The sequence below is a fragment of the Aulonocara sp. 'chitande type north' Nkhata Bay genome, linkage group LG6 (genome assembly GCF_057382095.1).
Source record: "Aulonocara sp. 'chitande type north' Nkhata Bay isolate Kocher_YH1m ecotype deep benthic linkage group LG6, A_spYH_male_GT1.1, whole genome shotgun sequence".
Taxonomy (NCBI): Eukaryota; Metazoa; Chordata; class Actinopteri; order Cichliformes; family Cichlidae; genus Aulonocara; species Aulonocara sp. 'chitande type north' Nkhata Bay.
Genome location: NC_141349.1, coordinates 4326895 through 4456349, shown reverse-complemented (window position 1 = coordinate 4456349; position 129455 = coordinate 4326895). Strand labels below are relative to the sequence as shown.

The following is a 129455-nucleotide window of genomic DNA, read 5'->3' as shown; positions in this document are numbered from 1 at the left end:
AATCTACAAACAGAGTGCTTTGGACTCCTACCTGGATAAATTCACGGACACAACACCGGGAGAGACAGAAAAGAACTGCTGGAGACCCAGGGTGGAGTGGAGCCGAGGCCCAAACACAGGTGAGCCTCATTTACTGACTATGGATTTTTCCAACAGGTTCCAGCGGGCCCAATCCAACTTTCCAGCGGAGGTTAGGAGGAACCCATCTGCTAGAAAACACCACAATAATTTTCAGAGGGTAGGGGGGGAGGGAGAGGGGGGACAAACAGGCTCACAACGTAACCGTTATTCTGTATATCAACCTTTAAATGCAAATACTAGACAGACTGCAAAAAGTTATTTCAAATTAATGCAGGCCATACACCATAAAAACATCATTGATAAAGCTATTTTGACTCAAACTCCCCCTAAGGGAATGGCTAGACAGATAACAAAGCTCACGGCATTCATTAGACCTTCCTCCCCCACGGAGGAACTCAGGGAGGCAGTAAACCTGAACACGCAGACATGGCTACAGAATAGCCTCTCCATACTGCAGCAACATTACGCTAAAATCGTGTTAGAATATCAATATACAATTTGGGACGACACAGCTTTTCAGGTGGCAGCAAATTGGATGATAAAACGCTATAAAGCTAGATTAGCTGCAGACACTCTGGGAGCTACCAGATCCTTATTGATCGAACAATTGGAGGGCTCAGACATCTGTTTCCTCGCCGCTTGTAGATTCTGTGGAAGAGGAAACACCGGAGGAACTAGACCTAGAGAATGAGGAGGAATTCCCACCTCTGAGCCAAGTCAATAGATTGAACCAAACCTCCCTGTATCTTTTTTTTTTTTTTTTTTTTTTTTTTTTTTAATAGGACAGGGGGAAAGAATGAAAGAAAGAGGGGGAGAGGAAGAAAGAAAACCAAAGGGAAGAAGAGACGGTGAGAAGGGGGGGAAGAGAAGAAAAAAAAAAAAAAAAAGAAAAAAAACACTCCTGGGTCACCTGTATGGAGAGAAAGACAAACAAAAAAAAAAAAAAAACCGGGGAGACAGCAAACAACAAAGAGCAACATAATAATAAAAAAAAAAAAAAAAGCACCATCACAATAAACTAGCTAGTCATAGATATCAATAGTTACTAAATAATAAACGATATTGTGCAGCACGCAAGATAGACAGCGCACAGTGTGCTTTGAGGCAGCAGCCAAGAAAGCTGTAGTCCGCATCTGTGAATACCCATGTGTACACCTGTGTGCATACCTGTGTGGATCAGCATGCTTGCATTCCAAAGGTTTCTCCATGTAATGATCTGCTAGAGAGTGTGGGGAGCCACAGCCCTGTCCTCTATGGTATCAAGCAGGTATGGAGGAGATCAAAACTCCAGACATCCAGAGGCACCCAGAACACAAGAGACCAAGGAAGACCCACAGAGGGGCAGCCGCGCCACTGTCCCAGTAAGAGCTAAGGAGAGTCCCAGATGAGAGCTCATTCAGCAGCCGCGGAGCAGAAGCCAGGGGGAGTTGCAGTGACGCGCCCGTGAGCTCCGCCGGCAGCCAGCTGTGCCTGAGTGACCGAGCCCCAGGCCGAGAGGCCGGGGGCACCCCACCTCCAAAGTGGCCCGAGCGAGCCCCAATAAGCGGCCGCCAAGGAGTGAGCCGGTGTGTACCCGGACACCCACCCCCAGATACAAAGAACCACCAACGCACCGATACCTGAGGGAGTCCGCCACCGGCAGGGGAAGTGGTGGTGGGTGGAGATAGGCCTCCAAACCTTGGAGGGCCCGAGATGTCCCCAGAGAGGTGGCGTCTGATACCCAACCTGACATATAGACACAGACATACAGGCACACACAGACACAAACATCCATTCCCACCCTCATGCTCTCATATGTACTTCACACTCAACCGACGTGGAGACAGACATAAAGGGACGCTGTATACACGATCACACTCCCCAAGCGTACTCTACTAACCGGGTCTAGGTACCCTTGCCCCTGGAGGGGGGAACTGCACCCAGACCCAGGTGGTGTTACCCTTTTCCCTGCGGTGGGGAGAGGCAGACCGCCCCAACTCCGCAGCAGCAGGGAGGCCCCAGACCGCAGTCGGATGGCCCACTCCTCCTAGCCCCCCCGCTCCAGTAGGCCGCAGAGAATGGGGGTGAGAGAAGACTCCAAACCTCCCTCCACCCGCTCATTGTAGTGTTGATGCATGTGTGTTCTAAGGTGCAATTAAAACCCAGGAGGGCATAGAGCTACCTGCCAGAGAGCAGCAGGTAAGCGCATAGTCCCTCCTGCTAGCCCTCAATGTCTACATGTATTTAAAATTGAGAGGTGGGCAACGACGCCAGGGGTGAGGCGTACACCCTGATGGTAACTTGGACTCCGTGATCGTGCCCACCCCCAAGATCCTATATGTATGTGTAATGAGGGTGTGAGTAATGTGAATGTCTAAGTTGTGGGATAAAATTGAGGCAGAGGCAGCCAGAAGGGGACAGGGGGGGGGGGGGGGGTAGCCTCCTCTGCATCCTGGTGACATACCCCTACTCCAAGGCCCTGCATGTGTGGGTGGTTGTGGTGGAGCAGGAGGAGGGAGGCAGCTGGAGATGGGGAGGGAAGGAAGGGAGGGGCAGGTGACCCCTCCCTGGGGCCAGCTCCCCCGCTGACCCCAGTAGGCACTCCCACACTCCGCGACCCGCCAGGGAAAGGGGGGCCCAGGCCCATCCAGACCGGGGCCCAGCGCAGCAGCGCCCCCCGGCCCCACAGAGCCCGGGACAGTCCACCCAACCCCACCACAGAGAAAACTGCACCCACCCCACCATCCACTCGTCTTCCAGACTACATGAGACAATAGACGCCCAGGCTGAGATCTTCCTCAACCTCTCCTGTATCTCCCCCTCCTGCAGAGAGTTCCTGAGGGGAAGAAAGCTCCTGCAAGGTGTAACAATCTCCCCCACCGGTTGAAGAGCCCCACAGGCGACTCGACACGCCGGCGGCACCCTGCGCCAGGGAGTGGCTCCCATGCACCCACCCGCCCACAACCCCGGCAACACACAAACCAGGACCCAAGGCCCCGAGGCCCAGCCAGGGCCCCGGCCCAGAGATGGAGCGCCCCCAGACCCTCACGCCCATCCCGGACCCACCCAGGGGCAGACAGGCTACCAGGTCAGTAACCCACGTCCATCACCACAGACCCTCCCCTAGCCCCGCTGCACGCAGCCACGAGGAAATGGTCAGAAAAAGGCCCCCAACCGGACATGACCGCTACCCCGGGTTGAGCCCCCCAAGGAAGATGCCTCCGGGGAACCCCCCGACGCCCTAAGCCTGTCCCTGCCCCCACACCAATCACAACATTGAAGGCGGGACCAAACTATGACCCCCCCACCCCCACTAGGTGATGGAGCCGATCAAAGGAGCCCAGAGCAATTGATCTGATGTGGTGGCCGAGGCTGTATCAAAACTAATGTAATCTAATAGATAATTTCTATATTGGTTAGAATTAAGATTGTTTTTATTTTTCCAGTTCATGAGGACAGTTTTCTTGGCTATGCATAGGGCAGTGAAAACCATATGGGCTAAATTGTTTTCTGAGGTGACATTATCTAAGCTGCCCAACAAACACACTAAGGGGGAAGTTGGAATGTTACATTTCAGACACTTTGATAAGTCTTCACATATCTCGTGCCAAAACTTCTGCACTGGTGGACAGAACCAAAGAGCGTGAATGTAATTGTCTGGTGTATTGTTTTGACAGTGTGAGCAGTTGTTGGAAGATGTAAAGCCCATCTTGAACATCCGATGACCTGTATAGTGCACTCTATGTAGTATTTTGTATTGTATTAATTGCAGACTGGGATTTTTAATCAATTTAAAAGTTTTTAAGCATACCTGAGACCAGAAGTTTTGGTCTAAACTGACTGATAAATCTGCTTCCCACTTTGCAATAGGAAGGGATATTGATTCATCTAATTTAGAGAATGTTCTATATATTTTAGATAATAATTTGGGGGATTTTAAGAGTAAGGAAATGTGCCGCACTTGGTGGTATTTGTAATTCAACTTGACTGAGGTTAAATTTCTTTTTTATTATGGATTTAATTTGTTGATATTCTAAAAAAAATTTTCTTGTTGATCCCATATTGTGCAACTAGTCTGTTGAATGGGATCAATTCTGTTCCCTCCAATATATGTTCTAAGTATTTAATTCCTTTACAACTCCATTCTGGGAAGTTAATCATATTATTGTTTTGTAATATGTCAGGGTTATTCCAGATAGGAGTACGTTTGCATGGGATTAGTGAAGACTAATTTTTAGATACTCCCACCATGCTGTCAGAGAGAAGCTGATGTTGATACTTTTAAAGCATTCATGTTTTTTGATGTTTGAGCTAATAAATGGTAGGTCTGAAATCTCTAGATCCTTGCATAGTGCCTGTTCAACATCTAGCCAAGGTTCATCTAGGAAGGTATGTTTTGACCATTCTGAGATGAACTGAAGCCTGTTGGCTAAGAAGTATTGGTGAAAATTAGGCAGATCTAATCCTCCTCTATCCTTGGTTCTTTGTAGCGTTTTTAAGCTGATGCACGGGGGTTTATCTTTCCAAAGGAATTTGGAAATATATGAATCCAGAGATCTGACCCAATCTTGTGATGGTTTGTTAGGGATCATCAAAAATAAGTAATTTATTTTTGGCAAGATCATCACTTTTATAGTGGCGACCCTTCCCATGAGTGATATGGGTAAAGATTTCCATCTAGTCAGATGTATCCTGAGGTTCAGATCATGAGGAACCCCACCGCCCGGGATTCACAATCGACTCCCTTATTAGATGACCATGTACCACTACCACAATTTAATATCACCGGGAGTACTTTGCCAAACCGGGTTATCTCTCCTGTTCTCCCTGATAGCAACCAGCGGTCCACTGAGTTTACTCTTGGTCCAAAACCAACAGATGAAAGGCCTCCTGTGCCATCGTGTCCTCCTCACGAGCCTTTTTGTCCCCTCTCGACTTCACATCCAGAGTTGATTCTAGGGGAGGGGGAGAGACCTGGGGGACTTGAGGTTAGGCCTGTGGCCCCTCAGACTGACGAGGATTTGTTCCAATCCACAACAAATTGGGAAAAATCTACAAATAGAGCAAATAGAAGTGAGGTACAAATTAGATCCGATCCACAGAAAAATGTGATCACAACTAAGTCCCATTCACTTCATCTGTCTAAAAATGTATACTCTAATGTCTCGGTATTACAGACCAGCCCAGAGATACAAACTTGCAGCAAGGGGTCTCAAACGACCAGCAAAACCTTTTCTTCTGCTGCCAGGGCCTCAGCTAATGATGCAGGGACGCCCCCTGGGGGAGCACAAAGCATGGACTTTAACTCCATTGGTGAAAGGAGTATAAGCGGCCGAACGAACTTGGTGGGAAACAACTCCAACATGATGATGGGGGGGGTCTGTAAACCACAGTGTGACTAAACACAAAGGCATGAAGACCCCATCTGACCACAAAAATGACCACCTTGCCGCTCCTCCAACCAAACTTGGCTCCTCCCGGGGCTCCGCTCCTGTAACAACAGAAAACAGACAAGAGAGACAGACAGCCACCGAGAATCAACAGGGTGAAAATATTAACCAGTGTCACCTGACGTGTCATAAAGCCCGCAAGGGCAGGAAAAAAAAATCATAGATTGGGTATTTCGTGGGACTCGACCAGTTTGGTTCTTAGGGGACTCCAACCTAAATCGTGTACCAGCTTACAATAATGATAATATACAAATTGATAGTTACCCAGGGGCTTCATTTTACCATTTTCTCCAGATTCTGGAAAAGACACCAATCCATCCAGATGTCAAATTAGTAGTTTTATCCATCGGAATCAATAACAGGGACCAAGATGCAGATAAAACTTCCAATAAACAATTGAGAATGCTCTATAAAAGGGCACAATCTGTCTTTCCAAATGCCGACGTATTCTTTCCCTTAATTAATTTTTCACCTCTGCTTCCAAAAGAACAACAGAATCTAACCAGCATCAACAACTTTGCGATTAAACGATTTCAGGTACTGAACCCGCTCCCGGGTGATAAGTTTAATACTGTGGGGGATAATATCCACTGGACACCAGAAACAGCCCAAAACATATTGGTGAACTGGTGTAAACAAATTAATCTGGATTTTCAGTAGCTTGTTACCCTAAGCAGGGAGGGACACCGTCTACTGATCTATCATGGAACTCGAATTGTAATGTATTAAATCTATCTGAATTGTTCTGCCCCACAGAAAAGCAAGTGCACTTACTGGAACGGGGCTTAACCTACATACCGATTCCAAAATCATATGATAGGCTTGGTTTACGAAAAGATCTTCATTTATATCACAGAAGAATCAAACTTATGGATTATTTCTCACAAACCAATTATAAAAACAAAGGTAATACAGAGGCAAAGTTTACCTTACCGTCTCACTGGGAGCCAACATGGGAACAGATTAGTGGGGAGGTGAAGGAACTCATACAGTCAGACATTCATAATTTTCATCAGTTTCTTCTGTTCATAGATGGAGGGATGGGACGGGCTGAGGAGGAGAGGGAAATAATTAGGGAGCTGCAGGAAAACAAAAACATTGTGATTACACCTGCAGATAAGGGCAGTAAAATTGTCATCATGGACAAACAACAGTATGTAGGGGAGGCACACAGACAACTTGTAAATACCAAATATTATAGACCAACTGGGGAGAGTTTACAAAAACGTCCCAGAGTCAGATTTATGCCGTCATTAATCGGCTATATTACAAAAAAATACATCACCGCTAAACAGCGGGACTTTTTGTTTGGACCTACTTCCCCCCGTGAAAGACAATTTTATTTGCTACCTAAAATCCATAAAGAACCGGAAAGCTGACCAATACCACATCGGGTGCCGTCGGGCAGACCTATAGTGTCTGACTGCAGTAGCGCCACTTATAACGTCTCCCTGTACATAGATCATTTCCTGGGTCCCCTCTCTACTAAACATCAGAGCTACTTGAAAGACACCTACCATTTTTTGGAAGTTGTTAGACGATTAGTGCTACCCAGCAATGCCCTGTTATTCACAATTGACATCGAGAGCTTATATACAAACATTAATACGGATTTAGGCTTAAGTACAGTACGAAACATCTTTAGAAGGAATCTGGATGCTCAGAGACCAGATGAGGTGTTACAGCTTTTAGAACTTTGCTTGAGGTGTAATGACTTTGAGTTCAATGGCAATCGATACCTGCAGGTGGAAGGAACAGCAATGGGGCACAGATATGCTCCCTCTTATGCCAACCTCTATATGAGTGAATGGGAAGCGGGTGCGTTGAGTAAATGCCAATGTAAGCCTCTTTTTTTATCTTCGGTTTCTTGATGACATCATAGGAGCCTGGTCACACAGCAGGGAGGAGTTTGATGAGTTCATTAGCGTGTTGAATAATCATCACGGGTCAATTAAAGTAAAGTATACACAAATGAGGTCAACTTTTTAGATACAACGGTTTTCTTCGAGCAGTTAAATGAACAGCAGAAGAAAATACTTACTCGGGTGTACTTTAAACCAACTGACACCCATGCACTCCTTCACAAAGCTAGCTATCACCCCAAACATACATTCAGGGGAATTGTGAAATCGCAGATTATTAGATTTTACAGAATCTCCTCCCGTGAAATAGACCTCCAGAAGTCCATTATGATCTTGTTCCAAAGCCTCAGACGAAGGGGGTACTCAAAAAGATTCCTGAGAACAATTAAGAGTAAGACCCTATCGGAATTGGGTTCCAGAGAGGGAGAGATTCTCTCACCCCAAGTAGCTAGTCAGGGACGGGGCGGGGGCAGAGGAGGATAAGGAAATTTTGCATCTGATCACAATGTACTCTACCTCATACTTACCTTTGAACAGGACCTTCAAAATGAACTTTAGATTTCTAACTGATATACCCCCCTTTCAAAACTGTAGAACAATAGTGGCCAACAGGAAAAATAAAAACCTTAAAGATATGTTGGTTAGAACTAGAGATGGACCGATCCGATATTACGTATCGGTATCGGTCCGATACTGACCTAAATTACTGGATCGGATATCGGAGAAAAATAAAAAATGTAATCCGATCCATTAAATATCACGAAAGCACCTCACAAAACTTGCAACACACCGTAACTCACCTCAGAACGTTAGCAGTCGGAGCAGTATGCGTCACGTGATAGAGCGGCTGTGGCATGCGGGACCTGTCGGTGGTCTGGATAGCATTTGGAGCTTCGCTAGCAACCTGGCATTTCATCTCCGACAAAGTTATCCCCGAGAGAAGTAAAGCACGTGTGTAAGTCCATCTCTGAATGTTTGTAAAGCATTCCCACGTTAAGCTTAATGAGCGACTGCCTCTCGCTCTCCGGCTGCTACTTCAATCATGAAACTGCTTAAATGATCAGCTGATCGGCTTTTCTGTCGCGAGTCTGTCTCTCTTGTTTGTTTTTGGCCCACTTTGCACAAGAAAGAGGAAACCAGCGGCTGAACAACAGCAGCACGTTTAAGCTTGATAAGCTGTTGTTAGAATGTATTTAATATTACTTTCTACTCCAGGATCTTTTTCTACGTAGCTGACGGCTGGTAACTGTGCAGGGGCGGATCTAGCAAAGTTTAGCCAGGGGGGCCGACAGGGCATTAACTGGGAAAAGGGGGCACAAAGACATACTTTTCTTTCTTATTCTCATTTAAAATGTCGAGCTTTTAATAAATAATTATCTGACACCCAAAGTTTTAATTTGATGTAAAATGAATAGAAGTCAATTACTGTATAGTAACTATTAAGTCTAATATATATACCCTAGTAAGCTATAGTACTTTTTACTTTGGGAAGGTACCATCTGTGCAGTCTGCAATTTTGTTGAAGAAAGATGTTGAATCTATTTAATATTTCTTGAAAAAGAATTGATTTCTGTGCATTTTTTTTCCACACTGCATCAAATTAAGGTTGATTACGTCGATTAAGCATCATGAGGTGGAGCGTGAGGGGTGGTTCCCTATTTTTTATTTATTTATTTTTGTTGTTGCTGGGAGTTGGAACCCTATTAGTTAGGTTGCTTAATATTTACGCTAAGTACTCTTTAAAATACCAGAATAGGGAGGATGGTGTAGGTCTAAGTTTATTAGATTGATCAGTATTGCTGAACTATGAAATATTTTTTTTGTATACAGGTATAACAGAATAGCTTTAGTGTAGTTGTTGTTTTAAACTTGAGTATGAACTTGCAGACTTGCAAAATGCAGCAAGATATTTTAAAAAACAGTTTTGTTGATTAAAAAACACTATATCGGATTCATATCGGTATCGGCAGATATCCAAATTTATGATATCGGTATCGGTATCGGACATAAAAAAGTGGTATCGTGCCATCTCTAGTTAGAACCAGACTTGGAGGCCACCGACAGGGAAGAACACAAAGCTTAGACCAGCATTTTTTAAATGCAGTGCAATACCTGTTTAACCCACATGGTGGTGCTGGAGCTCCAATTCTGGACAACTTTACACCCAATAGTAGAAATATAGTTTATGGTATCATTTGTGAACAGTGTTTGTTAATATATGTCGGTGAAACAGGTCAGACTCTGACGGAAAGATTGAAACAACATTTGTATAACATTAGGACAGACAGATTGAATACTCCTCTAGTCAAACATTTTCAAATCCACTCACCAAACTCCCTGGGTATCCTGGGACTGCAGTCCTGTGCATCATGGACGGAGGGACAGAGGAGGAGACATGAGGACCTGTGGATCAGAAAACTAAACACCAAAGCTCCTCTTGGGCTAAACTTCAGATGACATCAGTGAATGTTGACTTGCTATCGTCTGTTCTTGAATGTGACAATAAAGTTAGTTTTACTGCAGAAGTGTTGCTAGGAGTGTTTAAGCATTTACTTTATTTAAATTACAATTTTAGGACAACCTGTGTGGGTCTTACCAGGTTATGGTATTATAGTCACTTATCACAGTTGGTCTCATTTCCCACAAAGAAAAAAAAAAAAAAAAAAAAATGTCTTCCATTTTCTGATGATTGCTCCCACAGTTGATTTTTTCACACCAAGCTGCTTGCCTATTGTAGATTCACTCTTCCCAGTCTGGTGCAGGTCTACAATACTTTTCCTGGTGTCCTTCGAAAGCTCTTTGGTCTTGGCCATGGCGGCGTTTGGAGTCTGACTGTTTGAGGCTGTGGACAGGTGTCTTTTATACAGATGATGAGTTCAAACAGGTGCCATTCATACAGGTAACGAGTGGGGGACAGAAAAGCGTCTTACAGAAGACGTTACAGGTCTGTGAGAGCCAGAGATTTTCCTTGTTTGAGGTGACCAAATACTTATTTTCCACCCTGATTTACGAATAAATTCTTTACAAATCCTACCATGTGAATTCATGGATTTTTTTTTTCACATTCTGTCTCTCACAGTTGAAGTGTACCTCTGGTGCAAATTACTGACCTCTGTCATCATTTTAAGTGGGGGAACTTGCACAATCGGTGGCTGACTAAATACTTTTTTTTGCCCCACTGTATTTCTTCTCTAAGTTGTGCTTCAGACCAGTCAGATGTAAAGGAGATCTTCCCAATAAGGCCATCTTGTGCTAGTTTTGCTCGTGAATCTCCTCTCAGTATGAGAAACGTTGATGCTGAAGACAAGGGCAAGCACACAACATCTTTTGTATAGTGTTTGCAGGTCTTGTTTTTTCTCACAAAATGTGAGTGCGTAGCATGAGCTTGAGGAACTGATGGAAGAGGAACCTGAAATGAATTCAAGCACAGATACAGATAGACACCTATGCATTACAATACATCCGTAAGGTTTCTGTTATCTGTTCATTAAAAAACAAAACAAAACAAAAAACTGTAGACTCAGACCATCTTACTATTGTCTACCCATTACACAGAAAACTGAACCTCTTGTACCTTGTAGATTAGCATTTGGTGATTGTTGGTCAAGTTGGTGATTCAGTCCCCAGGTGCTCTAATCTACAGCTACCAATGGGTTTATCTAAGTATGACTGTGTTCGCACACAGTCATACTTAGATAAACCCATTGGTTTATCTAAGTACAGAAAAAGTGCTTGTATTAATCTGTGCCTGTGAATGGGTAAATGAGATCTGTTGTATAAAGTGCTTTGAGCACTCAATTAGAGTAGAATCAGAATCAGAATCAGAATGGGGTTTATTGCCAGATGTTGAGGTTTACAACATTAGGAAATTGCTGCGGTGCTTCAGTGCAGACAATAAGAATTAAAGTGCTATGTAGAAAGAAAGATATGTGCATGAGATATACATGAGATATATACATGAGAATAAGAATTATGAGTGCTACGTAGAAAGATATATACATGAGTGCAGGTGGTGATCGGTGCCAAACATGAAATGATGCAGTGACACAGCGTAGGGTCATGTGTTAGTGGCGGGGACAGTCATGTGGTTATTGTTCATGTGTCCAACAGCAGAGGGGAAGAAACTCTTCTTATGGCGAGAGGTTCTGGTGCGAATGGACCGGAGCCTCCTGCCTGAGGGGAGCGGGTCAAACAGACTGTGTCCAGGGTGAGAAGGGTCAGCTGAGATCCGAGCTGCACGCCGCAGTGTCCTGGAGGTGTACAGGTCCTGCAGAGATGGGAGTCTGCAGCCAATCACCTTCTCAGCAGAGCGCACAACACGCTGCAGTCTCTGTTTGTCCCTGATAGTGGCTCCAGCGTACCACACGGTGATGGAGGAGGTGAGGATGGACTCGATGATTGCAGTGTAGAACTGCATCATCGTCCGTGTTGGCAGGTTGAATTTCTTCAGCTGCCTCAGGAAGTACATCCTCTGCTGGGCTTTCTTGATGACGGAGGTGATGGTGGGCTCCCACTTCAGGTCCTGGGTGATGGTGGTACCCAGGAAGCGGAATGAGTCCACAGAGGTGATGGGGGTGTCAGACAGGATGATGGGGGGGAGTGGGGCTGTGTGCTTCCTGAAGTCCACAATAATCTCCACTGTCTTCTGGGCATTCAGCACCAGGTTGTTGTGGCTGCACCAGGTCACCAGACGTTCAACCTCCCTCCTGTAGGCAGACTCATCCCTGTCCGAGATGAGCCCAATAACAGTGGTGTCATCTGCGAACTTGATTAGCTTGACAGACTGGTGGGTGGAGGTGCAGCAGTTGGTGTACAGGGAGAAGAGCAGAGGAGAAAGAACACAGCCCTGAGGGGAGCCGGTGCTGATGGTCCGGGAGTCCGAGACATTCTTTCCCAGCCTCACATGCTGCTTCCTGTCCGTCAGGAAGTCGGTGATCCACCGGCAGATGGGATCAGGCACATTCATCTGGGAAAGCTTGCCTCGGAGATGGTCTGGAAGGATGGTGTTGAAGGCAGAGCTGAAGTCCACAAACAGGATCCTGGCGTAGGTTCCTGGGGAGTCCAGATGCTGCAGGATGAAGTGTAGGGCCATGTTGATGGCGTCGTCTACAGACCTGTTGGCTCTATATGCAAACTGCAGGGGGTCCAGGAGGGGGGCCGTGAGGGTCTTGAGATGGGAGAGAACTAGGCGCTCAAATGACTTCATGACCACAGATGTCAGAGCCACGGGTCTGTAGTCATTTAGTCCAGTGATCCTAGGTTTCTTGGGGACAGGGATTATGGTGGAGGACTTGAAGCAGGCAGGCACATGACATGCCTGCAGTGAGGAGTTGAAGATGCCAGAAAACACTGGGGCCAGCTCGTTTGCACAGTGTCTGAGGGTGGCAGGAGACACACCGTCTGGGCCGGGAGCTTTCCGAGCATTCAGACTCCTAAACTGCTTCCTCACATCTGCTTCATGAATATGAAGAGTTGTGGTCGGAGGAGGTGGTGTGAAATCCTCTTTTGTGTGGGGTGAGGAGGCGGGTGTTGCAGGTGAACAGTTTGAAGGTGGTGATGGTTCTATGGAGGGGGGAGAGGTGGGGGAATGAGTGTCCAAAGTGCCTCTATTGTTGGGGTCGTTGGAGGTGTGAAGGCTGCCTGATGGCTCGTCAAAACGACAGTAGAAGTCGTTAAGGGTGTTGGCTAAGAGCAAGTCGTCAGTGGAGTGGGGGGTTTTAGGCTTGTAGTTGGTGATATTCCTAAAACCTTTCCACACAGAGGCCGAGTCATTCTCTGAGATCTGCTGCTGCATCTTCTCAGAGTGCTGATGTTTAGCAATGTCCACTTCTTTAGTGAACCTGTACTTGGCCTCTCTGTAGCAGTCCCTGTCTCCGCTTCTGAACGCCCTTCTCTTTTCCAGCCACAGCTTTTTGAGTTTAGGAGTAAACCAGGGTTTGTCATTGTTATAACTCACCCTGGTGCGTGATGGCACAATGCTGTCCTCACAGAAGTGGATATAGGAGGTGACAGTGTCCGTAAACTCGTCCAAGCTGTTAGAAGCAGCCTTCATTGTGTCCCAGTCTGTGGTCTCCAAACACGTGCGAAGCTCCTCCACAGCCTCGTTGCTCCACAGTTTTTTAGTCCTCACGACAGGTTTGGAGAGCTTCAGCCTCTGTACGCGGGGATCAGGTGGATCATGACGTGATCAGAAAGTCCGAGTGAAGCGCGGGGCACCGCGCGATAGGCCCCGCTGATCGTGCTGTAGCAGTGGTCCAATGTCCTCTCCTCTCTGGTCGGGCATTTAATATACTGCTTGTATTTCGGAAGCTCATGGCTCAGATTGGCTTTGTTAAAGTCCCCAAGAGCAATGATGAGAGAGTCCGGGTATGTCCGCTCCATGTGGAGAATCTGCTCTGCGAGTGCGCACTGAGCTGCTTGCGCATCCGCGTCTGGCGGGATGTAAACAGCGGCCAGGATGAATGAAGCAAACTCCCGCGGAGAATAAAACGGTTTGCAGTGACTAAAAAGATATTCCAGAGAGGGAGAGCAGTGCTGAGCTATCACTGTTACATCTGTGCACCAGCCACTATTGATGTAGAAGCAGACACCTCCACCTTTGGTTTTACGGGAGAGAGCGGCCTGCCGGTCCGCGCGCAGCAGATGAAAGCCCTCCAGCTTGAGCGCGCAGTCCGGGATGTCCTCACTGAGCCACGACTCCGTAAAACATAAGACACAGGAGGAGGCAAAGTCAGTTCGTCTATCTTATTCCCGAGTGAGCGTACATTGGAAAGGAAGATCCCAGGAAGAGCCGTTCTCAGTCCGCGTCTCCTCAAACGCACGAGTACGCCGGCTCGCTTACCTCTCTTTCGAGGTAGTTAGGTCAGTGTGTATTTGGACCCTAACAAGTTTTATTTTGTTGCCCGTTTACTGAAACATATTCCAATCAAAATTATATCATGGACATGATGTGCAGACTCAGCTTTAATTTAGGGTATCCATATTAAAATGATGATGTAATTACCAATTAAGCAGATAAAAGGCCTGAAATTGATTTGAGACGTAATGTTTGCATTTTGAAAATTTTACTGTGAACAGACAACATGCGGTCAAAGAGAACATAACAGAAAAAAGAAAATTAAGAAATTAATACAGCCACTACAGTGACCATCAAAACAATGAAAAATATTGCCGTAAAAAAAATTTTGCGACACCACAGAACCAATGATAGCGTATAATATGAAACGATAGATGTTTTCATATCGTCATATCGAACAGCCCTAATACAGAGGGTTCACTGCAAGGTGCAAGCCACTCATAAGCCTCAAGAATAGAAAGGCTAGAATGGACTTAACAACAAAACAAAACAAAAAAAACATCTAGTAAAAGCCAGCTAAATTTTGGAAAAACATTCTTTGGACAGATAAAACCAAGATCAACCTCTATCAGAATGATGGCAAGAAAAAAGTATGGAGAAGGGTGGAACGGCTCATGATCCAAAGCATACCACATCATCTGTAAAACATGGCAGAGGCAGTGTGATGGTTTGAGCATGCATGGCTGCCAGTGGCACTGGTAGTGTTTACTGAATATGTCACACAGGACTGAAGCAGCTGAATGTGTTCAGAGACATACTGTCTGCTCAAGTCCAGCTAAAAGTAGTCACATTGATTAGGCAGCATTTAATAATACAGATGGACAATGACCCAAAACATACAGTCCAAGCACCCCATGACTTTAAATTAAAGTAAAGAAATAGAATATTCTTGAATGGCCAAGTCAGTCACTGGATTTTAACCCAGTTGAGCATACATTTCACTTGTTGAAGACTAAATTTAGGACAGAAAGGCCCACAAACAAACAGCAACTGAAAGCCAATGCAGTAAAGGCCTGGCAGAGCCTTAGTAAGGAGGAATGCCAGCATTTGGTGGTGTCCATGACTTCAAGACTTCAGGATGTCATTGCCAACAAAGGGTTTTGAATAAAGTAATAGAAATTAGAGATGGACCGATCCGATATTACGTATCGGTATCGGTCCGATACTGACCTAAATTACTGGATCGGATATCGGAGAAAAATAAAAAATGTAATCCGATCCATTAAATATCACGAAAGCACCTCACAAAACTTGCAACAAGCCGTAACTCGCCTCAGAACGTTAGCACGTCGGAGCAGTATGCATCACGTGATAGAGCGGCTGTGGCATGCGGGACCTGTCGGTGGTCTGGGTAGCATTTGGAGCTTCGCTAGCAACCCGGCATTTCATCTCCGACAAAGTTATCCCCGAGAGAAGTACAGCAAGTGTGTAAGTCCATCTCTGAATGTAAAGCATTCCTGCGTTAAGCTTAACAAGCGACTGCCTCTTCTTGCTGCTATTTCAATCATGAAACTGCTTAATGATCAGCTGATCGGCTTTTCTGTCGCGAGTCCGTCTCTCTTGTTTGTTTTTGGCCCACTTTGCACCGGAAAGAGGAAACCACAACTTAGACATTCACATTACTCACACTCTCATTACACATACATATAGGATCTTGGGGGTGGGCATGATACACGGAATCCAAAGTACCATCAGGGTGTACACCTCACCCCTGGCATCGTTGCCCACCTCTCAAGGTTAAATACACGTAGACATTGAGGGCTAGCAGGAGGGACTATGCGCTTACCTGCTGCTCTCTGGCAGGTAGCTCCATGCCCTCCTGGGTTTTAAATGCACCTTAGAACACACATGCATCAACACTACAATGAGCGGGTGGAGGGAGGTTTGGAGTCTTCTCTCACCCCCGTTCTCTGCGACCTGCTGGAGCGGGGGGGCTAGGAGGAGGAGTTGGCCGTCCGACTGCGGTCTGGAGTGTGGGGCCTCCCTGCTGCTGCGGAGTCGGGGCGGTCTGCCTCCCCCCACCGCAGGGAAAAGGGTAACACCACCTGGGTCTGGGTGCAGTTCCCCCCTCCAGGGGCAAGGGTACCTAGACCCGGTTCGTAGAGTACGCTTTGGGAGTGTGATCGTGTGTACAGCGTCTCTTTATGTCTGTCTCCACGTTGGTTGAGTGTGGAGTAAGTGCATATGAGAGCATGAGGGTGGGAATGGATGTTTGTATATGTGTGTGCCTGTATTTCTGTGTCTATATGTCAGGTTGGGTGTCAGGCGCCACCTCTCTGGGGACATCTTAGGCCCTCCAAGGTTTGGAGGCCTATCTCCCCCTACCACCACTTCCCCTGCCAGTGGCGGACTCCCTCAGGTGTCGGTGCATTGGTGGTTCTTTGTGTCCGGGGATGGGCGTCCAGGTACACACCGGCTCACTCCTTGGCGGCCACGTATCGGGGCCTGGAGCCTGGGGCTCGCTCGGGCCACTTCGGAGGTGGGGTGCCCCCGGCCTCTCGGCCTGGGGCTGGGTCACTCAGGCACGGCTGGCTCCCGGTGGAGCTCACGGGCGCGTCACTGCAACTCCCCCTGGCTTCTGCTCCGCGGCTGCTGAGTGAGCCCTCATCTGGGACTCTCCTCAGCTCTTTCTGGGACAGTGGCGCGGCTGCCCCTCTGTTGGTCTTCCTTGGTCTCTTGTGTTCTGGGGGCCTCTGGATGTCTGGAGTTTTGATCTCCTCCATACCTGCTTCATGCCCTGGAGGACGGGGCTGTGGCCCCCCCACACCCTCTAGCAGATCATTACATGAAGGAACCTTTTAAAAAACAAAAAACAAGCGCGTCCATGCTCACAGGTGTACACACGGGTGATCACACCCACAAACTACACCCTTTTTGGCTCCTACCTCAAAGCACACTGTTCTGTTGATCTTATGTGCTGCACAATAATGTTTAACATTTAGTATTTACTGTCATATTCCCATATATCATTGTGATGCTGTTTATTCTATTACTCTTGTTCTCTTCTGCTTGTTTTCTTTTTTCTTTCTCAGCAGGTGATCCAGGTGATTGATATATGGATTTTTTATTTTTTCCTGCTCATTCTGTTGGTTTTTGTTTTTTGCCCTTCTCCCCCGTCCCTCTTCTCAGCTGTTTCTCTTTCCCTCTTTCTTTCTCCCCTTCTTTCCCCCAGTCAAGTCTGTCCCGTATTCAGTAAGTGAAAATAAAATAAACAATAAAAGGTGAATCAAATGGACCATTACGGCAAGGCTGGGATGGTCAATTTGGTAAAGTAAATCCGTTGGGCATCTTTCTTTGCCTTTAGACAACAATTCTGATGCAAAAGAGCCAAACGGGACAGGCAAAAAAAAAAAAAAAAAAAAAAAAAAAGAGGAAACCAGCGGCTGAACAACAGCAGCACGTTTAAGCTTGATAAGCTGTTGTTAGAATTTATTTAATATTACTTTCTACACCAGGATCTTTTTCTACGTAGCTGACGGCTGGTAACTGTGCAGGGGCGGATCTAGCAAAGTTTAGCCAGGGGGGCTGATAGGGCATTAACAGGGAAAAGGGGGCACAAAGACATACTTTTCTTTCTTATTCTCATTTAAAATGTCTAGCTTTTAATAAATAATTATCTGACACCCAAAGTTTTAATTTGATGTAAAATGAATAGAAGTCAATTACTGTATATAGTGACTATTAAGTCTAATATATATACCCTAGTAAGCTATAGTACTTTTTCCTTTGGGAAGGTACCATCTGTGCAGTCTGCAATTTTGTTGAAGAAAGATGTTGAATCTATTTAATATTTCTTGAAAAATAATTGATTTCTGTGCATTTTTTTTCACACTACATAAAATTAAGGTTGATTACTATGAAACTTTTTTTTTTTTGCATACAGGTATAACAGAATAGCTTTAGTGTAGTTGTTGTTTTAAACTTGAGTATGAACTTATACAAAATGCAGCAAGATATTTAAAAAGACAGTTTTGTTGATTAACTCATTCACTGCCAGCCATTTTCAAATCAGGTAACTTCCCACTGCCAGGGTTTTTGAGCATTTTTACTCATTTTTGAAGAGCCACTGAAAACTGTGTGTTATGATCATATAAACGCTGAACCTACCAAAATGAAGAACAGACTCTCTTCTTTCATCCAAAAAAAAGCTTGTTTCTACCATTTTCCATTCTTTAGTAATCAGCTGTAGAAGAGAGGTGGGTTCCACCAAAAATGCCTGTTTTGACCAAAAAAAGGGAGAAAACGAGCTTTTTGTGAAAAATACATTTCAAGCAGAAAAGTGCCTTTGACACTAATATTTCTTGCTTTGTGACACCTCTAACATATAAAATAGTTTCTCACTTCTATAAAACAGAAATAACACTGAGAAAGGTTATGTTTTATCAAAACAATTTATTTACAAATATATGAAAAAATAAAATGTACATAGTGAAACATTTATTCACAATGAATAATTCACTTTTGTGTGGTAATCATTATAACACTTTCCGGGATGCAAGGGCACACAACAAGACTTGCACCACATTTTTGTCTCACTGTGCAATCCCTTACGTGCCCAAACCCTGCACCTCCTTGCAGGTCTACTTTTACTGCTGGTGGGCTTCAGTTTTTCAAGTTGGTGCCTGCCTAGGTCACCGTCTAGCCTGCTATCAGGGTCGGTGTTGTAAGGTGCCCTTGGGGTTTTTCTGCCTTTCCAGTCACCTTCCCCTTCAAATCCCACACCTGCCCCCTCCCATTGAAAAACGTAATTGACGTCTATAGACGTCAATGGCAGTCAACGTAAGTTTTTCAATTGACGTCTATAGACGTCAATGGCAGTCAACGTAAGTTTTTCAATTGACGTCTATAGACGTCAATGACAGTGAATGAGTTAAAAAACACTATATCGGATTCATATCGGTATCGGCAGATATCCGATACCGATATGAATATGATACCGATATGATACCACTTTTTTATGTCCGATACCGATATCGATATCATAAATTTTTATGATATCGGTATCGGTATCGGACATAAAAAAGTGGTATCGTGCCATCTCTAATAGAAATGATCATTTTATTTTCAGTTATTTAATTTGTCTAATTACTTTAGAGCCTCTGAAATGATAGGATTGTGTTTACAAATTACTTTTTTCCCCCTCACATTTTTATGCAATCATTTCGTTCAACCCATTGAATTAAAACTCAAAGTCTGCACTTCAACTGCATTGGAGTAGTTTCATTTTTAATTCATTCTGGTAATGTACAGAAGCAACATTAGAAAATGTGTCTGTATCCAAATATTTATGAACCTGATTGTATATCAAAGCCAGTCAGCTAAATGATATGTTGTTACGGCTGTGGCCATAAGAACACTGTGTGGGCTGTTTGTTCTGTCTCTTTACTGTGTTTAAGACTCTTTACAGGTCCCTCCCCTAATGAAGAGTAGTGAGCAGCTGATTGGACCATGGAACAGGTGACCACATTCAAAAAGCCGCTCTGACAGCTCCAGAGAGAGAGAGAGAGAGAGAGTGTGGAGCCGTCGCAGTCCTGACCCTGGTTTTCCCAGCCTGTGTTTATCTTGTGTATTTGTGGGAGTGTGAATTGTAAAAGCACTCGTGGGCTGAAGCGGAAGGGGTGAGCTGCCTTTTCTTTTGGAATCGTTTTCTCCTGTTTTCTTGGTCAGGGAGCGAGGGATAGCTCTGTCATTTGTTTGTTCTTTTTTCTTTCTTAGGGTTTAGTTAGTCTTTTCTGGTGGGGCTTAGTTGGTTTTGTTTATTATTTTGGCCTGGGCTCACCCTGGAGCTATGCTTCTTGTCCTTAAATAAAATCACTTTTTTACTCACAACTGGTTTGGATGTTTGGCTTGGGAACCAGGGCGGGAATTTGTCTCTCTCTCCTCCAACCTTATGTGCGTCCCTACCCGCCTAGACTAGGGGCGTAACATAAATGGGGGCTCGTCCCTTTTCGTTCGTGTGATTGGTTCGTTTCCTTTTTGCGTTTGTGGTGGGGGGGAAACGTCGTGCGCGAGTTTTGCGGCTCTGGAGTGCGCGAATGCGGTTGGGTGTCTGCGGAGTTGTGTTTTCCTTTTTCGCTTTGCTCGTGATGTCGTTTGACATGGATGATTTTGCGCAACGTCCCTCCATTGAAAAGTTGGAGCGGTGCACAAAAGCAGATTTGTTGGTAGTGGCTAACTTATTCAGGGTGGATGTTCCGTTGAATGCTAAGAAGGCGGAAATTAAACACTGTTTGGTGGAGAGACTGGTGGACAGGGGAGTGTTTGGGGGGCAGAAAACCTCGCCGAGTGGGTCTGGGAGTTTGGAGACGGCAGTGGGGGCGGAAGCTGCTGGGGCCGTCCCGAAGCCTTCCAAGGGGCGGATGCCGTCGGGGGCGGAAGCTCCTGTCGCCATTCAGTCTCCTGTATTTGACCCGGCTGGCCAGGTTGGGGCGGGTTTGGTGACGGAGGATCTCAGGCTTGCCCTTCGCTTGAAGGAGGTGGAGTTGGCGGCTAAGGCTAAGGAAGTCGAGCTCATGCATCTCCGCATTCGAGCTATGGAGCTTGATCGTTCTCGAGCGAGTGACGCTGCTCCCGTTCCTGTAAGTACACTCCCCGACACTCCCACCATAGACCAGTTTAACGCTAGCAAACAGGTTGTTTTGGTACCTCCTTTTAGGGAAGGAGAGGTTGACTCATATTTCACTGCTTTTGAGCGCATCGCAACCACTTTAAAATGGCCAAAGGACGTCTGGAGTCTGTTGCTGCAATGCAAATTAATAGGAAGAGCGCAGGAGGTCTGTGCGAGTCTTTCTATTGCGGACAGCTTGGATTATGAGGTTGTCAAATCCACTATTTTGCGGGCTTATGAACTTGTCCCAGAGGCGTATCGACAGAAGTTTCGTGCCTGTCGCAAGCTTGATAGTCAAACGTTTGTGGAATTTGCACGTGAGAAAACTGTCTTATTTGACAAGTGGGTGGCTGCCAGTCACGCGGAGGACTTTACTCAGCTAAAGGAGTTGATCCTGCTGGAAGAGTTCAAGACATGTCTCCCTGAAAACATTGTCGTGTATCTTAATGAGCAGAAGGTGGGGTTACTGTCTAAAGCCGCGGTCCTTGCCGACGAGTTTGTGTTAACTCATCGTGCTGCACTTTCGACAGAGCGCCGTGAGTACACTTCCTCACCTCGTCCTGTCAGAAGTTATAGGGTTTCCCCTAAGCGCCAGACACGTTCTGCTGCTATTCCTATGTCAGATCGCAAATGTTTTTATTGTCATGAAATCGGGCACCTCGTTGCTGCTTGCCCATCACTGCAGCGCAGGGAGCAGGCCAACACGGTGAGGAAGCCGAAAAGTGTGGGTTTCGTTCGTTCTATGTCAGCTTCCACTTCACCTAGCAATGGAGTGGGAAGTGAAGGCTTTGATGAGAGCTACCGCCCTTTTGTGTCGGAGGGGTTTGTTTCGTTGAATGAAAAAGAGGAGGATCGGGTGCCGATCATGATTCTGCGTGACACTGGGGCCGCGCAGACTCTTATTTTGAAGGGTATTCTACCTTTTTCTGATGACTCTTTTTGTGGTTCGGATGCTCTTGTCTGGGGTGTAAAAATGGATGTACTGCGTGTGCCACTGCACAATGTGTTTCTTCAATCGCCGCTCGTTTCGGGTTCGGTACCGGTTGGCGTGCGCGACCAGTTGCCAGTGCCCGGAGTTGCGATGATTCTGGGGAATGATTTGGCTAACGGAAAAGTGTTTTCTACCCCGAGAGTGGTTGAGATACCGGTGCCTGATATTTCATTACCTAACCCTGTCGCTGAGGAGCATTCCTCCTCTGTTTTTCCTGCTTGCGCGGTAACTCGTGCGCATAGGCGCAAGTACGGTGACGTGGATTTATCTGATTCTTTTCTCTGTGCTGGTGGTGGTCCGGAGTCTGAATCTGAGACCCGTGTTCCACTGACGGGCGACTCTGAGGCGATGCTGCCTATTAGCCCATCAGTGACACCTCAACTGTCTTTGGAAATCAACAAAAAGGAGTTGGTTTCGGCACAGCAGAGTGACCCAACTCTTGTGAGTTGTTTTTCCGCGGCCAACTCTAGCGACCAGTACCCTCGTGTTTATAGTGTCGAGGATGACGTGTTGATGCGTACTTGGTATCCGCCTACAGCTGGTGATTTGGGTTGGAATGGGTTTAAACAGGTTCTGGTGCCTCAACAGTACCGACCCAAAGTTCTTGGTCTTGCCCATGACAGTTTTTCTGGACATTTAGGTATTAGGAAAACCTATCACCGCATTCTGCGTCATTTCTTTTGGCCAGGATTGAAGAATGACGTTGCTCAGTATTGTCGTTCTTGTCACACCTGTCAGATTAGTGGTAAGCCTAACCAAGTCATTCCACCCGCTCCATTACACCCTATTCCAGTTTTAGGGGAACCTTTTGAACACATCCTCATCGACTGCGTTGGTCCGCTCCCTAAAACAAAATCGGGTCACCAGTACCTCTTGACTCTGATGTGTGTTGCTACCCGTTTTCCCGAGGCAATTCCGTTGCGCACCCTTAAGGTTAAACCAGTTGTTAAGGCATTGGTGAACTTTTTCTCTATTTTTGGTTTACCAAAAGCTGTTCAAACTGACCAAGGCTCTAATTTCATGTCTAGGATTTTTACCTAATCCTCAGCGACAGGGTTAGGTAATGAAATATCAGGCACCGGTATCTCAACCACTCTCGGGGTAGAAAAACTTAGTTGGTTTTGTTTATTATTTTGGCCTGGGCTCACCCTGGAGCTCACCCTGGAGCTATGCTTCTTGTCCTTAAATAAAATCACTTTTTTTACTCACAACTGGTTTGGATGTTTGGCTTGGGAACCAGGGCGGGGATTTGTCTCTCTCTCCTCCAACCTTATGTGCGTCCCTACCCGCCTAGACTAGGGGCGTAACATAAATGGGGGCTCGTCCCTTTTCGTTCGTGTGATTGGTTCGTTTCCTTTTTGCGTTTGTGGTGGGGGGGAAACGTCGTGCGCGAGTTTTGCGGCTCTGGAGTGCGCGAATGCGGTTGGGTGTCTGCGGAGTTGTGTTTTCCTTTTTCGCTTTGCTCGTGATGTCGTTTGACATGGATGATTTTGCGCAACGTCCCTCCATTGAAAAGTTGGAGCGGTGCACAAAAGCAGATTTGTTGGTAGTGGCTAACTTATTCAGGGTGGATGTTCCGTTGAATGCTAAGAAGGCGGAAATTAAACACTGTTTGGTGGAGAGACTGGTGGACAGGGGAGTGTTTGGGGGGCAGAAAACCTCGCCGAGTGGGTCTGGGAGTTTGGAGACGGCAGTGGGGGCGGAAGCTGCTGGGGCCGTCCCGAAGCCTTCCAAGGGGCGGATGCCGTCGGGGGCGGAAGCTCCTGTCGCCATTCAGTCTCCTGTATTTGACCCGGCTGGCCAGGTTGGGGCGGGTTTGGTGACGGAGGATCTCAGGCTTGCCCTTCGCTTGAAGGAGGTGGAGTTGGCGGCTAAGGCTAAGGAAGTCGAGCTCATGCATCTCCGCATTCGAGCTATGGAGCTTGATCGTTCTCGAGCGAGTGACGCTGCTCCCGTTCCTGTAAGTACACTCCCCGACACTCCCACCATAGACCAGTTTAACGCTAGCAAACAGGTTGTTTTGGTACCTCCTTTTAGGGAAGGAGAGGTTGACTCATATTTCACTGCTTTTGAGCGCATCGCAACCACTTTAAAATGGCCAAAGGACGTCTGGAGTCTGTTGCTGCAATGCAAATTAATAGGAAGAGCGCAGGAGGTCTGTGCGAGTCTTTCTATTGCGGACAGCTTGGATTATGAGGTTGTCAAATCCACTATTTTGCGGGCTTATGAACTTGTCCCAGAGGCGTATCGACAGAAGTTTCGTGCCTGTCGCAAGCTTGATAGTCAAACGTTTGTGGAATTTGCACGTGAGAAAACTGTCTTATTTGACAAGTGGGTGGCTGCCAGTCACGCGGAGGACTTTACTCAGCTAAAGGAGTTGATCCTGCTGGAAGAGTTCAAGACATGTCTCCCTGAAAACATTGTCGTGTATCTTAATGAGCAGAAGGTGGGGTTACTGTCTAAAGCCGCGGTCCTTGCCGACGAGTTTGTGTTAACTCATCGTGCTGCACTTTCGACAGAGCGCCGTGAGTACACTTCCTCACCTCGTCCTGTCAGAAGTTATAGGGTTTCCCCTAAGCGCCAGACACGTTCTGCTGCTATTCCTATGTCAGATCGCAAATGTTTTTATTGTCATGAAATCGGGCACCTCGTTGCTGCTTGCCCATCACTGCAGCGCAGGGAGCAGGCCAACACGGTGAGGAAGCCGAAAAGTGTGGGTTTCGTTCGTTCTATGTCAGCTTCCACTTCACCTAGCAATGGAGTGGGAAGTGAAGGCTTTGATGAGAGCTACCGCCCTTTTGTGTCGGAGGGGTTTGTTTCGTTGAATGAAAAAGAGGAGGATCGGGTGCCGATCATGATTCTGCGTGACACTGGGGCCGCGCAGACTCTTATTTTGAAGGGTATTCTACCTTTTTCTGATGACTCTTTTTGTGGTTCGGATGCTCTTGTCTGGGGTGTAAAAATGGATGTACTGCGTGTGCCACTGCACAATGTGTTTCTTCAATCGCCGCTCGTTTCGGGTTCGGTACCGGTTGGCGTGCGCGACCAGTTGCCAGTGCCCGGAGTTGCGATGATTCTGGGGAATGATTTGGCTAACGGAAAAGTGTTTTCTACCCCGAGAGTGGTTGAGATACCGGTGCCTGATATTTCATTACCTAACCCTGTCGCTGAGGAGCATTCCTCCTCTGTTTTTCCTGCTTGCGCGGTAACTCGTGCGCATAGGCGCAAGTACGGTGACGTGGATTTATCTGATTCTTTTCTCTGTGCTGGTGGTGGTCCGGAGTCTGAATCTGAGACCCGTGTTCCACTGACGGGCGACTCTGAGGCGATGCTGCCTATTAGCCCATCAGTGACACCTCAACTGTCTTTGGAAATCAACAAAAAGGAGTTGGTTTCGGCACAGCAGAGTGACCCAACTCTTGTGAGTTGTTTTTCCGCGGCCAACTCTAGCGACCAGTACCCTCGTGTTTATAGTGTCGAGGATGACGTGTTGATGCGTACTTGGTATCCGCCTACAGCTGGTGATTTGGGTTGGAATGGGTTTAAACAGGTTCTGGTGCCTCAACAGTACCGACCCAAAGTTCTTGGTCTTGCCCATGACAGTTTTTCTGGACATTTAGGTATTAGGAAAACCTATCACCGCATTCTGCGTCATTTCTTTTGGCCAGGATTGAAGAATGACGTTGCTCAGTATTGTCGTTCTTGTCACACCTGTCAGATTAGTGGTAAGCCTAACCAAGTCATTCCACCCGCTCCATTACACCCTATTCCAGTTTTAGGGGAACCTTTTGAACACATCCTCATCGACTGCGTTGGTCCGCTCCCTAAAACAAAATCGGGTCACCAGTACCTCTTGACTCTGATGTGTGTTGCTACCCGTTTTCCCGAGGCAATTCCGTTGCGCACCCTTAAGGTTAAACCAGTTGTTAAGGCATTGGTGAACTTTTTCTCTATTTTTGGTTTACCAAAAGCTGTTCAAACTGACCAAGGCTCTAATTTCATGTCTAGGATTTTTACCTAATCCTCAGCGACAGGGTTAGGTAATGAAATATCAGGCACCGGTATCTCAACCACTCTCGGGGTAGAAAAACTTAGTTGGTTTTGTTTATTATTTTGGCCTGGGCTCACCCTGGAGCTCACCCTGGAGCTATGCTTCTTGTCCTTAAATAAAATCACTTTTTTTACTCACAACTGGTTTGGATGTTTGGCTTGGGAACCAGGGCGGGGATTTGTCTCTCTCTCCTCCAACCTTATGTGCGTCCCTACCCGCCTAGACTAGGGGCGTAACATAAATGGGGGCTCGTCCCTTTTCGTTCGTGTGATTGGTTCGTTTCCTTTTTGCGTTTGTGGTGGGGGGGAAACGTCGTGCGCGAGTTTTGCGGCTCTGGAGTGCGCGAATGCGGTTGGGTGTCTGCGGAGTTGTGTTTTCCTTTTTCGCTTTGCTCGTGATGTCGTTTGACATGGATGATTTTGCGCAACGTCCCTCCATTGAAAAGTTGGAGCGGTGCACAAAAGCAGATTTGTTGGTAGTGGCTAACTTATTCAGGGTGGATGTTCCGTTGAATGCTAAGAAGGCGGAAATTAAACACTGTTTGGTGGAGAGACTGGTGGACAGGGGAGTGTTTGGGGGGCAGAAAACCTCGCCGAGTGGGTCTGGGAGTTTGGAGACGGCAGTGGGGGCGGAAGCTGCTGGGGCCGTCCCGAAGCCTTCCAAGGGGCGGATGCCGTCGGGGGCGGAAGCTCCTGTCACCATTCAGTCTCCTGTATTTGACCCGGCTGGCCAGGTTGGGGCGGGTTTGGTGACGGAGGATCTCAGGCTTGCCCTTCGCTTGAAGGAGGTGGAGTTGGCGGCTAAGGCTAAGGAAGTCGAGCTCATGCATCTCCGCATTCGAGCTATGGAGCTTGATCGTTCTCGAGCGAGTGACGCTGCTCCCGTTCCTGTAAGTACACTCCCCGACACTCCCACCATAGACCAGTTTAACGCTAGCAAACAGGTTGTTTTGGTACCTCCTTTTAGGGAAGGAGAGGTTGACTCATATTTCACTGCTTTTGAGCGCATCGCAACCACTTTAAAATGGCCAAAGGACGTCTGGAGTCTGTTGCTGCAATGCAAATTAATAGGAAGAGCGCAGGAGGTCTGTGCGAGTCTTTCTATTGCGGACAGCTTGGATTATGAGGTTGTCAAATCCACTATTTTGCGGGCTTATGAACTTGTCCCAGAGGCGTATCGACAGAAGTTTCGTGCCTGTCGCAAGCTTGATAGTCAAACGTTTGTGGAATTTGCACGTGAGAAAACTGTCTTATTTGACAAGTGGGTGGCTGCCAGTCACGCGGAGGACTTTACTCAGCTAAAGGAGTTGATCCTGCTGGAAGAGTTCAAGACATGTCTCCCTGAAAACATTGTCGTGTATCTTAATGAGCAGAAGGTGGGGTTACTGTCTAAAGCCGCGGTCCTTGCCGACGAGTTTGTGTTAACTCATCGTGCTGCACTTTCGACAGAGCGCCGTGAGTACACTTCCTCACCTCGTCCTGTCAGAAGTTATAGGGTTTCCCCTAAGCGCCAGACACGTTCTGCTGCTATTCCTATGTCAGATCGCAAATGTTTTTATTGTCATGAAATCGGGCACCTCGTTGCTGCTTGCCCATCACTGCAGCGCAGGGAGCAGGCCAACACGGTGAGGAAGCCGAAAAGTGTGGGTTTCGTTCGTTCTATGTCAGCTTCCACTTCACCTAGCAATGGAGTGGGAAGTGAAGGCTTTGATGAGAGCTACCGCCCTTTTGTGTCGGAGGGGTTTGTTTCGTTGAATGAAAAAGAGGAGGATCGGGTGCCGATCATGATTCTGCGTGACACTGGGGCCGCGCAGACTCTTATTTTGAAGGGTATTCTACCTTTTTCTGATGACTCTTTTTGTGGTTCGGATGCTCTTGTCTGGGGTGTAAAAATGGATGTACTGCGTGTGCCACTGCACAATGTGTTTCTTCAATCGCCGCTCGTTTCGGGTTCGGTACCGGTTGGCGTGCGCGACCAGTTGCCAGTGCCCGGAGTTGCGATGATTCTGGGGAATGATTTGGCTAACGGAAAAGTGTTTTCTACCCCGAGAGTGGTTGAGATACCGGTGCCTGATATTTCATTACCTAACCCTGTCGCTGAGGAGCATTCCTCCTCTGTTTTTCCTGCTTGCGCGGTAACTCGTGCGCATAGGCGCAAGTACGGTGACGTGGATTTATCTGATTCTTTTCTCTGTGCTGGTGGTGGTCCGGAGTCTGAATCTGAGACCCGTGTTCCACTGACGGGCGACTCTGAGGCGATGCTGCCTATTAGCCCATCAGTGACACCTCAACTGTCTTTGGAAATCAACAAAAAGGAGTTGGTTTCGGCACAGCAGAGTGACCCAACTCTTGTGAGTTGTTTTTCCGCGGCCAACTCTAGCGACCAGTACCCTCGTGTTTATAGTGTCGAGGATGACGTGTTGATGCGTACTTGGTATCCGCCTACAGCTGGTGATTTGGGTTGGAATGTGTTTAAACAGGTTCTGGTGCCTCAACAGTACCGACCCAAAGTTCTTGGTCTTGCCCATGACAGTTTTTCTGGACATTTAGGTATTAGGAAAACCTATCACCGCATTCTGCGTCATTTCTTTTGGCCAGGATTGAAGAATGACGTTGCTCAGTATTGTCGTTCTTGTCACACCTGTCAGATTAGTGGTAAGCCTAACCAAGTCATTCCACCCGCTCCATTACACCCTATTCCAGTTTTAGGGGAACCTTTTGAACACATCCTCATCGACTGCGTTGGTCCGCTCCCTAAAACAAAATCGGGTCACCAGTACCTCTTGACTCTGATGTGTGTTGCTACCCGTTTTCCCGAGGCAATTCCGTTGCGCACCCTTAAGGTTAAACCAGTTGTTAAGGCATTGGTGAACTTTTTCTCTATTTTTGGTTTACCAAAAGCTGTTCAAACTGACCAAGGCTCTAATTTCATGTCTAGGATTTTTGCTCAGGTTTTGCAGTCACTTGGCATTAAACATCGGAAATCTAGTGCCTATCATCCGGAGTCGCAAGGTGCGCTCGAGCGGTTTCATCAGACATTGAAATCGATGATGCGGAAATTTTGCCTTGAGTCTCAAAAGGAGTGGGATGAGGGGTTGCCGCTGCTTCTTTTAGCAGTGAGAGAAAGTGTGCAGGAGTCGTTAGGATTTAGCCCTGCTGAGCTGGTGTTCGGTCACACAGTGCGTGGACCCTTGCGATTGCTTAAGGAGAACTTCCTGTCCGACACTGTTGCCCCTAAGGAAAATGTGTTAGACTATGTGAGCTCTTTCAGAGAGCGTTTGCATAAAGCGTGCGCAATTGCACGGGATGCTCTCAGTGCAACACAAGGTAGGATGAAGAGGAAGTTTGATGTGAAGGCTGTGCAGCGAAAATTTGAGGTTGGTGATAAAGTTTTAACACTTTTACCGGTCCCTGGATCTTCCCTCCAGGCCAAGTTCAGTGGTCCGTATACAGTGCAGGCGAAATTGAGTGACACGGATTATGTCATCGACACCCCAGAGCGAAGGAAAAAGTGCCGTGTGTGTCATATTAATATGATGAAGCCCTACTTTGCTGGTGGTGTGTCAACAGTTGCGACTGTGGGGGTGCCGGTTTCCGAAACTCGGTATGACCCAGTAGGTGACGATTTGGTTTTCGGTTGTGCTGTGGGCTGCGCACGACTTAGGAATTCTGAAATCCTACGTGATTTAAGGTCACATTTAACTGGGGTAGACGATGATGTCCGAAATGACGTGTGTCGGTTGATTGAAAATCATCCTAATCTTTTCTCGGACACTCCATCCTGTACCACCGTGTTGGAGCATGATATTGATGTGGGGGACCATCCTCCAATCAAACAGCATGCCTACCGGGTGAATCCCACTAAGCGTGCTCTTTTCCAGACAGAAGTCTCTTATCTGTTGGAGAATTGTCTTGCTGTCCCTAGCTCTAGTGCGTGGAGTTCCCCATGTCTCCTAGTGCCTAAAGCGGATAAGACCCCACGGTTTTGTACAGATTTTCGGAAGGTGAACAGTGTGACCAAGCCTGACTCCTATCCTCTGCCCAGAATGGAGGATTGTGTTGATAGGGTCGGTTCTGCGACCTTCGTTACCAAGCTGGACTTGTTAAAGGGCTATTGGCAAGTTCCCCTAACATCACGTGCGGCCGAAATCTCTGCTTTTGTTACTCCTGACCATTTTCTCCAGTACACTGTCATGCCTTTCGGGTTGCGCAACGCTCCCGCCACTTTTCAACGGCTCATGAATATCGTGCTGGGCGGCGTCTGCAAGTGTGAAGTGTATTTGGATGACATTGTCGTCTATTCAGACACCTGGTCAGAGCATATGGAGACACTCACTGATGTGTTCCATCGCTTGGAAAGGGCATCCCTCACCCTCAACCTCGCCAAGTGTGATTTTGGTAAAGCCATGGTAACGTACTTAGGAAAGCAGGTGGGTCAGGGGCAAGTGCGCCCTATCTCGGCCAAAATCCAGGCCATACTGGATTTTCCTGCCCCTCAGACTAGGCGTGAGCTTCGCCGTTTCCTCGGCATGGTGGGCTACTACCGGAGTTTCTGTCAAAACTTCGCGGACGTGGTCGCACCTCTCACTAGCCTCACTAGTGTGTTGAGACCTTTTGTGTGGACCTCTGCGTGTCAGAGTGCGTTCCGGGCTGTTAAGACTCTCCTGTGCAGTGCGCCAGTGCTGGCCGCCCCTGATTTTGCACGCCCTTTTAAGTTGGAAGTGGACGCCAGTGCAAACGGGGCAGGTGCCATATTACTGCAGGAAGACCATCATGGTGTGGATCACCCAATCGGCTATTTCTCAAAGAAATTCAATGTCCATCAGCGAGGGTACAGCACGATTGAGAAAGAGGCCCTCTCTCTGCTGTTTGCATTGCAGCATTTCGAGGTGTATGTCGGTGGCAGTCCCTCGCCTGTGATTGTTTATACCGACCACAATCCCTTGGTATTCCTAATGCGGATGCGGAACTCGAACCAAAGGCTGATGAGGTGGTCCCTCCTGGTGCAGGACTTCAATTTGGAAATCCGTCATAAAAAGGGCACAGAGAATGTGTTAGCGGATGCCCTATCCCGTGTTTTCCCTTAAACATGACTGTCCAAAACATCTACAAAGGAGATGTCTTTGATTTTGGGAAGGGGGGTGTTACGGCTGTGGCCATAAGAACACTGTGTGGGCTGTTTGTTCTGTCTCTTTACTGTGTTTAAGACTCTTTACAGGTCCCTCCCCTAATGAAGAGTAGTGAGCAGCTGATTGGACCATGGAACAGGTGACCACATTCAAAAAGCCGCTCTGACAGCTCCAGAGAGAGAGAGAGAGAGAGTGTGGAGCCGTCGCAGTCCTGACCCTGGTTTTCCCAGCCTGTGTTTATCTTGTGTATTTGTGGGAGTGTGAATTGTAAAAGCACTCGTGGGCTGAAGCGGAAGGGGTGAGCTGCCTTTTCTTTTGGAATCGTTTTCTCCTGTTTTCTTGGTCAGGGAGCGAGGGATAGCTCTGTCATTTGTTTGTTCTTTTTTCTTTCTTAGGGTTTAGTTAGTCTTTTCTGGTGGGACTTAGTTGGTTTTGTTTATTATTTTGGCCTGGGCTCACCCTGGAGCTATGCTTCTTGTCCTTAAATAAAATCACTTTTTTTACTCACAACTGGTTTGGATGTTTGGCTTGGGAACCAGGGCGGGGATTTGTCTCTCTCTCCTCCAACCTTATGTGCGTCCCTACCCGCCTAGACTAGGGGCGTAACATATGTGTAAGAAGGCCTACTGAGCGGTATGTAGGGTTGCCAACTCCCTGAAAAATAAATAAGGGACACCTCGTGGCCAGGGCCGGGCAACCCAGTTGTCTTCACCCTTCCCAGTGTGGTAGCTCTTTTTTTTGTGTGTGAAATTATTTTTTAACCATTTGACTTGAATTTGATTTAAGCAGATGCATATTCTTTGTGATATGACCATATAGGAAACAAATCAGATCAGATCATTTAGCCATTTATTTTTAGATCAAAATGACAAGATTAACACAGTAAAACAGGTCTCTTTCTTAAACAGAAGCCTGTCATACTTAACTTTTGAGAATATAAGTAAATCTTTCTTTAAAAGAACTCTGTCCTGCTTAACTTAAAATTATATAAATTAATAGAAAACAATAGAACGCAAAATATTCTTGTAACAGTGCACATATAGTGCATTTAGTACAATTGGCTTCAGTTGAGGTATTATTTCAGCTTTTCTAATGCTAATCAGCTGCTCCTGTTTGTAAACCCACTTGTTCCCATGATTACGCATCTTAACTCATCATCATTATTCATCTATGTATTACTTTTATGTATTAGTGATCTATTTGTTGTAATCATCTATCCTTGCAGTTGTTTATTACACAAAATAAATTATATTATCACACTTCTGGCCACATAGCGCTGATATTCACTGCACATGCCCATATTAACCTTAACCAGAGGGTTTAAAAAAAACAAACCAATGTTTACATACCATATCTGCTTCTGCCGTGGCCTGGTGGACAAAAAATTGGTTAAGGGTTCCCCGAGCTTTCACACCCCTCATGTTCTTCATGTGCCCACCATTAGAAGCATGCCTATGGAAAAAGTGCGCCGGCACACAGTGCAGTGCGCTTTATAGGTGTTATTGTGCATTTTTCCAGCCAGGTGTTTTCCTTTTCCCATTCCTCCCTGTACTTTTGCAGCCTCTTTTTTTTCTTTCTTTCTCTGAGCGAACAAACATTGCTGCTCTAATGCTGGGCTTACACTGTGCGATTTTTGGCCCATTTTGAGCCAATTTTTGAGTCGTGCGACCATTTTGGCGATCGGCCCGATTTTGGCCTTCGTGCGTCGTGCATCGTATACAGGGAGTGCAGAATTATTAGGCAAATGTATGGGGCGCCGTTTGTAAACTGAAACATGCCGAAATTAACAGCAACATTTTTCCACATTTAGCTCTAAATCTTACAAAAACATGTTTTTTCGAGTCATTTTTTTACAACATTTAGTAAAATATTTGTAACTTTTCATATTTAAAACAGGATTTTAAATGTTAAATCTAAATGCTAAATGTTAAATGTAAATATTATATTTAAATCGAAATGTTAAATGTTAAATCTAAATGTTATATATAAATCTAAATGTTAAATGTTAAATCTAAATGTTATATATAAATCTAAATGTTAAATGTTAAATCTAAATGTTAAATGTTAAATCTAAATGTTATATATAAATCTAAATGTTTAATGTTAAATCTAAATGTTACGGGAAACTAAATATTTAGCTAATATGCAAATTTATTGTACGGGTCAACGGAAATACCAAAATAAAAGCTTCAAGAAAACCTCCCGCGCTAAAGTGTGCTGGTCGTGGTCAGGTTCTGTGTTTGCGCTCCTCTCACGGTCACTTTTGACTGCCATGAGCTGCTTCGACTATTCCCTACCAGCATGTCCAGCGATTTAGCTGAAAACATTGGAAGAGCCGTTTTGTCGGACATCCAACGATTCAGCGGTAATGCACCCTCGACCTCACAAACGCCGCAGCACTTGGTAAGTTTATTGTATAGCATTTTGGACGGGTTGATAGCACTGTTAGCAAAATTAGCAAAGCTAAATTACTTAGCTAGTCCTCAATTATTTCATTTGGTAGGCAGCAGACAGAGATCGAACATCATACAACTCTATTTATTTATTTGGTAGGTAGGTAACAGTCGTTCTTGATGTAAATGTTTCCTTAGGAATCCAGCAATGCACCTGGACCAAGTAGACCTGCCGTCTCCACTGGGATACCATACTGCTCGGTAGGCCTTCTTACACATATCATTTAGCTGACTGATTTTTGTTTTTTCTTTGGTGTAATATGTGACCTTAAATTAAATCCTGTTCCATCTTGGGACCCCTTCTGTTTAACATTTACATGCTCCCACTGGCACAGATTATAAAGAACAACAAAATAAACTATCATAGCTATGCAGATGACACACAAATATATATCACAATGTCACCAGGAGACCAAGGCCCTGTACAGGCTCTTGGTAAATGCATTGAGGAAATTAATGACTGGTTGTGCCACAATTTTCTCCAGCTAAACAAAAACAAAACTGAGGTAATAGTCTTTGGCGCCAAAGAAAAACGATTACAGGTCACCAGAGAACTTCAATCTATACATCTAAAAACCACAAACCAGGCGAGAAATTTGGGTGTAGTGATGGATGCAGACCTAAACTTAGAAAAACACATTAAGACAATAACAAAGTCAGCTTACTATCACCTCAAGAATATTTCAAGGATAAAAGATCTGATGTCTCAACAGGACCTGGAAAAACTAGTCCATGCATTCATCTTTAGTAGGCTTGACTAATGTAACAGCATCTTTACAGGTCTACCTAAAAAACCAGTCAGACAACTACAGCTCACTCAGAACTCTGCTGCTCGAGTCCTCACTAAGACCAAAAAAGTGGACCACATCAGTCCAGCTCTGAGGTCTTTACACTGGCTGCCTGTCCGTCAGAGGATAGACTTTAAAGTTCTGATGCTGGTCTATAAAGCTCTGAATGGTTTAGGACCAAAATACATCAGTGACCTCCTGACCCAGTATGAACCTTCCAGATCCCTCAGGTCATCTGGATCTGGTCTTTTATCAGTTCCCAGAGTCAGAACCAGACACGGAGAAGCTGCATTCAGCTTTTATGCTCCTTATATCTGGAACAAACTCCCAGAAAGCCTCAGATCAGCTGAAACACTCAGTTTATTTAAATCCAGGTTGAAGACTCACCTATTCTCAGCTGCATTTGAATAAAGCACCAAATCCACACTTTTAAGCTTAGATTTCAAAACTTACATTAACTACTGATTCTATCTACTGTTCTGATTTTATCTGTTTTGATTTTTGAGTCCAGTTTAATAGGCAAGAGTCAGTACTATCAATCCATATACCCAAGATTTTAATCTCCCTGCATAGGGAGATCGCCATTTCAGGTCTTTTGGTGGTCTGATGTCCAAGCCACACCCCTTCAGTTTTATCTTGATTCAGCTTGGCCCCTGATGCCAGTTTGTATTGGTGTAATGTCTCCATCACTATAGAGAGTTCATTTTGATTTCTAATTAACACCGTCACATCATCTGCATACGCCAAGGCTTTAATCTTATGGGTTTTGTCAAGGAGAGATCCTTTAATTTATGGGGCGCCGTTAAATCTTACAAAAACATGTTTTTTCGAGTCATTTTTTTTGCAACATTTAGTAAAATATTTGTAACTTTTTATATTTAAAACACAATTTTAAATGTTAAATCTAAATGTTAAGTCTAAATGTTATGGGAAACTAAATATTTAGCTAATATGCAAATTTATTGTACGGGTCAACAGAAATACCAAAATAAAAGCTTCAAGAAAACCTCCCACGCTAAAGCGTGCCGGCCGTGGTCAGGTTGTGTGTCTGCGCTCCTCTCACGGTCACTTTTGACTGCCATGAGCTGCTTCACCTATTCCCTACCAGCATGTCCAGCGATTTAGCTGAAAACATTGGAAGAGCCGTTTTGTCGGCCTTCCAACGATTCAGCGGTAGTGCACCCTCAGTAGCTGCAGTCTCCACCTCACAAACGCCGCAGCACTTGGTAAGTTTATTGTATAGCATTTTGGACGGGTTGATAGCAGTGTTAGCAAAATTAGCAAAGCTAAATTACTTAGCTAGTCCTCAATTATTTCATTTGGTAGGCAGCAGACAGAGATCGAACATCATACAACTCTATTTATTTATTTGGTAGGTAGGTAACAGTCGTTCTTGATGTAAATGTTTCCTTAGGAATCCAGCAATGCACCTGGACCAAGTAGACCTGCTGTCTCCACTGGGATACCATACCGCTCGGTAGGCCTTCTTACACATATCATTTAATTTATTTATCATGAAATTTCCCCTTGTGGGACTAATAAAGGTATGTTATCTTATCTTTGCTGACCGATTTTGATATACAATCAGGTTCATAAATATTTGGATACAGACACATTTTCTAATGTTGCTTCTGTACATTACCAGAATGAATTAAAAATGAAACTACTCCAATGCAGTTGAAGTGCAGACTTTAAGTTTTAATTCAGTGGGTTGGACTAAATGAATGCATAAAAATGTGAGGGGGAAAAATTAATTTGTAAACACAATCCTATCATTTCAGAGGCTCTAAGGTAATTAGACAAATTAAATAACTGAAAATAAAATGATCATTTCTATTACTTTATTCAAAACCCTTTGTTGGCAATGACAGCCTGAAGTCTTGAAGTCATGGACACCACCAGATGCTGGCATTCCTCCTTCAGTTTTCTGTGTAATGGGTAGACAATAGTAAGATGGTCTGAGTCTACAGTTTTTTGTTTTGTTTTGTTTTTTAATGAACAGATAACAGAAACCTTATGGATGTATTGTAATGCATAGGTGTCTATCTGTATCTGTGTTTGAATTCATTTCAGGTTCCTCTTCCATCAGTTCCTCAAGCTCATGCTACGCGCTCACATTTTGTGAGAAAAAACAAGACCTGCAAACACTATACAAAAGATGTTGTGTGCTTGCCCTTGTCTTCAGCATCAACGTTTCTCATACCGAGAGGAGATTCACAAGCAAAACTAGTACAAGATGGCCTTATTGGGAAGATCTCCTTTACATCTGACTGGTCTGAAGCACAACTTAGAGAAGAAATCGCAGCAATCTTCAGAAGAACGTTTGCACTGTCAACTAGCCAGACATTCCCTTTTGAGTATTTGAGTACAATTAGAGGATGTAAACGACTAATGAAACCAAATGTTTTTAGCAGTTTTCTTTGGGGTGGCCAAGAAGTTGGCTCGATTTGTTCCACCACCTATATAATGGCAGGGATACAAACACCTGCACAGGTAAACATTTTATATTGCAGTGCAGAAATATTTATTGTCTAAAAAGTGAGTCTGTTCCCTTAACGTAATTTTCTTAATTAATTAATATTGCACTTTTAGCAGGTGTAAACAGTTTTTAGTGCAGCCATGTGTCTCTGTGTTACCAGTGATTTGGTGCAACTGTATTTGATTTTATGTAGAACATGCTTTCTTTTCCCTCAGGAGGAACCAGAAGAGCTGTCTGACAGTGACTTTGAAAGTCCAGTCTGCCGGAGAAGACGAGGTATGTGACGTGAATGAAAACCTAGTGAGGTTCTAAGCTCAATCTAAATGTTAAATGTTAAATCTAAATATTATATATAAATCTAAATGTTAAATGTTAAATCTAAATGTTAAATGTTAAATCTAAATGTTAAATGTTAAATCTAAATGTTATATATAAATCTAAATGTTAAATGTTAAATCTAAATGTTACGGGAAACTAAATATTTAGCTAATATGCAAATTTATTGTACGGGTCAACAGAAATACCAAAATAAAAGCTTCAAGAAAACCTCCCACGCTAAAGCGTGCCGGCCGTGGTCAGGTTGTGTGTCTGCGCTCCTCTCACGGTCACTTTTGACTGCCATGAGCTGCTTCACCTATTCCCTACCAGCATGTCCAGCGATTTAGCTGAAAACATTGGAAGAGCCGTTTTGTCGGCCTTCCAACGATTTAACGGTAGTGCACCCTCAGTAGCTGCAGTCTCCACCTCACAAACGCCGCAGCACTTGGTAAGTTTATTGTATAGCATTTTGGACGGGTTGATAGCAGTGTTAGCAAAATTAGCAAAGCTAAATTACTTAGCTAGTCCTCAATTATTTCATTTGGTAGGCAGCAGACAGAGATCGAACATCATACAACTCTATTTATTTATTTGGTAGGTAGGTAACAGTCGTTCTTGATGTAAATGTTTCCTTAGGAATCCAGCAATGCACCAAGTAGACCTGCCGTCTCCACTGGGATACCATACCGCTCAGTAGGCCTTCTTACACATATCATTTAGCTGACTGGTTTTTGTTTTTTCTTTGGTGTAATATGTCACCTTAAATTAAATCCTGTCAAAGTAATGATTCTGATTCTACATACATTTCATCTTCTTAGGGGTCCATCACTAGTTTTACGTCATATTTTATTACTGTTTATGCTGTGAAGTGTCTTTTGATTGCCTCTATTTATTTATTTGGTAGGTAGGTAACAGTCGTTCTTGATGTAAATGTTTCCTTAGGAATCCAGTAATGCACCCGGACCAAGTAGACCTGCCGGCTCCACTGGGATACCATACCGCTAGGGTTGCCAACCATCCCTTAAAAAACCGAATCATCCCGTATTTAGAAACAAAAGTACACGTCCCGTATTGAGCTAATAAGGGACGCACTTTGTCCCGTAATACAGTGAGAATCAAAAGTAATCTATAAATGTTAATGGAATTAACGCTTTGTTTGAAAACATAATTCCCAGCCCCTCTCCTGCTTTGTGACCAATGAGCTGACAGCACACTTATGACAATTCGAGTATGACAATTCAGATTACCGCTCATCTCATTGGTCGAGGAAAGGTCGCTTGCAGAGAAAATACCGGAAGACAACAGATGACCACAACAAGAAGCATGGCCAACAGGGAAACAAACGCTGCGGTGCAAGTCTCGGATGACAGTACACCTAAAGCTGGGCAGACACTGTGCGATTTTTTTTTCAGTCACGTTATTCAGCTCCTGCTCAAACTGCACGATTGACTCACAGGGGTTAGAAGTTCATAGGTCACGATGCAGGGTCTCATACTATACCGCCCGATGCTATGATGCGACCCGAGTGCTCACACTGTGCCTCCATAAAATGAAGGTTATAACAGAAATTATGTCGCTCGCTCGCTCTCTCTCTCTGTCTTTCACTCATACAGACACACTACCACCATCAACTTTGCTAAATTGCTAATGAAAAACATTGATCAGGCAGCTGTGATTAAGCAGCAATGTAAATCCAACTATTTTCACAGTTGTTGTGGTCGTGATAATTTTGTGATGCCACATCGAAAAGGCTCAGATGAGCTTTCCAAAGTTCTACAAGTTGTGCCTCCATCGCTTGTGTCCAGATCACACGCTGCACAGCCGTGCTGCTCCGTCTTTTTCACCGACGTTTACGTGGTTGCGCGTGAGCAGTAGTCGTGAGGTGTTAATCGTGTCTCGTTACCCCACGTATACTACAGGGAGTGCAGAATTATTAGGCAAGTTGTATTTTTGAGGGATAATTTTATTATTGAACAACAACCATGTTCTCAATGAACCCAAAAAACTCATTAAAATCAAAGCTGAATGTTTTTGGAAGTAGTTTTTAGTTTGCTTTTAGTTTTAGCTCTTTTAGGGGGATATCTGTGTGTGCAGGTGACTATTACTGTGCATAATTATTTGGCAACTTAACAAAAAACAAACAATTTCAATTTCAATTATTTATTTTTACCAGTGACACCAATATAACATCTCCACATTCACAAATATACATTTCTGACATTCAAAAACAAAACAAAAACAAATCAGCGACCAATATAGCCACCTTTCTTTGCAAGGACACTCAAAAGCCTGCCATCCATGGATTCTGTCAGTGTTTTGATCTAGAGCAGGGCGATATGGCCAAAAATATTTATCACGATATATATTTGAAAATTTGCGATAACGATATAACTGACGATATAATTGATGCGAGACAAAATACAACTCCACAACATTACTAGCGCAAAAAGACAACCTTCCATTTATTTTCACTTAAACAAGAAGCTGGTTTTTATGTACATTAAAGCTTTATAAAAATGTAACAGTGCAAATGCAAATTCCTTGCTGAAAGTTTAACCAAAAGGCATTTCCAGTAGAAATGGGCTGACATATCCTTAGCATAACCATGTATAATATCCACTGAAGTTAAAAAGAGGTGCTTTGCAACATTAAACTGCAGTGTGCAGTACGTATTTTTCAGACCATAAGGTGCACGGGATTATAAGGCACATTAAGCGAAACAAAGCAGTCAGATAAATCAAACTTTATTAAACTCATTCTTCTTGCTTCCTCCACTTCTGTACCATTGATTCATTAATGTTGAATTCTCTGGCAGCTGCTCTATTCCCATGTTGTTGCAGTATATTAATGACTAACCTCGTATTGTGGATGGATTATCTCAGTTGTTCTCCTGACTGAAGTTTGGTCCGTTTACAGCATCCTGCCATGCGATTGCATTTGTCTCTAACCATGAGGAACCTTCACGTTAACTTTTATAAATGGAAAAGTGTTAGTGTTCGTCCTCCAGCTTCACTCTTTATGTTATGCTAACATAGCTGTGTCGCTAGCGATCACGTAGCACATCATTATATACCAGCTAGCCCAACTTCAGTAACCCTACAAACGTCACTGCTGTTTAGTTTCCTGTCTTCATTTATGTTGGAAGTGATAGCAGAGCTGTACGTTTGATTTTTTTCAGAAATCTCTCAGTCAGAACATGCAATATCATGTTTAGGTAACTAGCGAAACTAGCGAGCTAACTTCCGCTAGCTTCCTGCTAACTTCTAACTCCGTTAAATGTAATAACTTTTGTTTTCATGAATGCCTGGAAGTTAAACTTCATAGTTACACCTGGTAAAGCAGCAATGCTGATCGTTTTATTAAAGATGAAAGAATTTAGACAGTTTTTAACTCTCAGTGATGCTGCAGTGTTCGTTTGACCTGAAGAGGGGGTTTAGGACCCAGATTACTCCCAGATTTAAGAGCATCTTAGCACGACAAATACGACAATAACGACGGCCGCTTGCATGTTCTGCAAAAAAATGTGCTTTGTCGTGTATCTGACGGACAAACACCAAACCAGTTCCACATCACTGAAGTTGCACCGTTTTTACAAACCAATTCTGGTTCATCTGTTTCACTCAACAATCGGCCATGTGCGTATGAAAACAAAGGCACTGCGCATGCGCGTTTTACTCATATTCTATCGCGATATTTCATTTTCCTATCGTTGCCTAACATTATACCGGTATTACCGTGAACGGTATAATATGGCCCAGCTCTATTTTGATCTTTTCACCATCAACATTGTGTGCAGCAGCAACCACAGCCTCCCAGACACTGTTCAGAGAGGTGTACTCTTTTCCCTCCTTGTAAATCTCACATTTGATGATGGACCACAGGTTCTCAATGGGGTTCAGATCAGGTGAACAAGGTGGCCATGTCATTAGTTTTTCTTCTTTTATACCCTTTCTTGCCAGCCACACTGTGGAGTACTTGGACGCGTGTGATGGAGCATTGTCATGCATGGAAATCATGTTTTTCTTGAAGGATGCAGACTTCTTCCTGTACCACTGCTTGAAGAAGGTGTCTTCCAGAAACTGGCAGTAGGACTGGGAGTTGAGCTTGACTCCATCCTCAACCCGAAAAGGCCCCACAAGCTCATCTTTGATGATACCAGCCCAAACCAGTACTCCACCTCCACCTTGCTGGCGTCTGAGTCGGACTGGAGCTCTCTGCCCTTTACCAATCCAGCCACGGGCCCATCGATCTGGCCCATCAAGACTCACTCTCATTTCATCAGTCCATAAAACCTTAGAAAAACCAGTCTTGAGATATTTCTTGGCCCAGTCTTGACGTTTCAGCTTGTGTGTCTTGTTCAGTGGTGGTCGTCTTTCAGCCTTTCTTACCTTGGCCATGTCTCTGAGTATTGCACACCTTGTGCTCTTGGGCACTCCAGTGATGTTGCAGCTCTGAAATATGGCCAAACTGGTGGCAAGTGGCATCTTGGCAGCTGCACGCTTGACTTTTCTCAGTTCATGGGCAGTTATTTTGCACCTTGGTTTTTCCACACGCTTCTTGCGACCCTGTTGACTATTTTGCATGAAATGCATGATTTTTGACTTTTCTGCGCCTGTCAAGTCCTTCTTTTGACCCATTTTGCCAAAGGAAAGGACGTTGCCTAATAATTATGCACACCTGATATAGGGTGTTGATGTCATTAGACCACACCCCTTCTCATTACAGAGATGCACATCACCTAATATGCTTAACTGGTAGTAGGCTTTCGAGCCTATACAGCTTGGAGTAAGACAACATGCATGAAGAGGATGATGTGGACAAAATACTCATTTGTATGGTGCGCCGTTTGTAAACTGAAACATGCCGAAATTAACAGCAACATTTTTCTATATTTAGCTCTAAATCTTACAAAAACATGTTTTTTCGAGTCATTTTTTACAACATTTGGTAAAATATTTGTAACTTTTCATATTTAAAACAGGATTTTAAATGTTAAATCTAAATGTTATATATAAATCTAAATGTTAAATGATAAATCTAAATGTTATATATAAATCTAAATGTTAAATGTTAAATCTAAATGTTATATATAAATCTAATGTTAAATGTTAAATCTAAATATTATATATAAATCTAAATGTTAAATGTTAAATCTAAATGTTAAATGTTAAATCTAAATGTTAAATGTTAAATCTAAATGTTATATATAAATCTAAATGTTAAATGTTAAATCTAAATGTTACGGGAAACTAAATATTTAGCTAATATGCAAATTTATTGTACGGGTCAACGGAAATACCAAAATAAAAGCTTCAAGAAAACCTCCCGCGCTAAAGTGTGCCGGTCGTGGTCAGGTTCTGTGTTTGCGCTCCTCTCACGGTCACTTTTGACTGCCATGAGCTGCTTCGACTATTCCCTACGAGCATGTCCAGCGATTTAGCTGAAAACATTGGAAGAGCTGTTTTGTCGGCCATCCAACGATTCAGCAGTAGTGCACCCTCGACCTCACAAACGCCGCAGCACTTGGTAAGTTTATTGTATAGCATTTTGGACGGGTTGATAGCACTGTTAGCAAAATTAGCAAAGCTAAATTACTTAGCTAGTCCTCAATTATTTCATTTGGTAGGCAGCAGACAGAGATCGAACATCATACAACTCTATTTATTTATTTGGTAGGTAGGTAACAGTCGTTCTTGATGTAAATGTTTCCTTAGGAATCCAGCAATGCACCTGGACCAAGTAGACCTGCCGTCTCCACTGGGATACCATACTGCTCGGTAGGCCTTCTTACACATATCATTTAGCTGACTGATTTTTGTTTTTTCTTTGGTGTAATATGTGACCTTAAATTAAATCCTGTCAAAGTAATGATTCTGATTCTACATACATTTCATCTTCTTAGGGGTCCATCACTAGCAGTGTCACATCACCACCAACAACATTCACAAGTTTTACGTCATATTTTATTACTGTTTTTGCTCTGAAGTGTCTTTTGATTGCTCACTTTCATATTTTAAAACTATTGATAAAATATTACTCTCTAGCTAATCTGTCACAGTACAATTGCGCTCATTGAGATTTTCTGTGCCGTGTTCTAGGATGGTTACCAAGGAAGGCTTCAGATTTCCAAAGAGGAATTGGAAAATGTTCTTTCCCTGAAAACATCTTTTACTGAAGCTGCATCTATCCTTTCCATCTCCAGGCCCACTCTGTATAAGTTACTGCAAGACTACAATATCTCAGAGTCAAAATTCAATGTAATCAGTGACCATGAGTTAGATCAGATAGTGTCCCAGATAAAAACTGAACATCCAAATGTTGGAGGAGTGATGCTGATGGGTCATCTGCGTTCCAAAAACATAGTGGTTCAAAGATGGCGCGTAAGAGAGTCACTGCGGAGGGTGGACTCGGCTGGTGTTCTATCCATACTTGCCGAGAACTGCAGTTGCTCGGCGAGTATATTCTGTGCCTCATCCAAATTTCATATGGCACATAGATGGAAATCACAAACTGATTCGCTGGAAGTTTGTTGTTCATGGTGCAATAGATGGATACAGCAGGATGTTGATGTTTCTTCAGTGCTCCAGCAATAATCGAGCTGAGACTGTGAAAGCCCTCTTTACTGCAGCTGTTGGACAATTTGGCAGACCCCTGCATATCAGGACTGATCATGGAGGAGAGAATGCTCAGATTTGGGAGGACATGCGAGCAAGCAGGGGTGAAAGCTCTGTCTTAATGGGAAGTTCTGTGCACAACCAGAGGGTTGAGCGTTTCAACTGAGACTTAAACAACAACAGTAGCCACATTTAGGCACCTATATTTTATGAATTGGAATCACTTGGTATCCTAGACTTAGAAAATGCAACAGACCTATTTTCCCTTCATTATGTGTTTCTACCACGAATCAACCGCACTTTGAAGGAATTCAAAGCTGGATATAACAATCACTCTATTTCCACTGAAGGTAATAGAACTCCCATCCAGCTTTTTGCCTGCGGAACTCATGTGTCTCATCGTCACAACCCAGAACTTTCTACAGCAGAGGTCTCCATACCCTCCTTGTCAAACTCTGAAAGTAGGTTTGTCCCATTAAATGACAGTGATTTACAAGAGCTATATACAAGCATTCACCCTTTTGAAGAAGACAACAATAATGGTAAAACATTGTTTCAGCGAACACAGCAGTATATTTTTAACAAACTTGTAAATGTGTGACCTCAACCACAGGATACCAGCGATGTTCTAAAGAGTGATGACACTTAGTATTCTTAAATGCTGTACAGCAAATGCAGTTTTTGTACTACTGCAGAAGCCCCTCCCCTCTAGCAGTGATGCCTCCTGCCACATAAGGACTCAGAGTTAATGACTGACAGTGACTCATAGGCTATTCAGAAGGCTACAACCACTTTTAGTTTATGGGTAAAACCAGTTATTCAGATTGCAGTAAAGATCAAATTCACACTGTAACAGTGTAATACAGTATAACAGTGAAATTTATCAACACGGAACAGTCAGTCTTTAAACCAATTCACAAGATTATCTACAGTATTGTTTTAATCATTGTAAAGTTGCAATAGTCTTAATAAATGTTGCTGTTAGATGTCTAAGTAATCCTAGCCTGTTCTACAAAGCATGTTTAGTATACTCTGTGCATAAACTGTTTTGAAATGTCCTTGTTTAAAAAAGAAAAAGCTTAATAAAATTATTAATTGTATTACACCAGTGACTTTATTGATTTGTCGTTGAAAATACAGAGTTAGCATTTTTATAAATCTATTGAAGCTTTGAAAATTATTACATTTCAATATTAAATGCAGTCAGAATTGATTTCAACTTTCTTGTATGAAGCAAAGTTACTTGAAACTACAATTAATGAACAGGATTAGAGTTAACAAACCCACCATTTTAATTTCACTTTTTTGGAACATGTTTAGATGGTGCTGAATAAAGCTCCATTCATGAGTGCTACTAAGAAGCAGTAATGAAAAGCATCATCATCAGCCATTGTTGTTTCATTCACAAAAAGCTGAAGCTCATTTGCACATGTGTGTGCAATCGGGAGATGTTTGCTTTCATCGTGAATGAATGTTATTTTAGGAGCTGGTTGAAAACCTATGGCTGGAATCTTGCTGCTCCCGGTGGCAAGTGTAGGATGTTAAATTTCAGTGTGCATCCATTTGGTGTAGCTGAAAAATAACACACAAAAAAAGTATATTCTGTACAGACCCCAACTGATATCTTGAGATTGACAGATAAAAATGTATTACTTTTTTTTTTTTACTGTTTCAGACACACAGAACATAACAGATTTATTATCTGTAGTCATTTATTAACTTGTTAATGTTCTGTCAAACAATGTTCAGATCAGGTGGTTGTTGCGTTTGTAACATTATAAAAACGAGTGTCGTCAACAAGCCTTTATGCCTTGAGTAAGTAAGTTAGTTTATCTATGAAATCATATTACCTTCAAAAGCACCACTCTCCTGAAAGATGGCCTTCACCAGTAAACGGAAAAACTCCCGCCTTGGCCCCCCAAGGTCAGCAGCATCTTCCTCTGTATCATGTTCATCGCTTGCAAATGTGACATAAAGCATCTCACAGCTTTCTGCAAACTTGGGTCTCTTGAACTGACGCAAAGCAGTTGACCACACATTGGCTCGACTGATATGGAGTTGTCTTGTTCCTGGTGTAATGACTTTCTCACTATGAGCTCTAAGAAGACCTTCAATTTCTTCTTTGCTGAGTTTCTTAAAAGACTTATATAAAAATGGGACAATGACAAACAGATCTCGGGGAAAAATGGAAATTTGCTGTACATTTCACTCAAGTGCACAGAGTTACAACAGATAATTATGTTGTGATAGTCCATATTAAATTAGTCAGAAATGAGCAATTACCTTTGTAATTGTGTAACTGCAAAAAAAATGATGCAAGTAAAGATGCAAATAAAATATTCAATTATCAAAGGTTACTTTCAAATCTTACCTTGAAATATGAACTTCACTTTGTTTATCAGACTCTTCTAGGAGGCTACGCTGAATTGCCTCTTCAAGAGCTTCATCTTCCTCCAGAAAAATAGGGCTAAGTAGATAAGAGATATTAGAAATCATAAAACCTGTCAGCCTTGAAGAATTTCTCACACTACATCATTAAAAAAAAAAAATTAAATGTAAATCCTTAAGTTGCAGTCATTCAGCAAAAAAACCCCCAAACATGCAAATTGGAAACCTGCATCAAAACAATATCCTAAACCAGCGGTCCCCAACCCCTGGGCCTCGGACCGGTACCGGTCCGTGAGTCGTTTGGTACCAGGCCGCGAGAGTTGAGGCTCAGGTGTGAAATGTATAGTTTTCAGGGTTTTTATCGGTTTTCAGTGTTATTTTGTTATCGTTAACTCTGTTTTCCTTGGTCTTTTCATGTGTGTTATGAATAAATCTTCTTTTTATCGGTACAGGTACTAGTTTTATTTTGTTTTATTTTTCCGCGACACCTTAAAGGCTGGTGCATGAAAATTTTGTCAGGCATAAACCAGTCCGTGGCGCAAAAAAGGTTGGGGACCGCTGTCCTAAACAACATCTAAAATGAAGGATTTCTTTAACCCCTAGACAACAGCTTACACAAATTCTGCCACATTATATGGAAACATCTGCTGTCCCTCTGCCTGTCCCTCATTTTCACTCTCTTGAATGCAGCTCTCTGTTTCCTGATGCTTGGCCTCACTTTCACCTGGTGTTGTAGACAACGCATGATGCACTGAACAAAGGAAAGAAGGTCAGCATGACTTGCTTCATAATGTTAACAGAGCCTTTATATATCCTTATATTAGTTCAAGTGAAAGTTGGGCACAAATTCCTCCTTGGCTTTAATCACCTGTGATAATCCGTAAACGTTAAAATGGTAAATGGCCTGTTTTTGTATAGCGCTTTTATTTATTTTTTTTAAAATCTTTATTTAAAGTAAACAAATTTACATATAAAATGTACATACACATACAATTACATATACAAAACCATGAACACATACAAAAAAGGAGAAACAAGGAGGAAAGTCTAGCATCTGAGTCCACACAACGCTCACAAAATTTACAGTTTCAATTCGTTCCAGGGGAAAACTTTCCCAAGTTTCAGGTCCATTGTTCGTCTTCTCCGCAGATCTGTAATGATATGTTTACTCAGCACATCACTACTTATCATCTTTTGTTCAAGTACTCCTTTGGCACGGGTTTTCCAAATATGTGTGTTTATTACACACATTACTAACCAAAAGAGTCTCCTTTTGTCTTCACCCATTTTTTCTTTAAACAAACCATATTTAACTGCTTTGATATTAACATCAACGTCATAGCCAATCTCTGTCATCTTCTGTCTTATCTCAGTTGTCCTATAACAATCCAATAGAAGATGTTCTAGGGTCTCATCTTCATCACAGTCTGTCATAGGACATTTCATGGTGGTAACAAAACAACTCCATTGTACCACCGCTCTCACAGGGAGCCGCCCGAGCGAGATGAGCCACACCACGTCTCTCATGTTTTCAGATAATAATTTGTCATGTATATTTTTAACTATTGAAAGGTTTTCATCTTCATTTGCATACTTGTATTGAATTAAACCTTCATTTTTGATTCCATTAATTTTTTTATAGATATTTTTCGTATTATCTTGGAGAATATTTAAACTATATTGTTCCCATTGACTTGATAAGTCACCAAACATAAGTCTGTGGTATGGAACGCCCGCTCTGGCCCTGCCTCTTTTCTTTTGCCACAATTCTTCTTTCCCTCGAACCCACGGGGCACCCCGAGAAATTGCGCTTTGAATAATTTTAATAAAAGGAATTCGCAAAACAATCTCTAAGTCTGGGACTCCCAAACCCCCGTGCTTCCTACTCTTGTACATAAATTTTCTCTTAGTCACTTCTCGATTGGATCCCCAGATAAATTTAATGCACATCTTACTTATTTTCATTACAGTTGTTCTCGGAGGAGGAAAAATTGTGTCAAGGAAAAGAAGTTTTGAAATTATGTGTGTTTTTACAATATTAATACCTGTTTTATAATTTGTATCTTTATTTTCCCATTTTATAATTTCCATTTTAATTTCATTTTCTTTCTTATTCCACTTTAGTAAACTAGAGTCAGTATTATCAATCCATATACCCAAAATTTTAATCTCCCTACAAAGAGAGATCATCATTTTAGGTTGTCTGGTCTGATGTCCAAGCCACACCCCTTCAGTTTTGTCTTGGTTCAGCTTGGCACCTGATGCCTGTTCGTAGTGGTGTAATATCTCCATAACTGAAGACAGTTCGTTTTGGTTTCTGATTATCACAGTCACGTCATCTGCATACGCCAAAGCTGCGATTTTATGGGATTTGTCAAGGACGTATCCCTTAATCAGTTTGTCATCATTTATCCTTTTCAGTAAGGGGTTAATGGCAAGGACATATATTCTAATTTTTGCCTCATAACTTTTGCACTGTCCACTCCTGCTGTGACAAAACAAATTTCCCACGTGTGGGACTAATAAAGGTTATCTTATCTTATCTTATCTTATCTTATCTTATCTTATATAACGCAGCACTCAAAGGACATCCTTGTTTAACCCCGCACTCAGCGCTAAAAGGGGATGAGAGCTTTCCATTTACCTTAACTCGCACTAAGGACTTTTTATACATCAATTGAATAATAGAAATAAATTGGTCCGGGAAATTATAAGCTTTCATTACTTTCCATAAATAGGAGTGGGAAACAGAATCAAAAGCCCTCCTTTGATCTAAGCCTTAAATGCAGAGTTCTGAATCCTTTCCATTATGAATAATTTCTCTTAACATACTTAAGTTATCCCACATCAATCATCCCTTAATTGCGCATGTTTGTTCTTTTTCAATGATAATATCTAATACATCTTCTAGTCTAGACATAATTATTTTAGCAAAAATCTTATAATCTACATTCATTATTGTCAGTTGCCTATAATTATTAATGTCGTCTCTATCACCTTTCTTGTATAATAAACACATAACTCCCTCATAAAACGATTTACCCATTGTTTCTCTTTCTATTCCTTCATTAAAATACTGAGTTAATAATTCAGACAGTTCTTTACTCACAATTTTGTAAAATTCAGAGGGGAGTCCATCCAGACCAGGTGTTTTATCGGTACTAAGTTGGTTAATTACTGACTCCACTTCCTCTCTTTTAATTTTTCCAATCAAAGTTTCATAAATGACAGAATCTAATGGTTCAACCTCACTCAAAAAATTGTTAATAACATTGCTGTTTGTAGCAATGGATGAAAACATCTCCGAACAATAATCTCTAATTACTTGTCTTTTCCCCTCTTCTTTAAAAACTGACTTTCCATGTTTATCTTTAATTGAGGCAATAAAATCATTTCGACTTTTCTTTTGATTATTAAGAATCATATAATCACTGTTCCCGTGAAAGTCAGTACGTCGCAACATATTAAATAAAACTTCTCTATTGACCCGATCAATGTCCTCTTTAAGAGACATCAGTTGATTTTCCTCCTCCTCTTCCTTCTCCTCCTTATTTCTTAAATATATATATCTACTCACATCTTCATTATATTTTACATTCTTTGCATGGTTTAATTCTCTCGCTTTAAATTAAAGAAATTGACACATACGTCGTTTAAGAAGCTCCCAAAGTTCCGAGAAAGAAGTAGTAAAAATCTTAAGATGTCATATTTTCTTAATTTCAGATTTAACTTCGGACACAAGCAACTCGTCTGCTAACAAGGATGTATTCAATTTCCAATAGTTCAAAAATTCATGGGGACAACAAGATACTGTTGCCATAACCACCATACACTGAAAAAAAGGGACTGGCCATCTCTTGGATTTATGTAAGCATCTTGCATGTATTTAACACAATTGCCTCATGTTTTAAAGTTAAATGTAACTATATAGTGTAAAAACTACATGATATGCAGAAAGGGTGTATTAAATTGTTTATATCATGTTCAGGTGAAGTAAGTCAATAAGATAGCAACGTTAAATCTCGTGAAACCACGCGTGATTTCATCTCGCGGGCTTTGGATCGTGGTTTAAAAAAGGCATCCATCTCAGTCAAGTCGAGCAGCCAACTCTACGTTTTTTGGTATGTCTTGATTTTTTGAATTAATATTTACCATATTTCAGCCAAATGTAGTTAAACGTCTAAAGTGCCGCCATGTAACATGCTAAAAAAGAGCCGTTAGCTTATTTGCTGTTTTATCTGTTATCAAAGAATTGGCGCTTTTTCATTTGAATTTGTCTTTGGCACAAGAGCCGTAATATCACATTAAACCTAATTACGAGGCACTCATAACATAATTTGGTTTTCTGTGTGAATAGATTTGTCAACTGACTCTTCAGTTACATTGTGTATTTACTGCACCGTGGTGTTAGTGAGATTTTGGACATTGAACAGCTTTAGCTAATATCATCAGCGGCATTATGCTAGCTTACATCCCTACCCCTCCTGCCCTCACCTGCTGTCCTTTTGTTTTTGTTTGTTTGTTTTTGTTGATGCACATTGAGAGACCACATCTATTCTGCATTTCACCAGGAGTCAGCTGATGGATTGTGGGTTCAAGGTGTTATGGTAAGAAAGTATATTCTATTTTCGCTTAAGGTTTCTGTAACTTAATTATAATAGGTTTTTTATAATTATTAGGTGCATGCATACTCAAATAGACCACCCTATTAATACAACTGAGAAATCCAAAATCTGCCATAGGTTTAACTTATACCTGTATGTATTGTCAGAAAGGTGATTACTGGACTCACATTAATGCACACTTGAACTAAAATGAGGTTGTAACTTGTGGGTTCTTGGGTTGCAAATCAGAAATAAACATTTTTTTAATCCCATAAGATCTGGAAACACAGTTTTTATTCAACAAAACATTACTGATTATTAACCAAGCACAGTGCCTGCTGTTATTTCAAAATAATTTTATGTCATTTCAGATGAAATGCAGCATTCCAGTGCATCCCAACCATGCCTTTACAGTCAAGGTTTCTGACGGAGCTGAGTTTCTCTCTGACAGTCTGCTGAAAGTGTTTGCAAAGTGATCGGGGGAACAGGGCACAAAGCTAAAGGATGTAGCTGCCATGATGACAGTAAGAACTTTAAAATTCTTTAACTACAAAGTGTATATGTATTGCATTAGGTCAGTAAAAGATTTTTATGCTGCATCCATTGAAACAGTCAACTATTACCTGTGAGTACTGATTCCACCGAAAGGATGCCATAATTTTCGTCATGCATTTACTGGCCCACTGAGAAAAATTGATCTTTTTAAAAAAATAAATGTTCTGGAAACTATATATCCATAAAGTTGATGTCAAACAGGAACTTTTGATATTGCTTTGTAGATGCTGGTGTTGCATGTTGACTGGTTTAAGTTTTGGTCTGGGATCATTTTCTTCTGTGCTACTGAAAAGTTCACAAATCTCTGTTTTCTTTGTTATAATACTTTAGGATGACATTAATGCTCAAAGGGAGTCTCATCAAAGTGCTCCGCATCTGTGTGAAAGACAATTGCAACATCTTGGTGCAGGAGTTCATGGTGAGTGTTTTATGAGTAGATTGTGGCTTTGCAACATTTAAAAATGCATTTAGTTATCCACTTGATCCTCATTGGACCAGTTAGGACCAGTAGTCCTCTTTAATAATTTGAAGTTCACATGAGGCCTGGTAGTGAACTCAGCCGCCGGCCCTTGAGGCCCCACCCCTGTATTAGGGGTCACATCAGTGTGAAAAAACTTTAAATTTGTCATTCTAGTGAACAAAGGAAAATCCCACCAATATTTACATTAGCTTTTGTTTGAAAAAAAAAAGACCAACAGCTAACCAAATTGTGGGGCTGAAAGTCTAAATTCTAACATCTTCTGAGTGACAAAACCTGGATTTCTGATGGGCCGGTGTCTTTCTAAGAAAAACTAATGTAAAGCATTTGAAATTATGTTTTTCACCCTCTCTTAGAAACTCTGTTAGACCATGAATGGCAGCATGGCAGGCCACTCTTTGGCTATAGCTATTTACTATGTTGCTTGCATTGGTTTAAATTACTCTAACATTAGAACTGGTAGATTCAAAAGAGATGAGTTTAAAAAGGAATCTTAAAGAAATGTTTTGTTTTTAACCAGGACTTGACTGAGGCCACTGCACAGATTGAGAAAACCACAATGAACATCTGTCTCCAGAGGATGCACCAGGCAATGACTTTTCTGACGTTGGCATCATCATCGAGGGTATAGTAGTTCTTCAAGATCTGGATAACGTGACCTTTGCAGTAGCCATGCTGTTTGGACCTTTTTTATTCCTTCAACATGAGTTACCCATCACAACTCTGCTACACTTTTGAGGTGATTCAAAGGGTGGTAATGGAGTTGGAAGCAACTCAGCTCTCAAGAAAAGCTCACAACTAAGACAAAACTGCTCCTGCAACGAAGCTCACTGTTATGCATGTGAGGTGACCAGCTCTAGGTGAGAAGACATTTAAATCTCACACTTGTTCTGCTGCATTTTTGAAGCTCAATTCCAGGAACAGATCGCAGGGTTCATTTTTATATACACTGCAACTGCCATGAGGACGAGCCGTTTTTTTGTTGTTGTTGTTGTTTGTTTTTCCTTTTGCTCTGTACAAGTTCTCTGTCTGTTTGGCAGCATTTTTAAATTTCTCTTTGTATTTTTTCTTTCTTTTACTAGTGAAGAGATGTAGCATGAACAGTTATGCAGTCTAAATATCCCATATGGGCCGTGTGAAATGGTATTTTCAGTTTCATTCAGTTGAAGTAAGGACCGTTGAATATTTCTAAGCTTGCTGTTTTGAACCAAGATGTCACAGTATGATCAGTGCCGTAATTTTTGACAGTCACTGTATCAATGTTATTTTTGCATCTCTTGAATAAAGGTTTTGACCTGCAAGTGCTAATTTCTTTAGTTATTGGGGTAAAATGGGTAATGTTAATAGGAAGGTGTTTGCCAATTCAGTAACCTAATTTAATGTTAATGGAAACTAACATTACCTCAAATTGTTTAGTTATAATTGTTGTTTAACTGAATCTTGACGTCAGAGGCCTTAAATAGAATGTTTTGTATTGTTCTTTCCCAACATTTTTCAAAAGAAAGAGTCTAATTTCTTTGCTGTGATTGATTCCAGAGAACACGGAAGAACTGACATTATTTAACTGTTGGTTTATATAGATTCAGTAGTGGAGTAATGTCAGTTTAATTCTTTACCTACTGTCAATGCAGTGAAATTAGACATTTTGTTTTGAAAGGTTACTGGTGGATGCCAGCAACCATCTTGGAAGAGAACAATATAATCTGTTATAAGGCCTCCATTTGAAAATTGTGTATTTGATGCTAGAATATAATAGCAAAATGTAATTTGAAGATAACATGTAGTATTTAAGTGACCAAGTAGTATTGGGTAAAAGTTATTGAATGGTGTTGGGATAAAGTGAGAAAATTGTGAAGGATTAAAATATTTCAAGAGCTCAAATTACTTCATCAAAACATGTTTAAGTCACATTTTATCAACACAAATTGCACAGGTTTATTGAACATGAATAAATTGTGTTAATTTAACTCAATTGTTTAAGTTGCTGCCAAAGCAAAACATCTGTGTGCAACAAATGTCCACCATTGAATTAAGTAAATCCAACAACATATTTTTTTCAGTGTATGATCAGAAAAGTCTGTTAAAAGAGTGTCATATTTCAGACCTTGAACATTATGTGATATGTAGAATCTATCAATCCTTGTTTTAGTTAACGAATCGAATCTAGTGTAATGGACGGTATGTGGATGCAAGTGCCTGTATAAATCACGAAGTGCTGCTTCCTTAAAAACCTTAACCAACAATTTGCTTTCTCGCAATTCTCTAGCGCTTTTACTAGTCCCCCCTAAGGACCCCAAAGCGCTTTACACACCCAGTCATCCACCCATTCACACACACATTCACACACTGGTGGAGGCAAGCTACAGTTGTAGCCACAGCTGCCCTGGGGAGGACTGACAGAAGCGAAACTGCCATATCGCGCCATCGGCCCTTCTGGCCAACACCAGTAGGCAGTAGGTGAAGTGTCTTGCCCAAGGACACAACGACCGAGACTGTCCGAGCCGGGGCTCGAACCGGCAACCTTCCGATTACAAGGCAAACTCCCAACTCTTGAGCCACGATCGCCCCAATCGGACAAATTAATGATGCTCTCATCAAACAAACCCCCCAGGAATTATTACGCACTGCAGTAACAAAATCTAACTGGTCATTGAGCTTAGAACCTCACTAGGTTTTCATTCACGTCACATACCTCGTCTTCTCCGGCAGACTGGACTTTCAAAGTCACTGTCAGACAGCTCTTCTGGTTCCTCCTGAGGGAAAAGAAAGCATGTTCTACATAAAATCAAATACAGTTGCACCAAATCACTGGTAACACAGAGACACATGGCTGCACTAAAAACTGTTTACACCTGCTAAAAGTGCAATATTAATTAATTAAGAAAATTACGTTAAGGGAACAGACTCACTTTTTAGACAATAAATATTTCTGCACTGCAATATAAAATGTTTACCTGTGCAGGTGTTTGTATCCCTGCCATTATATAGGTGGTGGAACAAATCGAGCCAACTTCTTGGCCACCCGAAAGAAAACTGCTAAAAACATTTGGTTTCATTAGTCGTTTACATCCTCTAATTGTACTCAAATACTCAAAAGGGAATGTCTGGCTAGTTGACAGTGCAAACGTTCTTCTGAAGATTGCTGCGATTTCTTCTCTAAGTTGTGCTTCAGACCAGTCAGATGTAAAGGAGATCTTCCCAATAAGGCCATCTTGTACTAGTTTTGCTTGTGAATCTCCTCTCGGTATGAGAAACGTTGATGCTGAAGACAAGGGCAAGCACACAACATCTTTTGTATAGTGTTTGCAGGTCTTGTTTTTTCTCACAAAATGTGAGCGCGTAGCATGAGCTTGAGGAACTGATGGAAGAGGAACCTGAAATGAATTCAAACACAGATACAGATAGACACCTATGCATTACAATACATCCATAAGGTTTCTGTTATCTGTTCATTAAAAAACAAAACAAAACAAAAAACTGTAGACTCAGACCATCTTACTATTGTCTACCCATTACACAGAAAACTGAAGGAGGAATGCCAGCATCTGGTGGTGTCCATGACTTCAAGACTTCAGGCTGTCATTGCCAACAAAGGGTTTTGAATAAAGTAATAGAAATGATCATTTTATTTTCAGTTATTTAATTTGTCTAATTACCTTAGAGCCTCTGAAATGATAGGATTGTGTTTACAAATTAATTTTTCCCCCTCACATTTTTATGCATTCATTTAGTCCAACCCACTGAATTAAAACTTAAAGTCTGCACTTCAACTGCATTGGAGTAGTTTCATTTTTAATTCATTCTGGTAATGTACAGAAGCAACATTAGAAAATGTGTCTGTATCCAAATATTTATGAACCTGATTGTATATCAAAATCGGTCAGCAAAGATAAGATAACATACCTTTATTAGTCCCACAAGGGGAAATTTCATGATAAATAAATTAAATGATATGTGTAAGAAGGCCTACCGAGCGGTATGGTATCCCAGTGGAGACAGCAGGTCTACTTGGTCCAGGTGCATTGCTGGATTCCTAAGGAAACATTTACATCAAGAACGACTGTTACCTACCTACCAAATAAATAAATAGAGTTGTATGATGTTCGATCTCTGTCTGCTGCCTACCAAATGAAATAATTGAGGACTAGCTAAGTAATTTAGCTTTGCTAATTTTGCTAACACTGCTATCAACCCGTCCAAAATGCTATACAATAAACTTACCAAGTGCTGCGGCGTTTGTGAGGTGGAGACTGCAGCTACTGAGGGTGCACTACCGCTGAATCGTTGGAAGGCCGACAAAACGGCTCTTCCAATGTTTTCAGCTAAATCGCTGGACATGCTGGTAGGGAATAGGTGAAGCAGCTCATGGCAGTCAAAAGTGACCGTGAGAGGAGCGCAGACACACAACCTGACCACGGCCGGCACGCTTTAGCGTGGGAGGTTTTCTTGAAGCTTTTATTTTGGTATTTCTGTTGACCCGTACAATAAATTTGCATATTAGCTAAATATTTAGTTTCCCATAACATTTAGACTTAACATTTAGATTTAACATTTAAAATTGTGTTTTAAATATAAAAAGTTACAAATATTTTACTAAATGTTGCAAAAAAAATGACTCGAAAAAACATGTTTTTGTAAGATTTAACGGCGCCCCATAAATTAAAGGATCTCTCCTTGACAAAACCCATAAGATTAAAGCCTTGGCGTATGCAGATGATGTGACGGTGTTAATTAGAAATCAAAATGAACTCTCTATAGTGATGGAGACATTACACCAATACAAACTGGCATCAGGGGCCAAGCTGAATCAAGATAAAACTGAAGGGGTGTGGCTTGGACATCAGACCACCAAAAGACCTGAAATGGCGATCTCCCTATGCAGGGAGATTAAAATCTTGGGTATATGGATTGATAGTACTGACTCTTGCCTATTAAACTGGACTCAAAAATCAAAACAGATAAAATCAGAACAGTAGATAGAATCAGTAGTTAATGTAAGTTTTGAAATCTAAGCTTAAAAGTGTGGATTTGGTGCTTTATTCAAATGCAGCTGAGAATAGGTGAGTCTTCAACCTGGATTTAAATAAACTGAGTGTTTCAGCTGATCTGAGGCTTTCTGGGAGTTTGTTCCAGATATAAGGAGCATAAAAGCTGAATGCAGCTTCTCCGTGTCTGGTTCTGACTCTGGGAACTGATAAAAGACCAGATCCAGATGACCTGAGGGATCTGGAAGGTTCATACTGGGTCAGGAGGTCACTGATGTATTTTGGTCCTAAACCATTCAGAGCTTTATAGACCAGCATCAGAACTTTAAAGTCTATCCTCTGACGGACAGGCAGCCAGTGTAAAGACCTCAGAGCTGGACTGATGTGGTCCACTTTTTTGGTCTTAGTGAGGACTCGAGCAGCAGAGTTCTGAGTGAGCTGTAGTTGTCTGACTGGTTTTTTAGGTAGACCTGTAAAGATGCTGTTACATTAGTCAAGCCTACTAAAGATGAATGCATGGACTAGTTTTTCCAGGTCCTGTTGAGACATCAGATCTTTTATCCTTGAAATATTCTTGAGGTGATAGTAAGCTGACTTTGTTATTGTCTTAATGTGTTTTTCTAAGTTTAGGTCTGCATCCATCACTACACCCAAATTTCTCGTTTGGTTGGTGGTTTTTAGATGTATAGATTGAAGTTCTCTGGTGACCTGTAATCGTTTTTCTTTGGCGCCAAAGACTATTACCTCAGTTTTGTTTTTGTTTAGCTGGAGAAAATTGTGGCACAACCAGTCATTAATTTCCTCAATGCATTTACCAAGAGCCTGTACAGGGCCTTGGTCTCCTGGTGACATTGTGATATATATTTGTGTGTCATCTGCATAGCTATGATAGTTTATTTTGTTGTTCTTTATAATCTGTGCCAGTGGGAGCATGTAAATGTTAAACAGAAGGGGTCCCAAGATGGAACCTTGGGGAACTCCACATGTGATACTTGTCTGCTCAGATGTGAAGTTACCTATTGATACAAAGTATTTCCTGTTTTCTAAGTATGTTTTGAACCAGTTTAGTACAGTTCCTGAAAGACCTGCCCAGTTCTCCAGTCGTTTGAGTAATATGTTGTCGTCAACTGTATCAAATGCTGCACTGAGATCCAGTAAAACTAAGACTGACATTTTTCCACTGTCTGTATTCAGACATATGTCATTAAACACTTTGGTCAGAGTGGTTTCAGTGCTGTGGTTCTGTCTAAAACCTGACTGGAAGGCATCGTAGCAGTTATTCTGTTTTAAGAAGTAACTGAGCTTCCAAAGAGTTTTCATCTTTGGAGAGGTAAGGTGGAGTGAGGAGGTAAGTGACGGAAGTGACGGACAAGGTAAGCGACTCATGTTGTAACTGACGTCAGACGCCGGAGATTTTGGCGGAAAATTAAAGCAAATGGTAGTTTAGATTTGAACAAATTCATTTAAGCTTCAGCATTACCAAATACACTTATCAATTGTCTTATAACTAACACTATTTGTCTAAATAATCTCCAACACCCTGGAGAACAACGAGGAGAGTTTAGAGACTCTCCAAGATTATATTGATCAGTGCTTTCAGGATCTCGTGATGAAGAAGACCCAGTGTGCAGCTCCCCCGGCCAAACCTGAGACGCCGTCGTCAAAAAGACAACGCCCGGCAGATTCCCCCGGCTCAACATCGCCAGCCGGCAAAGATATTGCCGACATATTGGAGTCAATCGACAAGCGATTGTCCAGTTTCGACGCAAGGCTGTCCTTGGTGGAGATTCTTCACCGAGAATTTAAATGCTTGCGAGAATCCCTGGAGTACAGCCAGCAGCAGGTGGAAACGCTTGCTGCTGAAAATGCCACGCTAAGGGAGTCGGTGAAATGTCTCACAGATAATGTTACCCAGCTCAATAGAGAAAATAAAAAAATAAAAGAAACAGTTATCGATCTACAAGCTCATAGCATGCGTGATAATCTGGTATTTTCTGGTATTCCAGAAGCCGCTGGAGAGGACGCGGAGACCACGGTAAAAAGCTTCATCAAAACCCACCTGAAGCTGCCGGAGGACACTGTGAAGAACATCGTCTTCAATCGGGTACATCGCCTCGGCCCCATTCGGGCTACGGCTGGGAGACCACGTCCTATCGTGGCCAAATTCGGCCACTTCAAACAAAAGCAACATGTGAAAAGCCGCGGCAGGGAATTAAAAGGAACGGACTTCAGCGTGAACGACCAGTTCCCCGAAGAGATCTTGGAACGACGCAGGGTCCTCTTCCCAATCCGACGCGGCTTCATCCAGAAGGGCTCCCGCGCTGTCATCGCTGTGGACCGGCTGTACGTGGACGGACAGCTCCACCGCGACCCCAACATCACTCCGTGGCTGTATTAACCTCACACCAGATAAGAATCAGCTGCACCATTTCCCTATCCACTCACACTAACTTGCATTAACATCTGTTTAACTTACCAGCATCAAATCGCATCTTAAAGTGTGATTTCATAGCAGAATTAACACCGTCACTCTCCGTCAGTGATTTAATTGGAATGTTTATGTTTTGTTTTGTGTTTTTTTTTTTCTTCTCGTTTTTTTTTCCCTCTCTTTCCCCCCCTCTTGGTTTTATGCTGCTCACCCCTGTCCTTGGTTTCTTTCTTTATTCCTTTCACTGCCTCGATCACCTGCTTCGACACTCATCCACAAACATCCTTTATTTCGACACATACGCACCATGCGCTCAACGGCAGCACATTTACATCAGTCAGACAGCGCACACAGTCGTTTAGGATACACACACTTAAGCCAAGCCTACTCATATTAGTAACTATGCATACACAAAGTCAGACTCAGGGAGCATCTCGCCACACATTTTTTCTCTCTCTCCTTCTCTTTATTTATGAACAAGTGACGTATTCTCTCCACCTGGCTAAGCGACGCACACAGCATACATCCCTAGTTATACACAAACATCTATGGGTACACTGAGGTTCATTACATGGAATATAAATGGAGCTGGCTCCAGAGAAAAGAGGTTAAAAATATTTAACCAACTCAAAAAACTACAGGCAGATGTTGTCCTATTACAAGAGACCCACAGACCTCTTAGAGGTTCGAATGAACTTAAAACACCTGAGTTTCCTAATGTGTTCTCAGCTTGTTATAATTCTAGACAAAGGGGAGTAGCAATTTTAATACATAAAAATATTAATTTCACAGTACTCGATACAGTTATAGATCCAGAGGGCAGATTCTTAATCATTAAACTATCTATACTTGATAAAAAGCTATGTATTGTAAGTGTATATGGTCCAAATGTTGATGATCCCTCATTCTTTCACGGTTTTTTCAGTGCACTCTCTGAACACTTAGATGGCACACTTGTTCTTGGAGGCGACCTCAACCTTGGACTAAATGAAGACATGGATAGGCTCAATACAGCGGGAACTCAGCGTAATTGGCAGTCCACAAATATAATCAAACAGTATATGAGCGACTTTGGTCTTTGCGATGCACGGCGCTCCCTTCACCCCACCAGTAAGGAATATACTTTTTTCTCACATGTCCATCACTCCTACTCTCGTCTGGATTATTTTTTGGTCAGCAGCTCACTGCTGAACGACATTTCAGACACTGAGATTCATCCTATAGCTGTCAGCGATCATGGTCCTGTATCTTTAACACTAATGCACAAGAATAATACTACGCCAAGAAAAAACTGGAGATTTAATATATCACTACTTAAAGATGAAGACTTTATTAAATATTTTAAAAAAGAGTGGACTTCATATTTAGACTATAATGACACTCCCGAAACATCAGCTTCTGTTCTATGGGAAGCAGGGAAAGCTGTGATGAGAGGTAAAATAATTTCTTTCTCATCACATAAAAAGAAAAAAGAAAACAAAAATATTCAGGAATTAGAAAAAAACATCAAATCACTAGAAGAAGCCTACGCGTCCCACCAAGATCAGGAAACATTGAACAAAATACGCAAAACAAAACTAGAATTAAATGAGATAATTGATTTAAAAAAACAAAATTCTTAGTACAAAGACTACGCCTACAAAATTATGAACATGGTAATAAATCCGGTCAATTTCTAGCAAACCAGCTAAAAATAAATAAAGAAAAAACAACTATATGTGCTGTTCAAGATTCATCTGGGAACACAATATATGATCCGATACAAATAAACAACATTTTCAGGGATTTCTATAAAACGTTGTATTCACCACAAATAAACCCATCTAAAAAAGAAATTGATCAGTTTTTGGACAACATAACTCTTCCAAAATTATTGGACACTCAAGCAATGGCACTGGATTCACCATTGACACCAGGTGAACTCCAGGAAGCTCTGATAAGTATGCCCAATAATAAGGCTCCAGGTCCAGACGGCTTTCCTGCAGAATTCTACAAAGAATTCTGGTCGATTCTAGCACCAGTTTTCTACAGAACGTTGTTGGAAATTAAAGAAAAGGGCAGACTTCCATCAAATATGAATTCTGCAAACATTAATCTCCTGCTAAAACCAGGCAAAGACCCTGTATATCCCTCAAGCTATCGTCCAATATCCCTTATAAATGCAGACCTTAAAATAATCTGCAAAGCTCTCTCAAAGAGACTGGAGAAAATAACCCCCCTCTTAATTCATCCTGACCAAACTGGTTTCATAAAAGGTAGGCACTCATCAACAAATACACGTAGATTACTTAATTTGATAGACTACTCATACAGTAAAAACCTAGAAACTACAATATTCTCTTTAGACGCAGAAAAAGCATTCGACAGAGTTAACTGGAAATTTCTATTTGCAACTTTACACAAATTTGGTTTTGGATCCTCTTTCATAAACTGGTTAAAAATATTATATAATTCCCCAACAGCTTGTGTTAGAACAAATGACCAGACATCCTCCAGCTTCTGTCTCTTGAGGGGCACCAGGCAGGGATGCCCACTCTCCCCTTCACTGTTTGCAATTTTTATTGAACCACTAGCAGCAGCAATTAGACAGAATTCAGTAATTAAGGGCATAAAATGCATGAACGTGGAACATAAAATCAGCCTTTATGCGGATGATGTGTTACTCTTTCTCCAAAATTCACAAACCAATATCTCTGGGGTGATTGAATTGATAAACTCTTTTGCAAGAATATCAGATTACTCAATTAACTGGTCAAAATCTACAGTCCTACCGATTAATTGCTCCCTCCATAATTCCTCTTCTACACCACTGCAATCGGGAAATATAAAATATTTAGGTATTAATGTTTCTCCCAAGCTTGCAGATCTAACTAAATTAAACCATATCCCACTTTTAAAGAAGGTAGAAGATGATCTGGCTAGATGGAAATGTCTACCCATATCACTCATGGGAAGGGTTGCCGCTATAAAAATGATGGTCTTACCAAAAATAAATTATTTATTCTCAATGATCCCAACTAAACCGCCACAAGATTGGTTCAAATCTCTAGATTCATGTATGTCCAAATTCCTTTGGAAAAATAAACCCCCACGTATAAGCTTAAAAACGCTACAAAAGACCAAGGATAAAGGAGGACTAGAACTGCCTAACTTTCAGCACTACTTCTTAGCCAACAGGCTTCAGTTTATCTCAGGATGGCTAAAACATACCCTCTTAGATGAACCTTGGCTAGATGTAGAACAAGCACTTTGCAATAATCTAGAGATCTCAGACCTACCATTTATCAGCTCAAACATCCAACGACATGAATGCTTTAAAAGCATCAACATCAGCGCTTCTCTGACAGCATGGTGGGAGTTTCTAAAATTGACAGCGTCTTCATTAATCCCATGCAAACGTACACCTATCTGGAACAACCCTGACATATTACAAAACAATAATATGATAAACTTTTCAGATTGGAGTGGTAAAGGAATCAAATATTTAGAACATATACTAGAAGGAACAGAATTTATTTCATTTGACAGACTAGTTACACAATATGGGATCAACAAGAAAAGATTTTTAGAATATCAACAAATTAAATCCATAGTAAAAAAGAAATTTAAACCGGGTCAAGTTGAACTACAAACACCACCAAGTGTGGTTCAATTTCTTACTCTTAAAACCCCCAAATTACTATCCAAAATATACAGAATGCTTTCTAAAACAGATGAATCAATATCACTTCCTATTGCAAAATGGGAAGCGGATTTATCAGTTAACTTAGACCTAAACTTCTGGTCTCAGATTTGCTTAAAAACCTTTCATCTAATTAGAAATCCCAGTCTTCAATTAATTCAATACAAAATATTACATAGAGTGCACTATACAGGTCATCGGATGTTCAAGATGGGCTTTACGTCTACCAACAACTGCTCACACTGCCAAACCAATTCACTGGACAATTATATCCACGCTCTTTGGTTCTGTCCACCAGTTCAGAAGTTTTGGCGCGAGATATGTGAAGACTTATCGAAGTGTCTGAAATGTAACATTCCAACTTCCCCCTTAGTGTGTTTGTTGGGCAGCTTAGATAATGTCACTTCAGAAAATAATATCGCCCATATGGTTTTCACTGCCCTATGCATAGCCAAGAAAACAGTCCTCATGAACTGGAAAAATAAAAATAATCTTAATTCTAACCAATATAGAAATTATCTATTAGATTACATTAGTCTTGATACAGCCTCTGCCACCACATCAGATCAATTGCTCTGGGCTCCTTTGATCAGCTCCATCACCTAGTGGGGGTGGGGGGTCATAGTTTGGTCCCGCCTTCAATGTTGTGATTGGTGTGGGGGTAGGGACAGGCTTAGGGCGTCGGGGGGTTCCCCGGAGGCATTTTCCTTGGGGGGCTCAACCCGGGGTAGCGGTCATGTCCGGTTAGGGGCTCTGTTGGCTCTCAGGTGACTGTTTCCTCGCGGCTGCGTGCAGCGGGACTAGGGGAGGGTCTGTGCTGACGGACGTGGGTTACTGACCTGGTAGCCTGGCTGCCCCTGGGTGGGTCCGGGATGGGCGTGAGGTTCTGGGGGCGCTCCGTCTCTGGGCTGGGGCCCGGGCCGGGCCTCGGGGGCTTGGGTCCTGGTTGGTGTGTTGCCGGGGTTGTGGGCGGGTGGGTGCATGGGGGCCCAGCCCTGGAGCAGGGTGCCGCCGGTGCATCGAGCCACCTGGGGGGCTCTTCAACTGGTGGGGAAGATTGTCACATCTTGCAGGAGCTTTCCTCTCCTCAGGGGCTCTCTCTACAGGAGGGGGAGATACAGGAGAGGTGGAGGAAGATCTCAGCCTGGGTGTTTATTGTCTTATGTAGTCTGGAAGAAGAGTGGATGGTGGGGTGGGTGCAGTTTTCTCTGTGGTGGGGTTGGGTGGACTGTCCTGGGCTCTGTGGGGCCGGGAGGCGCTGCTGCGCTGGGCCCCGGTCTGGATGGGCCTGGGCCCCCTTTCCCTGGAGGGTCGCGGAGTATGGGGGTGCCTACTGGGGTCAGCGGGGGAGCTGGCCCCAGGGAGGGGTCACTTGCCCCTCCCTTCCTTCCCTCCCCATCTCCAGCTGCCTCCCTCTTCCCGCTCCATCACAACCACCCACACATGCAGGACCTTGGAGTAGGGGTATGTCACCAGGGTGCAGAGGAGGCCACCCCCCCTCCCCCCCCCCCCCCCCCCCCGTCCCCTTCTGGCTGCCCCTGCCTCAATTTTATCCCACAACTTAGACATTCACATTACTCACACTCTCATTACACATACATATAGGATCTTGGGGGTGGGCACGATACACGGAATCCAAAGTACCATCAGGGTGTACACCTCACCCCTGGCGTCGTTGCCCACCTCTCAATGTTAAATAGACGTAGACATTGAGGGCCAGCAGGAGGGACCATGCGCTTACCTGCTGCTCTCTGGCAGGTAGCTCCAAGCCCTCCTGGGTTTTAAATGCACCTTAGAACACACATGCATCAACACTACAATGAGCGGGTGGAGGGAGGTTTGGAGTCTTCTCTCACCCCCATTCACTGCGACCTGCTGGAGCAGGGGGGCTAGGAGGAGGAGTTGGCCGTCCGACTGCGGTCTGGAGTGTGGGGCCTCCCTGCTGCTGCGGAGTCGGGGCGGTCTGCCTCCCCCCACCGCAGGGAAAAGGGTAACACCACCTGGGTCTGGGTGCAGTTCCCCCCCCTCCAGGGGCAAGGGTACCTAGACCCGGGGCTTAGAGTACGCTTGGGGAGTGTGATCGTGTGTACAGCGTCTCTTTATGTCTGTCTCCACGTTGGTTGAGTGTGGAGTAAGTGCATATGAGAGCATGAGGGTGGGAATGGATGTTTGTATATGTGTGTGCCTTTATTTCTGTGTCTATATGTCAGGTTGGGTGTCAGGCGCCACCTCTCTGGGGACATCTTAGGCCCTCCAAGGTATGGAGGCCTATCTCCCCCTACCACCACTTCCCCTGCCAGTGGCGGACTCCCTCAGACGTCGGTGCGTTGGTGGTTCTTTGTGTCCGGGGATGGGCGTCCAGGTACACACCGGCTCACTCCTTGGCGGCCGCTTATCGGGGCCTGGAGCCTGGGGCTTGCTCGGGCCACTTCGGAGGTGGGGTGCCCCCGGCCTCTCGGCCTGGGGCTCGGTCACTCAGGCACGGCTGGCTGCCGGCGGAGCTCACGGGCGCGTCACTGCAACTCCCCCTGGCTTCTGCTCCGCGGCTGCTGAGTGAGCCCTCATCTGGGACTCTCCTCAGCTCTGTTGGTCTTCCTTGGTCTCTTGTGTTCTGGGGGCCTTGTGTTCTGGGGGCCTCTGGATGTCTGGAGTTTTGATCTCCTCCATACCTGCTTCATGCCCTGGAGGACGGGGCTGTGGCCCCCCCACACCCTCTAGCAGATCATTACATGAAGGAACCTTTTAAAAAACAAAAAACAAGCGCGTCCATGCTCACAGGTGTACACACGGGTGATCACACCCACAAACTACACCCTTTTTGGCTCCTACCTCAAAGCACACTGTGTTCTGTTGATCTTATGTGCTGCACAATAATGTTTAATATTTAGTATTTACTGTCATATTCCCATATATCATTGTGATGTTGTTTATTCTATTACTCTTGTTCTCTTCTGCTTGTTTTCTTTTTTCTTTCTCAGCAGGTGACCCAGGTGATTGATATATGCATTTTCTTTTTCTTTTTCTGCTCATTCTGTTGGTTTTTGGTTTTTGCCCTTCTCCCCCGTCCCTCTTCTCAGCTGTTTCTCTTTCCCTCTTTCTTTCTCCCCTTCTTTCCCCCAGTCAAGTCTGTCCCATGTTCAGTAAGTGAAAATAAAATAAACAATAAAAGGTGAATCAAATGGACCATTATGGCAAGGCTGGGATGGTCAATTTGGTAAAGTAAATCCGTTGGGCATCTTTCTTTGCCTTTAGACAACAATTCTGATGGCAAAAGAGCCAAACGGGACAGGCAAAAAAAAAAAAAAAAAAAAGTAACTGAGCTGTTGAGAAACTGCTTTTTCAATGATCTTACTTAAAAATGGGAGATTTGAGATCGGCCTTTAGTTGTTCATTTGTGTCTTGTCAAGATTGTCCTTTTTCAGTATAGGTTTTATTACAGCAGTTTTTAGTGATTCTGGAAACACACCTGATAATAAAGAAAAGTTGACGATCTGTAACAGGTCTGACTCTAAAGTATTTGAGACCTTTTTGAAAAAACTTGTTGGCAGGACATCTAAACAGCAGGAGGAGGAGTTCAGTTGACCTAAGATGTCCTCCAGGTCTTTGCTGTTAATCGGGTGAAACTGTTTCATGGTGTTTAAACAGTTTTTTGGTGGATACAGTACATATCCTGGATCTGCTGTTGATGTACCAATTGCTTGTCTAATTTTTTGGATTTTTTCTGTGAAGAATTTGGCAAAGTCATTGCAGGCCATGGTCGAATGAAGTTCAGCTGCCACTGACACAGGAGGGTTTGTTAGCCTGTCAGCTGTAGAAAATAAGACCCGAGCATTATGGCTGTTTTTAGTGATGATGTCAGAGAAGTAGGACCTTCTTGCACTCCTCAGTTGTAAATTATAATTGTGAAGTTTCTCTTTATAGATGTCATAATGAGGAGGTTTGTTTTTCTCCATCTGCGCTCAGCTTTCCTACACTCTCTTTTTTCATTTTTCACTAGTGTGGAGTTTCTCCATGGAGACTTTTTCCTTCCAGAGATAACCTTCACCTTAATGGGAGCAATAGTGTCCATTACATTTAACATGTTAGCATTAAAGCTATTGACGAGCTCATTGACTGACCCTCTGGACAGGTCAGGTGTTAATGGGAAGACCTGGTTAAAAATCGCACTACTGTGTTCAGTTATACACCGTTTTGTGATCACTGTTGTTGATATATTTATGTGGGCTGAGATTTTACTTTCAAAGAAAACACAGTAATGATCAGACACGCCCACATCAGACACAGTAACCTCTGAAATGCTCAGGCCTTTGGAGATCAGTAGGTCAAGAGTGTGTCCTCTATTATGTGTGGCCTCTGTTACATGCTGAGTCAGCCCAAAGTTGCCCAGAGTGTTACTCAGGTCTTTAGTCCCTTTGTCCTGAGGGTTGTCCACATGAATGTTAAAATCCCCAACAATAATTACACAGTCAAAATCAACACAGATCATAGACAGCAGTTCACTGAGGTCATTAAAAAAGTCTGTGCATTAAGAAACACAACTTTGGATGGGGCCTTCAGCTGTAAAGCCACATATTCAAAAGACTGAAAACTTCCAGGAGATAGCTGCTTACATTGGAATGATTCATTAAATAGGACAGCAACCCCTCCTCCTCTCCTGCTCACCCTGGCCTCACTGATAAAACTGTAGTTAGGAGGGGTCGTCTCGATGAGAACAGCTCCACTGTTACCTTGGTCCAACCAAGTTTCAGTTAAAAACATAAAATCAAGGCTGTGCTCAGTGATTAAATCATTAATTAAAAATGTTTTCCCAGCTAAAGATCTAATGTTTAATAAAGCCAACTTAAGTGTTTTAGAGGTATTACTTGTCCCCTCGTGTTTGGGAGCAGTCTCAAGGTTCAAGGTTCAAGGTTCTTTATTTGTCACATGCATAGTTATACAAGTATAACACACAGTGAAATGTAGCCTGACACGCTCCTCGACATGTGCAAAAATTGGGGGGGGGGGGGGTGTAGAGGAAGAACATTATATATATATATATACATACATATAGTATATACACTGGGTGAATGTGCAGTAGTAGCAGCAAGCAGGTGAATTCTGTACATTAATATGAATAGACATCTGACTATTTTACAGGATAGACAATATAAACATATTTAAAATTAAAGGAATTGAAATGTACATTGTGCCTTGGTTTAGTGTCTGGAAGAGTCCTGTCTCAGTCAATTATAGATGATGTGAGAGGGCGGGTGTGTGTGTTTAGGGCACGGATGGCTTGGGGATAGAAGCTCCTCTTGAGTCTCTCTGTCCTTGCCCGGAAGATGCGGAACCTTCTACCAGATTGCAGAAGTTGGAACAGTTTGTTGCCAGGATGGGACGGGTCCTTCAGTATCTGCGCTGCTCTAGTCCGGCATCTCCTGGTGTAGGTGTCCTGAAGCGGGGGGAGAGCAATCCTGCAGCAGCGTTCTGCTGTACGGATCACTCTCTGGAGAGCTTTTTGGTCCTTCACACAGCTGTTCCCAAACCACGATGTCATGTTCTGTGTGAGGATGCTCTCCACAGCGCCTGTATAGAAAATCCTGAGGATCTTTGGAGAGACCCTGAACTTCCTCAGTTGTCGTAGGTGATACAGGTGCTGCCTAGCCTTTTTGGTCTGGACCTGAATGTGGGCAGCCCATGTCAGGTCTGAGGAGATGTGGACACCAAGATACTTGAAGGACTGCACCCTCTCCACTGGAGCTCCATTGATGATGATGGGCTTGTAGTCTGTGGCACACAAGGTATGTTTACTATGTGGGAACATTACAACTTAGATGTTTTACAGACTAACACGTGAAATATTTATAATACAATTAACGAAAAGAAAAATGAAGGTAGAATCCAATACAAGTATGCAGATATAGGAGAAAATTTATTGATCGTGAAAAATACTCAAGATAAAATGATATCTGCAGGCATGAGGGATGTAGTGTGGTTCATTTCACTCAGGCACCTTCCTTAAAGCGCGTAGTCCAATGGAGTTGTTTTGTTACTACCAAAAAATACCCTACGAAAAACTGTGATGAAGATAAGACGCTTGAACACCTCTTGTTGGACTGTTATAGGACAGTTGAGATAAGACTGAGGACGATGGAAATTGGATATGATGTTAATATTAATGTTAAAGCAATTAAATATGGTCTATTTAAAGAAAAAAATGGGTGAAGACAAAAAGGAGATTATTTTGGTTAATAATGTGTGTAATAAATACTCACATTTGGAAAACAAGAGCCAAAGCTGTAATTGAACAGAAAATCATAAGTAGTGATGTTGTGAGTAAACATTATTACAGATTTGAGAATAAGAAGAACTTTAGACCTTAACCTTGGCAGAGTTTTACGTTGGGATGTGTAAAAATCGTAAGTTTAATAAGTGGCTTGTGAGTTTCTGTTTCTGTATCTTTCTCTAACTTTTAACTGTGTCCCTTCCTTTGACGAGCAAAATGTCTTGTATGTAATTGTATTTTGTATTCTTTATTAAGTTGTTTAAAAAAAAACAACAACAAAAAAAAACCAGAAGAAGAAGAAGAAAAAAAGCAAAACCGGCTAAGACCAAGACTCGCTCATTCCGTGCCAAGTGAGCTTGGCGGATGGTGACTCCGCCAAGGAGCTCAACAAGTTCCTTGGCGGAGTCACCATCGCCCAGGGTGGTGTGCTGCCCAACATCCAGGTCAGAGGGTTAGGGTGCTGCTGCCCAAGAAGCCTGTGAAGGCAAAGTAAGAGCTGGTGACTCTGCTTCAAGCTGAAAACAAACAAAGGCTCTTTTAAGAGCCGCACACTTCTCTCTGATTAAACATCCTCGTGATTCCTAATAATCTTCAGACATTATAAATTCTACACTGAACAAAAATATAAACACAACACTTTTGTTTTTGATCCCATTTTTCATGAGCTGAACTCAAACATCTGAAAAATTTTCTACATACACAAAGGACCCATGACTCTGAAATATTGTTCTCAAATCTGTCTTAATCTGTGTTAGTGAGCACTTTTCCTTTATCAAGATAATCCATCCAACCTCACAGGTGTGGCATATCAAGGGGCTGATTAGAGAGCATGAATATTGTACATGTGTGCCTTAGAATTTTGGCCTTAACATTAAAAGATTAGGAGCTGATTGTAATCATAATGCACAAACATTCGACTAAAAGAGCTTATGTTAAGAAACCAATTATATACTCTCCACTTTCACTCTATACATACTGCTGATGAGATTGTGCTTCAGAAATCAGCTTTTCTTGCTGGTGATGTTTGTGCTGATTGCATCAGCTGTTTGCACCGCTTGATATCATGACCAGATGAGGATAATCGGTTTCTGGCTCCATCCGGCCAGGTAAACAACCTGTCATCTGGCATGGTTTTCTGTCTGTTAGTAGTGTGAAAGTGAGACGACCTGTCCAGGTGCACTAAGCCTCTCTCCTTATGACATCTGGGGCAGAATCCAGCCTAATGACCCAAAACTGAATAAGCAGTTAACAAAAACAGCAAAGAAGAGTGGAAGAAGCAAGGGAGGCAACTCTTGAGTTAATCCTTGCCCCTCTGCTTATATTGCTCCAGTGTCAGAGATCATCATTGAACAGCTGCACCTTATGCCTCTAAGTTTGGCAATTTATGGGTAAGACTGAAATATCTTGAAGAAGGAGAACCTCCTACAAGGGAGTATGTTGCGGAGGAGTTGCTATTTCATTCCTCGTGTGAAAACTCGCGACATTTACTCTTTCATCTCCCTGTCAAACAGAAGAGACTTCGAACTGTGCTTCTTCCAGGAAGCCCCGCTTCGACGTTTCATGGAGATTTTCCTTTCACACTCTGGCCACCAAAAATGGAAAGAGTGGACTGTAGAACTATCTCTTCAAATTGAAGTGACAACACTCATGGTAAATTTTTTGAACAGGAAGAATACCTGATCAACACATTGAATTATATCTGAAAAGATATTGTGATGTGTTACATCCACCTATTAAACTGGTGGATAAATTCAGCCTGTGGTATGGGGTACTGAAGTTTAAAGTTTGTCTGCAGAGGGATGAGGATGGACAGCTCATCCAAATCCCAAACTCCATCTCCCTGGGCCCGTACAATGGTTGAGTTATCGACCATTGTACGGGCAAGCGGCTAGATGCTTCATTTGGCAGGGTTTGGATCACCAAGTAAAAGAATGTCCCATGATTAAGTGGTGGAAATGCGTAAACATGGGACACAAAGCCAAAGCATGCAAAAATGAAAGTGAATGCTCTCTGTGTGGCCAAAAAGGACAAATTTTTTTTTTTTAAATGTCAAAGATCGACCAATATAGCTAAGAATCCAGAGCAACCTTCTTCTGCTCTTGGGACGACTGATTTACAGCAGACAATAGGAACTCTAGAACACTCGGATATGGGCTGGCTGATTGCAACTCAAGCCCTAGCAGAAGAACAATTGTCTCCAGAACAGTCAGGAAACCTTTCACACCCTGAGTCTCAAGTGCCTCCTACTTTGATTGTACTGCTGAACAGGTTATATCTGAGGAGGAGCATCTGGATCCAACAAGAAGGTAGTGGAGGTTGTGAAGAAGAAAAATCAGATACACGTGATAAATATGACTCAAACTCAACAACATCAGAGGTTGACAGTGAGAATAATGGCAACAAAGAAGAAAAGGACGACGAAAGTGATGAGGACGTCGCGTCAGAAAGCTATGAAAGCGCGAGTGAAAGCGAAGAATTTTCGGAGTTAAAACCAACTGGGAAAACTATACTAGGCCATGAAGGGTCACCCTGCTATGGAAGAACTGATTAATGCCCCCCCAATCGAGGAACTGGGAAAAGGAGAATTATGTGACTCTATTGTGGCATTACGTGTTCACTAAAAAAAAAAAAAAAAAAAAAAGAAAGAAAAAAAGTGATACAAGTAATATAAATAATTATAGCCAAAAAACAATAATGAATGTTGATTATAAAATTAGCTAAAATTATAATAAATAGGTTGGAAGATGTATTCGATAAAATTATTGTGAAGGAACAGACATGTGTCGTAAACGGACGCCAGATATGGGATAATTTGTGCACCCTGAGTGAGGCAACAACAACAATAAAGTATCATTAAATTAGATGGGAAATAATGATTCAGGGTAAACAACTGCACCAAGGAAATTCCATTTTTCTTCTCAAAATGTAAAATGTCTGTTGAAAAATCACATTAAACAGAGATGTGATTAACTTTTTATTTTACCAAACATAACATCAATGATGACACAATCAGTCTTCATCAGAAGTGCTCAAATCACTCTCAGTGGCATCGTCTGGAATGTCCTCCTCCTCCGAGTCCATTTCCAGGAGTGGTTGGTGGCTGAGGATTCTCTTGTACACGTCCTTTACTTTGAGCATTTCAGCTTTCAGTTCACTTTGTTTTTTTAAAACCAGGCTACAGAGTCCCTTCTGTGCATCCTCCGACATGCCAACAAAGGAGGCTGTAAAAAGAACAAAACAAATAAATATGAGAAAAGTAAAAAAGAAAAACAACAAAAAACCTCACCTCATAAACACAAGGAATTAGGATGCTGTAATTAAACATTTTTTTAAAAGGGAGAAGGCAGTGTTAGCTAGCAATCTAGATATAGGTAAAAGATCCAGTAAGACTTTAGCATCTGCTCTTATTTTCAATCGATTCATCAAAAAATTAATAAATAAATAAAGTGCTTACAGTCTGAGGAGATTGTCCCCAACACCACAGATCGCATTCGCAACACTGTCCAGCGATGCCGCATCTCCCTGCAAAGGATCATCTCCTCCTCTCTCAGGCGCCTCACAGCCATCACCTTCTCAAAGACCTTTCTCTTTGTCCGGAGGTCAGCAGCAGCTACAGTTTAACAACATCAGATGGGAAAACATAGTAGCATATTATGATTCAAGAACAAAACATTCAACTACTGCTCAGATACTGGGAGTTTGTTTAAAAAGGATATTTAGAAATCAAGAGCTTACTTGTGCTCTGCCAGGGCCAAACGTCGGTCTGCATGAGGGCATCACTGGATACGATTTGCTTTGTTGGTTCAGCGAGCTTGTTGTAGTCGTCAACAGCAGCCGCCAAGCATTTCTTCTCAACTAAGATGACCTTGCGAATTCTGTGTCGCCTCTTGTTGCTATCTGTAAATAATCATAAAAAATTCACACCTTCACATAATGTATATAGTTACATTTTAATCTACACTCATCAATTAGTTTGCTAGAACAAATCACATCCAGCTCAAACAAACCTGGATCTGATTTTATTCTGTTTACACAGTAGCTGTACAAGCTGTACAAACTCAGCATCAAACGGTCCATTTCAAAGAAACTGGGACGTACCATTTTGTCTGTAAAGACTTTGTGTTCGCACTCTGATGATGACGACAAGCTCATCTATTCGTGCCTGCAACGCTCCAAGGCTGCCATCAGTTTGATCACTTTCTAAGTGAGAGGAATATTAATCAGAACACAGGATGAGTAACAGTCACCAAACTACAGTGGACTCTGTAATCACTGACTTGATGACATTCATTATAAGACATCTGGAGCCTTCATGTGCTGCATTATCATGATAATCATGAGATAACAAGTATGTTGGTGTTCAGGTTTATAAAACCAACTAGTACGACATCATTTCAACCCAGGTTCTATCCAATTTGATGAAACACAACAACTCTGCCATAAATTCTGCTTTTACAAGGCTTATTTTTCATTGTTTGTTGACACTGTCAGAAAGATCTTAATTCTACCTTAAGTTCTTTAATGAGGCCATGGTGGGTCCTATTGTTATACATGAGTGCATTATATTGAGACTCACCTTCAGCCCATTTCTGCACATCAGCCACCCATTGCTGCAGTGTATCGTCATCCACACCCAGCTCATTTCTGCTCGCATTCAGGCTCTCCACTTGTTCTCTAAGGATCCTTATGATCTAAGAATGCATTCATAAATGTCATTCATATTGACATTAAAAGAGTACTGGTGTTTTCCCCCCCATTACCACACACATTAAAATGGATGTTGAAAAAAATGACCTTTAGATATCTCTGGCTCAAAGTGCGGCCCAGTTGTTCCACTTTCCTTTTGTTCCAGCCCAAAGCCAGGAGGGTCAGCATGTTTGTTCGCCCTGCATTTCAGTTAGTATACAAATTAGAATTAATGAGCAGGAGACTGAGTGGAATCTCAGACACGGACACATACCTGCTTTAGACATGTACTTCGTTGTGATGGCCGCCCGAGACAGGAAACCGTTTACTTGTTCCACCTCTTCTCCAACTGTTGAACCGGCCCCATCCTGAAACGCACCTCCCCATTTGATCTATAGAAAGGAGGTCACAATACATGACTGCTGAATTCATTCAACCTTATAACAAAATGTCTCAAACTAATCCAAAACTACAAGCTGCAGTATACCTCGCATTTCCAAGTGTGAGCCTTTGCATGCATGACGGAGAGAAAAGGACGCATTGACAAGAGGTTCCTCAGCTCAGGGCACTGCTGAGCCACCTTGGTTAAATAGGGGAAATATTTACAGGCCACATCAGAGCAAAGGAACGTAATATGTCCTGGGACGTTAGCTGCCAACTTCCTCTGGAGAAAAAGGGGGTAAGCAAAGATCTCCCCTCGAAACATGTTCAATGCAGCTAAGAGAACTCCGTGGCGACAAACAGCTATTTCCATGCCCTCCTCATCCAACTTCCCAGTGGACTTTTTGGACGACTCCTTTGCTGCAGTCCAAGATGAAGACTGGATCCACTGACACACACGGTGTGACTGTGGATCCAGAGTAGCTAACATATTGTCTATAAGACAAGGCCTGGCCTCTTTCCACTTTTGCGAGGACACCATATTTCTGATCGCCCAGTGAGTAGCAGCTGACTCAGACGACGTCTCACAAGTCATGGCTGCGTCCTCTTCTCCAGCCTCCAACAACTGAAGGAGCTCCTGACGAAGCACCTCAGTTCCACACACTAACAGAAAAAAAATAAAGAAAGGAAGAAACTCTTCCACAAAGTGAAAAACACTCTAGGCAGTATGTTTCTTAGGACTGCACAAAAGCCCTGCATAACTCAACTATAACAACAAATATAAAAGTAAACAGAAATCACAATATATACGAGAAGGTAAAGTACCTTTTGTTGGGTTGACACTGGCAACATAACTAGGTTCTTCACGTGGACATTGATGCTGCTCTCTGGACACTGCCCCCCCCCGTGTCCAAGGCAAGGCAAGGCAAGGCAAATTTATTTGTATAGCACAATTCAACAACAAGGTGATTCAAAGTGCTTTACAGAGACATTAGAAACAAAAAGAAATAAAAAGCATGATTTAAGATTGATTAAAACAAGCAAACAAACAAACTAACTAAACACACACATTCACATTCACACCTGTTCGCGCGATCTGAACCCTTATCGTAAGGGGAGCTACCAGTCCTTCTGTGGATGAGCTACTTTCTATTTTAAATTCCCTGAATTTAAAATACTCTCTAGACCCAGTCTAGACCCAGCTGGGGAGCTACCCAGAGCTCTAAACCCTTATCGTAAGGGGAGCTACCAGTCCTTCTGTGGACGAGCTACTTTCTATTTTAAATTCCCTGAATTTAAAATACTCTCTAGACCCAGTCTAGACCCAGCTGGGGAGCTACCCAGAGCTCTAAACCCACTTAACAAACAAACAAACAAACAAACAAACAAAACAGTATATAAAATAAGTAAGTTTTGAAATTTAAGATAAAATCAGAACAGTAGATAAAATCAGTAGTTAATGTAAGTTTTGAAATTTAAGCTTAAAAGTGTGGATTTGGTGCTTTATTCAAATGCAGCTGAGAATAGGTGAGTCTTCAACCTGGATTTAAATAAACTGAGTGCTTCAGCTGATCTGAGGCTTTCTGGGAGTTTGTTCCAGATATGAGGAGCATAAAAGCTGAATGCAGCTTCTCCGTGTCTGGTTCTGACTCTGGGAACTGATAAAAGACCGGATCCAGATGACCTGAGGGATCTGGAAGGTTCATACTGGGTCAGGAGGTCACTGATGTATTTTGGTCCTAAACTATTCAGAGCTTTATAGACCAGCATCAGAACTTTAAAGTCTATCCTCTGACGGACAGGCAGCCAGTGTAAAGACCTCAGACCTGGACCGATGTGGTCCACTTTTTTGGTCTTAGTGAGGACTCGAGCAGCAGAGTTCTGAATGAGCTGTAGTTGTCTGACTGATTTTTTTAGGTAGACCTGTAAAGATGCTGTTACAGTAATCAAGCCTACTAAAGATGAATGCATGGACTAGTTTTTCCAGGTCCTGTTGAGACATCAGATCTTTTATCCTTGAAATATTCTTGAGGTGATAGTAAGCTGACTTTGTTATTGTCTTAATGTGTTTTTCTAAGTTTAGGTCTGCATCCATCACTACACCCAAATTTCTCGCCTGGTTTGTGGTTTTTAGATGTATAGATTGAAGTTCTCTGGTGACCTGTAATCGTTTTTCTTTGGCGCCAAAGACTATTACCTCAGTTTTGTTTTTGTTTAGCTGGAGAAAATTGTGGCACAACCAGTCATTAATTTCCTCAATGCATTTACCAAGAGCCTGTACAGGGCCTTGGTCTCCTGGTGACATTGCGATATATATTTGTGTGTCATCTGCATAGCTATGATAGTTTATTTTGTTGTTCTTTATAATCTGTGCCAGTGGGAGCATGTAAATGTTAAACAGAAGGGGTCCCAAGATGGAACCTTGGGGAACTCCACATGTGATACTTGTCTGCTCAGATGTGAAGTTACCTATTGATACAAAGTATTTCCTGTTTTCTAAGTATGTTTTGAACCAGTTTAGTACAGTTCCTGAAAGACCTGTCCAGTTCTCCAGTCGTTTGAGTAATATGTTGTGGTCAACTGTGTCAAATGCTGCACTGAGATCCAGTAAAACTAAGACTGACATTTTTCCACTGTCTGTATTCAGACATATGTCATTAAACACTTTTGTCAGAGCGGTTTCAGTGCTGTGGTTCTGTCTAAAAACTGACTGGAAGGCATTGTAGCAGTTATTCTGTTTTAAGAAGTAACTGAGCTGTTGAGAAACTGCTTTTTCAATGATCTTACTTAAAAATGGGAGATTTGAGATCGGCCTGTAGTTGTTCATTTGTGTCTTGTCAAGATTGTCCTTTTTTAGTATAGGTTTTATTACAGCAGTTTTTAGTGATTCTGGAAACACACCTGATAATAAAGAAAAGTTGACGATCTGTAACAGGTCTGACTCTAAAGTCTTTGAGACCTTTTTGAAAAAACTTGTTGGCAGGACATCTAAACAGCAGGAGGAGGAGTTCAGTTGACCTAAGATGTCCTCCAGGTCTTTGCTGTTAATCGGGTGAAACTGTTTCATGGTGTTTAAACAGTTTTTTGGTGGACACAGTACATATCCTGGATCTGCTGTTGATGTACCAATTGCTTGTCTAATTTTTTGGATTTTTTCTGTGAAGAATTTGGCAAAGTCATTGCAGGCCATGGTCGAATGAAGTTCAGCTGCCACTGACACAGGAGGGTTTGTTAGCCTGTCAACTGTAGAAAATAAGACCGGAGCATTATGGCTGTTTTTAGTGATGATGTCAGAGAAGTAGGACCTCCTTGCACTCCTCAGTTGTAAATTATAATTGTGAAGTTTCTCTTTATAGATGTCATAATGAACCTGGAGGTTTGTTTTTCTCCATCTGCGCTCAGCTTTCCTACACTCTCTTTTTTCATTTTTCACCAGTGTGGAGTTTCTCCATGGAGACTTTTTCCTTCCAGAGATAACCTTCACCTTAATGGGAGCAATAGTGTCCATTACATTTAACATCCTTTACGGCAGAGTCACCCACAATCAGAGTTTCAGGCCTAGCCTTTAGCTTTCCCTGTGGCCTTTCACTTTCATTTTCAGACCTTACTTCGCTGCTTTTAGATGGATGGTTGTCCGATATAGATCCAGGGTCCTTTGATAGTGGAGCAAATCTGTTCTGCAGTTTCACATTCAGTTGTTTTGGAGGTTTGTTGTTAACCTTCCTATTCGCGGTTGTCCAGTCCTGTTTCCTCTCGTATACAGGGGTAGAAGAGCTTCTCTGTCTCGTAGGAAGTGAAGGCCAGTCGGTTTCAGAGATTTCAGCTCGCTGTGCTCTGCCCGTGATACGTCCTCCCCCTTCCAGGAGACATGATTTATGTCTTGGTTTTACACCAAGACAGTCCAAGGGGGGATTATCACTTGAGGATTTATAATAATGCACAGAGTCTACTTTCTTGGTCATGTTATCTGTGCTCCTTAGCAGTGTACTAGCTTGCTCATCGCCATTGTTTTGAATCAAAGGCAAGGTTGTTTCATTTCCACATAGTCCATTTACCTCCACGTTTACTTCTAAGCGATGAATTTTTGTCTCCAGTACTGCAATCTTCTGCAGGAGGCTGTGGTAGTCATCTGTGGAGAGGGAAGGCATCTTGTTGCTAGTTAGCCTAGCGGTTAGCACCTTTCCAGGCTATTGCGGTGCCCAGATGCTGTAATCAGGCTTCAGCTGTGTCTAGGCCACAGACACACGGAGCGCTGAGGATAAGGTAACTATAAAAATGTTGCTGTTTCTGTTAAGAACACTTTAGTCCTAATGATCCATAAGTGTCCAGAAGCTATCGCAGGTAAGCTCATACGGAAAAAAGGGAAAAAATCAGCATAAAAATCAATAAAAGAAGCAAAGCATTTAAGGAGCAAAGAGATGAAGCGTCCACACTCGCAAAAGGGGAGGAGAAGTCCAGAGAGCAGGGGGGGGGGGGGGGGGGGGGGGGATTGAAGAATATTTACTTACTGAAATTCTTTGGTGAAAACAAGTTGTGAGATAAAATCAATGGTTGTGTGAACACTGACCACATGGCATGCAACTAGTACATCGACTGGTTGATGGTCTTTGAGGAATAAAATCTCCCTGTCTGTCACGTTTTTTCCAGCGCACTGGTCTTGGCTAAAGTTCACTCTGTGCATCATTCTACGCAATTAACAAGGAAAAAAGGGAACACCTAAAATACAGTCTATGATTAAAGCAAAGATTATCAAACATCTTAAGTTAACCAACTTAATTTGACATAAACTTTAAAAAAAATTCAAATAACAACTGTTTCCACTAAAAATGTTACCTGCATATCTTGAAGGAGTTCGTCAGCAGCCTGAAGCTCTTCCTCCAGCTCAGGATCCTCTGAATCACTCATTTTCAAGCTAAAGAGGAAAGAGATTTTTGCAGAACTCAGTGACATAAACACATAACTAACGCAATTCAAATTATTTTCAGTCTTGGCGCTCCGGTTAACGTTAGCAATTAACGTTAGCATCATCAGTTTGTAAAGAGCTAGCAGAACTCTTAGCGCAAAAACTGCTTTACGCACCATGTGAGGGTATTTTGCAGCACACAGGTCCTTTAACGTTTGTAATAGATTTAATCCATCATCGTTGGATTAAATGGCTAATGCTGCAGTAGCCACGTGTAGTCGTTACCTAGCAAGCATGCTGACGGTAGCTGTAGCCATTTTTAAATACATTAAACCGTTTCGAGATCAGTCACCTCTGTTTGTTTGAAGCCGGCTCTTGAGAAGTCCGTGGATTAGGCTGCGGTGAGGAACGCTGGCGGCGCGAACGTCGTTTCCGATCATTGGTTAAATGTGATCATGTGACTGATGCAAGCCAGATCCTTTTATTTAGCAAAACTGTGATTAATAGTTAAATATTATTGTTGAGGGGCACAGACAAGACTCCGCACGCACACACACATTAAAAAAAAATAAATAATAATTTTTTTCCTCGTTTCCGCCAAAGGCCAGTAGATGGCCGTAGTTTCAAGCACTCCTGTTTTCTTTTACGTCCTCAAATCAGATGTAAATTCAGGAGTCCGTCAAGCACCGTCTCACATTTGTTTCTGAACAGCCAAAATGAGTGGAAGAGGAAAGGGAGGTTTTGTTGCCTGAGTTTATCCCTTCCCTTCTGCTTGTAGCCCTTGTGTTCTTGAACATGCCCCCTTATGTGCCTTTGCCCTATGCCTCTAAATTTGGCAATCTATGGGTAAGGTTGAAATATGGTGGAAGTAACGATCCACCCTCCCGCGATTATGTGGCGGAGGAACTCCTTTTCCAATCTTCTTGGGTAAATCCCCAGGACATCTATTCTTTCATTTCGTTACCCAATAGAAGAGAGTTTGAGCTGTGCTTCCTTCAAGAAGCCCCCTTACGACGGTTCTTGGAAATTCATCATACCAACTTAAATCACCCGAAGTGGAAGGAATGGTCTGTAGAATCTCCAGTCCAGCTAGAAGTCACAACAATTGTGGTGAAATTTTGGACAGGGAGAGTTCCAGACCAAGACATTGAGCTCTATCTACAAAGGTACTGTGAAGTCTTGCAACCTCCTGTGAAGCCGGTTGACAAATTCGGCTTATGGTACGGAGTAAGAAAATTCAAAGTACGAATGCGGAGAGATGGAGCAGGTCATATTGTTTCCATCCCTAACTCCATCTCTTTGGGCCCTTTTAATGGGCGTGTCATATATCCTGGACAGGCAAACAGATGTTTCGTCTGCCAAGCTTTAGACCACCAAGTAAGAGACTGTCCTACCTTTAAGTGCTGGAAATGCGGGGAGTTGGGTCATAAAGCTAAAGAATGCCAAAATGACAGCGAGTGTTCTCTATGCGGACTGAAGGGACACACCTTCTTTAAATGTCCCAAATCCTTTGCTAATATAACTAAAGCTTCCCAGCAGCCCTCCACGGGTGCTTTTCGCACGAACCTTCCAACCATCTCAGCGCTGTCAGTGGCTTCAAATCCAGCCCCGCTACAGGAAAGGCCCGCACATGGAAATGTGTCCTTGATAAATCCATTGGCTGTCTCAGATGCTGCCTCAGGACAAGAACCAGGCAGTCGTAACACAACAAATCTTCCGGGAGTAACGGAGCCGCAGACACACAATAACAACATAAAAGAGGATTTGACGCTTTCAAGACAACCCGAAGAAATGGCAGTTGGAGGTGGAGAGGAACCGGGAGACCAATCCTTCTCACAAACCTCTGATGTGGAATGTGAGAGCGATGACGAGCGAAGGGAAAGCGAGGAAGAAAATTCATCTGAAAGCTATCTAAGTGCAAGTGATAGTGAAGAATCACCCATTTCGACTCCTGTGGAGATTTCTCCTACAGATGATCCTGCAGGACAAGATGATGTGGATCCACAAACAGGGATCTTTCTTAACAAACAGCATCCTGCGATGGAGAAATTGGTCAATGAAACAACGACAGGAGGAAGGAAAAGAAGTGTCTCGATGGCGTCTTATGGCAGAGATAAGAGAAAAGACGATCGATCCAGCCCTCCGCAAGGTAATGTTGAATCTACAATGTTCCCTCCCTCTACTGAATAACCCTCCTACTACATAAATATGAGCATTCTTAAAATAATAACATGGAATGTTAGAGGGTTACAATCAGAAAGACTAAGGAAGAAGAAAGTGCTTTTTCTGCAAAAACTGGACTATGACATATTATGCCTTCAAGAATTAAGATTGAAAACCAAGGAAGATATTGAAGAACTGATTAAATTATGGGGTCCAAGCCACTCAGTAGTCTCAATAGGGGAAGATAGTGCAGACGGGGTGGGCTTTTTCTTCAAAAACACTCATGTGAACATCATAAAGAAAAGAGATATAATACCAGGACGGCTTTTACTTGTTGATTGCCATTATGGTGGTCAAAAATTTCGGTTAATTAATGTGTATACTGCACCAGAAAGAACAAAGAAAATGCAATTACTAAAGAAAATGAGACATTTGTTGGAATGTGGGTTTAATACTGTTCTATGTGGGGATTTTAATATGGTTACGGAAGAGAATGATAGGATTGCTAGTACAATTTTCAAAGAGTCCAGGGAAGGCAAATTACTTACACAAATATGTAATGACGCATCTCTTAGGGATTTATATAGGATCTTAAACCCTCAGACAATTCATTTTACAAGGTTTGACTCATCCTCTAAAACTAGAATAGATAGGATTTATATATCTTCCGAGATTGTAGCTTTAAGATATAATGATTTCGTAACAGATTTCTCTGATCATAAGGTAGTCAGAGCTACGATTTTGTGTGGCACTGACCCCCCTTCCACTTATTGGAAATTAAATACGAGCTGTCTAAGTGACGGGGCACTAGTTTTGGAATTAAAGGTAGAAATTGTGAAAGTTTTGCAACTTAAAAAACTCACAACATCTGATATACAATTGTGGGAGATACTGAAAGAACGGATGCGAAATTTTTTTAAATTTAAATGTAGAGAAATAAATTATGCAAAAAATATAAAGTATAACGAACAAGTAAATCAATACATATTGTTGAAGAATAAAAAATTTAGAAAAGAGGATGAAGAGAACCAGATTGAAGAACTTAGAGTTAGTATTGAAAAAGTAAATAATGAAATATTATTCAACATACAAAAATCAATGGGAGGTGATATAAATGGTAATAAAGATTATATGATTGGTGCTAACCAAAAGAAACGTAATAATGAGTTCATTTCTTCTATAAGAGATGAGGGAGGAAACTCCTTCGTAAAAGAAGTAGATAAAAGGCGAGTTATCAGAAGGCTATGTGCCCATATGTTCTCTCCGTTATCTACAAAAACAAGTGCAGTAAAATATTTGTTAAGTAAAATAGAGCCTCTGGACTCCATCCAATATACCTCACTTTTAGGAAATATTACTAAAGAGGAGGTAGAATGTGCGATCAGTCAGTTAAACATAAACAAAACCCCTGGTTTAGATGGGCTTCCGTCCGAATTTTATAAAATAGTTGTGAATGAAATATCCAAATTTTTAGCCACTGTTTTTAATGAAGGCATGCATGAGGGAACTTTGGGTGACTCCTTTTATAATGGATTAATGTGTTTGCTATATAAGAAAGGGGAAAGAGATAATATAAATAATTATAGACAATTGACAATAATGAATGTTGATTACAAAATATTTGCTAAAATAATTATGAATAGGTTTGAAGAAGTATTAGATAAAATTATAGAAAAAGAGCAAACATGTGCAACAAGAGGTCGTCTGATGTGGGATAATTTATGTACTCTGCGTGAAATAATTTACAGTAGAAAAGACACAGAATTTTTTATTTTAAGTCTCGACCAAAGGAAAGCTTTTGATTACATTTCCCACTCTTATTTGTGGGAAGTAATGAAAGCATATAATATGCCTGAAACCTTCATCTCCATGATTAAAGTATTATATAAAAAATCCCTTGTCCAGATTAAAGTAAACGGAAGACTGACCGAACCCTTCCATGTCGAATGTGGAGTGAAACAAGGATGTCCTTTAAGCGCAGCCTTATATGTTCTGGCAATAAATCCGTTACTTAAAACAATCAATAGTGATAGCCGTTTTACTGGATACATCCTAAATGACACATACAAGGTGACAGCCCTTGCTTATGCGGATGATGTCTCTGTAATTATTAAAGATCAAAAGGAGCTATCAATACTTAAAGATTTGCTAACAAAATACGAACAAGCTTCTGGTGCTAAGCTAAACCAGGAAAAGACCGAAGGAGTTTGGTTTGGACAAAACTTAAAAGAACCTGTAATTGATTTAAAAACTAACAAGGAGATGAAGATTTTAGGTATTTGGATTACTAAAAATGATCCATGTCTTTTGAATTGGAAAAAGAAAGAGAGTGAAATAGAAACGAAGTAGCTAAATGGGACAATAAAAATACAAACTATAAAGCGCGTGTGAATATCGTGAAAACACATGTAGTCTCAAAGATGTTGTTTCTGGCTACTGTCTTTCCCCCTCCTCACAAAACTGTTATTAAATTAAGTAAATTGTGTACCAAATTGATTTGGGGGACAAACCGCGAAGTAACACAGAGGAAATTAATGTATAAAGGAAAAGAAAATGGAGGATTAGGAGCGCCAGATCTTAGCGTTAATTTGATGATTCCTTTTCTAAAAAATGTATATAGCGCATTTGAGCGAAGCACCCACTGGATCCAAGGGAAGGAATCTTTGTGGAAAAAAATGAAAGGGAGAGCCCGATCGGGAGTGCCATACTTTAAACTTGTGTTTGGGGATCTTGTGGATCAGTGGAAATTGGATGGCTTAAATCTTTTACAATTAAACTCAAAACAGATATATAATAAAATCAATCTAAAAAAATGAAGGTATGATACAATATAAAGCTGTGGAAAAAGAAGAAAATCAGAAAATAGTTAAAAACATATATGACAAAGTAATATCCGAGAACATGAGAGATACAGTGTGGCTTATCTCTGTCGGCCGTCTCCCAGTAAGAGCTGTGGTTCTGTGGAGTTGCTTCGTTACCACTAATAAATGCCCTATGGAGAATTGTGATGAAGACGAAACTCTTGATCATCTATTGATATCGTGTTACAGGACGGTTGAAATAAGAAGGAGGATGGAAAAACTAGGTTTTAATATTGAAAATAATATAAAATCAGTAAGATATGGTTTGTTTAAAGAAAAGATGAGTGAAAATAAAAGAAGATTGTTTTGGTTGGTGATGTGTATTATAAATGTCCACATATGGAAAACAAGAGCTAAATGTGTTATAGAACAAAAAATGATAAGTAGTTTCACCGTATGTAAAAACATTGTCACGCCACGGGTCTCCTCGTAGATCAAACCAGAAATACGCTTCACACCACCACGGCGAGCCAGGCGGCGGATAGCTGGCTTAGTGATGCCCTGGATGTTATCACGAAGCACCTTACGGTGACGCTTTGCGCCTCCTTTGCCGAGTCCTTTACCTCCCTTTCTTTTTTTGTTTTTTTAAAAAAAATCACTTTATTTAAATATCAAAATTTTTTACTGCAATGCATCTTGGGAGTCGTAGTAAATGTATCTTTCAACTCACGGTTCTGCAGCGAAGTTTTCGACTGGACACGAGGCAGATCCTAGCTAGGTAAGTTGTGATAAACTGCACTGAAAAAAATGTTTTTTTGGCCCTGTAATTATTATTTCAATTAGCTATATAAATTTTACAAAAAAATACAAATTCAGTGCTATTACTTTAAAATAGCAGTTTTTCTTGTAGTGCATTACTTGAGGATTGTTTGTAATTATGTGTCCTCAGTTTTGTATGTAAATTGAATCATTCGATCCAAGTAATATTCACTAAACCAATTCATTGGCTTAATTAGTTGATATTTCCAAGTAAAATGTAATGGAGTGACATCAGTGAATATGGCCACCTTCTCTGCATTTGGAGCATGACGTCAAAGCCCCTCCCCACATTTGAGCGGTCTTTCTTCAGACATACCATGGTTCACATTTCGACGGTTGGCAGACTTGACGGAAATGGGAAGAAGTAGAACCATGAATGTAAGTTTTAAGCGGAACAAATTTTGTATGTTCCTGTTGGCTCACCTACTTAAGTCAGTTTCTCCGCACTGAAAGAAGCTGCGCTAGCAAATAGTGTATTTTCCTGCTAGACTTGCTGACTAACTTTCCTGGCAGGAGGTATGTCCAGAATTTCCCACAGCACTTTACAGCTTAGATGGCCACCTAAACAACACACGCCTGCTGCCTTAACTAACGTCTTTGTGAATAAAACGACCACGGTCCAGTTTAAAATAATTGCTGCACAGCTGCCATGAGGTGTATTTTGAAAAATAACAAAACAAAAAACGATATACGCACTCGATTTCACTCAAGTCTTCATATTGACCTGTTTTAAATTTGCCACCGAACTAACATATGTTAAAAAAAAAAAATTAATATCAGTGTGCATCCTTGAGTTAGTAGAAATTAGTTGAAAAGCATATAGATAACCTTTTTTCTTTTTTTTTTCTTTTTTCTTTTTTTTTTTACAGAACATAGGACCTTCTGACTGCTAATTTGAACTCCACAAGGTAAGATCAAATTAGTAACGATTAGGTTTAACTTGTCACATAATTTGTCTGTTTAAGGTGCCACAACATGAGATGGATGTGTAAGATATGTAGCTTTGAGTCAGAGAAGAGGTTGGGATTGTTAAAACACTACAGACTAAAGCATGGAAATGGTGGTCGCAGCCAGTCAGTCCCTTGTCTTCACACTGATTGCCCTTGCTCGTTTAAAACATTTAATGCCCTTAAGACCCATTTGTCTCGACACCATGTGAAGATGGTCACACAAAGTGGACCTCTTTCATTTACTTGTCTACTTTGCTGCTCTGTTTTTTTTTAATTCAGAGAAGCAGTATTTTGAGCATCTTAACAACCACTTAAGGAAGTTTGAAGTAGTTGCATGTGTCTTCAAAGACTGCAACTTCAGTACAAATATTTATTCCACCTTTGCTACACATAGACACAGAAAACACCAGTCACACACCCTTGAGGATTTTAAAACTGAAGTATTAAAAAGCAAACCTAATGAACCCATGTTTGCTCAGGATGAGACCTATGTGGAAGAGAGCTTAGAGCTTTGGGATGGGGAACCACAGGAGTTGTCTCAAGATATAAAAGAGAAATTTGGCCATCTATTTTTAAAGTTAGAAAGCATGTTCAATGTCCCAAACAAATGCATTGATGAAATAGTAGATGAGCTTCAGTTTATATCCACCTCTGCATCTGGTCCACTTTTAAGAGATGTGGTGGTGTCCACCTTGAAAAGCCATAACTGTGATCTGGATCCAGCCATTATCTCAGATTTAGTGAAAAATCTTTGTGAGACACACCCTATAAGTACTGCCTTGGGGACAGGTGGCCCTTTCACAACTTATTACAAGAGAAGAGAATTTATGAAGAAGCATTTTTCAGTTGTTGAACCAGAAGAACACATACTTGATAAAAAAAAAAAGGGCAAAACCTTCCAGTATGTCCCAATATTGCCCTCCTTGGTGCAGGTCCTAAGTAAGTCTTTTCAAGAAAACACATTTGAAGGTGAAAAAAAAACTGAAAATGACTTTAAGTACCAGACATTTCGTGATGGATCTCACTATCAAAACAACAAGTTTTTCTCTGTAGAGGAGAACAGAGTGAGTCTCATCCTGTACATTGATGACTTTGAGGTATGTAATCCTCTTGGGACATCTCGAAAAAAGCACAAAGTCACAGCTGTCTATTGGGTGTTGGGAAACATTCCGGTGCAATTACGTTCCACATTGACATCAATCTACCTTGCAATTCTGTGTAAGGCTGAAGACACCAAGCAGTTTGGATTCCAGCGAGTTTTAGAGCCACTGTTAACAGATATCCAAAGCTTGGAGAAAGATGGTCTTTTTGTTCCAGCGTTAGGGAAAGCCATTAAAGGGACTGTGGTCAGTGTGGTGGCAGATAATTTGGGGGCGCACTCTGTGGCAGGATTTGTCAAAAGCTTTGCAGGGTCATACATCTGCCGGTTTTGTGTTGGGGAGCGATCCAAGTTTCAGTCCAATGAAGTGAGATCTGGGTCTTTTCATCAAAGAACCAAAGATCAACATACACTGCATGTACAGACAGCTGTGTCTAGTCCAGATCACCCTCATTGTTATGGTGTAAAAAAACAGTGTGCATTGTCAGAAAAACTTGAGCATTTTCATGTTACATCTGGTTACCCTCCAGATGTTTTACATGATCTGCTGGAGGGTATTGTTCCAGTGGAACTGGCTTTGGCATTTGATAACTTGATCAAGAAAAAATATTTTTCTCTCATGGAACTGAATGATGCCATTTCCAATTTCCCATACAAGTGGAGTGATAAAACAAATCGCCCTCATCTCATTCCTGCTAACTTTTCGACTCGAAAATCAGTAGGGGGCAACGCACATGAAAATTGGTGCTTATTACGTCTTTTGCCTCTGATTATAGGTTTAAAAGTACCCCAACAAGAGCCTGTATGGCAGATGCTGATGACACTGAAAGACATTGTGGACCTTGTCATGTCTCGAGCCCATACTGAAGAAAGCATTTGCTATCTTGACAGCATCATTTCAGAACACCGAAGCAGATTCCTTGATGTTTTCCCCCAACATAAGCTCATTCCCAAGCACCATTTCCTTGAGCACTATCCTCAGCTCATTCGGGAATTTGGCCCCCTAGCTGCCCTCTGGACAATGAGATTCGAGGCCAAACACAGCTTTTTCAAGAAGGTGGTAAGACACACTGGTTGTTTCAGGAATATTTTGCTGTCTCTTGCAAATAAGCACCAGCTCATGGTTGCATATCATCAATCACATTCTGTCAAACCATCACTTGCAGTCACAAAAACAACAGAGGTCTCTTTAGATGTGCTTAAGGATGATCTAAAAGACCTGGTGAAATGCAGATTCCCTGCTGTTACAGCTGTGCATGTTGCCAATAATGTGTGCAGTTTAGGAACCAACTATGCAGTGGGAATGTTGTTGTGTTGTGGTTCCACTGCAGGACTGCCTGACTTTTCTGAAGTGTTACAGATAATGGTGATTTGTAACAAACTGACTTTTTTCGTGAGACAACAAAATACATGGTACAATGAACACCTGAGGAGTTATGAGCTGGAGAACACAGGGAGTGTGCAGTTACTTGAGCAAAGAGAGCTTAAAGATTTTTATCCTTTGGCTTCATACACCCTTGCAGGAAGACGCCTGACAACTTTAAAGCACCACATTTGCCTATCTTTTTGAAATGTGAGGAGAGGAGCTTGTGAATAAATGTCTGTATTTCTCTTCTGTTGTTGCAGCTTCTTCCTGTTGATATGGCACCCTCAGCGAAACTGCGGATAATTTTTGGGGAGGATGATGTCCACAAACTACTTTTACCTGCAGGCATCCCAAGCACACTTCAGGACCTCAATGATGTTCTTCGAGAGACATTTGATATTACAGGACCATTCACTGTTATGTACCAGGACATGGATTTCGATGGTCAGTTCTTCACTTTGACCTCGATTGAGGAAGTACAAGATAAAGCTAACCTCAAAGTAGTAAAAACTGAACCAGTAATCTTAAGTCTCACTACTGTGGACGTGTCAGAAGTCGAATCTCCAGTTCCACTATCTACAGAAGCAAGCTCCTCCTCATCTGCATGCGACACAATCCTGTTGTCCTCCCCAGATGAGAGTGGACCATCCTACAGGTCTAAGCCATGGCCATTTAAGTTTGAAATACCAGACTTCTCTTATGATATAGACCTTGCACTGGAAGCAGGAAAGCAAGCTTATGAAAATGATGGCACACTTTTGAACAACCCAAGCGTAACTAGTAGCATTCTTGAGAAGCTTGCAGAGACTATATTTGGCTTCACAGCATATCCAACTGGTGTCCAGATTTTAGCTGTTGCTGAAGCCTTGGTAGCAAAATACCCATGCCTCAAAGAGCCAGGGTCTTTTAATGGCCTATATGGTTGGCAACAGAGGATAAAGTATAAAATGGGCAACTACAGGGCAAAGTTAAGAGGTCGCCAATTAGCCATTCCAGAGCTCGAGGTGAACACACTGAAGAGACGATGCTCCAGTGAAGAGGGTTCACTTAAAGGCTTTAGAAGGGCCAAAAAAGCTGAAGTCAACTATCTGCCACCACTGCCATTCGGTGAGACTGAGGAAACCTTAGAGATGGATAGACTAGATTTGCTGAAGGAAATGAAGAAGAAGAACAATGAGAGGGCAATTAATGAGAAAATGGAGAAGTCTTTCGCTATGAGAAGAAAAGAGGTTGTCAAGGATTGCCCCGCAATCCAAGACCTCTTAGAGAGGTGGCCTTCTCTGTTCTGTGAAAATCAGGTAAATCCAGTTCTTGTTCATGCAGCAACTAAGTGTATGTGAGATCTCATGAGTCATCTTTGACATGATTTTGTGTTTTATCTCTCATTTCAGATCAAAGAGGAGTTTAAGCGAATAACCACAATTCATCTGGAGCGAACGTTTTTGTCCAGATTGGATGGGTACACCACCAAACTCCTGGAGATATTTCGAAGGAAGGGCGGGACTGCAGGGACCAAAATAAAACCAATGTTGGACTCACTCAATAAGGTAAAATTTTAAATTATTTTAATTACATAATCTAATGGAAAAGATGAGGTCATACACACTGAGAATGTATCACTCTTATTTAAAGGACAAGTTGACAAGTTTGTTATTTTAAACTTAAAGCTTTGTTTTCAGATTGTTTATGATGAAATCGAATGATTTTGATTGAAATTTGGACACATGCTGCTGGCCGGAGCTTTTTTGGTTTCTGTGGTAGCACACCCCCACCTCCACAATGGCTTCATACAAAGACGTGAAACTCACCGAGTGGTCAGGGGTGTTCACTGATATGTTCACACACAAATCGTTGCAAAAATGCTTTCCAACAGGTGTTTTACCATTTGTTGTAAAACTGGACCTATTTTTTCAAACGCCTTACACCTGTACATTCTTCCGCCGAGAGCTTGAATAATAGAATGGAATAGCAGCGGACTAATACCGTACATCACAGCACATCTAATACAAGTCAATGGAGTTGGACAAAAACTACAATAAAAACCAGTTGGAAAGTATCTTTTGCAGCGATTTTTGTGTGAACATATCAGTGAACACTTCTGACCACTCGGTGAGTTTCACGTCTTTGTAAACGACAGTTTTATGCATTTTAGGAAGGATTGTTCCAGTGCACCTATGAAGCCATTGTGGAGGTGGGGGTGTGCTACCACAGAAACCAAAAAAGCTCGGGCCAGCAGCATGTGTCCAAATTTCAATCAAAATCGTTCGATTTCACCATAAACTGAAAACAGGGCTTTAAGTGTAAAATACTGAACTTGTCCTTTATTCTGATCAGTGTCTGTGTTGGCTGAAACTGTTCTCCTGATCCTGACACTGTGGCCACAATTAACAATTTATGCACATGATTGTCTCTACAAGTGTATACAAACCTGTCATCTCTCCCTTAATATGCGCTCAAAAGCAGAGAAATTTACAGAATTTTCAAAGTGACTGCCAAAGTGCTGCCCATAGACTCCAATACAATTATTTCCCAAAATATTACTCTTGTGTGTGGGAATTCCTGTCCTTGACTGGTTAATATTGTGATAGGAGGCACTGATATGTTGCAAAAAATTCATTTGCATGTCCAGTGATGAGGCAGAAAACTTTCCTCACTGGGCAGAGACAGTTTCTGGACCCACAGATTATGACATGCACTGGACTCTTGTCTTAACACACATCGTTGAGAAATTCATGTTAAGTTGTACACTTCACAATGTTAGAATGTAGCTGCAGGCTTACATTCTCCATGGGTAACTTTCTGTTTACATCTGTATGTGCTGTTATGTATGTATGTTACATATGTTATGTTGTGTATTTTCTGCAATAAATTTTCTTTTTGGGTTTAATAGCATCATGTCGATGGCAGAAGGGACATTATCATTCGTTGCTTAGTTGAGTATCTTGGAGAGAGTGGAGAGGAGCTGATCAAAGACCATCAGGTATCTGATGATCATAATGACTGTATTAAAATTGTCTAACCTTATAATCTGGTCTTCACTTGTGATGATATATTGAAGGTCAAAGATTCTCTACACTCGTGATGTTTTTTAAAAAAGACTCAAGATTAATATTTTCAATCAGGCTTTTAACTAATTTCTCAAATCTTTATGCTCTTACCCTTTATTTTTTAAATCGTATTTAATCTTTATCTTATCTGCCTTAAACTTTAACTTGCCTTTTGTCTGGTTTTTTTCTGACTATTTAACGATCACTTATTAACTTTATTTTATGAGCAAAAGAGTATTTAATTTGATTATACCTTTATAACCTATTTTAATGATTTAATGGTTCTGGTCTACCAACACGCGTGCCGTCCCATGGACAGCTCCAGGCTGGATGGCCCCCAAAAGGGATTTTCTTTGTCTCAGGGTCAGCCTCTGTGAAGCACGTTCTGTAACTTTACGTATGAAAAGTGCCATATGAATATTGTTTGATTTGAGTATACTAAATTGAGTATACCTCTTTTTTATTTTTACATTTTTTTTCTCTTAACCTTTTCTTTTACTTGGAATCTATTCTAGTTATTTCTAATTGTGGTTTGTTTGTTTTCACAGGAGGACGTCAGCCAAGAAGCATTGAAAGAGGACTGCAGTAATCACATGATGAAGATCATCGTAATCCATCCCAATGTGGCACAGGAAAACAAAGATCCTGTGAACGTGTCGGTCATCATTGAGGGGACAGAAATTCTGGAGGACTGCGGAAGTGTGACAAACGCTTGCCTCCTGCTCATGGGTGTCATCTATGCTGTCAACTTAAGTTACCCACTGAAACTGAAATATACGTTTGAAGTATTTCAGAAGCTGTTTCTTGAGCTTGACATCCTTAAAATGTCACCAAAGGTCCAGTCTCTCCACAAGAAACTTTTAGCGTGAGTGTTCCAGTGTTATTTGTGCTTTTGTCCAGTACAATTAATTTGTTTGCATTTTGTCTGTTTTCTGACAGTAATTTCAAATGTTGCTCAGTTTTATACAAGTTCTTTCTGTCCTGAACGTTCTGAGAATGTCTGCAAAGGTAGTGATTGCAACTGTTAATGGACAGAGTTGATGTATGTGTTCTGAAAGTTGATTAGAAGAAAGGGGACAGTGCACACTGAGTTTTTGAATAGCATGTTTGTTTTTTTTGTATATGTGTATATGCTCTGTTTTGAAATTTGCGATCAAGAAGTTCTATGGCCATGTTTTTTGTGGTTATAATGTTATGTAGATATTTTAAATATATCTATGCCATTTCAACTGTGAAATAAAAGTGTCTCTTAAGCTGCAAATATTTGTTTTGGAAAATATTGATTTATTATTTAATAGAATAATAAGAATATTTATTCAATTCGATTAATATTAACTAGTACATTCATAATAAATATTACTTAATAATTACATAGAATATAACAAAGAAAAGATGAGTAAGAAACACAAAGAAATATCAGCAATGTTCACTTGGGTTTTGTAATTGGATGCAATGGTATTCTGAGTAAAAGTTACAACCTATAGATGAGTATTGCCAGTGCAATTTACTTGTGTATTTCACATAAAAAATAGATGGTTCTAGTAAGTAAATATTACTTAGAAATAGCCCGAGTAAAGATTACAAGCACTTTCTGTGTGGAAAAAGTTGCCTAGCTTTTTTTAAGTAAATGTCACTCCAATTTTTTTTCAGTGTGTGGGTAATTTGCATGTTCACTGAAATATTAATTTCAGTGATATTAAACTGATATTAAACTTGAAATGTTTTCACAGAGCAGTCTGTGTACCAAGAGAACTACTTTTGCAAAAGTTTATTTAATTTTTTTTGTGATGTATTCTCATGTGTAAGACACTTGCTTGGCCACCCAGCTAATGTTAGTACTGCTCTATTTTAGCAATGTATCTTTTCTGTAATCAATTCAGTTTTTTTTAAACCCTATTCACGTAATTAACTCAATATTAACGACTTAAATCTCGTAATTGATTTTTTTTCTAAATATGGTGTAATACTGCCTGTGTAACAGCAGTCTGGCGAGGAAGGAGCGGCTAGCCGGTCCAGCGGGCATGTGGTGTGGAGGTTAGCCGATAACACGGAGCCAGTCAGTTAAATTAAACAACAGACCTTTATTCCTTGTCAGCAACATAAGACCATACAAGCCAGGTCTCCACGGCTCTACACTGTCCGTACATACATGTGCGGGGATCGGTAGTCGCCGGTGCCAGGCCGTTACAACGGTGAGGTCTATCCTGAGAACAGAACACGAGCAGCATGTAATGGCTGCCGCTAACAACTCACACACCCCCTAGGAGACTCCCATAGCTACTACAATAGTAGGGCAACCCCCCCTAGTGGTGCTATAACCCAAAAGGGTTGTTACATCACCCCCCCCGGCAATTAGGAGGCTGTCCTCAGCCGGACCCAGGTAACGCTCCTCCCGCTACCCCCTTTCACTATACATAGCTACTTTAGGTAGTAAGCAGGCTGTGGAGGAATTGTTATACAGCATCGGTACAGTCAATACAATCAATAAACAAAAGTAGTGTTTGCCGGCAATTGGGAGGCTGTCCTCAGCCGGACCCCAGGTGACCCTCCTCCCACTACCCCTTTCACTATACAAAGCTACTTTAGGTAGTAAGCAGGTTGTGGAGGTACACCCTTACGGCATTGGTACAGTCAATAAACACAATTAGTGATTGAAGCAAACAATACAGAACATGCAGTGTTACTGGCTAGTCATCCTCTGGAGATGGTCCTAGACAAGGGAAAAACAGTCAAAAGTACAACACATCCCGCTGCTTAAATCAGTACAACAGAAAACCAAACCAAAAGCCTCTCACGGGCTGTGGTGACGAGGGTTCAGTGGAACAGAACAAGTAATCATCCCTTGCGAACAGAATAATTACATCACATACATCTTGCATGAAACCAACCCTTAGTCAACCTCAAGATTGTCCGTATGATAACAGTTAGTCCACCTGGTACCCGTCCAACCAGCGGTCATTACGGGGCACCGGCGGGGTTCGTTGGGGAGATGGCCGCTCTCCCGGCTCTCCCGTAGCTCCCTGATCCAAACACTTCAGCAGGCTCTTCTGCCGCTCCAGCGAAGCCTGTAAGCAAACTCGTGGCTTCTTGACCTCCCCTTTCAAGTTTACCACTTCAATATTGAGGTAAAGAGGTGTAGAGTGAGGGATGATGTACTTTGTCAGGCCAGGCGCCTCAGCATCCGGGTCGCAGCCATCTTCCTCACTCCTCGTGTCTGCGTGGGACGCCATTTTAAAAGTGTGGAAACAACTCGCTCCCACAAAAGTTATGGCGAAGTGAAAAGAGCGTTCACACACAGTACCTAAGCGCATATATCAGTCAGACCGAGAGCGTCCATGCACACTCTGATGCTTCAATGCTTGACACAAAACAACACGTCCTTCTGAATAAACACTGAGTCAAAGTCACTGCAGCATTAGCCTTAGCTTTAGCGCCGCCGATGTCGTAACGGTCCAACAGCACTGAGTTGGCGGTCCGACTAGGGTTGCCAACCGTCCCTTAAAAAACGGAATCGTCCCGTATTTAGAAACAAAAGTACACGTCCCGTATTGAGCTAATAAGGGACGCACTTTGTCCCGTAATACAGTGAGAATCAAAAGTAGTCTATAAATGTTTATGGAATTAACGCTTTGTTTGAAAGCATAACTCCCAGCCCCTCTCCTGCTTTGTGACCAATGAGCTGACAGCACACTTATGACAATTCAGATTACCACTCATCTCATTGGTCGAGGAAAGGTCGCTTGCGGAGAAAATACCGGAAGACAACAGATGACCACAACAAGAAGCATGGCCAACAGGGAAACAAACGCCGACACTGCGGTGCAAGTCTCGGACGACAGTACACCTAAAGCTGGGCAGACACTGTGCGATTTTTTTAGTCACGTTATTCAGCTCCTGCTCAAACTGCACGATTGACTCGCAGGGGTTAGAAGTTGGTAGGTCACGATGCAGGTCTCACACTATACCACCCGATGCTCTGATGCGACCCGAGTGCTCACACTGTGCCTCCATAACATGAAGGTTATAACAGAAAATCTGTCGCTCTGTCTTTCACTCACACAGACACACACACCACCACCATCAACTTTGCTAAATTGCTAATGAAAAACATTGATCAGGCAGCTGTGAATGAGCAGCAGTGTAAATCCAACTATTTTAACGGTTGTTGTGGTCGTGATAATTTTGTGATGCCACATCGAAAAGGCTCGGATGAGCTTTCCAAAGTTCTACAAGTTGTGCCTCCATCGCTTGTGTCCAGATCACACGCTGCACAGCCGTGCTGCTCCATCTTTTTCACCGACGTTTACGTGTTTGCGCGTGAGCAGTGTGAGCGGCTCACGAGCGATTGATGATCGGGAGCTGCTCGAGGTGTTAATCGCTTCTCGTTACCCCACGTATACTACACGACGCACGATGAAGGCCAAAATCGGGCCTATCACCAAATCAGTCGCACGACTCAAAAATCGTCTCAAAATGGACCAAAGATCGCATAATTAATTAATATTGCACTTTTAGCAGGTGTAAACAATTTTTAGTGCAGCCATGTGTCTCTGTGTTACCAGTGATTTGGTGCAACTGTATTTGATTTTATGTAGAACATGCTTTCTTTTCCCTCAGGAGGAACCAGAAGAGCTGTCTGACAGTGACTTTGAAAGTCCAGTCTGCCGGAGAAGACGAGGTATGTGACGTGAATGAAAACCTAGTGAGGTTCTAAGCTCAATGACCAGTTAGATTTTGTTACTGCAGTGCATAATAATTCCTGGGGGGTTTGTTTGATGAGAGCATCATTAATTTGTCTGATTTTAATGTTTACGGATTATCACAGGTGATTACAGCCAAGGAGGAATATGTGCCCAACTTTTATTTGAACTAATATAAGGATATATAAAGGCTCTGTTAACATTATGAAGCAAGTCATGCTGACCTTCTTTCCTTTTTTCAGTGCATCATGCGTTGCCTACAACACCAGGTGAAAGTGAGGCCAAGCATCAGGAAACAGAGAGCTGCATTCAAGAGAGTGAAAATGAGGGACAGCAGATGTTTCCATATAAATTGGCAGAATTTGAGTAAGCTGTTGTCTAAGGGTTAAAGAAATCCTTCATTCTAGATGTTGTTTAGGATATTGTTTCGATGCAGGTTTCCAATTTGCATGTTTGTTTGTTTGGTTTTTTTTGGGGGGGGGGGGGTTGTATGTTTGGTTTTTTTGTTGAATGACTGCAACTTTAGGATTTACATTTAATCTTTCTTTTTTTTAATGATGTATGGTGAGAAATTCTTCAAGGCTGACATGTTTTATGATTTCTAATATCTCTTGTCTACTTAGCCCTCTTTTTCTGGAGGAAGATGAAGCTCTTGAAGAAGCAATTCAGCATAGCCTCCTAGAAGAGTCTGATAGACTGAGTCAAGTGATGATTTAGAATCATATAGTCGCTATTCCCATGAAATTCAGTACGTCTCAACATGTTAAATAAAACTTCTCTATTGACTCGATCAATGCTCTCCTTAAGAGACATCATTTGATTTTCCTCCTCTTCTTGTTTCTCCTTCTTATTTCTTAAATATATATATCTACTTACATTTTCATTGTATTTCATATTCTTAGCATGATTTAATTCTCTCGCTTTAAATTTAAAAAATTTACACATGCGTTGTTTAAGAAGTTCCCAAAGTTCCGTGAAAGAGGCAGTAAAAATCTTAAGATGTAATATTTTCTTAATTTCAGATTTAACTTCAGGCACAAGCAACCCGTCTGCTAACAAAGATGTATTGAGTTTTCAATAGTTCAAAAATTCGTGGGAGCAACACGATATTATTGCCATAACCACCGTGTGATCAGAAAAATCTGTTAAGAATGTGTCATATTTAAGACTTTTAATATTAGATGATATGTAAAATCTATTAGTCGAGTTTTGGTTAATGAGTCGAACCTAGTGTAATGTACAGGGAGTGCAGAATTATTAGGCAAATGAGTATTTTGTCCACATCATCCTCTTCATGCATGTTGTCTTACTCCAAGCTGTATAGGCTTGAAAGCCTACTACCAATTAAGCATATTAGGGGATGTGCATCTCTGTAATGAGAAGGGGTGTGGTCTAATGACATCAACACCCTATATCAGGTGTGCATAATTATTAGGCAACGTCCTTTCCTTTGGCAAAATGGGTCAAAAGAAGGACTTGACAGGCTCAGAAAAGTCAAAAATAGTGAGATATCTTGCAGAAGGATGCAGCAGTCTCAAAATTGCAAAGCTTCTGAAGCGTGATCATCGAACAATCAAGCGTTTCATTCTAAATAGTCAACAGGGTCGCAAGAAGCGTGTGGAAAAACCAAGGCGCAAAATAACTGCCCATGAACTGAGAAAAGTCAAGCGTGCAGCTGCCAAGATGCCACTTGCCACCAGTTTGGCCATATTTCAGAGCTGCAACATCACTGGAGTGCCCAAAAGCACAAGGTGTGCAATACTCAGAGACATGGCCAAGGTAAGAAAGGCTGAAAGACGACCACCACTGAACAAGACACACAAGCTGAAACGTCAAGACTGGGCCAAGAAATATCTCAAGACTGGTTTTTCTAAGGTTTTATGGACTGATGAAATGAGAGTGAGTCTTGATGGGCCAGATGGATGGGCCCGTGGCTGGATTGGTAAAGGGCAGAGAGCTCCAGTCCGACTCAGACGCCAGCAAGGTGGAGGTGGAGTACTGGTTTGGGCTGGTATCATCAAAGATGAGCTTGTGGGGCCTTTTCGGGTTGAGGATGGAGTCAAGCTCAACTCCCAGTCCTACTGCCAGTTTCTGGAAGACACCTTCAAGCAGTGGTACAGGAAGAAGTCTGCATCCTTCAAGAAAAACATGATTTTCATGCAGGACAATGCTCCATCACACGCGTTCAAGTACTCCACAGCGTGGCTGGAATGAAAGGGTATAAAAGAGGAAAAACTAATGACATGGCCACCTTGTTCACCTGATCTAAACCCCATTGAGAACCTGTGGTCCATCATCAAATGTGAGATTTACAAGGAGGGAAAACAGTACACCTCTCTGAACAGTGTCTGGGAGGCTGTGGTTGCTGCTGCACGCAATGTTGATGGTGAACAGATCAAAACACTGACAGAATCCATGGACAGGAAGATACTGCCAGCACCGGAAACGTGCTCGTCATCTCCGAGCATGAAGTAAGGAGAGCCTTCAAGAGAGTGAACACCAGGAAAGCAGCAGGACCAGACGGCATCCCAGGTCGTATCCTAAGAGACTGCGCATACCAGCTAGCTCCTGTGTTCACTGAGATATTCAACATCTCTTTATCTCAGTCGGTGATCCCCACATGCTTCAAAGAGTCCATCATTGTTCCTGTCCCGAAGAAACCCCACCCTGCTTCTCTCAATGACTATCGCCCTGTAGCCCTCACCTCAGTAGTGATGAAGTGCTTTGAACGCCTGGTCAGAGACTTCATCATTTCTTCACTACCAGACACACTGGACCCACTACAGTTCGCTTACCGTCCAAATCGTTCCACAGACGATGCCATCTCTCATCTCCTCCACACATCACTCACTCACTTGGACACTAGAAGGGGGAATTATGTTAAAATGCTCTTCATAGACTACAGCTCTGCATTTAACACCATAATTCCCTCCACACTCACCACCAAGCTGGAGCATCTGGGACTCAGCTCATCTATGTGTCAGTGGATCTCCAACTTCCTAACTGGCAGACCACAGGCAGTAAGGATGGGCGGACATGTCTCAGCCTCCACCACTCTCAGCACTGGAGCCCCCCAGGGGTGTGTTCTGAGCCCCCTGCTGTACTCTTTGTACACATATGACTGTGTGGCCACCACCAGCTCCACCACCATCATCAAGTTTGCTGACGACACCGTCGTGGTGGGCCTGATCTCTGATAACAACGAGACGGCCTACCTGAAGGAGATTAGGAATCTGGAGAACTGGTGCCAGAGGAACAACCTCCTTCTAAACGTCAGTAAGACAAAGGAGCTGATAGTGGACTTCAGCACTAAGCAGGAGAGGAACTACCAGACCCCCGTCATCAACGAGTGCCCAGTGGAGAGAGTGGACAGCTTCAAATACCTCGGAGTTCACATCACGCAGGACCTGTCATGGTCCTGTCACATCAACACCGTGGTGAAAAAGGCCCGACAGCATCTCTACCACCTCAGACGCTTGAGAGACTTCCAACTGCCCTCCAAGGTGCTCAGGAACTTTTACTCGTGCACCATAGAGAGCATCCTGGCGGGAAACATCTTAACCTGGTTCGGGAACAGCACCATGCAGGACAGACGAGCTCTACAGAGGGTTGTGCGGTCAGCTGAGCGCACCATCCGCTCCGAGCTCCCTGACCTGCACTCAATCTACAGCAGGCGGTGCTGGACCAAGGCCAGGAAGATGGTGAAGGACCTCAGCCATCCCAACAGCAGACTGTTCTCTCTGCTGAGGTCAGGAAAGCGATTCCGCTCCCTGAAGACCAACACAGAGAGACTGAGGAGGAGCTTCTTCCCGCAGGCGATACGGTCTCTCAATCACACCACCACACAGTACTGACCCACACATATGGTTCTTACACACACACTGGACTTTCTGGACATTGTTTTTGCACAACACTGGTCACTATATTCTTCATTTCTAGTTAATACTTGTACAGCTGCTGTTATTGTGTATATATTTATTTATATTTAGATTTCTTCATACATTCTTATATAGTTCTATATTGTGTATTGTGTATTTTGTTGTACAGTTATTTTATTTTCAACTTTAATTTATATATTTATCTTTATCTTATTCTTCCCAGTTAAATTTACCCTTTTTAATTTTTCATATTTATTTCCTTTCTTATTCATAGCCTTTTCCTTTTTTGTTCTCTTTAGGTCACGAGCAGTTGTCCAAGCATTTCACTACATATCGTACTGTGTATGACTGTGTACGTGACAAATAAAATTTGAATTTGAATTTGAATTTGGATGGCAGGCTTTTGAGTGTCCTTGCAAAGAAAGGTGCTATATTGGTCGCTGATTTGTTTTTGTTTGGTTTTTGAATGTCAGAAATGTATATTTGTGAATGTGGAGATGTTATATTGGTTTCACTGGTAAAAATAAATAATTGAAATGGGTATATATTTGTTTTTTGTTAAGTTGCCTAATAATTATGCACAGTAATAGTCACCTGCACACACAGATATCCCCCTAAAATAGCTAAAACTAAAAACTACTTCCAAAAACATTCATCCTCCTTTTCCCATATATGTGTTTTGTTTGTCTCCTTATTTATGAAGAAGGGGTCCTTTTATGATCTACAACGTACTTTTATTATTCAATCTTAGCCAGCCGGAAGAACAAGAGTATCTCACCGCTTCTTAGCTCGCATGCCCATGTTAACAGATAGGGCCACCTTGTGGTATGGCATGAAACTACATTAATTTACAGCAACAGCTGCTGATCATTACAATATGTATCTGTAAATGTACGTAATGATTTGAAATGTATGGGATTCTGTTTGTTTTTCACTTTGTGCTGTTAATGAATAAAAACTGTTGAATCATAAAGGGGTTTGGATAATTAGCACATTACTTAGAACTGTTTCAGCTGCTCGACAGGCTTAATTCAGTGCAATGTACAACAAAATGAAAAGAAGTGTTTTTAATGTTGATAATCACAGGTTCCCATCTGTTTTGCACCAGTTTTTAATCTTTCTCAGAGTTCGTGTCATCAGAATTGTCAAGGCTAGAAACTGTTTTCAGTGAGTTCAAACGTAAATATTTAAGAGACTAAATGTCTGAAAAGGTAGCATTCATTAAATTAGCGCAGGCTTCTTCTGACCTATCGCAACAGTCCACTTCACTGTACACTGAAACGGACAGAGCGGCTGCTCTCGCACTGCTGGTTGAGTCATTGGAGCCTCAGGCAGAAGTCATCTTTATGGCAGTAATCTTTTGAAGAAGCCATCTCCTTCCTTTAATACTAAATATTTGTTACCCACGTGGTACATTGAGCTTTCTGCAGTGAAGTTCTTGACAAAAATAAGTTGCAAACACATTCAGAATTTGTGTGCTACATGTCATGAATAGTTGCTGATTTGGATGCAGGTCACGTGGAAGCCAGACGAGGGAGATGTTACGCAGAGAATAAAGCGGTGACAGTAACCTGAGAATACGGTGTCAGACACAAACAAAAGAGATAGGATCAGCTCTACAGAGGAGATGGGTGGCCCTGAAAAGGACCTTTGTTGCCGTTGTTGTTGTCAGTGCAGTAAGCTTAACCACCAAAGCCGTACAGAGTGCGGCCCTGTCTCTTGAGAGCGTACACCACATCCATGGCGGTGACGGTCTTTCTCTTGGCGTGCTCGGTGTAGGTGACGGCGTCGCGGATGACGTTCTCCAGAAACACCTTCAACACGCCACGGGTCTCCTCGTAGATCAAACCAGAAATACGCTTCACACCACCACGGCGAGCCAGGTGGCGGATAGCTGGCTTAGTGATGCCCTGGATGTTATCACGAAGCACCTTACGGTGACGCTTTGCGCCTCCTTTGCCGAGTCCTTTACCTCCCTTTCTTTTTTTTTTTTTTAGAAATATTTATTTATTGTAAAACTCATTCCAGTAAAACAAACATCAACGTTTTGTCAGACAGACGTGTGGACTTCGATTTTTTCACTTAAAGTTTAAACAGAACCTGAACTTAAGACTCGCTGTGGTGCGATGAGCCCAGCAGTGACACCAGTGCTGGGCTGAATGTTTCAGAGCTCACACAGGAGCCAGAAGCATTTTCATTTAGGAATAATGCATAAAAGTAAAGGCTGACATGAAACGAAATATCAAATTAATATCTAAGAATGGACTAAAATATATTCATCTGTGTTGATTTCAGCTTGGATTTAAACATGTCTGTTATTTTCTTCCAGTATTGAGCCATGTTCTTCTTCTGCCTCCTCCTGTCATCGTCTCTGTCTCTCTCCCTTCGCCTGTCATCTCTGTCCCGATCTGCGTCTCTTCTTTCTCTTTCCGTCTCTCGTCTTCTATCATTATCTCTGCTTCTGTCATTCTCCCTTTCATGACCCCTCTTCCTTTCTTCCTCTCTCTGCCGATCTGCGTCTCTCCTCCTCCTCTTCCTCTTCTTCCTCCCCTCTCAGTCTCTCGTTGTCTGTCCATTCGGTTGTCCTCCTGGCTTTGGCGGCGGCCCGATCTGGTTGTATTTGTCGTACCCGGTGTCCTCTTTCTCCTCTTTGACTCCGACTGAAACAGGAAGTGGTGATGAAGAAGAGGCTCTGCTCTTCCTGTCCTTCTTCTTCTCTTTCTTGGGCTTCTTCGCAGGTACGGCGTACTACTCGTCATCCTCAGAGGAGGGGGAAGACTCGCCGACTTTGGGAGCGCAGCCCTCCTCCCTCAGATGCTTGGTCACGCCGTCGATGTCCTCGCCGTCTTTGGGGGGTCGGTAGTCTTTGACGTGGTCAACGCGAATCGTGCGACCTTTGATCTTAATGCTGTTGAAGTTGTCGACGGCCAAGACAGTGCTCCTCTGGTCCTCATAGCAGATAAAACAGAAACCTTTGGACTTTCCGGTCTTCTTGTCATGCACGAGGTTGATGTTGACGATCTCTCCATACTGAGAGAAGACACAGATCAGGTCTCCTTCAGTCAGCTCGTATGGAAACCCTCCAACAAAGACCCAGGCGCTGTCTTTGTACTCGCTGTGCCAGGAAACGGACTCGTTGACCCCGAGGCTGGCTTCACGCTCGTTCAGCTCGTTTATCAGCTTTACCTTCGTTAGAGGATTCATGATCGACTATACGGTTTGTATATCAACGCTGTGCTAAAAATGGCTAATCTCACTTACCTTGTCCACTCATTTTGGCTGTTCAGAAACGAATGTGAGGGGTTGCTTGAAGGACTCCTGAATTTACATCTGATTTGAGGACGTAAAAGAAAACAGGAGTGCTTGCAACTACGGCCATCTACTGGCCTTTGGCGGAAATGAGGAACAGCATGACTGTGCCTGGGGTGCAGTAGCTGTGTACTGCAGTAGCAGTTTTTTCCTTTGAGTGTCGATACTACGAAGAGAAGAACCTGTCAAAATGAGTGGACGCGGAAAGATTGGAGTAATTGGTTATTAGTTATGTAATCATGCCTCCGTATGCCCCATTATCGTTTGCTTCAAACTTCAGCAATTTATGGGTGAGACTCAAGTACATCGGAGACGGGGACCCCCCGACCCGTGATTATGTTGCTGAAGAGCTGATATTGCAAACATCATGGCTGAATGTGCAGGACATATACTCCTTCATTGCTCTCCCCAGTAAACGGGATTTTGAGCTGTGTTTCACCCGAGAGGCGCCCTTACATCGCTTCTTAGAGATCTCTCTTTCCAACGCATCACATCCGAAATGGAAAGACTGGCAAGTGGAGTCTTCTGTCCAGGTAGAGGTAGTGACTCTTGTTGTTAAATTCTGGACTGGAAGGATTCCAGACCAAGATATCGAGCTATACCTTAAAAGGTACTGCGAGATTCTTCAACCCCCAGTCAAGCCAGTGGATAATTTCGGATTCTGGTATGGAGTCCGAAAATACAAAGTTCGGATGCGTAGAGACGAAGCTGGACATATAATCTCTATCCCGAATTCCATCTCGTTGGGCCCCTATAATGGCAGGATTTTCTATCCTGGCCAATCGGTTAAGTGCTTCATCTGCCAAGGTCCAGACCACCAGGCGAGAGAATGCCCCACTATTAAATGTTGGAAATGTGGTGAGTTGGGCCACAAGGCCAAAATTTGCCAAAACGAAAGTGAGTGCTCCCTCTGTGGTGCGAAAGGGCACACTTTCTTTAAATGCCCCAAGTCCTACGTGAATATACTTAAATCTTCCCAACAACCTCGACTTTCTGACACCATGGATTTTCCTTCCTTGGTGGATCCTTCCCAAGTCTTGGATCCCCCCGTGAATGACCAGGTGAGAGAGCCCCCTCCCCTTCCTCCGACGGCTGCCTCACTGCCACTCCCAGTTTCGCTTGGTTTGGACAATCCACAAGTGGATGATCAGGATACCCAGTCTAGCCCTGTTCAAAATGAGTTACCATCTCCACTGTCTCAGTCAAGTAAAAAAAGTGACGAGAGTGATGAAGAGCTAGATGGTAACCTAATCATAGAGACATCGGATGGTGAGAATAAAAGCGATAGTGACGACGAAGAAATTGACAGCGAGCAGACACCTGATGACGACGGAGATAGCGAGGACCATGGATCCTTCCCTCTCTCAGAGGCGGCATCTCTGGCTCTTGCTTCGCTACCCAGGGAAACGAAAGTAAAACGGAAGACCTTCTTTAGTGGAAGTCACCCAGCCCTCAACGAGCTCGTCAACGAGGATACGAGAGGAAGCAGAAAAAGGAGCGTTTCTGCTTCTACCTCTGGAAGAGATAAGCGGAAGGATAATAGACCAAGTCCTCCGTGAGTAATATTTCTGAGATGGTCTCTCCTTTAGTCAACCTATGAGTAACATCAAAATAATAACATTTAATGTCAGAGGTCTCCAATCAGATAAGAGCAGGAAAAGGATGGTTGATTTCTTAAAAAGACTTGATTATGATATTTTGTGCCTTCAAGAGATGAGATTAAAGACACACGTAGATGTATGTGAATTAAATAAAATGTGGAACACTGCTCATTCAATAATATCGATAGGGGAAGACAGCTCTGATGGAGTGGGTATTTTCTTCAAAAAAGATGCGGTGAATATAATCAAAAGACGAGACATAATACCGGGACGACTCCTCCTTGTTGATTGCTGTTATTACGGGCAAAGGTTGCGTATTATTAATCTTTATAATGCACCGGAACGAACGAATAAGATACAATTATTGAAAAAACTGAAGTATCTATTAGAGATTTGTTTTAATATAATTATATGTGGAGATTTTAACATTATTACTGAAGCAACTGACAGAATATCTAAGGTTGAATTTAGAGAACTGCGAGAAAGCAAATTGTTGGTTAAAGTAAGGAAGCAGCACTTCGTGATTTATACAGGCACTTGCATCCACATACCGTCCACTACACTAGATTCGATTCGTTAACTAAAACAAGGATTGATAGATTCTACATATCACATAATGTTCAAGGTCTGAAATATGACACTCTTTTAACAGACTTTTCTGATCATATGGTGGTTATGGCAACAGTGTCGTGTTGTCCCCATGAATTTTTGAACTATTGGAAATTGAATACATCCTTGTTAGCAGACGAGTTGCTTGTGTCCGAAGTTAAATCTGAAATTAAGAAAATATTACATCTTAAGATTTTTACTACTTTTTCCTCTGAACTTTGGGAGCTTCTTAAACGACGTATGTGTCAATTTTTTAAATTTAAAGCGAGAGAATTAAACCATGCAAAGAATGTAAAATATAACGAAGATGTGAGTAGATATATATATTTAAGAAATAAGAAGGAGAAGGAGGAGGAAAATCAAATGATGTCTCTTAAAGAGGACATTGATCGAGTCAATAGAGAAGTTTTATTTAATATGTTGCGACGTACTGACTTTCACGGGAACAGCGATTATATGATTCTTAATAATCAAAAGAAAAGTCGAAATGATTTTATTGTCTCAATTAAGGATAAACATGGAAAGTCAGTTTTTAAAGAAGAGGGGAAAAGACAAGTAATTAGAGACTATTGTTCGGAGATGTTTTCATCCATAGTTACAAACAGCGACGCTATTAACAATTTTTTGAGTGAGGTTGAACCATTAGATTCTGTCATTTATGAAACTTTGATTGGAAAAATTAAAAGAGAGGAAGTGGAGTCAGTAATTAACCAACTTAGTACCGATAAAACACCTGGTCTGGATGGACTCCCCTCTGAATTTTACAAAATTGTGAGTAAAGAACTGTCTGAATTATTAACTCAGTATTTTAATGAAGGAATAGAAAGAAAAACAATGGGTAAATCGTTTTATGAGGGAGTTATGTGTTTATTATACAAGAAAGGTGATAGAGAAGATATTAACAATTATAGGCAACTGACAATAATGAATGTAGATTATAAGATTTTTGCTAAAATAATTATGTCCAGACTAGAGGATGTATTAGATATTATCATTGAAAAAGAACAAACATGCGCAATTAAGGGACGATTGATGTGGGATAACTTAAGTACGTTAAGAGAAATTATTTATAATGGAAAGGATTCAGAACTCTGCATTTTAGGCTTAGATCAAAGGAGGGCTTTTGATTCTGTTTCCCACTCCTATTTATGGAAAGTAATGAAAGCTTATAATTTCCCGGACCAATTTATTTCCATTATTCAATTGATTTATAAAAAGTCCTTCGTGCAAGTTAAGGTAAATGGAAAGCTCTCACCCCCTTTTAGTGCTGAGTGCGGGGTTAAACAAGGATGTCCTTTGAGTGCTGCGTTATATGTCCTTGCAATTAACCCCTTATTGAAAAGGATAAATGATGACAAACGGATTAAGGGATACGTCCTTGATAAATCCCATAAAATCGCAGCTTTGGCGTATACAGATGACGTGACGGTGATAATTAGAAACCAAAACGAACTGTCTTCAGTTATGGACATATTACACCACTACGAACAGGCATAAGGTGCCAAGCTGAACCAAGACAAAACTGAGGGTTCGAGGGAAAGAGGAATTGTGGCAAAAGAAAAGAGGCAGGGCCAGAGCGGGCGTTCCATACGCGGTGGGTTATGGCTGGAATCCAGTGCAATGACGCTCCCGCGGTAATAGACGTTCCAGCCCTGTATTCCAGCCCTAAACCTAACCTTATCCCTAGCCCTAACCATAACCTTATTCCAGACCGTAACCAGGACTTTAATGATGTTAAATAGCGTGTTTCTAAGCGATTTGAAGAAAAAGAGCGAACATGTGTAGGTTCAGTCCAGACGGTTCTCATATTTCCTCTTTTTCCGAGGTCGTCATTTAGGAACGTGGTGGGTAGCCGAAAACGTAATATGGTGACAATTTGTCACCTAGCGTAAAATGTTACGCTTTGGGAGTGAGAACGGGTTGACCATACCACAGAATTATGTTTGGTGACTTATCAAGTCAATGGGAACAATATAGTTTAAATATTCTCCAAGATAATACGAAAAATATCTATAAAAAAATTAATGAAACCAAAAATGAAGGTGTAATTCAATATAAGTATGCAAATGAAGATGAAAATCTTTCAATAGTTAAAAATATACAAGATAAATTATTATCTGAAAGCATGAGAGACGTGGTATGGCTCATCTGGCTCGGGCGCCTCCCTGTGAGAGCAGTGGTACAATGGAGTTGTTTTGTTACCACCATGAAATGTCCTATGACAGACTGTGATGAAGATGAGACCCTAGAACATCTTCTGTTGGCTTGTTATAGGACAACTGAGATAAGACAGAAGATGACAGAGATTGATATTAACATCAACGTCATAGCCAAAGCAATTAAATATGGTTTGTTTAAAGAAAAAAATGGGTGAAGACAAAAGGAGACTCTTTTGGTTAGTAATGTGTGTTATAAACACACATATTTGGAAAACCCGTGCCAAAGGAGTGTTGGAACAAAGGATGATAAGTAGTGATGTGGTGAGTAAACATATCATTACAGATCTGCAGAGAAGACGAACAATGGACCTGAAACTTGGGAAAGTTTTCCCCTGGAACGAATTGAAACTGTAAGTTTTAAAAGCGTTTTGTGGACTCAGATGCTAGATTTTCCATCTTGTTCTCCTTTTTCATTATTGAGTGGTGTGTGATTACGGTTTTGTATATGTAATTGTATGTGTAAAAAAAAAAAGAAAAAAAAAAAGAGGACCTTTGTTGCCGTTGTTGTTGTTGTTGTCAGTGCAGTAAGCTTAACCACCAAAGCCGTACAGAGTGCGGCCCTGTCTCTTGAGAGCGTACACCACATCCATGGCGGTGACGGTCTTTCTCTTGGCGTGCTCGGTGTAGGTGACGGCGTCGCGGATGACGTTCTCCAGAAACACCTTCAACACGCCACGGGTCTCCTCGTAGATCAGACCAGAAATACGCTTCACACCACCACGGCGAGCCAGGCGGCGGATAGCTGGCTTAGTGATGCCCTGGATGTTATCACCTTACGGTGACGCTTTGCGCCTCCTTTGCCGAGTCCTTTACCTCCCTTTCTTTTTTTGGGCCAGGGTCACAGGGAGTGCAGAGTCCCACTTACTTTTCCTCTTCTGGGTATCTGTGGATGTAGTTGTGGTGTTGCTGGTGGTGGAGGCTGCTGTGCTGGAGGGGTTGGTGCCCTTCTTAGTCCCCGTGACAAACTCAATCTTGGTTCGTTCCTTCATGGCTTTCTCCAGTTTGTCCATCTCCACCTTCTGAGCTTTGGCGAGAGCTTCATAGTAAGAGTCTTCCGACCAGGCATGAGGATCGAACATATCTTTTGGGTAGTTGGTTCCCAGTTCATCTATGGCGCAGAACTGAATGAGCTTCTCGTAAATACTTGGGTTTCTAAATTTCTTCTTTTGCTGGATATGGGCGTTTGTGTCAAAATCTCCATGGAGCTTCCTCTTATACAGCTTATGACCCAGCCAACATGTATATATGGGCCCCACCTGGTTTTTGCTCGGGCTGGATGGGTACCATATGGGCATGGGCTCAAACTGGGCTTTTTGTATGGGGCCTACTTGGGTTCTTCACATTAAACCCATATGGGCAATGCCAAGTGGGCACTTTTAGTAGGTCCTAGCTGGGTCAAACATGGGAAACACTTAACTTGGTCCAAAATGGGAAACACATGTAGGACCCACTTGGGTTTTCCACCTGGGATAGACATGGGCAAACACAGTAATTTAAGGATAGGCTGTTGTTGTGTGCCCCAGGTGGGGCAAAGTGAGGTAATCAATATATATTTTTAGCACTGATGACATAGGTGGGGCCCACCTGGTCAAACTATATAGGTGGCACATGGGCAAATGCAAGTCAGACCCTGAAAACATGTCTATGTGGGCCCCAAATGGGTTATGTTAAATTAATATGGGCATATATTTTACATGGGCTCAAGATTGTTTAGTATATATGGGACCCACTTGGGTTTCTCACATGAAAGCCATATGGGTGGGTATCCAATGTAGGTCCTAGTTGGGTCAGTGATGGTAAATGTGTACATGGGTTTAAAATGGTAGCACATGCTGTGCATTTTGAATGTGAGGATTCTTCTTCTGTGAAGAGCCTGAGAAAGTGTTATTTGAATAAAGGAGGATTTATTCCAAACAAGCCCATCACAGATTGCACACAATCCAGGGAGTTGTGAAAGTCAAATTTTAAAAAGAATCTCAAAAGGAAGTAAGAACATAACTCTCTTTTATAACCTGCAGACGGCACCCATGAGTACCATTCTCTAACAAATCACCCTAACTTTAAAATATTTGGCACAACCTTAGTCTATCACTTCTGATACCCTTAGGCACAGTCAAATATTCTTTACTTTTCATTTTTGACCCTCTCAGTTTTTAGCCTCAGTATTTGAACTTTCAGTGCTCTGCATGGTCAGGCTCAGATAAGATAAAATAAGAACTTAATTGATTCCTCTTGGGGATATTCACTTGTCACAGCAGCAATAAAATGTGATGAAAACGGACATAAGAATAGAAAAAAAAACATTATAGCATGCAATATCAAGAAAAGCAAAAAAATACACATTAAAACCTAAGATATAAGTGAATTATACAGAGAAAAATACAGATTTGCCATTTTGTGCAAATTCAGGATTTCCAGTTGTTCAATTAGGACTGTTCACATTAGCAAACATGCAGTTGACGATTTCCAGTAAATCAGACACACTATACTGCATTAGAGAAAAGACCATTAGCTATATTACATATGTGGAAGCATAACTCACTTGAAAAACTAAAAAGACTGTAGAAGTTGAAAGTTTTGGTTGATCAGATCCAATATGTAAAAGCTCCTCAGTATAAAGCTTACTCTTCAACTTGAGTCCACAAATTATATAACCAGAAATAATTTATATTTTCTTTGAACTAATGCAAAGGGAATGCAGCCTTTCCAGCAGTCACGCCTCAACTGTATGGTGTATTGACACTTGAAACTTTTCAAAAGAACTTTTCAAAAACCTTTCTATTGTTTATTTAGAAGAGCTTTTCACACCACCTCCTCCCACCACTACTCTTCATATTCATGAAGCAGATGTGAGGAAGCAGTTTAAGAGTCTGAATGCTCGAAAAGCTCCTGGCCCAGACGGTGTGTCTCCTGCCACCCTCAGACACTGTGCAAACGAGCTGGCCTCAGTGTTTTCTGGCATTTTCAACTCCTCACTGCAGGTATGTCATGTGCCTGCCTGCTTCAAGTCCTCTACCATAATCCCTATCCCCAAGAAACCTAGGATCACTGGACTAAATGACTACAGACCCGTGGCTCTGACATCTGTGGTCATGAAGTCATTTGAGCACCTGGTTCTCTCCTACCTCAAGACCCTCACGGCCTCCCTCCTGGACCCCCTGCAGTTTGCATACAGAGCCAACAGGTCTGTAGATGACGCCATCAACATGGCTCTACACTTCATCCTGCAGCATCTGGACTCCCCAGGAATCTACGCCAGGATCCTGTTTGTGGACTTCAGCTCTGCCTTCAACACCATCCTTCCAGACCATCTCCAAGGCAAGCTTTCCCAGATGAATGTGCCTGATCCCATCTGCCGGTGGATCACTGACTTCCTGACGGACAGGAAGCAGCAGGTGAGGCTGGGAAAGAATGTCTCGGACTCCCGGACCATCAGCACCGGCTCCCCTCAGGGCTGTGTTCTTTCTCCTCTGCTCTTCTCCCTGTACACCAACTGCTGCACCTCCACCCACCAGTCTGTCAAGCTAATCAAGTTTGCAGATGACACCACCGTTATTGGACTCATCTCGGACGGGGATGAGTTTGCCTACAGGAAGGAGGTTGAACGTCTGGTGTCCTGGTGCAGCGACAACAACCTGGTGCCGAATGCCCAGAAGACAGTGGAGATTATTGTGGACTTCAGGAAGCACACAGCCCCACTCCCCCCCATCATCCTGACTGACACCCTCATCACCTCTGTGGACTCATTCCGCTTCCTGGATACCACCATCACCCAGGACCTGAAGTGGGAGCCCACCATCACCTCCGTCATTAAGAAAGCCCAGCAGAGGATGTACTTCCTGAGGCAGCTGAAGAAATTCAACCTGCCAACACGGACGATGATGCAATTCTACACTGCAATCATCGAGTCCATCCTCACCTCCTCCATCACCGTGTGGTACGCTGGAGCCACTATCAGGGACAAACAGAGACTGCAGCGTGTTGTGCGCTCTGCTGAGAAGGTGATTGGCTGCAGACTCCCATCTCTGCAGGACCTGTACACCTCCAGGACACTGGGGCATGCAGCTCGGATCTCAGCTGACCCTTCTCACCCTGGACACAGTCTGTTTGACCTGCTCCCCTCAGGCAGGAGGCTCCGGTCCATTGGCACCAGAACCTCTCGCCATAAGAACAGTTTCTTCCCCTCTTGGACACATGAACAATAACCGTATGACTGTTCCCACCACTAACACATGACCCTACTGCATCACTGCATCATTCCATGTTTGGCATTGATCACCACCTGCACTCATGTATATATCTATCTACTTAGCACGTTTAATTCTTATTCTTATTTTTCTTTTTATATCTATTTAAGCATTTATGACAGTATGTTTGCACTGAAGCACCGCAGCAATTTCCTAATGTTGTAAACCTGCTCAACATTTGGCAATAAAACCCTTTCTGATTCTGATTCTGATTCTTTTAAGTGAGGTGTTGATATTGTTATCATTATGATATATTCTGTCAATTATGCTTTTATTATTATGTTGTTTTATTTTTATGTTATTTGACAATAATTACATATGATTTTTTAAAACATATTAACCATTCCTATACTTAAAAAACTAAGCAAAACTAAAATTTATCTTTTTAACTTGTGCATGGTTTGCCTTTTAAAATGTTTGTATCAGGCATAAAATGACTTTTTATTTTTATTTTTTTTATTTTATTTTATTTTTGGCCTGTCCCGTTTGGCTCTTTTGCCCTCAGAATTGTTGTCTAAAGGCAAAGAAAGATGCCCAACGGATTTACTTTACCAAACTGACCATCCCAGCCTTGCCGTAATGGTCCATTTGATTCACCTTTTATTGTTTATTTTATTTTCACTTACTGAATACGGGACAGACTTGACTGGGGGAAAGAAGGGGAGAAAGAAAGAGGGAAAGAGAAACAGCTGAGAAGAGGGACGGGGGAGAAGGGCAAAAAACAAAAACCAACAGAATGAGCAGGAAAAAATAAAAAATCCATATATCAATCACCTGGATCACCTGCTGAGAAAGAAAAAAGAAAACAAGCAGAAGAGAACAAGAGTAATAGAATAAACAACATCCCAATGATATATGGGAATATGACAGTAAATACTAAATGTTAAACATTATTGTGCAGCACATAAGATCAACAGAACAGTGTGCTTTGAGGTAGGAGCCAAAAAGGGTGTAGTTTGTGGGTGTGATCACCCGTGTGTACACCTGTGCGCATGGACGCGCTTGTTTTTTGTTTTTTAAAAGGTTCCTTCATGTAATGATCTGCTAGAGGGTGTGGGGGGGCCACAGCCCCGTCCTCCAGGGCATGAAGCAGGTGTGGAGGAGATCAAAACTCCAGACATCCAGAGGCCCCCAGAACACAAGAGACCAAGGAAGACCAACAGAGGGGCAGCTGCGCCACTGTCCCGGAAAGAGCTGAGGAGAGTCCCAGATGAGGGCTCACTCAGCAGCCGCGGAGCAGAAGCCAGGGGGAGTTGCAGTGACGCGCCCGTGAGCTCCGCCGGCAGCCAGCTGCACCTGAGTGACCGAGCCCCAGGCCGAGAGGCCGGGGGCACCCCACCTCCGAAGTGGCCCGAGCGAGCCCCAGGCTCCAGGCCCCGATAAGCGGCCACCAAGGAGTGAGCCGGTGTGTACCTGGACGCCCATCCCCGGACACAAAGAACCACCAACGCACCGATGTCTGAGGGGGTCCGCCACTGGCAGGGGAAGTGGTGGTAGGGGGAGATAGGCCTCCAAACCTTGGAGGGCCTGAGATGTCCCCAGAGAGGTGGCGCCTGACACCCAACCTGACATATAGACACAGACATACAGGCACACACAGATACAAACATCCATTCCCACCCTCATGCTCTCATATGCACTTACTCCACACTCAACCAACGTGGAGACAGACATAAAGAGACGTTGTACACACGATCACACTCCCCAAGCGTACTCTACAAACCGGGTCTAGGTGCCCCCGCCCCTGGAGGGGGGAACTGCACCCAGACCCAGGTGGTGTTTCCCTTTTCCCTGCGGTGGGGGGAGGCAGACCGCTCCGACTCCGCAGCAGCAGGAAGGCTCCACACTCCAGACCGCAGTCGGACGGCCAACTCCTCCTCCTAGTCCTAGCCCCCCTGCTCCAGCAGGTCGCAGAGAACGGGGGTGAGAGAAGACTCCAAACCTCCCTCCACCCGCTCATTGTAATGTTGATGCATGTGTGTTCTAAGGTGCATTTAAAACCCAGGAGGGCTTGGAGCTACCTGCCAGAGAGCAGCAGGTAAGCGCATGGTCCCTCCTGCTAGCCCTCAATGTCTACGTGTATTTAAAATTGAGAGGTGGGCAACGACGCCAGGGGTGAGGTGTACACCCTGATGGTACTTTGGACTCCGTGTATCGTGCCCACCCCCAAGATCCTATATGTATGTGTAATGAGAGTGTGAGTAATGTGAATGTCTAAGTTGTGGGATAAAATTGAGGCAGAGGCAGCCAGAAGGGGACAGAGGGGGGGGGGGGGGGTAGCCTCCTCTGCACCCTGGTGACATACCCCTACTCCAAGGCCCTGCATGTGTGGGTGGTTGTGGTGGAGCGGGAAGAGGGAGGCAGCTGGAGATGGGGAGGGAAGGAAGGGAGGGGCAAGTGCCCGGGACAGTCCACCCAACCCCACCACAGAGAAAAACTGCACCCACCCCACCATCCACTCATCTTCCAGACTACATAAGACAATAAACACCCAGGCTGAGATCTTCCTCCACCTCTCCTGTATCTCCCCCTCCTGCAGAGGGAGCTCCTGAGGAGAGGAAAGCTCCTGCAAGATGTGACAATCTCCCCCACCAGTTGAAGAGCCCCCCATAAAATGACTTTTTAAATAAAGTTGTTTTTTAAAGTGAGCGGCAACCAGTCTTCGCGGCCTTTTTTGTTGAAATGAGGGAGGAGCAGATTGCGCCGCCTATGGACTAGTGTGGTCTGTCCTCAGTTGTGAGCAGATTTTTGACTTGCTGGTTCCTGGAGTACGTGGAGGACATCGATTATTTAAAGGAATTTAAAACTAACACCAAGGTAAATACTGAAGGTTTGATAAGTTATCATCAATGGTTATTTTAGTTGCTTTCTATACTTGTCCTAAACGGTATAAGGGAGAGAGGCATATAACATCCTTAGCTAGCAGGTGAAACTGGGTTAATTTACTGTCAGTGTCTTTGGCGAATATAATTAAAAGTTACTCACAAAACTCCTACTGCCTATATTCTACTCAGTAAAGTACATTTTATCTTATCTTATTCTGTTTCCATCGCACCAATATCTCTATACAGTTTGTGAATTTAGGTAATATAATGTACACCGCGTTTTTTCTCCCTCTGTGCATCTGCAACCAGCTATTTTTAATTAATTCAAAAAGTAATGATTTTTTTATTTTTTTAGTACTGTGCTTTAGTGGATTCCCGCTCAGGTAATGCGGCCATTATGCACTACTCAGTAAACAAAATGGCAGTTAGTGTACGTGACATACATGTGCAATGTGGCAAGCTCACTTTATAGGGGTGTAAAATATGAGATGATTAAATTACTGCAGTACATGCCTGCAGCTTAAATGGTAATGTTATCAGATATGCATTTATGGTGCGCAAAAAGAAGGGGGGGGGGACAAACACAGCTTTTTCAGCCTAAACACTGCCTGGATCACTCTCTTAGGCTACGTCCACACGTACATGGGTAATTTTGAAAACGGACATTTTCTGTTTTCGTTTAAAAAAAAAAAAAAAAAAATCCCGTCCACTCGTAAAAGCCAAAACGCTTCTAGGAACATGCCAAAGCAGCAGGTGGCGATATATTCCTAACGTGTAGAAATGTTGGCCAATCAGAAGTCATGAAGCCTCGGTGGGAAAGAGTAAACAAAGATGGTGCATAGAAGCAGAACTGAGTCCTATGTGTGGAGGGACAGTAACTGTGTGTATGTAAGCATATTAACACTGCATAGAGTAAAATTAACAGTAATGGTATTTTTTCTAAGTCATTGTAGAAATTCATTTCACTGAAGCAATAACCTGGCACATGGTGTGATGTCAAAAAAGGCACAGACCTTTGATGCTGCGTTTCCTCTGTTTCCCTCATCCACACCTAAACGCAAAAACGGTTTTCGAAAATCTCCACCCTGGCATGAATTTCAAAAAAGTCTCCGCTTTCAGTAACCGTAAATGCCGTTTACGTGTGGACGAAAGGTGAAAACGCACAGAAAAATCAGTTATTGGTTACTGAAAAATGTCCAAGGCAGTTATTAATTTAATAAGTAAGTGCAGCTGTTCAGATCAGATGGTGATGTAGGAAAATGCAGAACATGTTACTATAGCTGAATGCTGTGTAAAACACTAGTATTAAATCTAACTCCCATTGATGGCTTAATTAACTATTTAATAAAATGAAGTCTTTCACTAAATATCCCCCTATGCATAATTAAGTAGTCTATGTAGCAGTCTACTGCAGGATGTCCAAAGTGCAGCCTGCAGGTCATATGTGCCCCCCTAAGTGATTTTGTGTCATTCAACTGTAAATGAAACATGTTAAAATTTTATAGTGCTTGTACAGCACACAGTTGCTGAAGATAGACAATTAATAATATTTTTATGTTCAGATTTGTTCTGGGATATGTCACCATTTATATATATATCTTCCCGTGACTTTAAAGTCTGTCAGCTAGTTAGGTACATTTTTGCACTGCCAGTGTTTGCTGTTGGAGTTGATCAGTTTACCATATAAACACTTGCAGTGCATTTCAAACTTATAATTACACTGTTCATTTTGTGGATTAGTAAGTAAATCTCCTATATTGAATTATCCTGGAAAAAATGGAAACGTTTGCAACTTTTTCTTTCTCATGTACTTTCTTTTATTTCCTTATGACATTTAGATTCTTTGGGATCTCAAACACCATCTTTGACATGTAAGTCATTTTCATATTATTTGTATTACTTATTAGCCATATTCAATAGCTTGAACGGATTATTTTGAAAAGTGATGGTTAATGGGACATCTGTGAAAGGAGTGCATTACTATTTTTTTTTCTTCTGGTAATCGGTATAAATGTTTATTTAGCTGCAGGAGTCAATGACCAATTTCATAATTAGACATCTATTGAAATTTCAATGTTTTGTGCTAACATAATGCCAACAGTGCTCTCTTCACATGTCCCACAACTCTGACAGTTTTGCTCCTCCCCTCACAATTGGAGTTCTCTCTGAGCTGCTGCTGTCAGGTGCATCAAAACATTTTACATTCCCTTGTTATTCTAATCTCTGAGTTTAGGACTCCAAACATTCACACCTGCTGTCAGTAACCAGAGCTCACAGGACTGTAAGTAGTGCAGCTCATTAAGGTGAATTGAATTGAAATCTATACTTTATAGGAAGGTTTTTACTGATAAAAGTGGTAATAAACATGGTAACCAATAAAAATGCAGTGTCGTTTAAAAAAAAAAGAAAAAGAAATTACTCCTGTAATTTCTAACAGTTTTTTTTAACACCAGGTGTGAGCATCCATAGTTGTTAAGCTTTGGTAAAGATTTAAAAATAACATAACATTAAACATTAAATAAGTTTGATGGTGTTGACAGCAGCAGCTCAGTGTTAATCAGCGGATGGTGAGGGGAGCAGGAAAGCGTTTTTCGTCATAGTTGTTGGAGTTGTTTAAGATGCTGGTATTCATAGGAACAAAAATTAACTGAGTTGTTTTCCATTCTATAGAAATTGTGTATCTACTTTTTAATAAGTCTTGATAATTAAGAACATCAGCATAATGTATTACAGATTTTATTTTTAAGCAACAACATTTTAGCATGCAATCAGAGCATGCCTTACAGTACAGTTTTGTAAGCTGTGCACACAAACAGACTGTTAATTTACAAAATTGATCATTCAACAAATGTAAATCACTGCAGATTTTTTGTTTTAGGTGCACTGTATGGGCTCAAAATGTGGTCATAAATATTTTGTACTTGTAAATCAGGATTTGTGTGTGTGTAAAAAAAAGATTTGTGTGTGTAAAAAAGATTTGTATGTGTAAAAAGAATTTGTGTGTGGCCAAAAAAACCCTGCACGTTACAAGTACGAATTTTGACCCTATTTTTCTTCCTTTCATCTGATTGGTCAATGTCATGTCAATCACAAATGTAACAATCCAATCAGAGAACAAATGGGTTTGGCTGTCGGAGGGGAGCTTTTTCGAACTGCAGGTCCTTGAAGGGTGATATAGTTTGAAGCTGGAGGATCTCTATATAAATATCCGATAGCAGCTAGGTCACCTAACTTTCAGCAGCTGTTGAAAGGATAAAGTTGTGGTATATCACTGGTTAGAAATACCATTATTACTTTAGGATTAGTTTAACACAAAGTCAGGGCTGACCCGGGACCATTGCTGTGAGTCACAGTGCGCAGCATAAAAGTGCTTTCATATCAGACGCAGGATGTGCTGCTAATGCTAACTGCTAACTAAAAGCAAAGGATCCAGAATTTGTAGCACTGGCTGCTGGGCTCTGTGGGTTTTTGCAGCAGCTCTACCTGTACTAGATGCACCTGCTCCTTGTCGTTTCTATCTCTGACTTTATGTCCTCTACAAGAGTTTCTGGTTTTTTTTGCTAGTTCTTCAAATGTTCAATAAAAACATGTATGCTAATTCATAATGGAGAAAGCTTTGTAATGAAGACTGTCATTTCCAAAACACTGCCCCCCCCCCCCGCAGCGCTGTTGAAAAGGCTGTGGAAGTCCCTGTATTAAGCACGTAGACCTGTGACACAAAAATCACCAAAGTCGGACGACCACAGACTGTTTTCCTTCGTGGTGATGAAGGAAAACGCTGGGTTGGCATGTAAAAGGGCATTTATTCCCTTCAAAGACCTGCAGTTCAAAAAAGCGCCCCTCCGACAGCCAAACCCATCTGTTCTCTGATTGGATTGTTACATTTGTGACATGACATTGACCAATCAGATGAAAGGAAGAAAAATAGGGTCAAAATTCATACTTGTAACTTGCAGGGTTTTTTTGGCTAAGTCAGCACACAAATCTTTTTTACGCACACACAAATTCTTTTTACACACACACACACACACACACACACACACACACACACACACACACACACACACACAAATCTTTTTTACACATACAAATCCTGATTTACAAGTACAAAATATTTATGACCACATTTTGAGCCCATAGCACTGTAACAGCTAGAAGGAACTCCTCAAAATTAAAGGCAGAATAGGGAAATACATGGAAATAACCATTTTCCTTCAAGCACATCAGCAAAGTTAAATTGGTATACTTGATAACTGTTGTTATAAGTATCACATGAATATGAATCCCCACAATTATAGATTTTAATTGGGAAGCAACATGCAGATGTACAGAAGGACTATAAACAGCAATTTCTATCACATACAACTCTTTGAGAAAATACTAGCAACAGTGATAATTTATCACTTGCTGATTTATACATTTTACAGTGTAGATTGATGGAAAATCTCCACTCTGGCTGAAGTGTTTTTTACAAACAATGTTTCCAAATACAGTGGCTTCCAAAAGTATTCGGCCCCCTTGAACTTTTCCACATTTTGTCACATTACAGCCACAAACATGAATCAATTTTATTGGAATCCCACGTGAAAGACCAATAGTGGGGATGGTGTGTTCAGAGTGTGTGCAGTGTTAGTTTTCCGCCACACAAAGCGTTTTGCATTTTGGCCAAAAAGTTCCATTTTTGGTCTCATCTGTCCAGAGTATCTTCTTCCACATGTTTGCTGTGTCCCCCACATGGCTTGTGGCAAACTGCAAACGGGAGTTCTTCTGGTTTTCTGTTAACAATGGCTTTCTTCTTGCCACTCTTCCATAAAGGCCAACTTTGTGCAGTGCACGACTAATAGTTGTCCTATGGACAGATTCCCCCACCTGAGCTGTAGATCTCTGCAGCTCGTCCAGAGTCACCATGGGCCTCTTGGCTGCATTTCTCTCTTTCTCTGCAGCGCCCTCCTTGTTCGGCCTGAGTTTAGGTGGATGGCCTTGTCTTGGTAGGTTTACGGTTGTGCCATACTCCTTCCATTTCTGAATGATCACTTGAACAGTGCTCCGTGGGATGTTCAAGGCTTGGGAAATTTTTTTGTAGCCCAAACCTGCTCTAAATTTCTCAATAACTTCATCCCTGACTTGTCTGGTGTGTTCTTTGGACTTCATGGTGTTGTTGCTCCCAATATTCTCTTAGACAACCTCTGAGGCCGTCACAGAGCAACTGTATTTGTACTGACATTAGATTACACACAGGTGCACTCTATTTAGTCATTAGCACTCATCAGGCAGTGTCTATGGGCAACTGACTGCACTCAGACCAAAGGGGGCTGAATAATTACGCACACCCCACTTTGCAGTTATGTATTTGTAAAAAAATGTTTGGAATCATGTATGACTTTCATTCCACTTTCACGTGTACACCACTTTGTGTTGGTCTTTCACATGGAATTCCAATAAAAATGATTCCTGCTTGTGTCTGCAATGTGACAAAATGTGGAAAAGTTCAAGGGGGGTGAATACTTTTGCAGGCTACTGTATTCCTCTTCAGAATATCTTCTGCAATTTTTTGGATTGCTGTATGTGTGAAAATGGCTCACACTTCTATTCTGCACACAATCTTCTGTGTATTTTAGTGAAATGGATTACCTTCTTGCCAAATCACGGACGAGGAGAAGGAGAATTAAAGTTATAGTTCAGCAGCATTTACAGAGCCTTGCTTTAGATGCTGTGGAACTTGCAGAGAAGGCTGTGGACCAGGCTTTGCAATACACTGAAGATGTGGCGAACAAACATTCGATTGTGGATGAAGCAGTGGAAAATATTGAAGATATAGAAAATAAAGATGAGACTATCAACAAGGCAGAGGACAATGTAGAGGAATATTCGAGTAACAGCTTGGATGAAGATTTACCTCTGGATTTTAATAGTAATGACTTTTACATGGATAGTGAAGCGGATGAAGAACAAAACTGTGACTTTCCTGATGTGGAGTCAAACTCTGATGCTAAGAGGAAACTTGCTGAATGGGCAGCAAACCGAAATGTGTCTCATTCTGTGTTGTCAGAGCTCTTAACCATACTTTTGGAGCTTGGTCTAGATTTGCCAAAGGATCCCAGAACTTTGCTCAGTACATTAAAAGACTGTGAAGTGAAACAGATTGGCAGGGGAAGTTACTACCATTTTGGTCTTGAAAGTGCAGTATTGTCAGAACTGAAAATGATAAATCAACATGAACTGAAAACTGATACATTTCCCTTAGACTATATGCATTTAATTTGCTTGGGTATTGTACGTAAATTACTTGCCCTGTGGATTAAGGGACCATTGCAGTGTCGGGTTCCTACTTCTACTCTGTCTGCCATTTCAGATCACTTAAAACAGTGTAGGCAAAGTCTGCCACGCACGTTTTCCAGAAAGCCACGGTCCCTAATGGAGTACAGACAATGGAAAGCTACAGAATTAAGACAATTTTTGTTGTATACTGGACCAGTCGTGCTTTTCCAGAAACTGTGCAATCCACAGTACAAGAACTTCCTGGTTTTGTCATCTGCTATGAGGATACTTTTGTCTCCTTTGTGTAAAGAGTACTGTTATTATGCAAAAAATTTATTGAGATGCTTTGTTGCCAACTTTGCTAAGATTTATGGGACTAAATTCTTAGTTAACAATACACACAGTCTTTTGCACCTAGCAGATGATGCTACAAAGTATGGCCCTCTGGATTTGGTTTCATGTTTTCCATTTGAGAATTATTTGGGACAGTTAAAAAAGATGGTGAGAAGACCACAGGATCCTGTACAGCAAATTGTCAGACGAGTTTGTGAAAAGCAATTGTATCCTCACAGGTCTTGCAAAATGCCAGAGGGTGTACTCACACAGCCACATACATCTGGACCTATGATGACTGAATTTTTTGTCCATCATTCTTTTCAGTACAAGATGTACAGACATGGAAATCAAATAATCTCCACCTCCAATGGAACAAATTGTTTTGATCTTGAAGGCAAAGTTGCAGTTGTGCGGAACATTGTGCTGTTCATCGGAGAAATACATGTTTTGTTTGAACTGTTTGAGACTGTAACAGCGTTTTTTAACTACCCTATTGATTCAACATCTCTGGGTGTACATTTGTTGTCAAAACTGTCAGGTCATCTTGCTAGTGCTCCTGTAACTAAATTTACAAAACCAATTATTTTGTTACCTTTTCGTAATGCATTTGTAGCTTTGCCTCAGCTACACAGCATGTAACTCAATGGCGTTTACAGGATGTCTTCATTCAGTGTGGTCGAGTTTGTGGATGAAGTTGACTCTGATGGCTGCAAGAAGGTAGACATCATTCCATCAGAGTGGTTCCATGACGCAGAGAGAAAATTATGCTGGTGGCCTCCTGCCTCATTGGTGAATGTGACAAAGGCTGTAAAGGAAGGAACACCACCAACCAGCAACTGGATACTCTGCAATGTCCGTGTCATGGGAAATGCAGGTAAGTTTGACTTTATTTGTACACTACATCTGTATTTCCTTTTCTTTAAAAGTTTATACATGAACTTTTTTTTTTTACTTGGAGGCTTTTGAAAATGTAAGGCCCTGTATTACTGTATTATTGTATGTTTCTGTTCTGTGTCCTGTGTACTGTTTGTTTGTATATGTGTCTTCCTGGCTGCTGTTACAACCAAATTTCCCCTTGTGGGACAATTAAAGGATTATTCTATTCTATTCTACTGGAAACCATTTTTTCATTGTCATTGTTTTTGCAGATTTATTTCTTCTTTACATTGTATCTTACATGTTGTATTCTGTACAATTTATGTTATAGCAACTTATGCAAATGCCAGGGCAAAGTTGCATCAAGCAGAGTATTCATCAGACTTGACGGACAATGAGAATGGCTTAAGAAAAAGAAAGTAAGTGGTAATAGCATACAAACAAGATGAAGTTTATTTCCTGCAGTGTCATAAATGTTCTGTGCTTAACCTTTCTAGGCCAAGTGTTAAACCGATCAATCAACTGAGCAGCCACACTGAATCAAGTGAGCCTTCTGATTCAGATGAGGAACTTCCACCCACGCCTCCAGAACAACTCCTTAAGCGACCCTCTGGAAAAAACAATAGTGTAGTCGCCAGCCCCGCTGCCCGGAGTGCCGCCAGCCCCACTGCCCGGAGTGCCGCCAGCCCCACTGCCCGGAGTGTCGCCAGCCCTACTTGTGAAGCCATGTTCTCGAAAGTACTTGCCATTTTAGAGGACGTGAAGGAGACTCAACTGGTTCATAGCAAGATGTTAAATGCCTTGCTGAATCAGAAAAACGGTTCAGTTACGGAGGTCCCTGAAGGGGTTGTTTTACCTCTTAAAACCCAAGACGATGTTGAGGCTCTTAATGGAAAACTGGAGGACTCCAGTCGTATGTCTGCTGTAGTAAGTTTTTTTTCCCTCCCCATTCTGCTTGCCACTGTTCTTTATACAGTAGTCAGAAAACATTCTTTGATATATTTTCTGAAAGACATTCTCCTTCATGATTTTTTTTGGTATACAGCATAATTGGTTTCATTTAACACAGCAAGTCTTACTGGTCCTGAGGCAGCAAAGCAGGCCAGAGACCATCACATCTGCTACCATGTCTTTCTGTTGCTATGATATATATATATTTTTTCTGAGATGTTACTTTTATACCACATGTTTACCTTCCAGAAAGTTACATTTTTTTATTCTAATGAAGCATTTGATTCTGATTTTGATAACGGGTAGATTTCTTATATTTGTTCTGCTATGATAGTTTATGCAAATTCTGGCCAGTTCCTATTTATTTTAACCTTTTAGCCCCCAACCCGTCGCCGATGACAGGTTTTTCCAACCTGTCTCTTCCAACCAGAGCTCTACCAGGGGCCCAACACAGCTGGACTTATTTAGAAGAAAAGAGATGCCCAAAAACAAACCACAGGGCCAAAGGTCACAAAATTGTTTTTGTTCTGTTTTACAATTAATAATTCAAATTGCCTATTCTAAATCTTTTATTCATGTACATTATGAGTCCCTTTTTCAGTTAAAAAAACAGTAAAATTTCAAGTTTGTTTTTTGCCCTTTTCTGTTATTAATCCCCGATGACACTCTTATAGTATACAGTAGAGAAAAAAACCTAGCAGATGTGGAAAGTAGAAGTAATCCTGAAAAAAGGGATAAAAGCACACACACTCACAGCTGATTTTATGACACTTTTACAGCTAAAACAACAAAATATTCACAGGTGTCCTGCTTAACATTATGGATAAATGATAAAGGGGTAAGGAATAGGGGTGGGTTTTGATTAGAGATGGCACGATACCACTTTTTTATGTCCGATACCGATACCGATATCACAAATTTGGATATCTGCCGATACCGATATGAATCCGATATAGTGTTTTTTAATCAGCAAAACTTGTTTTTTTTAATATCTTGCTGCATTTTGTATAAGTTCATACTCAAGTTTAAAACAACAACTACACTAAAGCTAATCTGTTATACCTGTATGCAAAAAAAAATGTTTCATAGTTCAGCAATACTGATCAATCTAATAAACTTAAACCTACACCATCCTCCCTATTCTGGTATTTTAAAGAGTACTTAGCGTAAATATTAAGCAACCTAACTAATAGGGTTCCAACTCCCAGCAACAACAAAAATAAATAAATAAAAAATAAGGAACCACCCCTCACGCTCCACCTCATGATGCTTAATCGACGTAATCAACCTTAATTTGATGCAGTGTGAAAAAAAATGCACAGAAATCAATTATTTTTCAAGAAATATTAAATAGATTCAACATCTTTCTTCAACAAAATTGCAGACTGCACAGATGGTACCTTCCCAAAGTAAAAAGTACTATAGCTTACTAGGGTATATATATTAGACTTAATAGTCACTATATACAGTAATTGACTTCTATTCATTTTACATCAAATTAAAACTTTGGGTGTCAGATAATTATTTATTAAAAGCTAGACATTTTAAATGAGAATAAGAAAGAAAAGTATGTCTTTGTGCCCCCTTTTCCCTGTTAATATCTATCGACCCCCCTGGCTAAACTTTGCTAGATCCGCCCCTGCACAGTTACCAGCGTCAGCTACGTAGAAAAAGATCCTCGAGTAGAAAGTAATATTAAATAAATTCTAACAACAGCTGATCAAGCTTAAACGTGCTGCTGTTGTTCAGCCGCTGGTTTCCTCTTTCTGGTGCAAAGTGGGCCAAAAACAAACAAAAGAGACGGACTCGCACAGAAAAGCCGATCAGCTGATCATTAAGCAGTTTCATGATTGAAGTAGCAGCAGGAGAGGCAGTCGCTCCATATATCGCTTGTTAAGCTTAACGCAGGAATGCTTTACAAACATTCAGAGATGGACTTACACACTTGCTTTACTTCTCTCGGGGATAACTTTGTCGGAGATGAAATGCCGGATTGCTAGCGAAGCTCCAAATGCTATCCAGACCACCGACAGGTCCTACATGCCACAGCCACTCTATCACGTGATGCATACTGCTCAGACGTGCTAACGTTCTGAGGTGAGTTACGGCGTGTTGCAAGTTTTGTGAGGTGCTTTCGTGATATTTAATGGATCGGATTACATTTTTTATTTTTCTCCGATATCCGATCCAGTAATTTAGGTCAGTATCGGACCGATACCGATACGTAATATCGGATCGGTCCATCTCTAGTTTTGATTATAGATTTATCAAATAAAACCTATTTTAGTTTGGAGAAAGTAAATGAGAGCAGGCACACGCATTCTGCACAAAAATGTAAACACAAAGCGCGGACCCGCCGACAGATCAGAATCAGTGAGATGTGGCCTTTCTCAGCCGACGGCACTTTGTGTTTTTTGTGCTAGATTCTGAAGCTGCAGGTTTTATCTTTCTCCAAACAATATTGACTGAACCAGCAGCAAAAGAAGATCCAAACTACACTGAAAATTTCGCTTCACGTAAACATCGTCATGAATTCCCTCTTACTTTTGCTGTTTTGGTTTTCCACCATGGTGGTTGTCCATGACGGTACTGGAATATTTCTAACATTTTGAGTTATTTTCCAGTGTTAGAAAATCAGCACTGCTCAGTGTTAGCCATTGTTAATCTTCAAAACTGACTAGGTTACTTTTAAACATATAACACTGTCAAAAGTGTTAATTTAACACTCAACAGTGTTGTATTTAACACTCAGAGGTGTGGACCCATATAGACACTCTCCAGTGTTAATTTAACACTGGAGATTTTGCTGTGTAGTATTTTTTTATCTCCACACAATTAACATTAAGTAATATGTAAAGCGTCCATTTATCCTCCATTCCTGGTCCATTATCTTAAGCTTAGGCTGCTCCCCCTGTGACCCAATCCGGTACTAAGTAGAGAGGCCCAGACTTCGCTCTCTCCAGTCACTTGGCCCTGCTCCTCCAGCGGAATCCCAAGGCATTTCCAGGCCAGCAGAGAAACATAGTCCCTTTAGCATGTCCTGGGTGTTCCTCTGGGTCTCTTCCTGGTTGGATGTGCCCAAAACACCTCCCCAGGGAGGCATCCTACCCAGATGCCAGTATCTAATCTGTCCTTTTTGTATGTTCCCCTCAGGTTGCCATGGTAGCAGATATAGGGGGAACAAGTGTAGATGATGCTACAAGGAGAATGATGAAATTCCTCATATCACCCGAGCTTGCCGTGGAGTACAACTTGCTTGGCCGACATGGGAAGAAAAAGTTCCGAGATTTGCGCCTCTTTAATGTTGTGTACGGTAAGTTAATTTCACGTGAGACACTTTTTTAAATAAAGTGTTTGAAAGTGTAAGTGAGATTGGTTATTGTGCCATCTTATATATTTGAGGCAAGAAAGTGAAATAAACATTGTTCTTTGTAAATCATTACCAAAGGAAGTAAGCTACGGTTACCTTTACTTTGGCTTACCCATTTTTCCTCTTCATTTGCAGAGGCACTGAAGAAGAATTCTTTGACTGCAAAAGTCAACCTGCAAGAAGCAGAGAAAGCTCTCTCCAAATGGTTCACTGGAGCTAGAGGCAGAGGAGGACTGAGGGCTGCTAGGGGACAAAATAGACTAACGGCTCTGTAAAAAAACATAACAGACACCCCTGCTGATTCAAGACAAGGTTCTGAGTTTCCCTTCTTATTTTTTCCCATGTTGCTACAGTTCCAACTCTAAGCAATTTGAATGTAGTTTGATATTTCTAGTTTTTTAAGTTCACACTCCTTGGAATACAGTTACTTAAACCCACAGTTGTGTGACAAAATAAATGTGAACAAAATGTGTTTTGTGTCCCCTCTTGATGTTTCTATTTGCAGTCAGCTTTAATATATTTAGTGTCTTTGCGTCACAGAAGCCGTATTGGCCGTCTGTTAAATTGATTTTGTGGCTGTTTTTCTACATGGGACCCGCCCAGTGCCAGAAATTAGCCAATTCAAACAAGAAGTAAGATGCAACTACAGAACCCACTGAAAATGCCATTCCAACTTTTTAGCTCATGTTTTCCTCATGTTGTACACACTAAGAACTTGAAAAATGGGGCCCGGGTGGGTTTCTGAGTACTTTGCCCAGTTGGGGTCCATTTAGTTCCCAGATTTTACCAATATAACACCAAGATGGGCATTTAACATGGGGCCATTATGGAACCCGCGGACAATCCCACTTAAAACCCACTTTTTAGCCTATGTGGAACCCACATGGTACCCACAAAAAACTTGAAAGATGGGGCCCGGGTGGGTTTCTGTGTATGTTGCCCAGTTGGGGCCCATTTAGTTCCTAGATTTTACCAATATAAAACCAAGATGGGCTTATAAAATGGGGCCATTATGGAACCCGCGGACAATCCCACTTAAAACCCACTTTTTAGCCTATGTGGTGCCCACATGGTACCCACAAAAAACTTGAAAGATGGGGCCTGGGTGGGTTTCTGTGTATGTTGCCCAGTTGGGGCCCATTTAGTTCCTAGATTTTACCAATATAACACCAAGATGGGCTTATAAAATGGGGCCATTATGGAACCCGCGGACAATCCCACTTAAAACCCACTTTTTAGCCTATGTGGTGCCCACGTGGTACCCACAAAAAAATTGAAAGATGGGGCCCGGGTGGGTTTCTGTGTATGTTGCCCAGTTGGGGCCCATTTAGTTCCTAGATTTTACCAATATAACACCTATATGGGCATTTAACATGGGGCCATTACGGAACCCGCGGACAATCCTATATGGGGCCCATTTTTCAGCCCATTTCCAAACCATATGGGCCCCACATATAAATGTTGGCTGGGGAATCTTCTCCTGTAGATGGCTGGAGCAGCGTCCGGGGGGTTCGGGGGGGATCTTGATCTCGTCAGGTGACATGTTTCTCACCTTTTCTGAAAACGGAGCAACTAGCTCCTTGGGGTCCTTTTTTTCTGCTTCTGAGATCTCAAAGTCATCTGCGTCCCTCCCCTCGTCAGATTCGTCCACTTCCGAGTTGTTTTCTCTGCCGTCTTCATCTGCAGACTCTTTTTCTTCTGGGTCCACAGTTTGGTTCAGGTCATCCTCATCATAGCGATATACAAGGCTTCCTACACGCCCCCCTGATTCTTCTTGTTCAGGGTCAGAGTCAGGCTCCGAATCATCTCCATAGACCGCTAAAGAGGACAGCAGCATACTCTTTTTACCGCTCGCCATTTCTGTGTAGTATCGCATAAAACCTCCCTTTCTTTTTTTTTTTTTTTAACTTTATTTAAAGTAAACAAGTTTACATATAAAATGCACATACACATACAATTACATATACAAAACCATGAGCACATACAAAAAGGAGAAACAAGGAGGAAAATCTAGCATTTGAGTCCACACAACGTTCACAAGACTTACAGTTTTAATTCGTTCCAGGGGAAAACTTTCCCAAGTTTCAGGTCCATTGTTCGTCTTCTCCGCAGGTCTGTAATGATATGTTTACTCAGCACATCACTACCTATCATCCTTTGTTCAAGTACTCCTTTGGTACGAGTTTTCCAAATATGTGTGTTTATTACACACATTACTAACCAAAAGAGTCTCCTTTTGTCGTCACACATTTTTTCTTTAAACAAACCATATTTAACTGCTTTAATATTAACATCCACATCATAGCCAATCTCTGTCATCTTCTGCCTGATCTCAGTTGTCCTATAACAATCCAATAGAAGATGTTCTAGGGTCTCATCTTCATCACAGCCTGTCATAGGACATTTCATGGTGGTAACAAAGCAACTCCATTGTACCACCGCTCTCACGGGGAGGCGCCCGAGCGAGATGAGCCATACCACGTCTCTCATGCTTTCAGATAATAATTTGTCTTGTATATTTTTAACTATTGAAAGGTTTTCATCTTCATTTGCATACTTATATTGAATTACACCTTCATTTTTGGTTTCATTAAATTTTTTATAGATATTTTTCGTATTGTCTTGGAGAATATTTAAACTATATTGTTCCCATTGACTTGATAAGTCACCAAACATAAGTCTGTGGTATGGAACGCCCGCTCTGGCCCTGCCTCTTTTCTTTTGCCACAATTGCTCCTTCCCTCGAACCCACGGGGCACCCCGAGAAATTGCGCTTTGAGTAATTTTTATAAAAGGAATTCGCAAAACAATCTCTAAGTCTGGGGCTCCCAAACCCCCGTGCTTCCTACTCTTGTACATAAATTTTCTCTTAGTCACTTCTCGATTGGATCCCCAGATAAATTTAATGCACATCTTACTTATTTTCATTACAGTTGTTCTCGGAGGAGGAAAAATTGCGGCAAGGAAAAGAAGTTTCGAAATTATGTGTGTTTTTACAATATTAATACGTGTTTTATAA

The 129455-nt window shown here is 42.2% G+C and overlaps 6 protein-coding genes, 1 long non-coding RNA gene and 4 pseudogenes across 12 annotated transcripts; 7 read left to right on the top strand and 4 right to left on the bottom strand.

Moving 5' to 3' along the window:
• The first annotated feature begins 33306 nt into the window (after positions 1–33306).
• On the top strand, positions 33307–96764 carry LOC147327065 (uncharacterized). Of its 2 annotated transcripts, XM_086294681.1 has the most exons (6): positions 33307–33408; positions 35661–35723; positions 36320–36739; positions 36941–37001; positions 96200–96323; positions 96581–96764. In XM_086294681.1, the coding sequence occupies exons 1-6, from the start codon at positions 33307–33309 to the stop codon at positions 96672–96674; spliced, it is 864 nt and encodes a 287-aa protein (XP_086150807.1). In that variant the 3' UTR covers positions 96675–96764. The 2 variants fall into 2 exon arrangements, 1 of the variants encoding a protein (XP_086150807.1); XR_015129792.1 differs by lacking the exons at positions 35661–35723; positions 36941–37001; positions 96200–96323; positions 96581–96764 and adding an exon at positions 33597–33659 and having other exon boundaries at positions 33357–33408; positions 36320–36453.
• Positions 42468–44467, top strand: LOC147327070 (uncharacterized; annotated as a pseudogene). Its single transcript, XR_015129999.1, has 3 exons — positions 42468–42569; positions 42758–42820; positions 43142–44467. The product of XR_015129999.1 is annotated as an uncharacterized LOC147327070 (transcript).
• Positions 45156–56020, bottom strand: LOC147327068 (uncharacterized; annotated as a pseudogene).
• Positions 49876–53412, top strand: LOC147327069 (uncharacterized). Of its 3 annotated transcripts, none has more exons than XR_015129790.1 (6): positions 49876–49912; positions 50034–50166; positions 50617–50652; positions 51021–51173; positions 51535–51622; positions 52203–53412. It is a non-coding gene; the product is annotated as an uncharacterized LOC147327069 (long non-coding RNA). The 3 variants fall into 3 exon arrangements; XR_015129789.1 differs by having other exon boundaries at positions 50589–50652; XR_015129788.1 differs by having other exon boundaries at positions 50034–50652.
• On the bottom strand, positions 72052–74482 carry LOC147327067 (uncharacterized). The gene is made up of 8 exons (XM_086297465.1): positions 74216–74482; positions 74003–74120; positions 73837–73928; positions 73619–73733; positions 73141–73242; positions 72772–72939; positions 72497–72652; positions 72052–72263 (listed from the first exon to the last, which is right to left on the bottom strand). The coding sequence occupies exons 1-8, from the start codon at positions 74480–74482 to the stop codon at positions 72052–72054; spliced, it is 1230 nt and encodes a 409-aa protein (XP_086153591.1).
• LOC147327066 (uncharacterized) lies at positions 85094–92759 on the top strand. Of its 2 annotated transcripts, none has more exons than XR_015129791.1 (4): positions 85094–85173; positions 85665–85703; positions 91101–91190; positions 91806–91837. XR_015129791.1 is itself a non-coding variant. In XM_086294679.1 (4 exons), the coding sequence occupies exons 1-4, from the start codon at positions 89158–89160 to the stop codon at positions 92124–92126; spliced, it is 915 nt and encodes a 304-aa protein (XP_086150805.1). In that variant the 3' UTR covers positions 92127–92759. The 2 variants fall into 2 exon arrangements, 1 of the variants encoding a protein (XP_086150805.1); XM_086294679.1 differs by lacking the exons at positions 85094–85173; positions 85665–85703 and adding exons at positions 89158–89508; positions 89602–89757 and having other exon boundaries at positions 91809–92759.
• Positions 96765–101517: 4753 nt separating the features above from the next.
• On the bottom strand, positions 101518–102027 carry LOC147327064 (histone H4-like). Its single transcript, XM_086297358.1, has 2 exons — positions 102011–102027; positions 101518–101815 (listed from the first exon to the last, which is right to left on the bottom strand). The coding sequence occupies exons 1-2, from the start codon at positions 102025–102027 to the stop codon at positions 101518–101520; spliced, it is 315 nt and encodes a 104-aa protein (XP_086153484.1).
• Positions 102028–102100: 73 nt separating this feature from the next.
• Positions 102101–103085, bottom strand: LOC147327063 (RNA-binding motif protein, X-linked 2 pseudogene; annotated as a pseudogene).
• Positions 103086–103519: 434 nt separating this feature from the next.
• Positions 103520–104703, top strand: LOC147327062 (uncharacterized; annotated as a pseudogene).
• An 11718-nt stretch (positions 104704–116421) lies between these two features.
• On the top strand, positions 116422–126711 carry LOC147327060 (uncharacterized). The gene is made up of 6 exons (XM_086294678.1): positions 116422–116516; positions 121896–122113; positions 122447–122534; positions 122613–123042; positions 126220–126379; positions 126572–126711. The coding sequence occupies exons 1-6, from the start codon at positions 116422–116424 to the stop codon at positions 126709–126711; spliced, it is 1131 nt and encodes a 376-aa protein (XP_086150804.1).
• LOC147327061 (uncharacterized) lies at positions 120268–121878 on the top strand. Its single transcript, XM_086297337.1, has one exon. It carries the CDS (start codon positions 120268–120270, stop codon positions 121876–121878), a length of 1611 nt encoding a protein of 536 aa, XP_086153463.1.
• Positions 126712–129455: the final 2744 nt, after the last annotated feature.

What these genes read in the sequence shown, in the direction of transcription:
- LOC147327065 (XM_086294681.1), top strand. Translation starts at nt 33,307, where the DNA reads ATGTCCAGCGATTTAGCTGAAAACATTGGAAGAGCCGTTTTGTCGGAC. An exon ending in CTGGGATACCATACCGCTCG is followed by an intron (nt 35,724 to 36,319) that starts GTAGGCCTTCTT and finishes AATTCATTTCAG; the next exon opens with GTTCCTCTTCCATCAGTTCC. An exon ending in TATAAATTGGCAGAATTTGA is followed by an intron (nt 96,324 to 96,580) that starts GTAAGCTGTTGT and finishes TTGTCTACTTAG; the next exon opens with CCCTCTTTTTCTGGAGGAAG.
- LOC147327067 (XM_086297465.1), bottom strand. Translation starts at nt 74,482, where the DNA reads ATGGAAATAGCTGTTTGTCGCCACGGAGTTCTCTTAGCTGCATTGAAC. An exon ending in CTGGCAGAGCACAAGTAAGC is followed by an intron (nt 72,653 to 72,771) that starts TCTTGATTTCTA and finishes GTTAAACTGTAG; the next exon opens with CTGCTGCTGACCTCCGGACA. An exon ending in GGGGACAATCTCCTCAGACT is followed by an intron (nt 72,264 to 72,496) that starts GTAAGCACTTTA and finishes TTCTTTTTACAG; the next exon opens with CCTCCTTTGTTGGCATGTCG.
- LOC147327066 (XM_086294679.1), top strand. Translation starts at nt 89,158, where the DNA reads ATGGGCAACTACAGGGCAAAGTTAAGAGGTCGCCAATTAGCCATTCCA. An exon ending in CTCTGTTCTGTGAAAATCAG is followed by an intron (nt 89,509 to 89,601) that starts GTAAATCCAGTT and finishes CTCTCATTTCAG; the next exon opens with ATCAAAGAGGAGTTTAAGCG. An exon ending in TGTTGGACTCACTCAATAAG is followed by an intron (nt 89,758 to 91,100) that starts GTAAAATTTTAA and finishes TGGGTTTAATAG; the next exon opens with CATCATGTCGATGGCAGAAG.
- LOC147327060 (XM_086294678.1), top strand. Translation starts at nt 116,422, where the DNA reads ATGGAAACGTTTGCAACTTTTTCTTTCTCATGTACTTTCTTTTATTTC. An exon ending in TCAAACACCATCTTTGACAT is followed by an intron (nt 116,517 to 121,895) that starts GTAAGTCATTTT and finishes TGGCGTTTACAG; the next exon opens with GATGTCTTCATTCAGTGTGG. An exon ending in CCGTGTCATGGGAAATGCAG is followed by an intron (nt 122,114 to 122,446) that starts GTAAGTTTGACT and finishes TTTATGTTATAG; the next exon opens with CAACTTATGCAAATGCCAGG.
- LOC147327061 (XM_086297337.1), top strand. Translation starts at nt 120,268, where the DNA reads ATGGATTACCTTCTTGCCAAATCACGGACGAGGAGAAGGAGAATTAAA.